Source organism: Scyliorhinus canicula, chromosome 13, assembly GCF_902713615.1.
Source record: "Scyliorhinus canicula chromosome 13, sScyCan1.1, whole genome shotgun sequence".
In the NCBI taxonomy this organism is placed as follows: domain Eukaryota; kingdom Metazoa; phylum Chordata; class Chondrichthyes; order Carcharhiniformes; family Scyliorhinidae; genus Scyliorhinus; species Scyliorhinus canicula.
Genome location: NC_052158.1, coordinates 136636183 through 136778290, shown reverse-complemented (window position 1 = coordinate 136778290; position 142108 = coordinate 136636183). Strand labels below are relative to the sequence as shown.

At 46.9% G+C, this 142108-nt stretch overlaps 1 protein-coding gene across 5 annotated transcripts; it reads left to right on the top strand.

The window, feature by feature from the left end:
- The first annotated feature begins 72063 nt into the window (after positions 1-72063).
- Positions 72064-128890, top strand: zbtb38 (zinc finger and BTB domain containing 38). Of its 5 annotated transcripts, XM_038816102.1 has the most exons (3): positions 72547-72980; positions 120964-121040; positions 123321-128890. In XM_038816102.1, exons 2-3 carry the CDS (start codon positions 121017-121019, stop codon positions 127467-127469), a joined length of 4173 nt encoding a protein of 1390 aa, XP_038672030.1. In that variant the 5' UTR covers positions 72547-72980; positions 120964-121016; the 3' UTR covers positions 127470-128890. The 5 variants fall into 5 exon arrangements, with proteins under 5 accessions (XP_038672032.1, XP_038672030.1, XP_038672031.1 ...); XM_038816104.1 differs by lacking the exons at positions 72547-72980; positions 120964-121040 and adding an exon at positions 72064-72084; XM_038816103.1 differs by lacking the exons at positions 72547-72980; positions 120964-121040 and adding an exon at positions 73008-73134.
- Positions 128891-142108: the final 13218 nt, after the last annotated feature.

The following is a 142108-nucleotide window of genomic DNA, read 5'->3' as shown; positions in this document are numbered from 1 at the left end:
AGTCGGCGAACGGCTGCCACCTCCACCTCCGAAAGAACCCTAGCGTAGACCCTCTTAAGGCAAACTTTATTTTCTCGAGGCTGAGAAACCCAGCCATGTCGTTAACCCAAGTCTCTACACTCGGGGGCTTCGCGTCCCTCCACATTAATAAAATCCGTTTCCGGGCTACTAGGGAGGCAAAGGCCAAGACATCGGCCTCTTTCACCCCCTGAACTCCCGGGTCTTCTGACACTCCAAAGATCGCTAACTCTGGACTCGGCATCAACCGTGTGTTAAGCACCTTGGACATTGCCCTCGCGAACCCTTGCCAGAACACTCTAAGCTCTGGGCATGCCCAAAACATGTGGACATGGTTTGCAGGGCTGCCCTTGCACCTCATACAACTGTCTTCTACCCCAAAAAAACTTGCTCATTCTCGCTGCCGTCATGTGTGCCCGGTGGACCACCAGGCACACATTGAATTAGACTGAGCCTGGCACATGATGAGGAGGAATTCACCCTGCCCAGGACCTCTGCCCACAGACCCGCTTCCAACTCCTCACCTAGCTCCTCCTCCCACTTGCCCTTGAGCTCCTCCACCAAGGTTTCCTCCGCCTCCTGTAGTTCCCGGTAGATATCCGACACCCACCCCTCCCCCACCCAGGTGCCGGAGACCACCCTGTCCTGTATCCTCAGTGGCGGCAGCGTTGGAAAGGCCACTACCTGTTTTTTCAGAAAGGCTCGTACTTGCAGATATTTAAAGGCGTTTCCTGGCGGCAGTTTAAATTTGTCCTCTAGCGCCTTCAAACTGGGAAAACTTCCGTCTATGAACAGATCTCCCACCCTTCTGATGCCTGCCCTCTGCCAGCTCTAGAACCCACCATCCATCCTACCCGGGACAAACCTGTGATTGTTTTTTAAAAAATAATTTTTATTGGAATTTTTTGAAAAATATATATCAACAGAACAATAATAATAATAACAATAACAATAAATACCCCCCGGCACCCGTAAAAACGCATGTAACAAACCCCCCCACCCCCCCCCCCAAACCCAATAAACAACAAAATAAATTAACAATAAGCAAATTAACTTAAACAATACCCCCTGAGACCCCCCCCTTTCCCCCTCCCCCCCCCCGGGTTGCTGCTGCTGCTGACCTAGTTCCTTATCGTTGAGCCAGAAAGTCGAGGAAAGGCTGCCACCTCCTAAAGAACCCTTGTACCGACCCCCTCAGGGCGAATTTGACCCTCTCCAGCTTAATGAATCCCGCCATGTCATTGATCCAGGTCTCCACGCTCGGAGGTCTCGCATCTTTCCACTGCAGCAAAATCCTCCGCCGGGCTACTAGGGCAAAGGCCAAAACATTGGCCTCTTTCGCCTCCTGCACTCCCGGCTCCACCCCAACCCCAAATATCGCGAGTCCCCAGCCTGGCTTGACCCTGGACCCTACTACCCTCGACACCATCCTCGCCACCCCCTGCCAGAATTCCCCCAGTGCCGGGCATGCCCAAAACATATGGGCATGGTTCGCTGGGCTCCCCGAACACCTAATGCACCTGTCCTCACCCCCAAATAACCTGCTCATCCTCGTCCCGGACATATGAGCCCTGTGCAGTACCTTGAACTGGATGAGGCTAAGCCTCGCACATGAAGAGGAGGAGTTCACCCTCTCCAGGGCATCCGCCCATGTCCCCTCCTCAATCTGCTCCCCCAGCTCCACCTCCCACGTAGCCTTCAGCTCCTCTACCGACGCCTCCTACACCTCCTGCATCACCTTCCTATCCCCGACCCACACCCCCGAAAGCACCCTATCCCTTACCCCCCGCGGGGGCAGCGAAGGGAACCCCTCCACCTGCCGCCTAGCAAATGCCTTGACCTAAAGGTACCTGAACATATTCCCCGGGGCGAGCTCAAACTTCTCCTCCAGTTCACCCAGGCTCACAAACTTCCCGTCAATGAACAGGTCTCCCAACTTCCTAATGCCCGCCCTGTGCCACCCCAGGAACCCGCCATCCATGTTCCCTGGGACAAACCGGTGGTTCCCCCGCAGCGGGGCCTCCACCCAGCCCCCCACTTCCCCTCTGTGTCGCCTCCACTGCCCCCAAATTTTGAGGGTAGCCGCCACCACCGGGCTCGTAGTGTAGCTCGTTAGAGCGAGCGGCAACGGCGCCGTTAACAGTGCCTTCATGCTCGTGCCTCCACAGGACGCCATCTCCATCCGTTTCCATGCTGCCCCCTCCCCATCCATTACCCACTTACGTACCATCGAGACATTAGCCGCCCAATAGTACCCAGAGAGGTTGGGCAGTGCCAGCCCCCCTCTATCCCTGCCCCGCTCCAAAAAGACGTTCCTTACCCTCGAAGTCCCGTGCGCCCAAACAAATCCCAGAATGCTGCTGTTCACCCTCCTTCGGAATGAAAATGGGGAGGCACTGAAACAAAAACAAAAACCTCGGAAGCACCATCATTTTAACGGACTGTACTCTACCCACCAACGACAACGGCAGCATGTCCCACCGTTTAAACCCTTCCTCCATCTGCTCCACCAACCTAGTAAAATTAAGCTTGTGCAGAGTCCCCCAACTCCTAGCCACCTGAACCCCCAGGTACCTAAAACTTCTCACTGCCCTCTTTAGCGGGAGCCTACCAATCCCCTCCTCCTGATCTCCCGGGTGTACGACAAACAGCTCACTCTTGCCCAGGTTCAATTTATAATTTATAACCCGAGAAACTCCCAAACTCAGCAAGAATCTCCATCACCTCCGGCATTCCCCCCACCAGGTCTGCTACATATAGCAGCAAGTCATCTGCGTACAGCGACACTCGGTGCTCCTCCCCACCCCGCACCAGACCTATCCACCTCCCCGACTCCCTGAGAGCCATGGCAAGAGGCTCAATTGCCAACGCAAAAAGCAAGGGGGACAGGGGGCACCCCTGCCTCGTCCCACGGTGGAGCCTGAAGTACTCAGACCTCCTTCCATTTGTCGCTACACTCGCCATCGGGGCCTCGTACAGCAACCTCACCCATTTAATAAACCCCACCCCAAACCCGAACCTCTCTACACCTCCCACAAGTACCCCCACTCAACCCTATCAAAGGCCTTCTCCGCATCCAATGCCACCACAATCTCCGCCTCTCCTTCTGCCGCCAGCATCATTATGACATTTAGCAGCCTTCGCACGTTAGTGTTCAGTTGTCTCCCCTTCACAAAACCCGTCTGATCTTCATGTATCAACAGGGCCGCGTATCCGGACCAACAGGGGGCCCAACAGGTCCGCGTATTTCTTATAAAATTCCACCGGGAACCCATCCGGTCCTGGCGCCTTCCCCGATTGCATGTGGCCAGCTCCTCCAACTCGATCGGCGCCCCCAGTCCCTCCACCTGCTCCTCCTGCACCCTTGGAAATCGCAGCCTGTCCAAAAAGCTCTCCATTCCCCCTCCCACCACCGGCGGCTCCAACCGGTACAGTTCCCTGTAGAAGTCCCTAAAGACCCCATTGACCTCTGCCCCCTGCCGCACCACATTCCCACCCCTATCCTTCACTCCACCAATCTCCCTAGCCGCGTCCCACTTGCGAAGCTGATGCGCCAGCATCCTGCTCGCCTTCTCCCCATACTCGTAGACCGCTCCCTGCGTCTTTCTCCACTGTGTCTCCGCCTTTCTGGTGGTCAATAAATCAAACTTGGCCTGCAGGCTACGCCACTCCCCCAGCAATCCCTCCTCCGGGGCCTCCGCATACCTCCTATCCACACTCAACAGCTCCCCTACCAGTCTCTCCCTCTCCCTCCTCGCCCCGCTCTCCCTATGGGCTCGGATAGAGATCAGCTCCCCCCTAATCACTGCCTTCAGAGCCTCCCACACCATCCTCACCCGGACCTCCACAGTATCATTGACCTCAAGGTACCTCTCGATACATCCCCGGACCCTCCTACACACCTCCTCATTGGCCAACAACCCCACGTCCAGACGCCAAAGCGGGCGCTGGTCCCACACCTCCCCCATCTCCAGATCCACCCAATGTGGAGCATGGTCCGAAATTGCAATAGCCGAATATTCGGCCTCCTCCACCCTCGGGACCAGTCCCCTAATCAGGACAAAGAAATCAATACGGGAATGCACCCTGTGCACATGGGAGAAAAAAAGAGTACTCCCGAGCCCTCGGCCTCCCAAACCTCCAGGGATCCACTCCTCCCATCTGGTCCATAAACCCCCTCAACACCTTGGCCGCCGCCGGCCTCCTGCCTGTCCTTGAACTAGAACGATCCAGTAGGGGATCCAGCACCGTATTGAAGTCCCCTCCCATGATCAGGCCCCCCACCTCCAGGTCAGGAATGCGGCCCAACATACGCCTCATGAAACCAGCATCATCCCAATTTGGGGCGTACACATTTACCAACACCACCCTCCCCCCCTGCAGCTTACCGCTCACCATCACATATCTGCCGCCACTATCAGCCACCACCTCAGACGCCTCAAACGCCACCCTCTTCCCCACCAGGATCGCCACCCCCCGGTTCTTCGAGTCGAGCCCTGAATGGAAAACCTGCCCCACCCAACCCTTCCTCAGACGGACCTGGTCCGCCACCTTCAGGTGGGTCTCCTGGAACATGGCCACGTCCACCTTCAGCCACTTCAGATGCGAAAACACCCGGGCCCGCTTAACCGGCCCATTCAACCCCCTCACGTTCCACGTGATCAGCCGGATCAGCGGGCACCCCGCCTCACCCCCCCTCACCCCCCCACCCCACCCCGCCCTCCCCTCCCCCGTCGACTAGCCATGGCCCATCGACTGCTCGCCCCTGGTCAGCACCCATTAGGCCCGTTTCCTACGGCGATAGAACCTCACCCCGACCCACACCAGCTCCTCCATGGCCAATCCAGCAGCAACCCGGTATGACCCCGGCAGCTCCCGCCCTAACTCCGACCCCTCCCGATATGAGGTCACCCCTCCCCCCCCTGCATCAGCTCCTTGGCACCGCTTCAGCGCGGGAAAACGGATCCGATATCCACGCCCCTTGTCACCAGCTCCACCCCCCTCGTCCCGTAGCGCGGGAAACCAGAGGAAAGCCCGCGCTTTCACACTGCCCCACCCCACCCCCCCCAACGCAGCTCCCAAACAGCAGTCCCAACCCATCCACCAACCCCGTACAAACAAAAACAGATCAACCACAAAGCCCAATACCCCCCTTAAGACACACAACCATAACCCACATCATCCGAAACGAGAGAAAATAAAACAAACAGAATAGTCAGCAACAGCATAAACAGTGATACAAAAAAAAAACCTCCCACAGCCCCCAATCTCTAGTTCGAGTTCAACTTTTCAGCCTGCACAAAGGCCCACGCCTCCTCCGGGGACTCGAAATAGTAATGCCGGTCCTTGTAGGTGACCCACATGCGCGCAGGCGGCAGCATGCCAAACTTCGCCTGCTTGCCGTGGAGCACCGCCTTGGTCCGGTTAAACCCAGCTCTCCGCTTGGCCTCCTCCGCACTCTAGTCCTGGTAGATACATATCTACTGAATTCTCCCACTTGCTGCTCCTCACCTTCTTGGCCCATCGCAGGCAACACTCCCGGTCACTGAACCGATGGAACCGCACCAGCACCGCCTGCGGGGGTTCATTCGCCTTAGGCCGCCTGGCCAGTACTCTGTGGGCCCCCTCCAGCTCCAGGGGCAGATGGAAAGATCCAGCCCCCACCAGCGAGTTCAGCATCACGGCCACATAGGCCGGCAGGTCCGACCCCTTCAGCCCCTCCTCGAGGCCCAGGATCCGCAAGTTCTTCCTCCTTGATCGAAACTCCATCTCCTCGAAACGATCTTGCCACTTTTTGTGGAGCGCCTCGTGCATCTCCACCTTCCCCACGAGGGCCAAAACCTCATCCTCGCGCTCAGAGGCCTGCTGCTGCAACCCAAGTATCACTGCACCCTGAGTTGTCTGGGTCTCCAGCAGCTTACTTGTCGTTACCTTCAGGGATTCCAGCAACTCCCCTTTCAGCTCCGTAAAATAGCGCAGAAGGGCCACCTGCTGCTCCTCCGCCCACTGCCTCCACTCCTCAGGGGCTCCACCGGCTGCCATTTTGTCCACCTTCCCCCGCTTTTCCAGGGGAGCTGCTGCCATTTTTCTCCTCACCCCACTCTGGGTCTGCACCATAAATCCCGGGGGGTTTTGCTCCAGACCCCTTTATCCACCGGGAATCGTCGAATCAGCGCCGTTTGGGGCCCTTAAAAGAGCCCACGAGTCCTATTAAAGCAGGAGCTGCCGAACATGCGGTTTAGCTCCGCATATCCGCAACCGGAAATCACAAACCTGTGATTGTTGCATATCGGGGTCCAGACCGACGCTCCCTCCACCCTCTTGTACCTCCTCCACTGTCCCCAGATCCGCAGTGTCCCCACCACCACCGGACCTGTGGAGTAACGGGTTGGCGAGAACGGCAAAGGTGCCGTTATCAAAGCTCCCAGACTAGTACCGTTACATGACGCTGCCTCCAGCTGCTCCCATGCCACCCCCCCCCCCCCCCCCATCGCCCACTTCCTAATCATAGCTATATTGGCCGCCCAGTAGTAGTTGCGAAGGTTCGGCAGCGCCAACCCCCTACCCCCCCCCCACTGCACTCCAACAGCGATCGCCTTACTCGCGGGGTCTTATTCGCCCACACAAAGCCCGTAATGATCCTACTCACCTGCTTAAAAAAGGCCTATTTTGTGCCCTTTTCAACAAAACAGAAGCTTGGGGGACAGTTATTTTTGAGTTCATTCTCCATGTCATTGCCTTGATCATTCAGAATTAAATCTGTCTGATTTGAATTTGAACAAGAACTTAGCAGTTAACTGTTCCATGGTGCATTTTCCATGATATTCCACGAGGTTGTCTCTTAATTGGCCACCAGTGTAGGCTTGACTAGCTCATCACAAAGCACACCAGAGAAATAGTGCCCTAAATCGTGGAATTCAACACATTTTATGCAATATAACCAGCAGATGTTACATTGTCTCTTGAGATAATTGGGGGCGATTCTTCAGGGCCATCAGTCCTAGACGGGATTCCCACTGGCCTATTGTATCAGGCATGAGGACCAAAACGGGATTCACATCAGGCATCAAACCCAGCCTACTCCCCCGGCAAGATCAGGTTCTCACCCAGAAATGGCAAGGAACTGATAAGAACTCATTAGTATCCATTTCAACCTCGTTAGTGGGATTGAAGTGGAAGCCTGCAGCCTCCCAGGATGCTCCCATCACCCCAGACAGGAAGTCACCCGGGCGCAAATCACTACTGGTTCCTGAAAGCGGGGACCAGGCACTCGGGACACCGAGGAGGAGCAAGGAGGTGAATAGCCTCTCTACATTTATTCCAGGGTGCTGAGGGGGAGAGGCAGTCGAGGGGGAAGGGGCGGCTTGGACTGAACAGGAGGGGCTCATGTCAGGTGTTGGGGGGGTGGTCTTACCCATAATTAGGGGTCATGTGGCAAGTCTTCCCTCTGTAGCCTTGAAAACCTTTAAACTCTCTCCTGGCATGTCAATTTCAATGACCTGTCAGATGAAAGTAAAGTCTGCCTTCTGTCGCCTTCAAAGCTTTGCTGGCCCTCCCAGCATGTCAAGTCTAAACGTCTATTAGACAAAGGTAAAAGCCTTCTCTCTGATAGGTTGGAAACCTTTGAAGTATTTTTTTCACATTTAATTTCATTCCCCTTTAACCTTTTCAAGCTTCTAATCTTGCAGAGAAGCCTAAAAGCTTTGAACTAGCAATCATGAAATTCGCAAACGTGACACCACTGTTTAAAAAAGGAGGTAGGCAGAGAGCAGGAAATTATAGGCCAGTGAACTTAACTTCGGTAGTAGGGAAGATGCTGGAATCTATCATCAAGGAAGAAATAGCGAGGCATCTGGATAGAAATTGTCCCATTGGGCAGACGCAGCATAGGTTCATAAAGGGCAGGTCGTGCCTAACTAATTTAGTGGACTTTTTTGAGGACATTACCAGTGCGGTAGATAACAGGGGCCAATAGATGTGGTATATCTGGATTTCCAGAAAGCCTTTGACAAGGTGCCACACAAAAGGTTGCTGCATAAGATAAAGATGCATGGCATTAAGGGTAAAGTAGTAGCATGAATAGAGAATTGGTTAATTAATAGAAAGCAAAGAGTGGGGATTAATGGGTGTTTCTCTGGTTGGCAATCAGTAGCTAGTGGTGTCCCTCAGGGATCCGTGTTGGGCCCACAATTGTTCACAATTTACATAGATGATTTGGAGTTGGGGACCAAGGGCAATGTGTCCAAGTTTGCAGATGACACTAAGATGAGTGGTAAAGCGAAAAGTGCAGAGGATACTGGAAGTCTGCAGAGGGATTTGGATAGGTTAAGTGAATGGGCTAGGGTCTGGCAGATGGAATAAAATGTTGACAAATGTGAGGTTATCCATTTTGGTAGGTATAACAGAAAACGGGATTATTATTTAAACGATAAAATATTAAAGCATGCCGCTGTGCAGAGCGACCTGGGTGTGCTAGTGCATGAGCCACAGAAAGTTGGTTTACAGGTGCAACAGGTGATTAAGAAGGCAAATGGAATTTTGTCCTTCATTGCTAGAGGGATGGAGTTTAAGACTAGGGAGGTTATGTTGCAATTGTATAAGGTGTTAGTGAGGCCACACCTGGAGTATTGTGTTCAGTTTTGGTCTCCTTACTTGAGAAAGGACATACTGGCACTGGAGGGTGTGCAGAGGAGGTTCAGTAGGTTAATCCCAGAGCTGAAGGGGTTGGATTATGAGGAGAGGTTGAGTAGACTGGGACTGTACTCGTTGGAATTTAGAAGGATGAGGGGGGATCTTATAGAAACATTTAAAATTATGAAGGGAATAGATAGGATAGATGCGGGCAGGTTGTTTCCACTGGCGGGTGACAGCAGAACTAGGGGACATAGCCTCAAAATAATGGGAAGTAGATTTAGGACTGTGTTTAGGAGGAACTTCTTCACCCAAAGGGTTGTGAATCTATGGAATTCCTTGCCCAGTGAAGCAGTTGAGGCTCCTTCATTAAATGTTTTTAAGGTAAAGATAGATAGTTTTTTGAAGAAAAAAGGGGTTAAGGGTTATGGTGTTCGGGCCGGAAAGTGGAGCTGAGTCCACAAAAGATCAGCCATGATCTCATTGAATGGCGGCGCAGGCTCGAGGGGCCAGATGGCCTACTCCTGCTCCTAGTTCTTATGTTCTTATGAACTGCATTGTTTACACTCAATTTCATGGTCCATTAGCTTTTACAAGCCTCTTGGTTGACAGGTCCAGGCTACTTCAAAGGAGGGATTTGGGTTTTTTGTTATTACTCCAGGCTATTTCAAAGGAGGGATTAATTTTGTTTGTATTTATTGCTCTTCACGGATGAACTCTTAAGTGTTACCTCTTTTGAGCAAGTGTTGTTTCTAACCCAGTTTTTTTTTTTTAAGAGGCTGTTTCTTTGTTCGGAGGTTCTTCCTCCAAACCAGGTACTTTGCCTGAGTGCTGACACACTGGCATGCCAACCTGGTAGTGCCAGGTTGCCACAGCCAGGGTGCCAGCAGGCACTGTCAGATTTGAAATTGCCAAGGAACAAGGCCTGAACTGGGGGACTTAAGGGCGCTTGAAAGAGGAATGGGCGTGAAGGAAAGGCTCTTGGGGGGGGGGGGGGCCTTTGGCGAACCAATAACAGGGTGTCGCCCATGGATAGGGGAGGAGGGGAGTCTTACCAGCGATAGGGGAGGAGGGCCTTGCGTGCCAGCAATTTTGGGGGGTGCCTTGTCAGTGATGGCAGGGGGTTGGGGGGGGGGGGGGGGGGCTTGTCATAATGTTAATTCTGAGATCGGGAGGCATCCCAGTTTGCCGACTTCTTCAGGAAAACGTTAAGTGTGGGTGGATTGTGATCTGGATCGCATTGATCCACCTGGCAGGAATCACACCTCATTTCCCGCCAGAGACCACACTTCAAAATCTTTGGGGTGAACTGCACCCGTTGTCATATATGGCCAAATATTGATGAATTCCTACAATAGTTTCATGCAAAACAGTCCCATATTACAATTTTGCAGGAACGCTTGCTGCAGTCAGAGTGACTGGTGAGGTGGTGTCTGTTTGCCCTCTAGTGGTAAGTACCCGCAATGTTAATATTCACTCAGTTGTCCAATATAATTTCCTGAGAAGTGACAGGGTGAACCAAAATCCTCGATTTTCCACTGCTAATTTGAAATTGAAAAAGGGAGAAGTCATTATTGAATAATTCCTGATCTGAATGTTTCTTCAATTATTATTGCAGACACATTTATATGTAGTCACTATGGACATGCCAGATAATGAGCGCGATTTAACAGAAACATTTAGAAGTCTTATTTTGGGTGGGATTGGCAGGGTGTATCTCAACAGCCACATTGGCGAGATCGTGGTCCATATTTAATGGTACGTAGTGTCAGAAATGAGCCGCAAGCTTCTCGCCATTACTGGCTCTCTCACCATCTGATTTGCCTGATTCACACCTCAGTGTCTCACCTTTAACAAAAGGGAATTGCATTTAAATGCTCCCCCACCACTCACTCCCAGTCAACACTCAGAAATGACAGAGCGCAGACCTTCTCCTTGCTTTGGAGATGACGACCTCACAAGGCTTCTCGAAGCCGTCGATGCGAGATGGGACATCTTGTTCACCCGAGGGGTCAGAGAACCAGCAGCGGGGTCACCAATACTGCCTGGGAGGCAGTGGTTGTCAGTGCGGGCAGTATTACCAGGAGGACTGCCATCCAATGTCGGAAGACCAACAGCCTCCACCAAGCTGCAAGGGTAAGCAACCACCTCTCTCCTGGCAACAGTTCTGCCTGCCATCCCTAAAATTCCCAACCCCCCACCACAAATTACTGGCTGACACCTCGCACCCTCCCTGCAACCAATCTTAGTGTCTCCTCCTCAGAATTTAGTTGCACCTACCAGCACAACCCCTTCATGTCCAGGTGCAGTGCCCACACATGCCACCTGCTATAGACTCCCCCAAACCTAACAAGTGTGCGCATCACAATGCCCCTCTTTGTCCCCACAGGAGAAGCTAGCCCATAATAAGCAGGAAAGGGCCAAGACGGGAGGGCGGAATACCAGAGGTTCAAGTCCTCACCCCCTATGACCGAGGAAAGCGCAGTCACCAACAGCGAGATTGGCTTGCACCACAAAGGTGAGGATCCTGTTCACACAGTTCACCCACACCCCCCCCCCACCAGCGTAGTGATACACACCTCGGTGGGTGACATTTGTGGACAGGCTTCTGGGGCTCCATCTAGTGAGCACCACACAGTTGCTGATGCAGATCAGGTGGAGACAGGAACATCCAAGTACAACAACAATCGATGTCTTCTGGATCCCAGGACTCAGCTGGGTCCCAGTCAGATCCTGAGCCTCTGGACAAGGTTACCCCCAAAGCTGATGGAGATGATAGAATACTGCCCTGACATTCAGGAGGAAATGTCAGTGCCATTCCTGCGACCCAATTGGAGAAGTCCAAAGGCTATGGGCATTGGAGATGATGCCAACAGTACGAGGCTAATACTGATAGGGTGGTGACCGCAGTGGAAAACCTGGAGCACGGCCTCAGCGTCTTGAGTGGTGGTGCCCAAGGCGTGGCTCAGTCTGTGATGACCATGGCTCAGGGCCTTGCTGAGTGACATGCCCCAGTCGCAGCTGGACATTGCTGAGGCACTGCAGAGCATGGCCCACTCACTGAGGACCATCGCCTAGGGTGTCTACACCATGATGCAGACAATGGGGATCCACCAGGACTAGCAGACTCACTCCAGCTGCCCCAGTGTCCAATGAAAACCCTATGGGCATCATCAAGTGGGAGAAAGCACTGGAGACTAACCCAGGGCCAGTCATCAAGGAGACTATGGTGGTCAACTACTACTGGGCGGCCAATATAGCTATGATTAGGAAGTGGGCGATGGGGGGGCGGGCGGGCGGGGTGGAGGGAGGGCAGCATGGGAGCAGCTGGAGGTGGCGTCATATAAAGGTACTAGTCTGGGAGCTTTGATAACGGCTCCTTTGCCGTTCTCTCCGACCCGTTACTCCGCAAGTCCGGTGGTGGTGGTGACACTGCGGATCTGGGGACAGTGGAGGAGTTACAAGAAGGTGGAGGGAGCGTCGGTCTGGACCCCGATATGCAACAACCACAGGTTTGTCCCGGGTAGGATGGATGGTGGGTTCTAGAGCTAGCAGAGGGCAGGCATCAGAAGGATGGGAGATCTGTTCATAGACGGAAGCTTTCACAGTTTGAAGGCGCGAGAGGACAAATTTAATCTGCCGCCAGGAAACGCCTTTAAATATCTGCAAGTACGAGCCTTCCTGAAAAAACAGGTAGTGGCCTTTCCGACGCTGCTGCCACTGAGGATACAGGACAGGGTGGTCTCCGGCACCTGGGTGGGGGAGGGGAAGGTGTTGGATATCTACCAGGAACTACAGGAGGCGGAGAAAACCCCGGCGGAGGAGCTCAAGGGCAAGTGGGAGGAGGAGCTAGGTAAGGAGTTGGAAGCGGGTCTTTTTGCACTATGTTAATGTTCACTCTAGTTTGTTTTGTTAATATTGTTACTACTGTTTTATTGTGAAAAATTCTGCAAAACCTTAACAAAAATACTTTTTTTTAAAAAGGAGTCTACGGTGGTCTCCAGTTCTTCCGAATTCTCCCTCCTGACACTGGCGCATCGCGAGGGCAGCGGACAGAACAGGATGGCACAGCGGCACCTGTGACACTGGTAAGGCAGCCGGGGCCTTCTGGTTCCAGGCCCTCAAGAAGACATCCGCCAAGGGCATCAAAGGCCACTGGTCGTGAAAAGCAGCAAACTGCCTTCATCTCCTGTGTTGATCCTGGGGGGGGACACCTAGGTGTATTGGAACATCACGGAGGATTAAGAAGATTGAGGAACACTGAGTGGGGAACCATTGGTAGCGAGGGACAGTTAGAGTTTCTAATGTTTACAATTAAAACATGTTACACCTGAGACACGTGAAGCCTCTGTCACATTATTCCGCATAGCAGGCCGGCCTGCACCCCCAAACCCTGTTGCCCTCTGCTCTCCCACAGCTTCTGCCACTGAAAAAAAAGAATAGAGTGGAGCACCGAATGGGATCTGGGGGGGGGGGGGGTCCACTATCTGTAGCTTGGGGGAATGGAAATGTCAAATGTTCACGATTAAAACATGTTTTACCTGATACATGTGAAGCCTCTGCCATGTTACACTTCACAGCAGACGTGCCTGCACCCCTACCCCTGGTTTCCCTCTGCTCCCCCAACCACCCACCCCCTCAGCACAGTGTTCCAATATCAAACGCCCCGATGCAGACCCCGTTCAGAGAATGGGTGTGAGCGGACTGCAGCAGAAAGACAGGAGTCAGACTTTTGCATAAACTGAGGAGCACCAGACCTAACCTCACAGCCTTGTCCTATGAGAATGAGGGCCTCACTAGTCCCCCGTGCATGCCAGACCATTGCCGCCCGACACCTGTCCGCCATCCTCCTGCGTGTCTTCCCTGGACTCACCTTCCATCCCCGTTCTGGTCCACCTCCTCACATGAAGCCACATACCCCTCGTCCATCTGTATGTCGCCCCGCTGCTGTGCCAGGTTGTGGAGGGCACAGCAGATCACCACAAAGAGGGATACTCTCTGGGGGTGTACTGCAGTGCACCACCAGAGCGGTTCACGCGTTGGAACTGTATTATGAGCAGTCGGATGCATCACTCAATGACAGCATGGGTAGCAGCCTGGCCCTCGTTATATTGGGTCTCCACCTTGTTCTTAGGCCTCCTCACTGGCATCATCAGCCAGGACCTCAGCAGGTAATCTTTATCCCCCAAGCGCCAACCCATCATCCTGGGGTGATCCTCGAGGACATGGAGGATCTCCAAGTGTCCCAGGATGTAGCTGTCATGCACACTCCCTGGGAAACATTCACACACGTGTATGATATGGAGGTGGTGGTCACACACGAGTTGAACATTCAGGGAGTGCAACCCCTTGCTGTTAATGAAGGGCACTCCCTGATGCCCCAGTGCGCACAAGGCAACATGCGTGCCCTCAATTACACCCTTGACCTGGGACATCCAGGCGTTGGTGGAGTATCCTGCAGTCTGGGCACGTTGGTGGGCCTGATCCAGCTCAAACTTGATAAATCTGATGCTCGGGCATACAAGGCATCCGTGATCTCACAGATGTACTTGTGGTCTTTAGTTTGTGAAATGTCACACAAGTGCCCACTCGAGTCCTGAAATGATCTGCTTGCATGGACGTTCAAGACTGTGGTGATCTTTACGGCCACCGGGAGCAGGTGTCCTGGTCCTCCATGGGTGCCATGCCTGCGAGAAGGTGGCACAGGTGCCGCACTGTCTCTTTGTTGAGACAGAGTCTCCTGCTGCACATACTGTCTGTCATCTCCTCGAAAGACCAATGACACCTGTACACCTTGGGCCTTTGTTGGCGTCCCCTTCTGGGTTCCTCCTCAGCCTGATGGACAGCTGGGTCTTCAGGGTATGCGGTGGTCCCCTGCACATGGGGTGCCGGTACCAGCCTGCAACAATGTTGCTGCCTTCTCTGGTGTCTGGCCACCTAGGCTGCCACCAGCAGCTGAGGGCAGGCTCTGCGGCACCGACATAACCAGCCATATTGTTATATCTGTAAGGAATTGGAGAAGGAGCGAGACCAACAATCAGTTAGAGCTTCAACCGAGTGACGCTCAAATCCCCCACGTCTCCCCCACCCTACATGTCGGACATTCTCTCAAAAGCACCATCCAGCGAGCCAGCTGGTAAACCTTCCTCTAAACACACACCTCCGGCCACAGCAGGGGCCCTTAGTCCCCAGCCGGGAACATTAAGGTGCCCTCCTCTCATTCACACACTTGTCCTTTGCTCACGAGGTTATCCTCAGTGCTGAAGTTGAGCTCTTGAGTGTTTGATTGATGGCTGCTGCCTCTATGGTACCGAGGTTTCTAGAGTTTAGGCATAATGTTCAGGTTTCAAAGTTTGATTGAAATGCGATGCAATAATCACCATCTGAGACATGGCACTTGTACCCATGAGAAGCCACCAGTAATATATTATTGGCAAAAACAGTCAACATTAACAAAGATTTGAAAATCAACTACGTAACATTCCAAATATCACGCTGTCCATTAATCAACAAGGAAATGTCACTGTTCCATATTGGTACCAATACAGAGCTATATAAGCTCACTTTCACAAAAATACCAAACATACAGCATCACCTCTCGCAGGTTCCTCAACAAAAACAGAGGATAGGCCTGAGAACTTTGTCATAGAAATGATCTGTTCATGGGGCGGCACGGTGGCATAGTGTTTAGCACTGCCGCCTACGGCACTAAGGACCCGGGTTCGATCCCGGCCCGGGTCACTGCCTGTATGGAGTTTGCACATTCTCCCCGTGTGTGCGTGGGTCTCACCCCCACAAGCCAAAGATGTGCAGGTTAGGTGGATTGGCCACACTAAATTGCCCCTTAATTGGAAAAAAAAATTGGGAACTCTAAATTTATAAAAGAAATGATCTGTTCATCAATTTTTTAAAATAAATTTAGAGTACCCAATTTGATGAGCCCCGGGGGCGGGGGACACCATCCGATAGGGATCCTGCAAGAGAATTGACATGTGGCCAGTGAAAGGGAAGGATGATTTTGTCTGGCATGCACAACTCACTTGAGGCAGGTCGCATGGGTGGAGGGACAATGCATCTTCACGTCTGCGGCTCAGGCCAAACTCGCTGTTGGTGACCTCGGTCATCCTCGATCTCCAACGCCCGTTCCTGATAAGGGGTGAGGACTCTGATGTCCAGCTCCTCGCCGCCTGTCTGGGCCCTTTCCAGTGTGTTATGTGCCAACTTCTAGTGCGAGGGCAAAGAGAGGGCATTGTGAGCTGCATGCTTGCACTATTGGATATGGTGTGAGTCTTTGGCAGACGACAGGCATGGGCACCGCTTCTGGGTATGAGTGGGTTGTACTGGTGGGTGCCAGGGTGTGTCAAGCATAAGTGTGGTGTGCAGCGTCAGCCCCCAACTCATTGGTGAGGAGGGGGTGGGGGAGAGAGGGTCTGACGGTGGCAAGGGTGCCAGGGTCTGATGTCAACTTACCCATGCAGCCCGGTGGATGTCGTTGAGCTTCTTCCTGCATTGGACTGCGGTCCTCCTCGTGACACTGCCTGAAATGGTGGCTGCCTTCACTGCCTCCCAGGCAGCACTGGCGGCCCCGTGGCTGATCCTCCGAACCCCTCAGGGGAACAAGTGTCCCGTCTCATCTCCATAACATCCAGCAGCTTGGCCAGGTCGGCATCTCCGAAACGTGGAACAGGTCTCCGTGGTGCCATGGCTGTGTTCTGTCTGCCATATGTTTGGAGGGTGTGGTTTATGTGCTGCTCCCCCTTATTAGCAGGGAGCTGCAGGGCCCGGTCCAGACAAATCAGCTGGCAGGTCAGTCATTTCTGCTGTGAAAATCGCTTATTGTCAGGAGTAGACTTCAACGAAGTTACTGTGAAAAGCCCCTTGTCGTCACCTGTCCGGGAAGGCTGGTACGGGATTTCCAACCCTAATTGTTAGATGCCAGTTGCGGTCTCATGGTGTCGGTCAGGAAGCACCCGAAATGTCACGCTCGCTATTGCTTCTCCCCTTAGATCACACCCAGGATTTCACATTTTAAAACTTTTAGTGTAACAAATGCCTACAAGTACTATTAACTGAACACAATTTTAGTTTTGTACAAAACTTATACATCAAACTATAAAGAAGAATATCCTCCTTTTATATTTATCCCCATCACATGCTCCACTGAATTTCAATCCTTACAGCAAACAGTCCACAGTACTCCCAAATTCCAGTGAGTTCCTATATCCCCACTTTACTGAGTAATAAGTTCAAGTGAACATCTCCAGGTACTTTCCTCAGTTTTCAGAGAGATGTTCAAACTCACCACCAGCAGTAAAGCCTGTTCTGATGATGCTTGTTCTTCCTAATCATATCTTCCAGAATCCATAGATGGCTGCAAGGTGCATTTGTTCAATAGGAAACCCTCTCCCTCACACATCTGGCTGTGGTACTTCGCAAAGACAAGCAGCCTTTTCTCTCTGCCAATCACACAGAACTGCTGTCTGTCTGCGATATTCACTGACTTGTATGATCTCAAAGATGGCTTCATCTGTCCTCTTCCCCATGGCAACATGAAACACATTAACCATGTCTCTCGGTAGAAACACTAATTAGCAATCCTTGATCTCAACTCCCTTTCTTCTTAAAAGTAAATGGACAGTTTACAACACAACTGCTTACAACCTTCAGCACCCTTTCTGGGACTTTGGGAGACTCAGAGCCTACTTGTGGCAGACCCAGTGACTGCCGTCATTGTCTCCAAGCATCAACTTCTCAGTACAGGAATGTGGGGCTGGATTCTCCGTCCCACCGCGCCAGATTTCTAGTTCAGCCCGCTGGCGGGATGCTCCGTTTCAGCAGCTGGTCAATGGGGTTTCCCATTGTGGGGCAGCCCCACGCCGCCGGGAAACCTCTGCTGCCGGCAAAACAGAGCATCCCGCTGGCGGAGAATCCAGCCCGTGGTCTTTCCTCTGATCCCTTAGAATCAAACCACTGTCAGGCAGTCTGCCAGTCATATGACCTACATTTACCTGAAGTAAGCAACTACCAAAATATAATAATGCTATAATCTTCATAATTGTAACAATGTAAACTGCAGATTTGTATTTCTTTAAATATCACAATGATTACCATGGAAATGGTTGCACAGAATTTGCCACAGGGTTCAATTCTCATGATACACATCTTTCAGCATTGTCTATTTTTCACACATTGATCAATGATCTAGCTACTTTCCTCTTTCAGTTTTATTCCCGCATTTTACTATCATGGAATTGAGAAACAATCTCTCTGTGCTATACTTCTAGGAGTCACTGTTTCAACTGATTATTGGCCTCAGCAGTAACAAATTAGAGTTCGTGATTGGGGATTGAGCTTTCAAAATGAAATCGTTGATAAGCCTTAGTATCACTCATCAATGTTCTCAACCAATTAGCAGTTATCCAGATTAATCATCGCATTGACAGGCAATGTGTGTCCCTCCTTGTTTGGAATAGTAGATTATGAGTTAGAGAAATTACCAGTAATCTTAATGCGCCATGTGACATGCATTCTGAAAAGCACAAATTACATCATTAAGAGGATTAGAACAACTAAATAATAACAGGATCACAGCCAGGTTCAGAAGCTGTAAGTTCAAAAAAAATCAACAGTGTGAACAGGTAAACGGATTTAAACTGGAAGCACTAATGAACTCAATAATCAGCCTAACCAGAATGGCCATGCAATTGGTTGTTTCTTACAAAGGCTATAAAAACAGCCTGAATGTGGTCCTTAATCCAGAAAAATTCTACAACGTTTGCTTTTTCATTAATGTTTCTCAGGAGACTAAATGGGTTGAGCAGAATCTTGTTGCAGTGGAGGATATGTGGCCTATGAAAGGAACAAGCTTGGTTTGGTGAATGGTCTTTTCTTCATATTTTTATGGTTCTGTGGAATGTGATTCTGTTTAGAAGCAGAAGGCTTGCATGTTACAATTTCAGGCATTGAGGAGATGCTGTGTTTGATATAACCATAGCTTTTTTAAAAACATAATCTCACCAGAGCCTGCGTTGTAAAAAAAAAAGTCCCACACCTCTGGATAAATAAAAGGAGGGTTACATAAAATAAGGGAGGGTGGGAGCTTAACATATGAAGGTGAAATGTATTGGCAAATTTTAGAAAACCTTTTTGGATGTAGGTAATAATTCATGTTATTCATCAACCTTTACTTATTAATTTTGTTTAACCTCCTCTGGGATGAGAGGCTAACTTCATCATTAAGGAAATGTGTGTGGAAAAAGCAAATTCAGATTTCAATCATTGCAACTGATTCTTCCATCAAACAATGTAAACTTTTCACTGTTGTTTGAATCCCTTCAGAAAATTCACACAATGAATTCTGTGTACTGACAAATGGTTCCAGAGAATAGCCATGCCTGCCTGCCTGCAATCGAGGACATTAGAAACAGTAACGGGCTTTGTAATTGTACAGAATACAAGCCAGGAATAAGATCAAAACAGAGGGGAGGAGGGAATGTTAACAACACATGTCAAAAATGGCATTGCCAACTGGTTCAATTTATAAATATGAATAATCCAGCTTGCCTTAAGTGATTGAACAAATGACTTTGTTCCAGCCTCCCATTTCACATGGCAGTATGGAGTAAAATGCGTTATTCAGTCAGACTAACTCGGGATCTGATATTGAGCTGAAGACACTATCATATTGTTTTGAATGATTATTAGTCACAAGTTTAAGTAGTAAAAGATACCCTTTGACAGGGCCCATTTCACAAGAAGCAGATTGGCACTTTTCCCAAACTACTGGTCTGTTTATGTCTATCCAGCGGTTAGCACACAGCCAGAAGTTTAACGCAATGAAGGATAGTTGAATTCTTGATTTAAAATGCACTGTATTATTCCCCCACCCCGCTCCGCTTACAAGGAAATGCTGAATGGAGACCAGGGATTCCGAGGAAGATTAGTCATGGACTGCTGTCACCTTCTATCTGCCAATGTAGGCAGAGGGCTGAGAGCAAGTTCACCCTGTCAAACCCAAGAAATCTGGAGAGAGGAAAAAGGTGGATGTCATACTCCCTATACAACAATAAACTACATTTGCTAAGCAAATGAATCATATAAAATTTAGCTTAACAAAATAAATGAATTAACATGATTGAGGGACTCCATGCTGAGTTGAATCAGAAATTAGGCTTTATTTCCACACCTGATTAAATTATTTAATTGAAGGGCTATCAGTGAATCAACTGATCAGATCCCTCACGAATGATAATGTGCACTCTAATAAAATACTACAGCACAGAAATGGCATTTGACCACCAGACGTTTATGGTGTTGTTTGGCCCACATGGGCCATCTATTGTAATGCTCATTCTTCAGTTCAGTCATTGTGCCTTCAACATTCCTCTTTTTAATCACCCAGTTATTATTTCTGTTTCATAAACTACATAACTTCAACACTGGCTCAACTGAATTCCGTGTGTGGAAAATATATAGAATTTACAGTGCAGAACGAGGCCATTCGGCCCATTGAGTCTGAACCGGCTCTTGGAAAGAGCACCCTACCCAAGGTCCACACCTCCACCCTATCCCCATAACCCAATAGCCCCACCCAACACTGAGGGCAATTTTTGGACACTAAGGACAATTTAGCATAGCCAATCCACCTAACCTGCACATCTTTGGACTGTGGGAGGAAACCGGAGCACCCGGAGGAAACCCACGCACACAGAGGGAGGACGTGCAGACTCCACACAGACAGTGACCCAGCCGGGAATCGAACCTGGGACCCTGGAGCTGTGAAGCAATTGTGCTATCCACAATGCTACCGTGCTGCCCTATATATAACTGCAAAGTATTTAACCATGACCCAGCGTTTTTACTTCTGTGCATCAGTCAAATATTGTTCAAAATATTTTTATTTAAAAACTACATGTAATCTGGAATGTGGTCATGTGATCTTCTCATTGAAGACTGTGGGAGCAGAAATGGAATTTAATTTTGTTGGTCAGTTCCATTCAGTGATGCTATTATTTACACTTTAAAGGTACATTATATTCCATTGATGACCGTATATATTATACATTAACTGTCGGTACCTTTCCATCATCTCAGTGACTATTGTGCAAATATAGTTTTTTAAAGGTTGGTTAGAAAAACATTAAATTGACATTGATCTTCTAGACCAGTGTTTATCAAACTGTTTTTCCAGGGACCCATTTTTACCAACCAGCCAACTTTCGGGACCCATGCCGGATGACCATAACCCATGACCCACCATTTGTGCTTACCTTTAATGCGACAGGTGAGCTTGCTTGGTCCTCACAATCTCACTTGCTTTGTTATTTAATGTTACATTTCTGTATGGGTTGTTCATCAGAGGTCTTGGAGCTCACACCACCTTCTGTGGATTCTCCTGAGCACCTCTCCCCAGCAGGTTTAGTTGTGAGATCCTGGCATGTTTGTGTCTCTGGCCCTCTCTTGCTTATTACAAGATGATCCATTTTAAATTTTACAGTCCTGTTGCTTGTTTGCTGCTGACAAAATGAAGGAATCTTAATCGGGCCCAGAGCACGTGATGTCAGTGTTCGGGGCGCATGACCTGCACTCTGCTGTTGCTTCAGGCAGGAAGTCTGCATTGAATTTTTAAAAATTCTTCTCCTGTGTCAGCACGCTGACGTCAGGAGCAGGTGATGTTTCTTGCTGGACTCCGGGCATGCACACTGATGAGTGTGAACGCATGCGCAGAACGGCTGCATTCTGAAATCTGGTTGCAGCCATCATTTTTAAAGCCAGTCGCAGCTGGCATTTTTTAAATCTGAAAGGGCACCCTACCTAAGCCCTAATCCTACCTCGGGCCAATTTAGCATAGCCAGTCCACCTAACCTACACATATTCGGACTGTGGGAGGGAACTCTCGGAACACCCGGAGGAAACCCACGCAGACACGGGGAGAAATTGTAAACGCCACCCAGATAAAGTCACACGAGGTGGGAATCTAACCCGGGTCCCTGGCACTGTGAGGCAGCAGTGCTAACCACTTCCATCTTATCTTCTACATTGCCCAGCTTCTTAACTTACGGTACTGCATTTTTAAAAAAAGCTTGGATCTATTGTACTTCTGTGACAATTGTTTGTAAAAATCGCTTAATTTAAAGTTTTTTAAAAGAAATTCTAATTAAGGGGCAATTTAGTGTGGCCAATCCACCTCCCCAGCACATCTTTGGGTTGGGAGGCTGAGACCCATGCAGACATGGGGAGAATGTGCAAACTCCACACACACTGAACTGGGGCCAGGATCGAACCTGGGTCCTCAGCACTGTGTAACAGCAGTGCTAACCACTGATCCACCGTGCTGTCTTGCTTAATTTGAAGTTGTTGGATTTTAAGACACAGACTATTCCTGTGACTAGCCACTTGGTGGAGTGGCAAATTGGATTGGATTGGATTTGTTTATTGTCACGTGTACCGTGAGAAATATTTTTCTGCGAGCAACTCAACAGATCATTAAGTACATGGGAAGAAAAGAAAATACATGTTTTGAATCATCTTTAATGAGGCTTAACAACAGGGTATGGTGGCCCGAGACGGGTCAAACTCTCCCCAGTGGCTGCTGGGGAAAAGTTACCGATTCATTCTGCAACACAGGACAAGGTTCCAGGTCAGGGTAAGAGAGAGATACACAGTCAGGACAAATGGTGCAAGTATTTGGTGTGAAATGTTTGAATTAATACTGATGTTTCCTGGAGCTGTAACTTAATATTGGTTATCTGTGTTTGCTGGCTCAGTCATTAGAGGATTAATACCTGGCCTAATGTTCATATTGTAAAGGAACTCCGCTTTACCTGCAAGTTGTCAAACTTTTTTTTTAAGTATCAGAAAACAATTCTCTCCGATGCTCTGGGCTTCGCACTAAGCAGCTCGATTCTACATTTTCCAGCAAGTATACTTTTTCTTGCATCAAATGTTCCTCCTCATTCTTTGCTTTTCATGGGCCTGAGGATGATCTCACATAATAATCCCATTGTCAAATAAGGAACAGAACCAATGTTACTTTCAAATAGCTCCCCATTCCCCCACGGTGCAGTATTGCAGGCACAGATCTCCTCTTCCATCATCAGCAGTAATATTTCTGAGCTATGCATTGCTGCTAGTGTCAGTTTCTGTCTTCGTCTTAGTTTTGTGTCTGTCAACATATCTCCTGCATTGTGCATTTTTAGTTACAACTGTATTTTGATTTAATATAAAACCATGGTTTAAAGTTTTAAAAGCTCTACTGTGGAGTCTTTCTATTTGCTGTTAGTCGCCATAATATCCTTCTTATCAGGATAACTTCAAGGGCCGTAAACTTTTCCAGATAGGCTCCCAAGAATTAAATGGTGTTTGATTATTCTTAAGGCCATAATGGCTCTACTAAATGTATAACCTCCAGATGCCAGAAGTGAGCCTTTGCAATTAGATTCTCAAACCAAACTAACAGCCAGAAAGTAACTCCTCTAGTACTGTCCCTGTACAAAACTGATCCAAAATCATTGGCCATTGACCTTTAAGGTAAGACTTGATGCACGATCAATTGCACAGACTAAGGTTGGGTACAACTGCTTTATTGCAGTCAGATGCATGGCCTCCTGCTGCAGCTGGCGAAATGGCAGATGAATGGAGGACACACATATTTATACTCCTCCTACTGGGCGGAGCCAGCCGGCAGGAGCTACCGGTGAACCTGTAATACAGGTCCAACCTTACATCCCCTAATTCAGGTGTACAGTGGTTCATCCCATTCACCCCCTGTTAAAAATGAGTCCGGCGGGGGTGGTGTGGAACTATATGCAGTGTTGAAAATTATGTACAGTGTCTTAGCAAGGAAGTGAGGGGAACAAAATGTCCATTTTGAAGGTCCGGTGGCCTCTAGAGGTTCAGTCGGTCTGGTGTCTTGACGTTTCGCTGGGAGCGACGCAGCGATGTCGGTGCCGGCGGTGCTGTTGCTGGCCTGCTGTCAGATGACTCCTGGAGCGTGCCAAAATCATCTTCCTCTTGCGTGGGCAGGGGAGGGAGGGATGGGCCTGGTGGGGTTAATGTTGGGAGCGCCTGGGGCGGGGAAGTGCGTTTGGTTGGAACCTGATGGTGCCAGGTCCCTGAGGGAGACAGTATCTTGGCGGCCGTCGGGGAACTCCACGTAGGCATACTGTGGGTTGGCATGGAGCAAGTGTACCCTGTCCACCAACGGGTCCGCCTTGTGGAGTCAGACATGCCTATGGAGCAGGACTGGTCCTGGAGCTGCGAGCCAAGTCGGGAGCGACACCCCGGATGTGGACTTCCTGGGGAAGGTAAAAAGACGTTTATGGGGTGTGTTATTCGTAGCGTTGCACAGTAGTGACCGGATGGAGTGTAGTGCATCAGGGCAGACCTCCTGGAGACTGGCAGGTTTCTGGACCGTAGGGCCAGCTGGACGGCCCTTCAAACCGTCCCATTCTCCCTCTCTACCTGCTCATTTCCCTGGGGGCTGTAGCTTGTCGACTTGCTGGAGGCAATACCCCTGCTGAGCAGGAACTGACGCAGCTCATCACTCATGAATGAGGATCCCCTGTTACTGTGGATGTAGACGGGGAAACCGAACAGTGCAAAGATTGTGTTGAGGGCTTTGATGATGGTGGCAGACGTCATATCGGGGCATGGGATGGCGAAGGGGAATCTGGAATACTCATCGACCACACTGAGGATATACGTGTTGCGGTCAGTGGAGGGGAGGGGCCCTTTGAAATCAACGCTGAGGCACTCAAAGGGGCGGGAGGCCTTCACCAGGCGTGCACGGTCCGGCCGGTAGAAGTGTGGCTTGCACTCCTCACAGACCTGGCAGTCCCTGGTGACTGTCCATACTTCCTCGACAGAGTAGGGCAGGTTGCGAGCCTTGACGAGATGGTACAGTCGTGTGGCCCCCGGGTGACAAAGTTTGTCGTGCAGGGCCTGGAGTTGGTCTACTTATGCGCTGGCGCATATACCTCGGGAGAGGGCGTCTGGGGGCTCGTTGAGATTGCTGGGGCGATACAAAATCTCGTAATTATAGGTGGAGAGCTCGATTCTCCACCGCAAGATTTTATCGTTTTGATCTTGCCCCGTTGTGTGTTATTGAACATGAGGTTACCGACTGTTGGTCAGTGAGGAGAGTGAATTTCCTGCCGGCCAGGTAATGCCTCCAATGCCACACAGCTTCAACGACAGCCTGGGCCTCTTTTTCGACGGATGGGTGCCGAATTTCAGAGGCATGAAGGGTGCGGGAAAAGAACGCCACGGGTCTGCCTGCCTGATTGAGGGTGGCGGCAAGGGCAACATCTGATGCGTCGCTTTCTACTTGGAAAGGCAGCGTCTCGTCTACTGCGTGCATCCCGACCTTGGCTATGTCTGCTCTGATACGGGCGAAGGCGTGCTGTGCCTCGGCCGTGAGGGGAAATTCGATGGACTGTATGTGTGGGCGGGCCTTGGCCGCATAGTTTGGGACCCACTGAGCGTAGCACGAATAGAACCCCAGGCAGCGTTTGAGTGCCTTGGGGGAGGGGGAACTCCATGAGGGGGCGCATGCGGTCGGGATCGGGCCCCTGAACTCAGTTCTTGACCACATAGCCAAGGATGGCTAAGCGGGTCGTACTGAACATACACTTCTCTATATTGTAAGTAATGTTGAGAAGAGTGGCGGTGCGGAGGAATTTAGCAAGGTTGGCATCGTGGTCCTGCTGATCGTGGCCGCAGATAGTGACGTTATCTAGGTACAGAACCGTGGCCCGCAAACCTTACCGGTCGACCATTCAGTCCATCTCCCTTTGGAAGACCGAGACCCCGTTAGTGACGCCAAAGGGAACCCCAAGAAAGTGGAAGAGATGACCGTCCGCCTCGAAGGCAGTGTATGGACGGTCCGATTTACGGATGGGGAGCTGGTGGCAGGCGGGTTTTAGGTCAATGGTCGAGAAGACCCGGTACTGCGCGATCTGATTGACCATATCAGATATGCGTGGGAGGGGGTACGCGTTGAGGTCCATGTACCGATTGATGGTCTGGCTGTAGTCCACGACCATTCTGTGTTTCTCCCCAGTTTTAACTACTACTACTTGGGCTTTCCAGGGGCTGTTGCTTGCCTCGATGATACCCTCCCGAAGCAGCCGCTGGACCTCCGACCTGATGAAGGCCTTGTCCTGGGCGCTGTACTGTCTGCACCTGGTGGCAACGGGTTTGCAATCTGATGAGACCATCAATTCACTCGAGACACGATTGGAAGTAAACTGTGGTTTTAATAGACTTACAACTGAGCCTGCCTACGACCAGAAGAACTGAGGGCAGGCTCACACAGCTGCAGCACTTTATACTTCCGGTAGTGGGAGGGACCATGGGCGGAGCCGAGGGTAGAGCCCTGTACAAGCTCCTCATCTCCCCCTGTGGGCAGAGCCGTGCAACGGCTCACAAGACAGAGCCCACAAGGACACAATACAATAGTGTGAATTACATTCACCACATTCACCCCCTGTTTATAAAAAAAAAAAAAATCAAAAAAAAATCAAGTCCAGCGGGGGTGACGTGTCTACAGGTTGAGCCGGTCCGGTGGCCGAGTCGTCCTTTGGGATAGGCGGAGCACTGGGGTTGCAGCCTCTTCGGGTGGCTGGGTGGTAATGGTCGGTGTGGGTATGAGGGTGGACTCCGGGGGTGTTTCGATCCGAGCTCCGTTCCTGACCAGTGCGACGGGCGAAGTGGGGCGCAGGAAACCTATAGGCATGGGGGGTTGGGTGGGGTGTAGTGTGAGGGGTACCTCGGTGGTGGTGGTGGTGGTGGTGGTGGTAGTGGTGGATCCTGCAGGCGCCAGGTCCCGGAGGGAAACGGTGTCCTGACGGCCATCGGGGTATTCAATAAAGGCGTAGTGTGGGTTTGAATGAAGCAGTAGTACCCTCTCTACTAGCGGGTCCGTTTTGTGTGTCCGGACATGCTTCCAGAGGAGAACCGGGCCCGGTGTCCTCAACCAAGATGGGAGCGAAGCCCCTGTGGTAGTGTCCCTAGGGGAAAAAAAAATCGTTCGTGAGGGGTCTGGTTGTTGGCGGTGCACAGGAGGGACCTAATTGCATGGAGCGTGTCGGAGAGGACCTCCTACCAATGGGAGGTCGTGAGATTCCTGGACTGTAGGATCAGTAGGACGGTCTTCCAGACCGTCGCGTTCCCCCTCTCCACCTGCCCAATCCCCCTGGGGTTGTAGCTGGTAGTCCTGCTCGAGGCGATGCCCTTGTCGAGGAGGTACTGACGCAGCTCGTCGCTCATGAAGGACGAAACCCTGTCGTGAACGTAGCTGGGGAAATCGAACAGGGTGAAGACACTGTGCAGGGCTCTGATGACTGTATGGGAGGTCATATCGGGGCACGGGATGGCAAAGGGGAAGTGGGAGAATTCGTCTATGACGTTGAGGAAGTACACATTTCAATTGGTCGAGGGGAGTGGCCCTTTGAAATCGATGCTCAGGCGTTCAAAGGGCCGGGATGCCTTTACCAGGTGGGCCTTGTCTGGTCTATAGAAGTGCGGTTTGCACTCCGCGCAGATCGGGCAATCCCTGGTGGTGGCTTTTACCTCCTCGGTGGAGAAAGGCAGATTTCAGGCTTTGACGTAGTGGGCGAGCCGGGTGACCCCGGGTGGCAGAGGTCGTTGTGGATAGCCTTCAGGCGGTCGTCTTGCGCGCTGGTACATGTGCCGCGGGACAGAGCATCTGGGGGCTCGTTGAGCTTCCCCGGTCGATATATGATGTCATAATTATAGGTGGAGAGTTCGATCCTCCACCGCAAGATTTTATCGTTTTTTATTTTGCCCCTTTGTGAGTTGTCGAACATGAAGGCAACCGATCTTTGGTCGGTGATCAGGGTAAACCTCCTACCTGCGAAGTAGTGCCTCCAGTGCCGTACGGCTTCCACGATGGCTTGAGCTTCCTTTTCGACTGAGGAGTGTCGAAGTTCCGAAGCGGAGAGGGTTCGGGAGAAGAAGGCTACTGGTCTCCCTGCCTGATTCAGAGTGGCAGCAAGAGCGACCTCTGAGGCGTCGCTCTCCACCTGAAAGGGGACGGATTCATTCACCGCCCGCATGGCGGCTTTGGCGATGTCCTCCTTGATGCAGTTGAAGGCCTGGCGGGCCTCAGCTGACAGTGGAAAGAATGTGGTCTTAAATAGTGGGCGGGCTTTGTCCGCATACTGGGGGACCCACTGGGTGTAATAAGAGAAGAATCCCAGGCACAGGGCCCTGGGACAATGAGGGAGAGGGAGTTGTAAGAGGGGGCGCATACGGTCCGGGTCGGGGCCCAGGACTCCGTTTTCCACAACATAGCCGAGGATGGCTAGTCTGGTAGTGCAGAAAATGCATTTCTCCGTATTGTAGGTGAGATTGAGTTCCTGGGTGGTTTAAACAAATCGGTGGAGGTTGGCGTCGTGGTCCTGTATTTGGACCGAGTGCGAGCCCGAGGCGAGGGAGATAGGGAGCGAACAGCGTCTTACCAGGTCAGGACGTACGAAGCTCTCGGGGCTCCCGGAGTCGAAGAGGCACGGTGTCTTGTATCCGTTGATTTGAACGGACATCATCGAGCTCCTGAGGTGTTTCGGACGCGACTGGTGCAACGTGACTGCGTTGAGTTGCGGGTAGTCGGCGGCTCGATCAGCAGTGCTGGAGTGGCCCCGTGATGACTGTCCGCCGAGGTCGTAGTCGTCGAGGTGAACATCGGGTGATGGCCAAGATGGCGGCCCCCGTTGACCGCACGTGGCGGGCGATGAAGAAGATGGTGTCCAAGATGGCCACCCCCGTGGATCGCACGTGGCGGGCGGCGAGGAAGATGGCGCCCAAGATTGCGGCCCCCATAATTCGCACATGGCCGGCCGTGTGGGGGGGGAATGCCAAGATGGCAGCCCCCATGAGTCGCACATGTCGGGCGGAGGCGGAGTTGGCAGACACGCAGCAATGTTGCGGGGCCTGCGGGCCTGCGAGTTGGGGCAGCGATTGTTCTGGACTGCGGAGGAGTTAGAGGGTTTTGATTTCGGCAGGCATACTTTGGAATAATGTCCTTTTTGACCGCAGCTGCTGCAGGTCGCGTTGCGGGCCGGGCAGTGCTACTGTGGGTGTTGGGGCTGACCACAAAAATGGGACGTTGGCGCTCCATAGTGGGTGGGTGGCCGCGTGGCGCAGGCCTGGGGCAGTCGCTGGTCGGGGGTCCACGATGGGGTCGCTTGGTCTGCGGGGAATGAGTTGAGACTTTGAAACGCGACCTCCATAGTGGTTGCTAGCGCTACCGTGTCCTCCAAGTTCTCGGCCCCCTTTTCGAGTAGTCGCTGGCGCACATAGTTAGATCGGACCCCGCAACGTACACATCACGGACAGCGAGTTCCATATGCTGGGAGGCAGTTACAGCCTGAAAGTTGCAGTCCCGAGCAAGGGCTTTTAAATCGCGCAGGAAGTCCTCTAGCTACTCTGCGGGGCGCTGGCGGCGGGTAGTGAAAATGTGCCACGCGTAGACCTCGTTTACCGACCGCACATATAATCGGTCGGGCATAGCGAGGGCCTCTGCATACGAGTCGGTGCAGTTGAGTTGCGTAGAGATGCGATGGCTCACCCGTACGTGCAGTAGGCTGAGTTTATGCTCCTCTGTAGTCTCGGAGGTGGTAGTCTCGGAGGTGGTCAATGCAGCCAGGTAGGCCTTGAAACACCAAAGCCTGTGTAGGAAGATTTCCTTGGCCTCTGCAGCCTGTGGGTCGAGTTCTAGTCGATCAGGTTTGAGGGCTGATTCCATAGTAGTTTTCTAAGTCTATTAAATTGATGTGACCATCAATTCACTCGAGACACGATTGGAAGTAAACTGTGGTTTTAATAGACTTACAACTGAGCCTGCCTGCAACCAGAACTGAGGGCAGGCTCACACGGCTGCAGCATGTTATACTTCCGGTAGTGGGAGGGGCCATGGGCGGAGCCGAGGGTGGAGCCCTGTACAAGCTCCTCATCTCCTCCTGTGGGCAGAGCCGCGCAACGGCTCACAGACAGAGCCCACTAGGACACAATACAATACAGTGTGAATTACATTCACCACACAATCCGAAGTTAGATTGGCAAAGAGGGAGGGGGGTCGACCTTTAGGGTCGCGAGGCCGCAAATGGTGAGTGGTGGTAGGGGCCCGCTGAATTTGAGGGTGACGATCTGGAGATTGCACTGAAAATCCAGGCCCAGCAATAGTTCAGCGCAGAGATTAGGAAGGACGTAGAGACGGTATCCGCTGAATTCTACGCCCTGGACTGAGTGACCATGCAGAACCCTCGGATCGGGACAGAATGGGATCCGAAGGTCAGGGAGATCTGTTGATTGGCGGGGTGGACCGCGAGGGAGCAGTGCCTTACCGTATCCGGGTGTATGAAGCTTTCGGTGCTCCCGGAGTCCAGCAGGCAAGAGGTCACGTTGATTTTCACCGTTGTCGAAGCGGTGGCCAGGTTGTGTGGACGAGACTGGTCCAGCGTCATCGAGGCGAGCTGCGGGTGATCGTCAGAGGTTTCAGACGGAGAGCGTTGGGGGCCCAGGTCGTGGGATGTCGTTGGCATTCCTGCCCTGTGGGAAAGACAAGATGGCGGCGTCCGGAGGTCCTGCGGGGAAAGTGGCGGCGCACATTGCCGGGGCAAGACAAGATGGCGGTGCCCATGGGCCGCACGTGGACTGAGGGGAAGGAGATGGCGGCACCCACTGGCCGCACGTGACCCCGGGAGGTGAAGATGGCGGCGCCCATTGTGCGTTTGTCAGGGGGAGGGGGCGATAGTGGCTACTGCGCGGGCCTGGCACACTGCGGCGAAGTGGCCCTTTTTGTTACAAGACTTGAGTGGCGGCGCGGGCCGGGCAGCATTGGCGGGGATGCTTCTGCTGGTCGCCCGGGGTGCACGGATTGGCGTGTGGCACAGGCGTATTGGCGAGGCACGGGGGGTCGTTTGCGGGATCTAGGAGGGGTGGGCCTCATGGCGAGAGGGGTAGGCCTGAACATTACGGGATGCAATGTCATAGAGAGCGCTAATGTTTTTGTCTCCGCTAGGTCGAGCGTGGTGGTCCCTTCCAGCAGTCGTCGTCTGATGAGGTCCGACCCAATACCCGTTACGAACGCATCGTGCATGAGGAGATTAGAATATTCGGTGGCCGTAGCGGCCTGACAGTCACAGTCCCGGACGAGTGGGATTAGGGCCCGCCAGAAGTCTTCGATGGACTCACCAGGGAGTTGAGAGCGAGTGGCGAGTACGTGCCTGGCGAAGATAGTGTTCGCTTTCTGCGCGTAGTTCTCTTTGAGGAGTGCCATGGCTTCCGCGTAAGTCGGGGCGTCCTGGATCAGTGGGAGCATGCTTGAGCTCAACCGAGAGTACAGGACCTGTATCTTCTGAGCCTCCATCGGTGTGGGGGTTGCTGAGTTAATGTAAGCCTCTAAGTAAGCTAGCCAGTGATTAAAGTCTTTTCTGGCGTTGGGCGAGTGCGGATCCAGCTGCAGGCGATCTGGTTTGATTCGGATATCCATGTTGTTGAAAATCTGACTGCAATAAATTGATACACGATCAATTGCACAAAGACTAAGGTTGGGTACAACTGTGGCTTTATTGCAGTCAGATGCGTGGCCTCCTGCTGCAGCTGGCGAAATGGCAGATGAATGGAGGACACACATATTTATACTCCTCCTACTGGGCGGAGCCAGCCGGCAGGGGCTACCGGCGAACCTGTACTACACGTCTTACCTTACATCCGCTAATACAGGTGTACAGTGGTTCACCACAAGACTATTGACCGAATCTATTTCCTGGGAGCATGTCTGGGCAGGAATTACTGGCCATGTCCTGCCGGCATCTGAGCAGGATGCGGCGGGTATGATCCTGCGAGAGGCCTCCCGACATCCTCTCCGCCTTGTTGAACAGTCAGCCACTGACTCGAGTGACAGAATTGTGGCTCTGCAGACCCACTGCACCCAGCTGGTAGCCCAAAATACTAAACTGCTGATGAAAGTGGATGACGTGGAGAATCGCGGCAAAAGACAACACGTAAGGATTCTTTCATTGCATGAGGGTGCAGAATAGGGAAATCCTGCAACTATCATTGAGGCACTTCTTCTGGAACTGTTTGGAGATTTTCAGCAAGGAGAGTTTGGATTCACTGCCGGTAGTGGATCGAGCTCATCACTCTTGGACTTTGCGGCCTTGGCAGGCCGAGCCCCCAAGGCCCATAATACTAAGGACCGCATCACGATAGTCAAGGAGCAAATAATGCATCTGTCCAGAGTAAAGGGTCAACTATATTTTCGGAGAAGCAAGATATCCATCTATCCAGACCTCTGCATGGATCCAGCTTGATGTCAATACAAATTTGTTAAAGTCAACTGAAACCAGACTTAAATATGACCACCTCCACCCTGTTCACCTACGTGTAACTTTAAATAGAGGTGAATAAGATTTTCAACACACTAAGATGCTTCAGCCTTTTTCTTTCCAAGGATACAATTGTGCCTTCTCTTAATTCATAACTTCGCCTAGGACAAAATGATACTCCATGCTTAACTAGGTAACTCTGCGTGTTGATTCTGTTGCACAATAATCTTTGTTGGTTGTACCAATCCCTTTCTATCTTATATCCAAACTTTATTAATCGTGGGAAGTTTTACATAAACCCTTTATTTTTTACTTTATTTCGACATGTGTAACTGAATTCCTTTGGTTGAAACTCTCTTTATATTTTTCCTCTTGTACTGTATTCCAAAACTGTTGCTTCTGGACAGATTTTATATCTGGTTTAGCATATGCTGGGCTTTACAATGTTTTTGGGCTATTATTATACTGATAAGATAGGTATGAATATCCAATAGCTGTGAGAGGCAGCTCTCAATTCGTTTGGGAAGGGAATGTAAACTTTTCTTCTGTTCTTTTCCAAATATACACATACTTTCCTTTTGGTCAGTTTTTAACATTATTCAGGTGGATGAGCTCTGGTTCAAAAATATCTGATTCCTAATGGTTAACCTGTGTGGACCATATGTCTTGATATAGGCCTCACAGGGTTTTGTCCAATCCAATTCATCACTTACAATCGGAAAGGTATTAACCATCCAGGTGAAGAAATAAAGTTCTCTTTCGTTTATATCATTTGAAAGTGGGCATTGCTTTCCTGCAGGAAACTCATTTACGTGCATCTGAGAAAGAGGTGCGGCAATTCTAATCCATAAATTCCCTTTGTACACTCTCAGGTTATAGCTAACCCTAATGGCCACTTTTCTATAGTACAAGACATGCTTTTTATGTGACCATTGATCCCATCTAATGTACATGCACCCATATGGGACAATCTTTGTTGCATTTCAAACTTTATATTTTCCATACCGAATTGAGACTCCTATAGGTTACTTCTTTCAGGAGACCTAAATGTGTCCTCAACCCAAATTTAGATTGCTGATCTAAATCTGTCCCAATATCAAAATCCGCCTTAGCCACCAAGGGTGCGATTCTCCGGCCTTGTTGCGCTCTCGCTGAAGCGTAACAAGGCCGGTGAATAGGGGCAGAGGCCAAAAGCAAGATCCACGCCAGGTGCCAAATAATTTGTGACGCAACCGGCCCACTCCAATAGGAGAAACTGGGATCTCGCGTAGCGTGGCAAAAAAATCAATTATCATCACTTAAGCCCCAATTCCATACAATCAACAAGAGCGGTCCCATATCCAACGGCCTCCAGTCATTCAGTCAGTGGCCTCCCCAGCAAGTGTTCACGCTGGCGCCGATTACTGCTCCCTTTTTAAAATGTGAACCTGGCGGAAGGGCTTCTGTGGGGAGCTGAGGAGGTGAGTAGCCACCTTTTGCTCACAGGCCCATTTGAGAGCAGGACATGTCCCACAGAACCTCATCAAGGGCGGCCTGGTGCTGGCAAGACAGACATCAGCTGGCGAAGCATTATTTGCGGCGAGAAGCCCATGAGGCCTCGTTAAGTGGACCAATTAACATTGAATTTCATTGCTGGTTTTGCTGGGCTGAGCCCCAGGAAGCTTGTGGCAATTCCAGCTCGCTATCACACTTGGAAACCTTTCCAGAGAATCGCCCCCCAAGTCTCTTTTGGACACGTGCCGGGTGATTTTGCACCCGTGTTCACTGTGAGCGCAAACGCGATGTCGCCGCGAAGTCGTGAGAATCGGAAATCGAGATTCTCACTGGCGAGATCCCATTTTCTGTTTTTTTTTTTTTCTTTCCCCAGCCTCGCCGGTGACGTAGTCACGTTCCCGCTCCGGTAAGGACTGCCCCCCTCACCAATGTAATGTCAGTGAGGTGTACAATGGCAATTGAAAAACGGGAATCAGTCAAGGTGAACCCGCTGGTGGGGGGAGGAGAAGGACATGCCTCAGCAGTGCCAGGTACCCAGGCTGTGCTAGGGGCTGTGCTGTTTGGGTAGCCCCATTGGGGGGTTGGGGGGCGGGGCTCCCATTTGTTCAGGGATGGGGGGGGGCTCCCATTTGTTCAGGGATGGGGCCTGATCTCTGTGGAGCCATCAATGTGGCCCCACTCTGTCAGCATGACAGGAAACCACGCCCCAGGTTCTCAGTGCTACGATGCCAGAGAATCTGGAGAGCAAACCCGGCTGTTTTCTCACCCCAGCCAGCACTCTTGTGCAAGATTCCGTCCATGAATTGATAAACTCCATGGTGCCTTCTACACCCATCAGCAAGACGATAGTTTTTTGTTTCTCTCCTTCGCCACACTTATTCGTGTACCACCTATTCTTTCCCTTGACAAGAGGCTGCTCCTGTTTTTTCAGCCTGAAGCATACAATCGTTTTGTGATCTCTGATTATTCCCCCTTAGATTTAGCAATATTATTCCATGTTTCTTGTCCACCACAGCAACTTAATTCTTCTCTTCTGGTGGACCTGGCTTTTAGTAAATTCATCTCCTTGCAAATAGATACTTTTATAGATCTCTGTACTATTCCAGACATTCCAGCTCCTGTTTGGGACACAAATTTTGGACAAATAATTTCCTACACTGCTCAACTTACAATGTAATACCTCAGAATTATCCTCATAGACTGACTAATTTATTTTCGTGGACCAGCAGCTATTACACCTACCCCAGTATTATACAAACAGTGTCTGGCTTTACAGACTGAATTTGATTTGCTCTCTACTAAACAAAAATAAAAGCTTATCATAATGTACAATTTATGACCATGGTGAAAGAACCAGTGGACCCCTGGCTCACCAGCTTCTCATCACCAGTTCAAATTATTATTGAAATCACCACTCCAACAGGGTCAACCACCTCTGATCATCAGGCAATCAATGATCAATATAAACTTATTTATTCCACTCTTTATACCTCTGACTCCTTTTTCGGATTCTGTTTGATTTCATGATTTTTTTGATAGCATTGACATCTCACCCTCGTCTGACTCTATGAATGCATTGGAAGTACCCCTTTCCCAAGTAGAAATACTAACAACATTTAAATCCGTGCAAAGTAATAAGGCTCCGGGCCTTCTGGATTTCAAATAGAATGTTATTGAAAAATTCTTATTACAATTTTCCCGATTATTATTGTATCTGTTTTCAGAATACTTTCTCTCTAAAATGCTCCCTCCTACTCTGTGAGGCACCTTTGTCTGTTCTTTTAAAGATGGCCAAGGATCTCTGCATTGCATGTGCCTAATACCATTTTAAATGCAGATACCAAGATACTAGCTAAAGTCTTATCCCACCGACTTGAGCCTGTCCTTCCATCTATTATCTCTCCTGACCAGGCAGCTTTGATGCAAGGCAGGAAATCTTTCTCTAATTTAAGGCATTTTTTCCAATATTATTTATACGTATTAAACTACACCTCTTTCTGAGGTTGTTATAACTATGGATACAGAAAAGGCTTTTGATTGAATGGAACTAAAGCTATGGACCCACTTTTATAAAATGGATAAAACTATTGTATTCCTCCCCAGTTCTTTCAGTAGTTACAGATAATATCCATTCTAAACACTTGAACTTCCATCGAGGTACTAGACCAGGCTGTCCCCTTTTTCTCCCATACTTTTCACTATTGCTATTGAGCCCCAGGCAATTTCACTGCAAACTTGTGGAGATGCACAGGGTGTTAGGTAGGGTTAAGTCGAGCAGAAACTCTTCCTATATGCTGATTATCTGCTTTTTAAATCTCTGATCTTGCTTCATCTCCGTCACCTTTTATTCAAACCGTCGTTAAATGGTTACTTGAGACTTGGACCCCATTTACAACAATTTGGGCTACAGTCTCACTTTATGCAATCCTATTGATGAAAATTGTTTTCTTCTATCTTCATTTGGAGATTCTGCCTTTCAAGTCTGGCATGAGATGTGTCAAAATCTTTGCTAATTTATATATTTCATTAGGATCCCAGGCCAGACCCCGACAGGGATACTGGACCGAAGCCTCAATATTTTAGTTTATTTGTAAGACTGTGCGGAAAGAATGATTCACTCCAGAAGTGATTGCAAGAAAAACATAGGGCTCTGGTATTTCTAAAACAAAACTTTATTATAAATACAATATTAACGTCACACTCGAAAGGAACAGTTTACAACAACCCTTTAATACTATGACTCAATCTCCCATTAAACAACAAGAAAATAAACATACAGCTCTCAATTCAGCTTAAAAATCACCAGGGCATATAGGAATACTTGATTTACAACACAGATTCTGGTTCTTGTTAGAACCCCTTCAGACTCTGGCTGAATGTCTTCAAATAGTCGCTTCAACTGGGTTGTTTCAGCCACTTCCTTGTCTTCAGACAAGACTGCTCTACTTTTAAAATATTATTACTCCTTTTTAACTATCCTACCGGGAAAGTAAATGCCTTTACTTGTGGTCTAAAAGAACAAGGGTTGCCAGATCAGACTTCACTTCCAAAAACGTTTGTCCAAAAAACTCTGTCTCTCTTAGCTCCGCCCAGCATTGACATAATCTCACCAAGCCAAAAAAAAAAAGAAATTTCCTGGGACTGAAGGCACATGAACTCCCCAGGGACTTGCCCAGTCAAACCACTATGCATTAGCCCAGACTGAAAAACACATTCCATTGTCAATTTCACCTGCTGGCTGCTAAAATCACCCAGGGCCTGCAGAACATGGTCATTGCAGTCAATCACACGCTAATCTCAGGCCCATAATCCTTAAATTGCCCAATACATTTATAATCCAATTTTCCTACAATCTTCCAATCATCAGATTTGACACGTTTACTTCTTTTGACTTTCTTTCTCTGAAATATGATCGGTCTTGCACACACTTCTTTTGCCACTTACAAATCAGAGATTATGCGCCAAATAAATGGCTCGGATTCCTTTATTGCTGGCCAAATCACCGATCGATATTATATTATATTAGAGCCAAATCCTTTTGTTAGGGAGGTTCCTTTCAAAATCATATTCTCTAATATTTTTACTACATTTCCCTTTGCTTTTTATCTTAACTCTTTGGGAGCAAAATTTGATTCAAACTTATCAGAAGATAACTGGAACTATCCTCTTGTATACATTCCTCATTTGCACCTGCAAGACATGGGTCGTCATAATTTAAAATCTTATATAGTTTCCATCTATCCAAAGTTAATTTGGATAAATTGATTCAACCTATTAGAAAAGCCATCCTACCCCAGACCTTCTAATTCACATGTACTGGTTGTGTCCTAAATTGGCTTTGTTTTGGACAAAATGTTTTCCATTATTTTCTCATTTTTAGTACTAACATTAAAACTTTTCCTATCACAAACTTTGGAGTGGAACCAAATGGCATCCCTCTTACAAAAATTCAGACTGATGCACTTGCCTTTTCAACATTGTTGGCTCGGTATATTATTCTATTAAATTGGAATCAGTCTGCCCTGCCGTTTTTTACTAATTGAATATGTAATCTTATGCAGAATATCAAACTTGAGAAAATAAAGAACACAACAAGAGGCTTTTATGTAGCTTGGCAACTTTTCCCAGATTATTTTGAGGAACTACAGCTCTCTACTTTCATATGACTCATCCTAAGTGGGTAGTATATATCCTATTATAGGAAACTATATCTGTCCCATGATTGTTGTTGATTTTCTTTTGTGGGGGAGGGGAGTGTGGTGCTGGGGAGGGTTTTTTTTAATTTGTCCTTTTTTTCTTTCATTTTCTTCTTTCTCTTCCTATATCTTTCTTTCTCTCACGCTTCCAAATGTAAGTTTATTAAATGGTTGCTAGATTATAAGCTATTTTCTGCACTGTTATTCATTATAACTTGTTAAAACTTAATAAACAAAATAATAAACTTCTATTTCGATATGACATTAAAGACCGCTGATCCTTTAAAAGTCCTTTAAAAACTGTGAATACAAATTTTCCCCTGCTGAGATAATGTGGCCTTTGAAACATAGCCAAACATTCATAATGATATAGTAATAACCTTTCGGTAAATGTCAAAAAAACCTCTATTGAAATTGCACAACCTACAACAGGTAGTCTGTCAATCAAAGCAGTCCAGGAGAGTGTCTTTAAAAAACTGTGACAACTGTAGTTTTTTTTTATTTGAGAGATCAGTGGATTAAAAAAAAAATCGTGAGTTATACAAACCTTATCCATTCTCCAAGAGCATTATGTCTATTTGATCAACTTGTGAGTTCCACACTGGGTTAAGGCAATTGAAACAGCCAAAATGGGATGTGTTTGAACTCTGCACTGAGTTCAAATCGCCCTGCTGAGTCTGGGTTTTCCTCTTTTGTGAATAACAGTCAGCCCCACTTACACCTACTAGCAAAAACTGGATCTGTCGGATCCAATTAGGGCAGGTCTTCCACATCTGGCTCCTGCCCACCATTTCTAAAGGACTGTGGAATCCTCCACTCTTCAAAAATGGTTAGCTGTTTAGTATTGAAACAAGGACAAATGTATTTGTTCAGTGGTTGCCAATCTTTGTTATTTTCTACCACAATGAGCTGTGGATTTCAGTCATTGAAGAGATTAATATATGTAGCAAAGGAATTGAGGGCTTTGGGGATAGGATAGAGAAATGATTTTGAGATAGAAGAGCTGCAATAATCTTATTGCATGGTGGAGCTGGCTTGGGAGGCTGCATGGTCTACTCCTGATTTGGTTTTTTCAGCTGTTTTGATTTATTGTCATGTACCAGTACAGCAAAAAGTCTTTTTCTGCGGCCAAGGGAACGTACACAGTACGTACATAGTAGACAAAAAAGAATAATCGACAGAGTGCATTGACAAATGGTACATAGACAAACAAAGCAAATACCTGATCAAGAGCAGCATAGGGCGTCGTGTATAGTGTTCTTACACAGAACAGATCAGTTTGAGGGCAAGTCGTTGAGGAGTCTAGTAGCTGTGGGAAAGAGAATGAAGTGTCTGGAAGAAGGCAAAGCCTGGGTAGGAGGGGTCTCTGATAATGCTGTCTGCCTTCCTGAAGCAGCGGGAGGTGTATACAGAATCAATGTGAGGGTGGCAAACTTGTGTGATGCGTTGGGCCTGCTCCTATTAAGTTAAGATAAATTTGAGGCTGCCAAGCTGAAGTTGGAATGTCATCTAGTAATGTGCCCTATTTTAGTCGCTGAAGTACAATGGAAAGCGCTCCGTCCTAGAAGTGCTGCAGGGGCAGTTCTGGTGTCAAAGAACTGAGTTACAAAAGATTTAGAAAATGTAAGATCTGAGCCAAATGTGAGGAACTGACCAAACACAATTAAGATACTAAGTGGAACACAAAAGATTAATCCTGATCGATTTCGAGCTAACTAGGAAACATAGATACAACTAGCAATGGACAAGTTCAGGCTTGAGGTCAGGAAGCACAAATGTGCATATAGAGGCCGCGATAGAATAGCCTTCCAAGTAAATTAATGGAAGCAAAAGCACTGGCATAATTCTAGAGGCAATTGTATGCTATAGAACCACGGGTTTCATTGGCTAGATGTGATGAATGGCCTGCTTTGACTGTATTCTTTTCAGGTTAGTTTTAGAGCTAAAACAGTACCAGCTTAAATATTTGGAAAATTTGGACTTAATTTTCAGCATAATAGTTGTTGCAATACTGGCATGATGTAAATCACTCTTGTATCCATTTTGGATCCTTTTGAACAGATTTACGTTAGTTAAAAAGACTTGCATAAAAGCCAGAACTGCAAAAACCATAACTGCAATGAAGGTAGCAAATGAGAATTAGTTTGCAGTTGCTTGTGCTGCATCATGGCAAAGTAATTGTGAATGGCTTAAAATGTGTTTTTTTTTGGAGAATTCAATTATTACAAAGACAGGAAATATCCACATGAATCAATTTGGAAAAAGAGCAACTGTTGAGCAACTGTTGAATCCGGCTGGCAGTAAATGTTGGCATGGCTAAACTTACCCTAGACATGCTGTGACCTAATTGGCTGTATTGTAAATGGGTCAAGTGCTTCTTGATCCTGGTGAGGTGCAGTTCTCCAATAATGCCGGAGATGGCATTCCCACTGATGAGACATACTTCAATTCTATTCATCTATGTGACATTTTACAGCTGTTTATACGATAGCACTATTAACTTGTGTGTTCTCATGAAATGATATACTCACTGGCTTCAACCTTGTTTCACTAATGTTCAGAGCATCAAATTAGGTGTTTGATTTTAAAGAAACTTTGCCTTGTTGATTTCCATTCCAAACCTCATTTAATTGGACCATTATTTGTTTGAAACTGATGCTGAAATCAACCAATTCCTAATTAAGAGACAACTTCTATTAGCTTGGTATCTTACAGATGGCCAATTTGCAAAATTAACAAAATGCTTCTGATATTAGTTGCCAGTAACTGATTAGTAGGAGATATTACCCGTGATTTTCTTTAATGTGGCGAGCTTGAGATTCTTCAGGAGTTGTGAAGTCTAACAGAATCACTACTGCGGTCTGCATTTAAGATTTTTAGATGTTTTGCAATTGGGATTGTGTCCCCTTAACTGCCCTCACATTGTTTGAGCAAAACACGTGAGGCAGGGTTTTCCAGTTCCCTCACCACCACCATGATGGGTTTAAGCTGGGGTGCAAGTATGTCAGGAACTCGCACTCTCTCCCATCGTGGTGAGTAGCCATTCCCACCAGAGGCCAACATGAAACCATGTTGCAACCTCTTCATGGGATGCAGATGAAGGTCTGGCTGGAATTGTCCCCTACCTCCATCCAGTCATCCATGCCGCCAGCGGGATATCACGCCAGTCCAAAAGATGGAGTGGAAATGTCAGTACTCGCCTGGGACAGCCTGCAGAGATCGGCAGATGGAGGCCTTGAGTGACCGTTGACTTTGGAGAACACATGCAGTAGTAAGTGGGTGGAGCATTAACCATGTGGATCTTCTCACTGCTGCAACTTCCAGGAAGTGGATCCTCAAGCTGTTGGTGGACAACTGTATAAGGTGCTGTTGAGTGGCGATGGTCTGTGCTGGGGAAGTGGATGCGGAGATGCTATTGGGCGGCAATCGTCTGTGCTGGGGAGGGTTGGAATGAAATGGGGAGGAGAGGAATGACTAGGTGGGGCAGGTGTGGAGGCATACATGTGGGAAAAGTTAGGCGTGGTACTGGAAGGAGAGATGCTGCAGAAGTCATGGAATGGGAGAGCTGGTATCGAGCAGGAGGCTGGGATGGACATGGAATGTTGGCATGAGGTGGGAATTGTGCTGGTGTGAATGGGTATGTGGGATGTGGAGGTGTGAACAGACGTGGGGTGAAAGTGGGGAAAGGAGTTCAGAAGGAGTGGTCTATGGTGTCAACTGATTTTTTGGGGGAAGGAATGGTGAAGATCAAAGGAGGGTGGTGGGAGATGGTAATATGGGAGGGTGAGAGTTCAGCAATGACGGGTGAAGGAGCGCTGAGGGTTGTTGGAGGGGATATAGAAACACAAGTGGATTCTAAAGGTAGGCAGGATTAAGAGGGTTTGTCTATTGTATTGGGATGGACTCCTCGGGATGGTCGGGGACATGGACGTTCATCTGAACAGGATGGAGGGTGATGGGAATGGGTTGAAGGGCAGCTATGGAAGGTCAAATGTTACACCTGGGGAATGAATGATTATGGGGTGTGGTGTGAAAAAAGGTGTGGGTCACAGATGGGAGGTGTAAAGATACTGAACTGCACATTGAAGGTAACAAGAACCAATGTCTGCTTGCAACTATGCAGAGCTTCATGGTGGAGATGTTAAAATTCTGCATGAGAGATGAGTCATTGTGTTTGGCAGCGATGCAGTCCATCTTAACTGGACGTGAGCCATGTAGAGCTTGCCAACACTAGGGCATTGGAACAGATGCGTATGTGAAGGGCAAAGGTTCAGTGTGTACGGGAGACCTCTTGCACATGGCCCACAAGAGTCCTGGCAAATAACATTTCCTCTCTCCACATGCATTATTCTGGGGAACATAGACCCACCTGGGGTGTCCTTCTAAAGGGGGTACAGATAACCAAAATGTTTCAGTTATTTAAAATGAAAGAAGATGGAAACTCCCACAACACACTGAAAGTTGTGCTTTAGAGGGAGAAAACTGTCACCCGTAAGAGAATGAAGTGGGCTTTTTCTTTGTATCTTTTCTGACGGACCTAGAGGGTGACACTAGGTGGCCCCAAAGTCACAAAGCAAGGAACCCCACAACATGTATTTCAGGCACAACTAACATAGGAAATAAATCAAATCTAAAATAAAGCGAAGCCAGGAGATGGAGAGGGATTCTGGATTGAGTACAAAAGCAGGATCATCACAAATAGTGAGGGACTGAAGTTTAAACATGTCCAAGAACCGCTCCAATCTGCGAGAATTATGCCACAAATTGGTAAATCTGCAGTCCCAGGCCCCAGTATTCCTCAGCAGGGTAAAATGCAGGATAATTTGCCTAGTGGTAGCGCAGCACATTGTGCACACAAAGGTGCTTGTGCCATCTGCCTTGAAATGCCATCTGGAATGTTGGAGCAGTCCGTAGTGCTCCCGTGTTGAGAGAGTCTGGCTGGACCTGATGAAACTTCTGCTCTTCACATCTTCTGTTATGTTGCATGTTGGAAATTCTTCAGGGAAGGTAATGGATCCTGTTATTTCTGAGTTTACTGCAAAGAGAAAATGTTCGGAGGCGCCCACACTCTGTATGCAGCCAGGTTCCAGAAAGGAATAGACATCCACCTGAGAGAATGTCTTTGAGTTTTATAAATGTGTATATATATAAAATACACACATACATCTCTGCTGGCGACCACATTCTGGGTTTTTACAAACACGATGAAAGGTTTTATTAAGAGCTGTTGCACATACAATCTAAGATGGAGAACTGAGAGCCTATGCAAAACACCCTGCTGATGTCACTACAGATCACGTGACGCTTCACCAGAGGGGAAATGAAATGAATGAAAATCGCTTATTGTCACAAGTAGGCTTCAATGAAGTTACTGTGAAAAGCCCCTAGTCGCCACATTCCGGCGCCTGGTACGGGAATTGAACCGTGCTGGCCTGCCTTGGTCTGCTTTAAAAGCCATTATTTAGCCCAGTGTGCTAAACCAGCCCCTGTATTCTTTGATCCATAACATCCCTCCCTTTTACTTCTGTCGTACAAACAACTTAACATTTATACAACAGACCCACTAATGCATTATCTCCATACACATATATAAAACTCAATAAGCCATTCTCTCAGGTGGATGTCTATTCCTTTTTGGTTGTATTCGACATTCTGGAACCTGGCGACTTACAATCTTGGAAGTGTTCTCTGTTGCTTCAGTAGGTGCTCTCGTGACCATCTCTATAGCTATTGGATAATCCTCAGACAAAATCTGAATTTATCCCTGTTCCGAAGTATCATTGTCCAGATTTTCCAAAGGAAGTGCTTCTAGACTTACCTCCCAGTGTGAAGTGAGAAACTGCTGTGTGCTCTGCTTCACCGAGACATGGGTCACTCCAGCCACACCAGACTGCACCATCCAACCCGAAGGTTTTTCAATCCACTGAATGGACCGCACGAAGGCCTCGGGCAAGTCGAAGAGTGGGGGTGTTTGCCTCCTCATCAACACCTCCTGGTGCCTAGCATGCCATTCCTCCCCAGACATAGAATACCTAACCTTGAAGTGTCGCCCCTTCTACCTCCCACATAAATTTACCTCTGTACTCATCACAACAGTCTGCATCCCACGCCATGCGGACGTGAAGAAAGCTCACGAACTACATTCCACCATCAACAACCAAGAAGCAAATCACCCCGAAGCCCTGGCAATCATGGCTGGAGACTTCAACCAGGCCAACCTCAGGAAGATCACACACAACTCCATCAATATATCTCCTGCCCTCCCCCCCCCCCCCCCCCCCCCCGGGAACACCTTTTAGGTACATGCAAGTAAGGGCGTTCGGCAGGTGGCGGGGTTCCCTCTGCTGCCGCCGCGTGGGGTCCAGGACAGGGTGCTCTCGGGGGTATGGGTTGTAGAGGGGAGAATCTCAGAAGTGTACCAGGTGATGCAGGAGGTAGACGAGGCCTCGGTGGAGGAGCTGAAAGATAAATGGGAGGAGGAGCTGAGTGAGGAGAATGTGGAGGGGACGTGGGCGGATGCCCTAGAAAGGGTGAACTCCGGACTTCCGATGGCGGCGGTGACGTAGGAAGCCGCACATTTGGGAGCTCCCGTTTTAAACTGACTTTTCGGCTTTTTTTAGAGCCCAAAACGGAACTTTTTCGACGTCTCCCGGTGGGAGAAGGTGTGCTGATCGACTTTCCCCGCAGTCCATGACTCGAACTCAGAGTGAAAAGGGGGAAAAAATGGCAGCAGCTCCCCAGAAAAAACGGGGGAAGGGATCCAAGATGGTGGCCGGCGGAGCTCCAGAGGAGTGGAAGCAGTGGGCCCTGGAGCAACAAGCTGCTCTCCTGCGCTGTTTTGCAGACTTCAAGGCTGAGGTACTGAGCTCTCTGCAGGAAACGTACAGAAGGCTCTCGGAGATTCAGACGACCCAGGGTGCTGCCATCAAGGAGTTGCAGACGCAGGCCACTGAACGAGAGGAGGAGGCCGGGATCCTCGTGAGTAAGGTGGAGGGACACGAGGCACTCCACAAGAAGTGGCAGGAACGCTTCGAGGAGCTTGATCACCGCATGAGGCGGAAAAATCTGCGGATCTTGGGCCTTGCGGAGGGGCTGGAAGGGTCGGACCTGACAACCTACGTGGCTATGATGCTGAACTCGCTAGTGGGGGCCGGGTCTTTCCAGCTGCCCTTAGAGCTGGAGGGAGCACACAGAGTACTGGCCAGGAGGCCTAAGGAGAATGAACCCCCGCGTGCGGTGCTGGTGAGGTTCCACCGGTTCAGTGATCGGGAGTGTGTGCTGCGCTGGGCCAAGAAGGTGAAGAGCAGCAATTGGGAGAATGGGGTAGTACGGATCTACCAGGATTGGAGTGCGGAGGTGGCTAAGCGGCGGTCCAGGTTTAATCGGACGAAAGAGGTCCTTTACAAGAAAAAGATAAAGTTCGGAATGTTGCAGCATGCGCGCCTGTGGGTAACTTATTCGGACCGGCATTATTATTTTGATTCCCCGGAGGAGGCGTGGGCCTTCGTGCGGACGGAGAAACTGGACTTGAACTAGGGGTTGAGGGTTGCGGGGTCGGTTGTAATACTTTATTGCTGGATTCTGCTGTGGCTGTGTTCTCTTTTTTTGTACTTTTGCAATTTTGATATGGTTATTTATGGGGGTGTTGTTCTGTTACGTTTTTTTTTGCTGTGGGGCATTGTTCGAGTTTTGTACCTTGCGGGGAGGGTTGGGGGGGGTTTGTTGTATTCTATGTCGGGTTGGGGGAATGGAGTGGGGCTGGTATTTGGGAGCTGCGTCAGAAGGGTGTGGTGGGGCAGTGCAAAAGCGCGGGCTTTCCTCTGGTTTTCCACGCTGCGGGGCTGGGGGGTAGAGACGATGACGGGGGGAGGTGGGGCCTTGACTGGTTCTTCCCCGCGCTGGAGCGGTGCCTGGAGGAGGGATAGATTGGGGGATGATCCCACTTTGGGAGGGGTCGGGTTATTGGCGGGTGTTTCCGGGGTCAGCAGAAGTTAGCTGACCCACGGAAGTACAATGGAGGACGGTTCGTGGCTAAGAGGGTCCCTAGCCTGGGAGGGAAGGGAGGGGGGAAAGGGGAATACCGGGTTGCTGCTGGTAGGGTCAGGAAGGAGCTGTGGGGGGCTGGGGGGACAGAGGTGAGGTGTTGTCGCTGTGGGGACTGGGTCAGGCAGGGGGTGCTGGCCTGGGGCGGGCAGTCGACGGGCTATGGCTAGTCGACAGGGGAGGGGGGGCGGGACGCCCTCCGATTCGGTTGGTCACCTGGAATGCAAGAGGATTGAATGGGCCGGTGAAGCGGTCGAGGGTACTTGCTCATCTGAAGGGGCTAAAGGCAGATGTGGCAATGCTTCAGGAGACCCACCTGAAGGTGGCGGACCAGGTCCGTCTGAGGAAGGGATGGGTGGGGCAGGTTTTCCACTGGGTTGGATGTGAAGAACCGGGGAGTGGCGATTCTGGTGGGGAAAAATGTGTCGTTTGAGGCATCGGAAGTGGTGGCGGATAAGGGGGGTAGGTATGTTATGGTTAGGGGCAGGCTACAAGGAGAGAAGGTGGTACTTGCTAGTGTGTATGCCCCAAATTGGGACGCTGCGGGCTTTATGAGGCATGTGTTGGGACGGGTCCCGGATCTGGAGGCGGGAGGTCTGATCATGGGGGGGGGACTTCAATGTGGTGTTGGATCCATCACTGGATCGGTGCAGCTCTAGGACGGGTAGGAGGCCGGCGGCGGCCAAGGTACTGAGAAGGTTTATGGACCAGATGGGTGGGGTGGATCCATGGAGGTTTGTGAGGCCGAGGGCACGGGAGTACTCTTTCTTCTCCCACGTACATAGGGTCTACTCTCGGATAGACTTCTTCGTGGTGAGTAGGGGACTGATTCCGAGAGTGGAGGAGGCTGAGTATTCGGCCATTGCAATCTCCGACCACGCTCCGCATTGGATAGAGTTGGAGATGGGGGAGGTGCGGGACCAGCGTCCGTTGTGGCGGTTGGATGTGGGGTTGTTGGCGGAGGAGGAGGTGTGTAGGAGGGTCCGGGCAAGTATTGAGGGGTACCTCGAGGTGAATGATATGGGGGAGGTTCAGGTGGGGGTGGTCTGGGAGGCCCTGAAGCAGTGATTCGTGGGGAGCTGATATCCATCCGGGCACACACGGAGAGGAGTGAGATGGATAGACTTGTGGGAAAGATGCTGGAGGTAGACGGGAGGTACGCAGAGGCACCAGAGGAGGGACTGTTGAGGGAAGAGGCGCAGCCTGCAGGCTAAATTTGATTTGCTGACCACTAGAAAGGCGGAGGCACAGTGGAGGAAGGCACACTGGGCAGTGTACGAACATGGTGAAAAGGCGGGTAGGATGCTGGCTCATCAGATCCGCAAGCGGGATGCGGCTAAGGAAATTGCTGGAGAGACAAGAGTGGGAATGTGGTGCGGAAGGGGGTAGAGGTGAATGAGGTCTTCAAGGACTTTTACGGGGAACTGTACCGGTCGGAGCAATCGGGGGAGAGGAGGGGAATGGAGAGGTTCCTCGATGGGCTTTCTTTCCCGAAGGTGCAGGAGGAGCAGGTGGAGGGGTTGGGTGCGCCGATTGAGCTGGAGGAGCTAGTTAAGGGGATCGGGCAGATGCAGTCAGGGAAGGCACCGGGGCCGGATGGGTTCCCGGTGGAATTTTATAAAAAGTTTGTGGACCTAGTGGGCCCCTTGCTGGTGCGGACACTTAATGAAGCGTGGGAAGGGGGGACTTTGCCCCCGACGATGTCGCGGGCGTTGATCTCGTTAATTTTAAAGAGGGACAAGGACCCCGAGCAGTGTGGTTCATACAGGCCCATATCTCTCCTCAACGTAGATGCCAAGGTGCTGGCAAAAATCCTGGCCACCAGGATAGAGGACTGTGTGCCAGGGGTTGTACACGAGAACCAGACAGGTTTTGTGAAGGGAAGGCAGCTGAACACTAATGTGCGGAGATTGTTGAATGTCATCATGATGCCGGCGATTGAGGGGGAGGCAGAGATAGTGGTGGCGCTGGATGCGGAGAAGGCCTTCGATAGAGTGGAGTGGGGGTACTTATGGGAGGTGTTGGGGAGGTTTGGATTTGGTGACGGGTTTATTAGATGGGTAAGGCTGCTATATGAGGCCCCGATGGCGTGCGTGGCCACGAATGGGAGGAGGTCGGAGTACTTCCGGCTTTACCGAGGGACCAGGCAGGGTTGCCCCCTGTCCCCCTTGTTGTTTGCACTGGCAATTGAGCCGCTGGCGATGGCATTGAGGGATTCAGAGAGGTGGAGAGGTTTGGTGCGAGGTAGGGAGGAACATAGGGTGTCGTTGTATGCCGATCACCTGTTACTGTATGTGGCGGACCCGGTGGGAGGGATGCCGGGGGTGATGGAGCTGCTAGCTGAGTTTGGGACCTTTTCAGGTTATAAACTAAATTTAGGCAAGAGTGAGGTGTTTGTGGTGCACCCTGGAGACCAGGAGGAAGGAATTGGTAGGCTCCCGCTTAGGCGGGCAGGGGAGAGCTTTAGGTACCTGGGGGTGCAGGTGGCCAGGGACTGGGGGACTCTTCACAAACATAATTTCACCAGACTTGTAGATCAGATGGAGGAGGAGTTCAGGAGGTGGGACATGCTGCCATTGTCGTTGGCGGGGAGGGTGCAGTCCGTCAAAATGACGGTGCCTCCGAGGTTCTTGTTCCTCTTTCAGTGCCTGCCCATCTTTATCCTCAGGGCCTTCTTTAGGAGAGTGACTAGCAGTATTTTGAGCTTTGTGTGGGCACATGGGACTCCGAGAGTGAAGAGGGTGTTCCTGGAGCGAGGGAGGGAGAGAGGCGGGCTGGCGCTGCCCAACCTTTTGGGGTACTATTGGGCGGCCAATGTATCAATGGTGCATGAATGGGTGATGGAAGGGGGAGGGGCGGCGTGGAAAAGAATGGAGATGGCGTCATGTAGAGGTACGAGTCTGGGTGCCATGGTAACGGCGCCGTTGCCGCTCTCCCCTAAGAGGTTTACCACGAGCCCGGTGGTGGCGGCGACCCTAAGAATCTGGGGACAGTGGAGAAGGCATAGGGGGGAAACAGGGGGCTCGATGGAGGCTCCATTGGGTGGCAATCATCGGTTCATCCCAGGGAACAGGGATGGGGGATTTAGGGGGTGCAAAGGGTGGGCATTAGTAAATTGAGGGACCTGTTTATTGGCAGGAGGTTTGCGGGCCTGGGGGAACTGGAAGATAAATTTGGGTTTCCCCAAGGGAACATGTTCAGATACTTGCAGGTAAAGGCGTTTGCTGCGCGACAGGTAGAGGGATTCCCTTTGCTGCCCTCGCGGGGGACGATGGACAGAGTGCTTTCGGGGGTGTGGGTCGGAGAGGGGAACGTGTCTGACATTTATAAGGTAATGCAGGAGGTGGAGGAGTCGTCAGTGGAGGAGCTGAAGGCCAAATGGGAGGCGGAACTCGGGGAGCAGATAGAGGGCGGGACTTGGGCGGATGCCTTGGAGAGAGTCAACTCTTCCTCCTCATGTGCGAGGCTTAGTCTCATCCAATTTAAGGAGCTGCACCAGGCCCACATGTCCGGGACTAGGATGAGTAGGTTCTTTGGGGGTGAGCACAGGTGCACCAGATGTTCGGGGAGTCCAGCGAACCACGCCCATATGTTCTGGGCATGCCCAGCACTGGAAGAATTCTGGAAGGGGGTGGCGGGGACGGTGTCGAGGGTGGTTAGATCCAGGGTCAAACCAGAGTGGGGGCTCGCGATTTTTGGAGTTGCGGTAGAGCCGGGAGTGCAGGAGGTGAAAGAGGCCAGTGTCCTGGCCTTTGCGTCCCTAGTAGCCCGGCGAAGGATCTTGCTGCAGTGGAAGGATGCGAGGCCCCCAAATGTGGAGACCTGGATCAGTGACATGGCAGGATTTATAAAATTGGAAAGGGTCAAATTTGCCCTGAGAGGATCAATACAAGCGTTCTATAAACGATGGCAGCCTTTTCTGGACTTCCTGGCTCAAAGATAGGAATCTTGGTCAATAGCAGCAGCAACACGGGGGGGTTCCTTATTGTAGTTTCTATTATGTAACTTTGGGGGGGGGGGTTCCTTATTGTAGTTTCTATTATGTAACTTTGGGGGGGGGTTCCTTATTGTAGTTTCTATTATGTAACTTAATATTGTGTTAATTTGCGTTATTATTAATATGCTGCGTTGTTCATGGAGGTGGGGCGAACGTTTATGATTGATAATATTATTGTTGTTTTTGGTATTTTATTATAGTTCGTTGTTGTTGTATAAATTCAAAATTTTTCAATAAAAATTATTTTTTTAAAAAAATAACGGGTGAACTCCTCCTCTTCGTGTGCGAGGCGTAGCCTCATACAGTTTAAGGTACTGCATAGGGCTCATATGACCGGGACAAGGATGAGCCGGTTTTTTGGAACCAAGGACAGGTGTATTAGGTGCTCAGGGAGCCCAGCAAACCATGTCCACATGTTCTGGGCATGCCCAGCGCTGGGGGAATTTTGGAAGGGTGTAGCAAGGACGGTATCGAGGGTGGTAGGATCCAGGGTCGATCCAGGCTGGGAACTCGCAATATTTGGGGTTGCAGTGGAGCCGGGAGTGCAGGAGGTGGAAGAGGTCGGTGTTCTGGCCTTTGCGTCCCTAGTAGCCCGGCGGAGTATTCTTCTTCAGTGGAAGGATGCGAGGCCCCCAAGCGTGGAGGCCTGGGTCAACGATATGGCGGGGTTTATTAAATTGGAGAGGGTGAAATTTACCCTAAGAGGGTCAGTGCAGGGGTTTTTCAGGAGATGGCAACCATTCCTAGATCTCCTGGCAGAACGGTAAAAACAAAAGGTCAGCAGCAGCAGCACCCCGGGGGGGGGCTTACAAACAGCAACTCGAGCGTGCTGAGCCAGTCAAGAAAACAATGCAGTGCTGGTCCGAGGAATCTGAGGACATCCTCCGCGACTGCTTGGAGACTGTGGACTGGTCCATTTTCAAGGCTGTGGCAGCTAACCTGGATGAGTACACAACCACCATCACAGACTTTATCAGTAAGTGTGTCGAGGACTGTGTACCGAAGAAGACAATATTGGTATTCCCCTATCGGAAACCCTGGCTCAACCAAAAGGTTCACTCCCTGCTGAAATTCCGAACGGAGGTGTTCAAGTCTGACGATCCTGACCTAGATAAGAAATCCATGTACGACATATATAAAACCACCAGGGATGGAAAAAGACAATACCGCATTCAAACTGGAGTCCCAGGTCAACGACACAAACCCACGACGACTATGGCAGGGCCTACACAAGATCACAGGCTATAAAGCAAGGCCTGGCGGAATGTCTGGGGATGGAGCATCCCTACCCAATGATCTGAACAAGTTCAATGCCCGCTTTGAGCAGTCAGCCAATGCATCAGTGCCACCCGCCCCAACAGCCATGGACACACCCATACCCACTATTACAGCCTCCGAGGTAAGAGCAGCCTTCTTGAAAGTGAATCCGCGGAAAGCGACGGGCCCCGACGGAGTCCCTGAGTGAGCACTTGGAGCCTGTGCAGAACAGCTGATGAGTGTATTCACAGATATCTTCAACATCTCACTCCTCTGCTCTGAGGTCCCCGACTCCTTCAAGAAGACCACCATAATACTAGTACCAAAGAAGAACAAGGTAGCTTGCCTCAACGACTACCGACCGGTGGCCCTAACGTCTGTTATCATGAAATGCTTTGAGTGGCTAGTCTTGAGACGGATCACTGCCAGCCTCCCAGACGGTCTCGATCCACTGCAGTTTGCCTATCACGCAATCGGCCCAGTTGGCTCTACAATCAACACTCAAACACTTCAACAACAAGGACACCTACGTAAGACTGCTGTTCATCGACTACAGCTCCGCCTTCAACACCATTATCCCGACAAGACTAATAACCAAGCTCTGCAATTTTGGACTTGACCCCTCCCTGTGCAGCTGGATCCGCGACTTCCTCACCAACAGACTGCAATCTGTCAGGATAGGCAACAACACCTACTCCACAATAGTCCTTAAATTCGGGGCCCCGCAAGGATGTGTGCTCAGTCCTCTACTGTACTCCCTATACACACATAACTGTGTGATAAGATTTAAGTCCAACTTAATCTATAAGTTTGCGGATTGTGGTGAATGTATAGTACTAGTAATTCACCAGTGTATTAGTATCATGTTCTGCCATTGTGTTACAGCTATGGTATGTTGACCTTGTGGGCTCCACCTATGGGCCATTGTGTGGCTTCACCCACAGGCGGATATGTTGGGGCATGTACGGGCTCCGCCCATGGCTCCTCCCCTTGAAAGGAAGTATAAAGAACAGCTGACTTGTAGGCGGATCACAGTATTGTACCAGTCGCAGGCAGGCACTGTTCTAAGCTGATTAAAACCTCGGTTTACTTCTACTCGTGGCTTTGAGTGAATTGATGGTCGCATCATGGATGATACGACTGTGGTGGGCCGTATCTCAAACAATAACGAATCAGACTACAGGAGGGAGATAAATCACTTGGTTGCATGGTGTACCGAAAACAACCTCTCTCTAAATGTTGGAAAGACCAAGGAACTGATCATCGACTTCAGGAAGCGTAGCATGGCACACACTCCCATCTGCATCAATGGCTCTGAAGTGGAGATGGTCAATAGCTTTAAGTTCCTGGGGGTCACCATCACCAACAGTCTGTCCTGGTCCACTCATGTTGGTGCAACAGTCAAGAAAGCCCAACAGCGTCTCTTACTTCCGATGGAAGCTAAAGAAATTTGGCATGTCTGCATCGACTCTCTCAATCTTCTACAGATGTGCGATAGAGAGCATCCTATCCGGCTGCATCACAGCTTGGTATGGCAACTGCTCGGCCCAAGATCGCAGGAAATTGCAGAGTGTGGTGAACTCAGCCCAACGCATCACACAAGCTTGCCACCCCTACATTGATTCTGTATACACCTCCTGCTGCCTCAGGAAGGCAGACAGCATTATCAGAGACCCCTCCCACCCAGGTATTGCCTTCTTCCAGACCCTTCCATCAGGCAGAAAGTACAGAACTCTGAAGACCCGCACATCCAGACATAGGAACAGCTTCTTCCCCACAGTTACAAGACTCGACGACTCTCCTCGGACTGATCTGTTCCCTGTAAGAACACTATTCATGACACCCTATGCTGCTCTTGCTCATGTATTTGCTTTGTCTGGCCGCTTGTACCGCACTGTAACGAATCACTGTTTGTCGATGTACCATTTGTCAATGTTCTCTGTTGATCATTCTTTTGTCTACTATGTACGTATTGTGTTCCCTCGGCCACAGAAAAATACTTTTCGCTGTACTTCGGTACATGTGACAATAAATCAAATCAAATCTTGAAAAGTTTCAGCGATTTTGAAGCTTGAAGATAATCAGTATGACACCGCCAAAATCTTTCATTATCCGTCTTCACTGTGTACGATATTGGACTTGTCATTGCTAGGATCAAAGCAGGTATGCATTTCTCATTAGTGTAGCAACTTCTGGCTAACAATCGCTCTCCTTGAGTGAACGCACGCTCTTTTTAAAGTTTTGCACCCTCCTAGCAATCTATGCTTGTTGTTGTCTTTTGACAATCTCTGAAGTATCAGGTGGTATCAAAAGGTCAAACTTTGTCCTTGGCTTCCTTTTGAAAAGCAGCATTGTTTGGGAACTGTGTTGTTGCATGTGTGATATTTAAGTTTGACATCAAGAAATTATTTACTCTTGCCAATGTACCTTGGACATTCGATACCTTGATGGAATGCTTCATTGATTGAATGAAGCATTGATTGTTGCAGGATGGTATGGAGCTGACTTGATGTGGTGTACACCATTTCCCTTCAGGTAGTTCTCAAACTCCTTCAAAGTGAACTGAGTACCATTATCACTTACGATCTGCTCCGGTGTTCCAAATCTTGTTAATATTTAGTCTAGCTTCTCAATGGTTTGTTCCGTCGTCATGGATTTCATAATCTTTTGTTTTAAATCATTTTTATTCAGATTTTCACAAAATATCAAAAACAGAAAATATCAACACGAAAACAGTATTAACAACAAAAACAAAAAAAGAAAAAACCCCAAAACCAAACCCCCCCCCCCCCCCCCACCGTGTTGCTGCTGCTGCCGGCCAATTTTCCTACCGTTCTGCCAGGAAGTCAAGGAAAGGCTGCCATTGTCTAAAGAACCCCTGTACTGATCCCCTCAGGGCAAATTTCACCCCCTCCAATTTAATGAACCCCGCCATATCATTGATCCAAGCCTCCACGCTTGAGGGCCTCGCATCCTTCCACTGAAGCAAAATCCTCCACCGGGCTACTAGGGACGCAAAGGCCAGAACACCACCCTCTTTCGTCTCCTGCACTCCCGGCTCCACTGCCACCCCAAATATCGCGAGCCCCCCCAGCCTGGCTCGACCCTGGATCCTACCACCCTCGACACCGCGTTTACTACCCCCTCCCAAAATCCCCCCAGCGCTGGGTATGCCCAGAACATATGGGCATGGTTCGCTGGGCTCCCCGAGCACCTAGTACACCTGTCTTCGCCCCCAAAGAACCTGCTCATCCTTATCCCGGTCATATGAGCCCTATGCAGCACCTTAAACTGTATGAGGCTAAGCCTCGCACAAGAAGAGGAGGTATTCACCCTTTCCAGGGCATCCGCCCACGTCCCCCCCTCAATCTCCTCACCCAGCTCCTCTTCCCATTTACCCTTCAGCTCCTCCACCGAGGCCTCATCTACCTCCTGCATTGTGTGGTACACGTCCAAAATCCTTCCTCCCTCAAACCCACACCCCCGAGAGCACCCTGTCCCGTACCCCACATGGGGACAACAGAGGGAACCCCTCCACTTGCCGCCTGGCAAATGCCCTAACCCGCATGTACCTAAACATGTTCCCCGGGGGGAGCCCAAACTTCCCCTCTAACTGACCCAAGCTCGCAAACCTCCCATCTACAAACAGGTCCCCTAACCTCCTAATACCTACCCTGTGCCAGCTAAGAAACCTGCCATCAATGCTCCCTGGAACAAACCGGTGGTTCCCCCGTATCGGGGACTCCGTCGAGCCCCCCCCCCCCCCCCCCCCCCCCCCCACCTCCCCACTATGCTGTCTCCATTGCCCCCAAATTTTGAGGGTAGCCGCCACCACCGGTTTCGTGGTATACCTCGTTAGAGGGAGCGGCAATGGTGCCGTTACCAGCGCCTCCAGGCTCGTGTCCACACAGGATGCCATCTCCATCCTCGTCTAATGTGCCCCTTTCCCATCCATTACCCACTTATGCACCATCGCTGCGTTGGCAGCCCAATAGTACCCACAGAGGTTGGGCAGCGCCAGCCCCCCACATCCCTGCCCTGCTCCAAAAACACCCTTCTCACCCTCGGAGTCCCATGAGCCAATACAAATCCCGTAATACTCCTGTTAACCATCCTAAAAAAAGGCATCGGGATAAGGATGGGGAGGCACTGGAACAGGAACAAAAACCTCGGAAGCACCGTCACCTTGACTGACTGCACCCTGCCCGCCAGCGACAGCGGCAACATGTCCCATCTTTTAAACTCCTCCTCCATTTGCTCCACCAGCCTTGTGAGGTTAAGTTTGTGTAGGGCCTCCCAGCTCCTAGCCACCTGGACTCCCAGGTACCTAAAGCTCCCCCCTGCCCTTTTCAGTGGGAGCCGACCAATCCCCTCCTCCTGATGCCCCGGGTGCACGACGAACAACTCACTCTTACCCAGGTTGAGCTTGTACCCTGAAAATCCCCCAAATTCCCTGAGAATCTTCATCACCTCCGGCATTCCCCCCACTGGGTCCGCCACATATAGCTACAAGTCATCTGCGTAAAGTGACACTCGGTGCTCCTCCCCACCCCGCACCAGACCCCTCCAATTCCCCGACTCCCTCAACGCCATGGCCAGGGGCTGAATTGCCAACGCAAAGAGCAAGGGGGACAGGGGACACCCCTGTCTCATCCCCCGGTGCAACCGAAAGTACTCCGATCTCCTCCTATTCGTGGCTACGCTTGCTATCGGGGCTCATATAGCAGCCTCACCCAACTGACAAACCCCTCCCCGAACCCAAACCTTTCCAACACCTCCCACACGTACCCCCACTCAACCCTATCAAAGGCCTTCTCCGCGTCTAATGCCTATCTCCGCCTTCCCTTCTACCGCCGGCATCATTATAACATTCAGAAGCCTTCGTATATTGGTGTTCAGCTGCCTTCCCTTCACAAACCCCATCTGGTCCTCATGAATGACCCCCGGCACACAGTCCTCTATCCTTGTGGCCAAGATCTTCGCCAACAGCTTGGCATCCACATTCAACAGCGAGATCGGCCTATACGATCCACACTGCAGGGGGTCCTTGTCCCGCTTTAGGATCAAGGAAATCAGCGCCCGTGACATAGTCGGGGGTAAAGCCCCCCCCCCCCCCCCCCCCCCCCGCCTAAAGATCCTAACCAGCAGGGGGCCCAGCAGGTCTGCGTACATTTTATAAAATTCGACCGGAAACCCATCCGGCCCCGGCGCCTTCCCCGACTGCATGCTGCCTATCCCAGTGACCAGCTCCTCCAGCTCAATCGGCACGCCCAGCCCCTCCACCTTTCCCTCCTCCACCTTTGGAAATCTCAGCTTGTCAAAAAAGCGCCCCATTCCCCACCCCCCCCCCCCCCCCCCCCCTCCACCGGGGGTTCAGACCGGTACAATTCCCCATAAAAGTCCCTGAAGACCCCGTTAATGTCTACCCCACTTCGCACCACATTTCCTTCCCTATCCTACACTCCACCAATCTCCCTGGCCGCGTCCCGTTTACGGAGCTGATGCGCCAGCATCCTACTCGCCTTCTCCCCGTATTCGTACACCGCTCCCTGTGCCTTCCTCCACTGAGCTTCGGCCTTTCTGGTGGTCAGTAAGTCGAACTTGGCCTGAAGATTACGCTGCTCCCCCAGCAAACCCTCCTCCGGAGCCTCTGCGTATCTCCTGTCCACCCTCACCAACCTCTCCCTCTCTCTTTGCTCTCCCCTCTCCCTATGGGCTCGGATGAAATCAACTCCCCTCTAATCACCGCCTTCAATGCCTCCCAAACTGTCCCCACTTGGACCTCCCCATTATCATTAGTCTCTAAGTACCTCTTGATACACCCCCGAACCCGCCCGCCCACCTCCTCAACCGCCAGCAGCCCCACCTCCAGGCGCCAGAGCGGGCGCTGGTCCCTCTCCTTCCTCAGCTCAAGGTCCACCCAGTGCAGGGCATTATCCGAAATAACTATGGCCGAATACTCGGCATCCTCCACCCTCTAAATCAGCCCCCTGCTCAGAACAAAAAAATCGATCCGGGAATAGGCTTTATGCATGTGGGAGAAAAATGAATACTCCCTGGTCCTCGGCCTCGCAAACCTCCAGCCCCTCCGTGAGGCCCAGGATCCGCAAATGTTTCCGCCTCGACCGGTTCTCCATCTCCTCGAACCGCTCCTGCCATTTCTTATGGAGCGCCTCATGCATCTCCACCTTTACCGCGAGGTCCGAGGTGTCATCCTCTTTTTCGGAGGCTTGTTGTCAGAGCTCCCGGATTGCCACCCCCTGGGCTGTCTGCGTCTCCAGCAGCTTGTCAGTGGTAGCCTTCAGCGATTCTAGCTCCACTTTGAGCTCCCAAAAGCAGTGCTGGAGAGTCTCCTGCTGCTCCTGTGCCAACCGCCTCCATTCCTCGAGGCCTCCACGGCCGCCATCTTGTTTTTCTTCCCCCGCTTTTTCCTAGGCGCTGCCACCGCTATTTTGCTGGCCCCACTCCTGGTCCAGACCATAGAACACTGGGGATCTGCCGCTGACACCTTCCCATGTCAGGAACCGTCGATCAAGTACCACTGGGGGCCCTAAAAAGAGCCCAAAAGTCCGTTCCTAGCGGGAGCTGCCGAACGTGCGGCTTAGCTCCGCATAGCCGCAACCGGAAGTCATGGATTTCATAATCACTACTTCCGGCCATTTAGAGTGTGCATCCACAATCACTAAGAACATGTGACCCTCCACTGGACCAGCAATGTCTGTGAATTCTCTGCCATATCTGAGTCGGCCATTCCCACAGATGTAATGATTGAAATGCTGGAGTGTTTCTTGGCTTCGCACAGGACTGACATTGCTCCGCTTTCTTTTCGATTTGAGCATCTAATCCTGGCCACCAAAAATAACTGCATTCCAGTTCCTTCATCCTCACCACACCAGAATGTGTCTCATGTAGTTGATCAAGAATTTTATTATACAAGCACGGAGAAATAATCACTCGGATTCCCCATAATAAAACTCCATTCTGGACTGTCAACTCAAGTCTTCTTGTAATGTAAGGCTTGAGATCTGGATATTTTCGAATGTCTAACGGCATTCCTTTTTGGAAAATCCCCATCACTGGTTTTGTATTTGTGTATATCTGAACTTGAGATAAAGTCACAGGTACATTATCCATGAGTGAGAAATACAAGATGTTGACTAAATGTTCATCAGATTCATGCTCTTTTCCCCCTTTTCTTTAATCTTTACCTCAGAACTGATGTTAATCTGTGGGGGAAGGAAGGTAGCTTTGCTTTCAAGGAATAGCCCTGGTATCATTTTAAAAATAAATTTAGAGTACCCAACTTATTTTTTGCAATTGAGGGGCAATTTAGCGTGGCCAATCCACCTACCCTGCACATCTTTGGGTTGTGGCAGCGAAACCCACGCAAACAATGGGAGAATGTGCAAACTCCACACGAACAGTGACCCAAAGCCGGGATCGAACCTGGGACCTCGGCGAGATTCATGCTTGACTTGTAATGGCAATCTTGACAAAGCACCAGCATTTGCATGCTGCTCTGACTGCGATATTGTACATGTGCCGACAATATCAAAGACCATCTCTGTAACCTACTAGCTACTGAAGAAAGAATACCTTTGTGTGGCCCAAAGGTCATCGACAAAGGTGATCTGTCAAAAGAGTAAAATGACGCATAAAGTTAGTGGTGGAACCTTACCCCCAAAATTATACTCCACGCCTCTTTTTCCAGCTGAGCTTAATTTCTTTCTGTGCTAGTAAGAGTTTGTGAAGTAAATGCTATCGGTTGTTCCTCTCTTGAAGACATTATGTGCCAGACAACTGCATAGGGTGATGCATTGCAAGCAAGTTGTAACTTCAAATTGGGATTGTCATGAACCAACAGCTCTGACTTCTGTTAGGCATATTTTACCTCATTGTATGCACTTTCACATTCTTCTGACAGGTGCCATACCTGTTTGACACATAACAAGATGTGTAAAGGCTTAAATCATGTTGCTCAGTTGGACACAAATTTACCATTATAATTGATCAATCCTCAAAACGACCTTAGTTGTGTCACGTTTTGAGGACGTGGTGCTTCTAAGACTGCTGACATCTTTGGTCCCTTGTGTATGTCATCTTTATCGAAGATTTGACCCAGGTAATTTATGGATGTCTTGAAAAAGTCACACTTTTCTTTTTAATTCTGAGATTATGGCTCCGTAGATGCTTCAGAGTAGTTTACAAGTTCTTCGAGCAATCCTGTTCACTTGAACCAGTGATGAGAATATCATCTAAATAACATTGCACCCCATTTAGCCCACTCAGAATTTGATCCAAGGACCTCTGGGAGAAAAAAAGCAGGAGCAGATATTATTCCAAAAGGAAGTCTTCTGTAACAAAACAGGCCTTTATGCGTCACAATTCTGAGTAGTGGCTGTGAATTTGCAGTCATATTCATTTGTAAATAAGCCTATCAATGATGAATTTTTACTGAATGTCTGCAATCCAGGAAGTTCAACAAACCAATCTTTAATCAGCAGCAGTTGATAGTGATCTGCACACAATATCAGGTTAACAGTTGTTTTAAAATCCCCACATATTCTCAATGAGCCATCACGTTTCAATACAGGAACTATTGGTGTTGCCCAATCACTTGTAGCAACTGGTTCAATGACTCCTGTTTGGACTAGCTTTATTAGCTCTTCTTTGACTTTTGGCCTGATGGCATATGGTATGGTTCTAGCTTGAGATGTTTTGCTGTACTGTTTGGCGGCTTGATTTTTAGCTGCACTTCAACTCCAGTCATTAAGCCCAGTGAATCTTTGCACACTTTCTCATGCTTCTCCACATATTGTTGTAGGTTGCTCTTTGAATCCACAAGTTCATTTACGGCTCTCCAGTTGAGTTTAGCCTTTGCCAACCATGCTCTGCCAAATAAAGCAGCAAATTTTCCATGAACAATGTGAAGAGGCAGTTCCGTCGCCTTGTCCATTTGCTTCTACTTTCACCATAATGTGAATCTGTGGAATTTGATACCCCAGAGTGCGGTGAATGCTGGGACAGTGAGTGAATTTGAGGAGTTAGACAGATTTTTAATTCGTATTGGGTTGAAGGGTTATGGAGAACAGGCAGGACAGTGGAGTTAAGGCCAGGATGAGATCAGCCATGAACGAATGGCAGAGCAGACTTGATGGGCCCAATGGCCTACTTCTGCTCCTATACCTTAGAATGCATTCTTTTTAATGGTACCTCTTCTGTGTACATCATTAGGATCATATTTGATGTTTTTAAAGGCAGATGCTTCAACTTTTGATCATAAATTGTCTCTGGTATCAATAATACAGCTGTGCTACTTCCATTTTGATTTTGTGACCCTCGAGGTTTTGATATGCCCAGAAATATTGTAGATTGCCCTGCACTGCCAAAACACCTAGTTTCAGCTCCTGAAGTTGCACGGGTATGTCATATTCTGAGGGGTCTTGAACTTTGTCTCCTAACTTTTAGATACGGCTAGTCTGCTCCGATGTGTTTTTTTTCTTGCACATCCTTGGTGTTGAGGAATTTTCTGAGCCCAACATGCCCTGGCAATATAGCCCTTACTGCACTTATTCTCTCTACTCGTGCTGAGGGTCCAACCTGTGTACATCGTTGACACAGTTGTCGCCTTGTTCCTATTGGTATCCACATTGTGGATCTTTGCTCCAGCCCCTATCTGTGAAGCTTCTTTTGTTGATGTCTCCATAGTTGGATGTGGCATCTTCCACAACAGTTTTGAAAGTTAAATTGCTTACAGTATGCAGCTTCCTCTGAATAGTTTCACTCTGGAGTCCACACCAGCCTATCATGAAGAGTGTCATCAAGTGATGCACCAAACTTGCAGTATTTTGTTAACCTTCTTAAAGTCGCTACGAATTGCTTTCACCTTCTTCCTGACTACGGCAGTGGAACTGAAAACTTTCTGCAATTAACAATCGTCTAAGTGAGAAATGCCCTTCTAAAATATTAATACATTCACTGTGGGAATTATCTCCCAGTTTTGCTAAGCTTTGTAGCAGCATAAACATTTTACATCCTACCAAACAGAAATGTTGCGACCTTTAGGTCCGCCAGTGCTTGGTATGCTATGATATATAATTGGAATCTTTCTTCATATAATTTCCAAATTCAATCTTCACCAAATTCATCCACGGCGTCCATTTTCTCCCACCATTCTGGATATCTGCTGCTCGGGTCTATAATTCAACTTCCTCCCTTCCAATTATTTTGGATGTATGGCATAAACCATCCCCTCATCTACAATTCAATTTCATTTTTGCCTATGGTTTGAAATTTTCTCCCGAGTAGCAACCTGTATAAATTGGAAGCTTTCTGAATCCCCTTGCTGCAGCCCTTTTAGCTTTGTCACGTGTGCGATCCCGCAGTCCAGAATTTGCCCACTTCAGCAGCAAGCAAGTTTTAGTATTGTATTTCCCACTGTTGTGTTTCATTATTTTTTATTTTTGTTGACACCTTCAGTATCGGTGGTTTGCTTCACCCGGTGTGTGTGAGAGAGAGAGTACGGTCCAGAGAATCTTTCTCAGCTCTCAACACCATCTCCAACAATTTTGTCAACTATTATCTTTCAGCAATGTTTCTTGCAAAATCCTCATCGCTGGTTTTCTCTTTTGTTGTGTCTGAGTTTTCCGCAAAGAGAAAAGGTATGGAAGGGTCCAGTCTCTAGATTCTTACAAACACGATGAGAGATTTTCTTAAGAGACGTTGCTCATACAATCTAAGATGGAGAACTGAAAGACAGTGTAAAACACTTTTGCTGACTTCACTGCAGATCCTTCTCTGATGCATAACAGATTCCCTCTGTGATTGATTGCGATTCCCCTGAGTTGGGGTCTCTTAATGCTCTTCAGGGATTTGTGCCGGCTCTCAGCAAGTGAGAGCCCGTCTGAGACCCGCAATGTGTATTATCAGAAGACCCAAGATGCCCCTACACACAGCTACGTGAAGGGAGAAGGGGAACATCTGCCCTTTCTTCCCCCCACCCCGTCCCACGGTATTTTAAGGGTCAGTGCAAAGATGAAAAAACACAGTGCAACTCGCCCAACCCCAGATCCTGGGCAGCTAAAGCTAATTTTTATTCTCCTCAGTCATCAGTCAGTTGCAACTGATGTGTGAAGAGGATCCAGATGAATTCTCCTTATAATTGTTTGTGCCCTAATTCACATTGTTTGGGAAAAATCATTTTATGAGGAAACCTGCAGTTTACAATCCACCCAGTTTATTTTGTGAATGGTTTGCATGAGGTTCCTAGAATTGAGACTAACCAGACCATGATGGCAGTGCCATGAATCTTAAATTCCTGCACATGTGGCGCCTGTTACTGACTTCAGTACTGGCCAGTAACCCTGATAAATCTTTCTTTAATGACAGCAGCAGACACAAAAGTTGCATTTACAAAGCCCTGCCTTGTTGCCAAAGCATCGCTATGGGATTGGATGACACTTTATTCCTTCTTACTCTTTTTTTAAAAACTATGATTGTCGGAAGATCATTTTTGACTGGTTTGTGCTGGGCTCAAATGGAGCTGAGCATTCAAAGTAAGGAAGACGGACGGGTCCATCCCTTTTATCAGTGGCAAACCACACACCACTGCAGAAAAAACGTTACAATGAGCTGAATGGATAGACTCCCAGAGGGATACAGTAAGTATGAAAGAGTTAAAGGAGATTAATATCTCTGCTGCGATTCATTTCTTGGTGCTTTTAATTTATAACATTACTTTTTCAATGTCCAAATAATTTTAATTTTAAAATGTTTATATTCGGGTGTCTGCTCTTGTGCTCTGAAGGTCACTCTTCCTTTTCTGGTGCTGTCTGAAAGAGATTAGTGCAAAGCACATAAGCAGTGCATTCAGGCACAACCTAGGGCTCGGAGCCTGAGCTTGCTCCTGGATCGAATTAAAATAAAGGAAGCACCAAGAGGACATGCTTCAGGGTGCATTATTGGCTGCAAGAGGACGTATGGCAGTTCATCAGCCTTAAAGAAACCAATACTATTAAGGGAGAAGTCATAGTTAAAGCTGAATGGCACAGCCAGAAGGATTTTGTTTTGTTTTAGTCAATAATGGGGCAGGACCTTTGTCTGGAGGCTTGTTGTTGCAGAATGATAATTTCTTAAATTGACATCCATGCAGGGGTTGCGAACTGTAGATTGATGGATTCGACATCCAAGTAAAGTTTCCATCACCGATTAATTAATTTGTGCTATTTTGCCAATGCTGGGATGGCAACATCCCTGGGGCTGGTTTAGCTCACCAGGCTAAATTGCTGGCTTTTCAAGCAGGCCAGCAGCACGGTTCGATTCCCGTACCAGCCTCCCCGGACAGGCGCTGGAATGTGGCGACTAGGGTCTTTTCACAGTAACTTCATTGAAGCCTACTCGTGACAATAAGCGATTTTCATTTCATTTCAACAGCATTAAAGCAATTATAGTCTGGACAGCCCTACAATCTGCCTAGCTGGAGAACAGGTAAAAAGGTGGCAAGTAATAGATCACGGAACAGGAAAAGCATGAAGAATGATGGCTTATAGGGTTAAAACTAGATACTTTTCAAGAGGGGTTTCTTTTATATTCTCTGTGCTGCACAGCTGCAGAGGAGGGAATCAGTTGTTTGAGAGAGAGCAAGCGAATAGCATCTGCTGGCAAGGGAGTTTGTGGATTTGCCTCCAAATAAGCTTTAACACAAGATGGGCAAGGAGTAGGACAGTACTGAACATAGCCTCCTTCACTAAGCGTAAAAGGTCAACTATGTTCTGCAACAAGTCCTGAAGCTGCAAACCCACTTTTTATTTAGACTTTTTAAACAAAGGCCTTTCTCGACAATATCAGCTTGACATTAGGCTAAATACAATAGTAGAGGAATTGGTAGCACCAGGCATGTGAGCAGTTTTCCCTTTGCATGTTTTGGATGGAGGAAACTTGAGTGTAGAAGCTTTTGCCATTCATTTGCACAAAGCTTACAGCTTCTGTTCCCTCTTGAGGTGCAAAAAGGATACAAATGATGTTTGTTTTGAAGAGCAGATTATTTTTAACACACATTTTGGGAACAGGGCAGAGGAAGGTTGGGTCCTCGTGCTTCCTGTTGAGTGCTTCAAGAGAGTTAAGGTGTGACGTGGCCCATTGATTGCTCGCCTGGTTCAATTTTTCATTCTGCTGGATGTTGTGCATAGTTAATAGCCCATAAAGTCTTGGATGCCCAGCACTGCATTTAGGGGGTACCCCAATGATGCGATGGGGAATTCCGCTTGGAAGTTCCCACCTAGGGGTTACCCAGCAGTTGTACAGAAATGTTAACTTCCTCTGGACAATTGCGCTGGGTGAGGAATCATCTGACAGAAGCAATTTAAATCACCAACTTCGGTTGGTTCAGCCAGTTTTACGCTGATAGTTACTTTGAAAGAGTTTAAAGGAGCTATATATTTATTACAACCCAGACCCAGCCATGCATGGGACATCCTGCAAACACAAATTCCCAGGAGACCCACTCCACTGCCCTGCCTTCTTCCGGGACTTACCCTTTCCAGTCCTATCCCCACTCAGTCTGACACCCAACCTAAATTCCTGGTGGGGTGGCGTGGGCGAGTGAGTGAAATTAATAATTACTGTTATTTATTTTTGGTTCCCATCAGTTAGAAAGAACCATACCTTCGACTCAAAATGGAACTTCGAGTGTATTTTATGCTGCTCTCCATGTGTCTGACAGACTGACATTGTTGCTTGGCACATGACTCCAGTGCAGCAGTAAGATGTGTGTATGTACATTTTCATAACAATTAGTTCCTAGCTTTTAGCTCTTTACAAATAATGTAACAACAGAACATCCCTTTCTTAAGAAATTTAACAATCCACTTTTATAAATAAACTGAACATTTTATACCTTGTTTTCCTTTCTGGAAGTATTATTCACAGTATTGCTCAAGTGGTAGGATATTGTGCCTCAATCTCATAGATTTGGCATTCATCGCTCTCAATGGTGAATTGGCACGCTGAATGAGCAATGTTGGGTGTGTTGTTCCTGGTGTTGCAGAAGGCGCGCTTGATGTTGCTAATGTTGTCTCTTGCTGGTGACGTTGGGTTTTTTCTTATAAATTTAGAGTACCCAATTTATTTTTTCCAATTAAGGGAAATTTAGCATGGCGACTCCATCTACCCTGCACAGCTTTGGGTTGTGGGGGTGAGACCCACACAGACATGGGAGAATGTGCAAACTCCACATGGATAGTGAACCGGGGCCAGGATCGAACCTGGGTCCTCGGCGCCGTGAGGCAGCAGCGCTAACCACTGCACCACCATGCCGCCCCTAATCCAGGCAAATTCATGTCTTCTGCAGCAAAGAATTCCACAGATTCACCACCCTCTGGCTGAAAAATTCCTCCTCATCTCTGTTTGAAAGGATCGTTCGTCCCTTTAGTCTGAGATAGTGTCCTCCGGTTCTAGTTTCTCCTAAAAGTGGAAAACTCCTCTCCACGTCCACTCTATCCAGGCCTCACAGTATCCTGTAAGTTTCAAGATTCCCCCCTCAACCTTCTAAACTCCAACGAGTACAGACCCAGAGTCCTCAACCGTTCCTCATACAACAAGCTCTTCATTCCAGGAATCATTCTTGTGAACCTCCTCTGAACCCTCTCCAAGGCCAGCACATCCTTCCTTAGATACGGGGCCCAAAACTGCTCTCAATACTCCAAATGGGGTCTGATCAGAGCCTTATACAGCCTCAGAAGTACATCCCTGGTCTTGTATTCTAGCCCTCTTGACATGAATGCTAACATTGCATTTGCCTTAACTGCCGACTGAATCTGCAGGTTAACCTTAAGAAAACCGTGAACAGGGACTCCCAAGTGAAGTCCCTTTGTGCTTCTGATTTCCTAAGCATTTCCCCATTTAGATAATAGTCTATGCCTAAATTCCTCCTTCCAAAGTGGATAACCTCACACTTTTCGACATTGAATTTCATTCGCCACTTCATTGCCCACTTTCCTAAGCTTGTCCAAATCCTTCTGCAACCCACTTGCTCCCTCAATACTACCTGTCCCACTACAGATCTTTGTATCATCTGCAAACTTAGCAACAGTGCCTTCAGTTCTTTCTTCCAGGTCAGTAATGTATTTTGTGAAAAGTTGTGGTCCCAGCACAGACAGACCCCTGAGGCACACCACTAGTCACTGGCTGCCATCCTGAAAAAGACCCTTTTATCCCCACTCTCTGCCTTCTGCCAGTCAGCCAATTCTCTATCCATGCCAGGATCTTATCCTTAACACCATTGGCTTTTAACTTATTTAACAGTCTCCTATGCGGCACCTTGTCAAAGGGCTTCTAGAAATCTAAATAAATTATGTCCAATGGTTCTCCTTTGTCTAACTTCCTTGTTACCTACTCAAAGAATTAATAGATTTGTCAGACACGACCTCCCTTTGACAAAGTCATGCTGACTCAGTCCTATTTTACCATGTACTTCGCGATCTCATCATTAATAACAGACTCTAAAATCTTACCAATGCCAATGTCAGGTTAACCGACCTATAATTTCCCATCTTCTGCCTCCCTCATTTCTTAAACAGTGGTGTTACATTAGCCACTTGCCAGTCCTCTGTGACCCTTCCTGCCTCCAATGATTCCTGAAAGATCATTACCAATGCCTCCACAATTTCCTCGGCTATCTCTTTTAGAACCCTGGGGTATAGTCATAGATCATAGAATTTACAGTGCAGAAGGAGGCCATTCGGCCCATCGAGTCTGCACCGGCTCTTGGAAAGAGCACCCTACCCAAGCCCACACCCCTACCCTATCCCCATAACCCAGTAACCTCACCCAACACTAAGGGCAATTTTGGACACTACGGGCAATTTAGCATGGCCAATCCACCTAACCTGCACATCTTTGGACTGTGGGAGGAAACCGGAGAACCCGGAGGAAACCCACGCACACACTGGGAGAACGTGCAGACTCCGCACAGACAGTGACCCAAGCCGGGAATCGAACCTGGGACCCTGGAGCTGTGAAGCAATTGTGCTAACCACTATGCTACCGTGCTGCCCTATCAGAACAGAATAGTTCTGAACAGAACAGAACAGAACAGATCAGAACAGTCCATCCGGTCCAGGTGACGTATCCACCTTCAGACCTTTCAGTTTCCCCAGAACCATCTCCTTAGTAATGGTCACTGCACTCACCACTGCCCCCTGGTTCTTCTGGAGCTCTGGCATCCCACTGGTGTCTTCCACCGTGATGTAAAGTAACTATTCAGTTCATCTGCCATTTCTTTGTTTACTATTATTACTTCTCCAGCCGCATTTTCCAGTGGTCCAATGTCTATTTTTACATCTCTTACCTTTTCATATATTGAAAAAAACTCTTCCTATCTTCCTTTATATTACCAGCTAGCTTGCACTCGTACTTCATCTTCTCTCCCCTTATTGCTTTTTTAGTTGTCCTCTGCTCGCTTTTAAAGGCTTCCCAATCCTCTGGCTTCCCACTAATCCTCGCCACTTTGTATGCTTTTTCTTTAGCTTTTATGCTGTCCTTGACATCCCTCGTTAGCCATGGATGCCTTGTCCTCCCCTTAGCATGTTTCTTCCTCCTTGGGATGAATTTCTGTTGTGCCTCCCGAATAACCCCCAAAAACTCCTGCCATTGCTGTTCCACTGTCTTCCCTGCTAGTCTCCTTTTCCAATCAACTCTGGCCAGCTCTTCCCTCATGTCTTTGTAGTTCCCCTTATTTAATTGTAATACCGTTACAGCTGATTGCAGCTTCTCCCTCTCAAACTGCAGGGTAAGTTCTATCATATTGTGGTCACTACTCCCTAAGGGTTCCTTCACCTTAAGTTCCCTAATCAAGTCTACCTCATTACACATCACCAAATCCAGAATTGCCTGTTCCCTAGTAGGCTCTGTCACAAGCTGCTTCAAAAAAACATCTTCGGCATTCCACAAATTCCTTTTCTTGGTATCCACTACCAACCTGATATGCCCAGTCCACCTGCATATTGAAGTCCCCCATGATTATGGTAATATTGCCTTTTAAAAAAAATAATTTTCAATCAAATTTTCCAACAACAAATTTTATCCCAACAATGAAAAGAGAAAAACAAAAACCACTCTCCCAATACAAAACAATAAATTAACAACAAGAAAGAGTAATAAACATAGAACCATAAGAACAAACCCCCATAACGAACCCATAACCCCCCACGGTTGCTGCTGAAGTTGACCACCCTCTAATGCTCCACCAGGAAATCAAGAAAAGGCTGCCACCGCCGGAAGAACCCTTGCACCGACCCCCTCAGGGCAAACTTGACCCTCTCCAGTTTAATGAACCCGGCCATGTCGTTGATCCAGGATTCCGGGCTCGGGGGCTTTGCGTCCTTCCACTGCAAAAGGATCCTTCGCCGGGCTACTAGGGATGCAAAGGCCAGAATACCGGCCTCTCTCGCCTCCTGCACTCCTGGCTCCAATGCTACCCCAAAAATAGCGATCCCCCAGCCCGGTTCCACCCTGGAGCCAACCACACTGGACAAGGTCCCAGCCACCCCCTTCCAGAAACCCTCCAACGCCGGACACACCCAGAACATGTGGGTGTGATTCGCTGGGCTCCCCGAACACCTGTCCTCTTCCCCCAAAGAACCAGCTCAGCCTGGTCCCAGTCATATGTGCCCTATGCAGCACCTTTAGCTGAATTAGACTAAGCCGTGCGCAAGAAGAGGAGGAATTCACCTTCCCCAGGGCATCTGCCCACATCCCCTATTCAATCTCCTCCCCCAACTCCTCCTCCCACTTCGCTTTCAGTTCCTCCACCGAGGCCTCCTCCCCCTCCTGCATCACCTGATAAATTGCAGAGATCCTACCCTCGCCGACCCACGTCCCCGAGAGCACCCTGCCCTGAACCCCCCTTGGCGGCTTTAGCGGAAACTCCGCTAACCTGCCGCCTAACAAACGCCCTAATCTGCATGTACCTAAAGGAATTCCCTGGGGTTAGACCCCACTTCCCCTCCAACTCCTCTAAGGTCGCAAACTTCACGTCTAGGAAGAGGTCCCCCATCCGTCTGATACCTGCCCTGTGCCAACTCAAAAACCCTCCATCTATCCTCCCTGGTACAAACCGGTGGTTTCCCCGTATCGGGGACCAAACCGAGGCCTTCACTTCCCCCCCATGCCTCCTCCACTGCCCCCAGATTTTGAGGGTAGCCACCACTACCGGACTCAAAGAGTACCTTGCCGGGGGAAGCGGCAACGGGGCCGTCACCAGTGCCTCTAAACTCGTGCCCACACAGGGCGCCGCCTCCATCCTCTTCCATGCGGCTCCCTCCCCCTCCATCACCCACCTACGAATCATTGACACGTTCGCAGCCCAGTAATACCCACAGGTTGGGCAGCGCCAATCCACCCACCTCACTGCCTCGCTCCAAGAATACCCTCCTCACCCTCGAGGTCTTCTGCGCCCACATGAACCCTGTAATGCTCCTGTTAACCCTCCGAACGAAAGCCTTCGGAATCATAATGGGTAAACATTGGAGGAGAAACAAAAACCTCGGGAGCACCGTCATCTTAACCGACTGGACCCTGCCCGCTAGCGAAAGTGGCAACACATCCCACCCCCTGAACTACTCCTCCATCTACTCCACCAGCCTCGTGAAGTTCAACCTATGCAGCCCCCCCCCCCCCCCCCCCCCCAGCTCCTGGCTATCTGGACTCCCAGGTATCTGAAGCTCCTCTCTGCCCTTTTCAGCGGGAGCTCCCCTATCTCTTTCTTCTGGTCCCCCATATGCACCACAAACAGCTCACTCTTCCCCACATTGAGCTTATAGCCAGAGAAGTCTCCAAACTCCCCCAGAATCCTCATCACCTCTGGCATCCCCCCCCCCCCCGATCCGCAATGTACAGCAGTAAATCGTCCGCGTACAGCGACAGCCGGTGCTCCTCTTTCCCTCCCCCCCCCCCCCCCCCCCCCCGCACGATCCCCCTCCAGTTCCTCGATTCCTTCAGTGCCATGGCCAGGGGTTCAATCGCCAACGAGAAGAGCTGGGGAGACAAGGGGCACCCCTGCCTCGTCCCCCGGGATAGCCGAAAGTCCTCCGACCTCCTCCCATTCGTCACCACGCTCGCCACCGGAGCACTATACAACAGCCTCCCCCACCTAGTGAATCCCTCACCAAACCCAAATCTCAACACCTCCCACAGGTAACTCCACTCCACCCTGTCAAAAGCTTTCTCCGCATCCATCGATGCCACTATTTCCACCTCCCCGTCCACCGCCGACATCATTATGACATTAAGTAGCCGCCGCACATTGACATTCAGCTGCCTCCCCTTCACAAAACCCGTTTGGTCCTCGTGAATGACCTGTGGGAGCACATCCTCCACCCTCCTGGCCAGCAGCTTCGCGTCCACGTTGAGGAGCGAGATCGGCCTGTAAGATCCACACTGGAGGGGGTCCTTATCCCGCTTCAAGATCAAAGAAATTAATGCTCTGGACATTGTCGGGGGCAAGGCCCCCATCCCTTACCTCATTCAGTGTCCGCACTAACAGACCGAGCAGGTCTGAGAACTTCTTGTAAAATTCCACCGGGAACCCATCAGGCCCCGGTGCCTTCCCTTAATATTGCCTTTTTTACATGCCGTTTCTATCTCCTGCTTTATTTCCTATTAACCTCAATTTGTGCCGTTAATTAATTTATTTTGTACCGAATGCTACATGCATTCATGTAAAGAGCCATTAATTTTGTCCTGTTACCATGACCCTATTTATTGTTTTTTTTAAATATTTGTACACTCTGTCCCTTCCTGTCACACTCTGGGTATCATTATCTAAATAGCTACCTTGTAACGTTGTCATACCCTTAAGCTTTGTAAGCTTAAATATCCTCTCTTAAACATCCCCCCCCCCCCCCCCCCCCCCCCCCCCCGCCCCATTTAGTTTAAAGCCCTCTCTATGTCCCTAGTTATGCAGCTTGTAAGACCACTGGTCCCAGAACAGTTCATATGCAGGCCATCCCAACAACAGCCCCTCATTTTCTCCAGTACCGATGCCAGTGCCCCAAGAACCGAAACCCACTTCTTCCACATCAGTCTTTGAGCCACGTATTTGTCTCTCTAATTTTATGTACCCTATGCCAATTTGCACATGACTCAGAAAAGTGTCTATTCTAACTATACTATCCCCAACTCTGACTAAATTTTCTTTCTCTCTCTCCCCCCCCCCCCCCCCCCCCCCAAATAGGTGCTCCATGTACCACTATGGCCAGTTTGCGCATCCTCCCTACAGTCCCCGTTCTCATCCACGCAGGGTGCAAGAATCCCGAACCTGTTGGATGATGGGGACTCCTCACTGGGGGAAATGGTTTTGTTAGTTCTAATGCTCACAATGGGTGCGAGCCTAATGAGTAGACAGCTTTGCATTTGCATTTATGCTGGTTGTTGTCACTGTTGTAGAAATGGAACTGTGCTGAAACTAAAACCTAACCTGCCTTCACTGGTATTGACCCAGTGTCCGGTCAATCAGTCATCACACGAGTATTATTAACCAATGAAATAACTTCTATTGACCAATAAGCTGGCTCAAACAGGAAAGTGGTGTCTAAATTAAGATCCATGTTAACTTTGAAATCAAATTATCCAGGCTGTATCCAGCTCCCTAACCCTCTCACCTACTGTTGCGAAAACGTAGGGGTGTTGGCAGGGAATTCTTGTAATATCAAGAATTGTGCACTTCTAGAATGCAGCAGCATTTATTTATGGGATAATAAGCAATAGTATATAGTATTGGGAGGGATTAGAGCTGAGATCCATGTTAAGAATTGCAATGTACCAATGTAAAATTAGAGAGAGAGAGAGGAGAGGTGACCAAGTGACGGAGGTGGCAGTAGTCGGCAGCTCTTGATTTTGTCGCTCATTCATCCCTCGCGGGCAACTCAGTTTGGAGGAAATGTCAGCTTTTTAAATGTATTAGCAGAGGCTGTTGGTGGTATGCATATTCTCCCTTCCTGACAACATATAGTTAAATAAATGCTCAGTTGCATCACTGCCTGCAGGCTTTGATGATGTCGGTGTGAGACTCTTCCCTCTTTCCATGAGGGCATTAATGAAGGTAACCCAAAGGAGATTACAGCTGTAATAATGTGGCACTTGAGAACTGGTTTAGCAACATATTCTTTTATTTTACAAGCTTCCTTAGTCGCTATATGTTGCTCAAACTCCCAGTGGCTATTTAGGTCACAATATTTTAAACCGTTTTTTCAACTACACGGTAATTACTTTCATGCACAAGGGACCAGGAGTAAAACAACCATGATGTCAGTGAAATATTCAATTTATATTTGGGCTTTCTAATCATTTGAAAATAATCTGAAGGAAATAGAATTTCACAATACATTCTGGTGGTGTGTGGCAGTGTATCACTGCAGAAATTTGCGATGCTTCTGTTTCCATATTCAATATGTTCTGTAAACACCAATGATTGCTCATGTGACATGAGATTTTGTCTCTGTGGTTGTTGGTGCAGAAATAGACGGATTTAATTATAGCATCGCAGCAGAGAAATCGAGGGACTGAAGGTTTTTTAAGATTTTTGCATCTCAAGGAGAATCTAATTGCTCAAATATTTGCTTTAGGATTCAGTGAAAGATATAATATCTGTATCAAATTGCATTTTGGCGAACGCAAACCCAGGATTGCCTGTTTCTGTCAAACACATTTTCCATCTAATGGTGATGCTGCTGCCATTCTTTTATTTTTGCACTGCATTTGCGATGAAGTACTGGGTTTTCGAACTGAACAGTAAAGCAGACTGACTGGACAGGAAGCAGTCAGTTTCAAGTGTGTGATGTGCCTGTTCTCCCATCACAGCAGAATATGGTTGCGCTGCCTTTATTTTTAATTTGGTGATCGAGGCTCATCTTGCATCATCGGTGCACGACAACGTCTTACTGTTGCCTCCTATCCATTTGAATCAGCACCATGTAGTTGACAGCTACTGAATTTAAGGTGAGCTGCCCCTCCCCCTCCCCTAGCTATGGTGCAGTATACAGCAGGGCTAAGCTTACTACTGCAAACCAAAAATGGCAGGCAGGTTTAATACTGCTTCTTTTCCGAACATGCCATGTATTGATAACTGTGTCCGATGCCCTGTGTTTCAAATGTGAGTATGTAAATACTGTGCATACGTTGCCTTGACAGCACTGGTGAGTATAGTTAGGACTGCATTACAACATAAAGTAGATAATTCTTTATTTTTAAAAAATGCTTCATAGAGCTCAAAGTAATAGATTACTTAACTATCCTCCGAGTACCTTTATTGAAGCTGTTTGCACTGAGATTGTTTTTTAAAATAATTTCTTGCATTATAATACCATTGGAGTTGCTGGACATCTCTCAGTCCAAATATCGTTTCTTTTGGTTTTCACCAGAGTTTGGATTTGAATCTCTCGATCCAGGTTTATGATGCAGATAGCAGATGCAAGAAACCTATTTTTAGCAGTCGTGTACATTCTGTACCACCGCTTGTATGTTTCTGACTGGTATTTTTGACAGTGATATCATGGGTTGATTCTCACCTAGTGTGACAAGTGGCCTTTGCAGTAGTCAGCTTCAGGCTCTGAGCCCTGGGAGAAATGGTCTTCGCGCAACAGCTTTCACAGGTTTGCAGACGGGAATTTTTACAGAGCAGTCTTGTTGACGAGCAGAATTTTCAGGAACCCCGTTTCTTCAATATTAGTAGCATAAGTGCGACAAAAGCTTCCTGAGAACTGGAGAGTTTTGACATTTTTTTTTAAAAGAAGGTAATCACGACAGATGTCCAGTGTCTATTGGTCTCCTTTTGATTTTTGCATGAAAATCGTAAAAATATTTTGATTGCGTTGTTTTTTTTTCTCTTCGCAGATAGGTTTTAGCATGCATGGCGCATATTATTTGGTTTGATATTTACGTACAGCTGGCTATTTAAAAAAAATCTTTTCATTGTATCCTTGGTTGAGGATATTTATTGAAAGAGTTTGATTGTTCATCAGAATGCACAGTTATTCATTCAAGACTGATGTACGTAGGGCTTTGGGAGATGGGGGCGGGGAGGGTTATTACACTTAACAACAAGCAGCAGGTAAGGTAAGATATACTGAGTATTTTGTGTGTTTGCTGATCTGGAAGTTTCTGGCATAGCATCTTTATCACAAATCTTTGAAGTGCCCATTTAAAAAAAGATGCTGCAGTGGATCTGGCTAAAAGAGGATAGCCGAGAAAGGACAGATTTCCATTTTGTGTAAGACCTAACTGGCTGATTCTTATGAGAAAAATTGCTTTATCGGAAATGTTGCATTTCCAAGATATGAGTGCATCCCTGAAGCACTGCCATTTACCTTTTTCGTTCTCGATGGCTCTGAAAAGATCATGGCGCAGTATTTAATTGTAAATTCATATTCGGAATTGAGTGCATAGTTTAATAATTGTGTTATTCTACATCTTGCCAGTCATTGTAAATCTAACCGGCCTGCCGTTCTTCAACCACTAAATACAAGGATGAAAGAGGTGGAAGTTATACTAAAAATAGGTGGACCAAATTATTGTCAATGAAAGCTGTCCCATTGTCTAATTTGATGGCTTCCAACCTGCAGCACAAATAATTTGTTTTAAAGCAATTGCTTGGAGATTAGCTACTGCAAGTGCTGAAAATACAATTTGTTTCTCAATAACTACTGCATAACAACATGTTTCTTTGACAACCGCATCCTGTCAGCATGTGCAGTTCAAACCAGCAATGGCATTCCAAGCTTGGCATTTCTCCTTCATCCACTTGCGTTTCACTCTCTATATTGCTTAATTGTTTGACTTTATTCAGTTAGCAACATTTGTGTTTGTGCTAGCATGGATTTGCGACTTTAGCAGGAAAAAAATGGTGCATTACTGTAAATTGGTATTGGGGTTTGACGAGAAGAGTGAAGCAAGTGGAGAGACGATAAAAGGCTACCCATTTAGGATGAATTCAACTTCAGGGATTTGCGCTTTGTATGGTATTAAGTGCATTATCTAATGTGATGTAAACACTGAGAAAATTTTCAATTCTATGCTTTAAATTAATTTTTCTTTTAAATATGCACGATGTTCGTTGGTATCCAACGCAATACCGTCAATCTGTCAAACTGCCAGCCTTCTGAATACAATCCAAATATAGGACTATATGTGTGCAAATACAATATAATGCAAGGTGGCAAATACCATTCAGTGTTGATCACGACTGAAAATATCTGTACTCTGAGTACGTTCAGTGAAAAATTAACAAAACGTTCGCCGAGATGATTATGCAGTTTCGAAATATCTCCTCATGCTGTGTGCAATTTGCGGAAATAAAAGTTGCCCTATTTCACTTTGGAAGATATCCACAATTTGGAGTGGTGCAGTTCATTTGCATCAGTATTCTGAAATGCAAGGCTTTCAGCAGCAGCCATTTTATAATTATACAATTCTGTTTTTCTGCTGTTGGTTTCAAAATGGCTGTTTTCTGCTGTGGTTGAGTGCTCACAGCCTTGCTGCATAGCATCGTGTTGTACTGCAAGAAGTAGGATTTGCTGCACTTGCCATTTACAGAAAGTAACACCGTTGTAAAATGGCAATTATTTTATAACGATAGCAGAAGCAGTGACTGTATTTTAATTCCTAGAAATATATTGAGTATGTTGCATTGAATTTGCATGGTTATTACAATTGAAATTTGCTTCAAAGACTATGAAATGACTCCAGACCTTAAGCAGAATGGTGGCACAATAATGGTGCTGTCAGACATGCTAAATTATTTAACTGTTTACTTCATGCAGGTATGTGGCAGACATGCAATACTGAATTCTAATAGGATTGAATTGTACAAAGGAAAAGCTGATTAGATTGCATCTGTCCTTATGATCATACAGCTGAATGACCTATTCAATTTTTGGACACTGCTTGTCGAAAATATCCTTGCAGGTGCTTTGCAGTCACTTCAGCATTAAAAAAAAAATGCGGGTATGATATGGTTGACTCTAACATTTGAAACTAAATTTGTTCAAAGGCAAGCTGGTGGGGACAAGAGAAGTAACTGATTGCGATAGGTTGGTGAGCAGACTTCATAGAATATCCAAACAAGATATAAACTGTGTTTGGAACTGGAAATGCTGAATTAATAGCTCTGCAGCTTGTACTATGGAACTAGGTCATGCGTGTCTGTTTGTTGCAATGTTGTGCTGAGCAGACTTGCAGTTACACCATTCAGCACTTTCAATAACATTTAAACCACAGTGTGAATTAATACAAAGTCATATGTCAACCTCACATGGTTTGACCTGTGTACATAGTCTACTCTTTGGTATAAAAGACTGAAATGTTCCTCTTGTGTGGGTTAATTATCTATCCTTCCACAGCAGTCAGATATGAAACTTGGTTGACATTATATGACTCAGCGATAATGGGAAAAATTAGTTGATTTCAAAGATGTACGTACATAAATAGAACAGCGCCCTTTTATAAAAAAAACAAAGATAAATTCACTCTCTTTTACTCTTTTGCCAGACCACACAAAAATTTTGGCTGAGGGGGAAGGTGGCATGCCGTGATCTATTTATCTGTATACCTCTGACGCTGCGAATTGGAGGTTAACAGGAGCATCTTGGATCCCATTTATTCAATTTTTGAAATGTTTGCGCCAGATGGTGTTGAACAAAAGCAGTTCTTAACACCAAGTGGCTGAAGTTGGGGATATCAGCAGTTAGGGTTGGAGAAGATGGGTGCAGGGAGTTACCTATCTACAGGGGTTGTGCATCTGTGTGCTATATTACATAAAAGCACAACTTCAATGTAGGAAAAATTGCATAAAATGTGATGAATGGGGTCTTTTGAAATTTCATTATTTGCTGCAGTATTAGTATTATTATTATCACATTCCTACAGATCAATTCCAGAGCAAAAAGGCATGAGTGGATCAAAAATGTGTCTGGATTCCACTGTAAAACCTCTGATTTGTTCTCTTGTAATTATTTTTATACATACTAAATGAGGAGCATTCATTCTGCAGCACCTGTCAGCTAAAATCTAATGAACTCAACACTTTAAAATTACGTGGGCGGCACGGTGGTGCAGTGGTTAGCACTGCTGCCTCATGGCACGGAGGACTCCGGTTTGATCCGGCCCCGGGTCACTGTCCGTGTGGAGTTTGCCCATTCTCCCCGTGTCTGTGTGGGTCTCACACCCACAACCCAAAGATGTGCAGGGTAGGTGGATTGGCCATGCTAAATTGCCCCTTAATTGGGGGAAAGAAAAATTGGGTATTCTAAATTTATTTTGGAAAAACCACTTTAAAATTTAATGTTCTGAAGTTCCCCCCCCCAACATCAGTCTCCTTCAATACTACAAAACATACAGAAGATTTGTGTCCAATTATCTTTGAGCTGTGAAAGGAACACATTTATTTTTTCGTAAACTAATGCCTGTGGTGGTAACGGAGGCCATAGTTTTACGCCCGCATTCGTTGTGAGCACAAATGCTGCCGGGGTGCAAAATAGGTGAGATGGGCCTATCTCGCTACGTGTGAGAGTTGGAAAACCAGAATCTCACCGGCATAGTCTCTTTTTCAGGTTCTCTCCACTGGTGATGTAACAAGGTTCCCACCCGAGATCGGGAACCTCATTCAAATGAATTATCATGTATAGAAAGGGCTTTCCCGCCACATGTTACCACTCTTCTCCCCCCCCCCCCCCCCGCCTCAAGAGACATTACGTGGTTGGGGAGATTTGCAACAAGTATGTAAAAACGAGAACCAGGTGCAGGGAAACAAGCAGGGGTACACACATCTAGGTTTAGCCCCCCCGGGGGAGAGGGACATGGCCAAGCAATACCCTGGCACTTCCAGGGATGTCCCTTTGTGTCCATGGGAGGGGAGAGGGGTTCCTTGTGTATGTGTGGGAGTGGCGTTCATGTTTTTTTCTGTGGAGATCAGGGTGCCCCAATCTCTGATTACTGACATTACCAGCTCTTTCAGGAGTCAGCCTGCCAGTGGTAACGGCATTGGTCACTCCTGCAGATGTTTTCTGCGCAATGTGGCTAGAAAAGCTGGCGAGCTACACAACTGGTGTCTCACTTCAGCCAGCACTCTGTGCAGAAAGGAGAAACTTTCACTTGGTGTGTTCCCGCTGCAAAGGCCGGTGGGAAACTATGCCATATCTTCCGGCCCCAAACTCCTTAATTATGCACCTGGGGGCTTTGCACAATATTCCGTGGAAGGGCAGGCATTGATTCCACGATCATATCTGGATGCCATATTCAAAAGATGTCCAACATCACTGATTCACCATTGAAAAAAGATGAACCTCCTCAAAAAGATGAATCTCTAGGAATACTCTGAGGTTGGAAGATAGACCTTCCATGTGAAATGAAAATTGCTTATTGTCACAAGTAGGCTTCAAATGAAGTTACTGTGAAACGCCCCTAGTCGTCACATTCCGGCGCCTGTTCGGGGAGGCTGATACGGGAATTGAACCGTGCTGCTGGCCTGCTTTCAAAGCCAGCGATTTAGCCTGTGCTAAACCAGCCCTTGAATCTGGAAGATACTTAATTAAATGCTCACCCCAGGGTTGCTGGTGGCCTCCATCCCAAACTCTGGAGACAGCCCCAGACATTCTTCAGGTGAGTCCCGACTTCTGCACACCGTTGTTCCTGACTTGGATTGGCATGTTTTCCCGCTGGTGGTGCAGGAAATCTGGAGGGGGGGGTGGGGTTCTGGTCGGGCCTTCTCATGCATCCCTTCAGCAGGATCATCCAGCAGGTTTCCAAATCCGCCATGCTGGACATTAACGGAAGATATCCATGGGCCCATTCACACCGGTGTGAAACCGATATTTGGACACCTGCCGAGTTCTCTTTCCCGCCCACCACTGAACCCGCTGGCAGGGCCAGGGGAGAATTCCACCCATTGTTACTTTGGTTGGAAATATATTTGATTTGATGCATTTTTCCATTTTTAAAAAGATTTGCCACTCATGGTTAAATCGATTGTCCAAATCTGATCCACGGGCTATGACAATTAAGATTCCCTACGACAGGATGTGGAGGATAAAATGATGGCTGATGTCATTTTAATTTCGGCAGTAGTGTGAAAATGGCGGTCCATTTATATATCCCATCTGATCTTATCTGCCATTTTATAGAAGTTAGAATTGGGACGGATGTATTTAACGGGTTGCTAATTTGATCCTGCTCAAACTTATAATTACTGCCAAAGCATATATAATTTTGCTTGGATGTGAAGTGAAAACCACTGGACGTTGCACTGCAGTGACATTCACTCATAATCATTTCTGCTTTGGACCCCACATGATGGAGATGTGGCGAGTAAATCAATTTCTAATTCTTGTTGTTTGGTTGAAATTCACCAATTTTAATCGTAACGTTGCAATGACAAGCGTGCATAACAAATATGCAAACTTGAGTGGATGAGACAATAGTTCATTCACAGCTCATACTGTGGAGCCATTTTAGGGAAGTGATTGGGGGCATCACTTAAGGGGGTGGGATTTTTTTTTACTGACTTCTTGATCATACAACTTTAGAAGCATTGGGTAATGTTAAATTGCACGTTGCAGTCTGTGGGGTGCACATTGCCAATTTACGGAATTGGAAAATTATATTATTTATATAATAGCATTTATTTGTAGAGACAGGATTGTTGTTTGACAAAATAATGAGGTACTGACGAAACATAAACCAGGAGTGTCAAAGATGCAAATACGATGAGATTCTGTTGTCGGATTCTAATTTGCATACTTAATTATAGCAGCTGCTTCATAAACATTAGAACATTACAGTGCAGTACAGGCCCTTCGGCCTTCGATATTGCGCCGACCTGTGAAACCAATCTAAAGCCTATCTACACTATTCCATTATTATCCGTATGTTTATCCAATGACCATTTAAATGCCCTTAATGTTGACGAGTCCACTACTGTTACAGGCAGGGCATCCACGCCCCTACTAATGTCTGAGTAAAAGAACCTACCTCTGACATCTGTCCTATATCTATCTCCCTTCAATTTAAAGCTATCTCCCCTCGTGCTAGACATCACCATCCGAGGAAAAAAGGCTCTCACTGTCCACCCTATCTAATCCTCTGATCATCTTGTATGCCTCTACTAATTCACCTCTTAACCTTCTTCTCTCTAACAAAAACAGCCTCAAGTCCATCAGCCTTTCCTCATAAGATCTTCCCTCCATACCAGACAACATCCTGATAAATCTCCTCTGCACCCTTTCCAATGCTTCCACATCCTTCCTATAATGCGGCGACCAGAACTGCACGCAATACTCCAAATGTGGCCACACCAGAGTTTTGTACAGCTGCAACGTGACTTCATGGCTCCGAAACTCAATCCCTCTACCAATAAAAGTTAACACACCATACGCCTTCTTAACAACCCTCTCAACCTGGGTGGCAACTTTCAGGGATCTATGTACATGGACACCGAGATCTCTCTGCTAATCCACACTACCGAGAATCTTACCATTAGCCCAGTACTCTGTATTCCTGTTACTCCTTCCAAAATGAATCACCTCTCACTTTTCTGCATTAAACTCCATTTACCAGCTCTGCAGCTTATCTATGTCCCCCTGTAACCTGCAACTTCCGCACTGTCCACAACTCCACCGACTTTAGTGTCATCCACAAATTTACTCACCCATCCTTTTACACCCTCCTCCAGTCATTTATAAAAATAACAGACAGCAGTGGCCCCAAAACAGATCCTTGTGGTACACCACTAGTAACTGAACTCCAGGCTGAACATTTCCCATCAACCACCACCCTCTGTCTTCTTATAGCTAGCCAATTTCTGATCCAAACTGCTAAATTTGTCTATATAAATTTGTCTATATATATTTGTCTAAACTCCATATTTTCTGCAATAGCCTACCGTGGGGAACCTTATCAAACGCTTCACTGAAATCCAAATACACCACATCAACTGCTTTACCCTCGTCCATCTGTTTGGTCACCTTCTCAAAGAATTCAATAAGGTTTGTGAGGTACGACCTACCTTTCACAAAACCATGTTGACTATCCCTAATCAAGGTAAGAAGTCTTACAACACCAGGTTAAAGTCCAACAGGTTTGTTTCAAACACGAGCTTTCGGAGCATTGCTCCTTCCTCAGGTGAATGGAGAGGTATGTTCCAGAAACATTTATATAGACAAAGTCAGAGATGCCAGACAAGGCTTGGAATGCGAGCATTTGCGGGTAATCAAATCATTACAGATCCAGAGATAGGGGTAATCCCAGATTAAAGAGGTGTGAATTGTCTCAAACCAGGACAGTTGGTAGGATTTCGCAAGTCCAGGCCAGATGGTGGGGGGCGAATGTAATGCGACATGAATCCAAGATCCCGGTTGTGGCCGCACTCATGCGTGCGGAACTTAGCTATAAGTTTTTGCTCGGCAATTCTGCATTGTCGCGTGTCCTGAAGACCACCTTGGAGAACGCTTACCCGGAGATCAGAGGCTGAATACCCTTGACTGCTGTAGTATTCCCTGACTGCTGTAGTATTCCCTGACTGGAAGGGAATATTCCTGCCTGGTGATTGTCGCATGATGCTCGTTCATTCGTTGTTGCAGTGTCTGCATGGTCTCGCCAATGTACCACGCTTCGGGACATCCTTTCCTGCAACATATGAGGTAGACTACATTGGTCGAGTCGCACAAGTATGTGCCGCGTACCTGGTGGATGGTGTTTCCACATGTAATGGTGGTATCCATGTCGATGATCTGGCATGTCTTGCAGAGATTGCCCTGGCAGGGTTGTGTAGTGTCGTGGTTGCTGTTCTGAAGGCTGGGTAATTTGCTGCAAACAACCGCGCAACCTCAAACAAACCATTGTTTGCAGCAAATTACCCAGCCTTCAGAACAGCAACCACGACACTACACAACCCTGCCAGGGCAATCTCTGCAAGACATGCCAGATCATCGACATGGATACCACCATTACATGTGGAAACACCACCCACCAGGTACGCGGCACATACTTGTGCGACTCGACCAATGTAGTCTACCTCATACGTTGCAGGAAAGGATGTCCCGAAGCGTGGTACACTGGCGAGACCATGCAGACACTACGACAACGAATGAACGGGCATCGTACGACAATCACCAGGCAGGAATGTTCCCTTCCAGTCGGGGAACACTTCAGCAGTCAAAGGCATTCAGCCTCTGATCTCCGGGTAAGCGTTCTCCAAGGCAGTCTTCAGGACACGCAACAACGCAGAATTGCCGAGCAAAAACTTATAGCTAAGTTCCGCACGCATGAGTGCGGCCTCAACCGGGATCTTGGATTCATGTCGCATTACATTCACCCCCCCACCATCTGGCCTGGACTTGCAAAATCCTACCAACTGTCCTGGTTTGAGACAATTCACACCTCTTTAACCTGGGATTACCCCTATCTCTGGATCTGTAATGATTTGATTATCTGCAAATGCTCGCATTCCAAGCATTGCATCTCTGACTTTGTCTATATGGGGCTGTTTAGCACAGGGCTAAATCGCTGGCTTTGAAAGCAGCCCAAGGCAGGCCAGCAGCACGGTTCAATTCCCATACCAGCCTCCCCGAACAGGCGCCGGAATGTGGCGACTAGGGGCTTTTCATAGTAACTTCATTAAAGCCTACTTGTGACAATAAGCGATTTTCATTTAATTTCATTTTTCATAAATGTTTCTGGAACATACCTCTCCATTCACCTGAGGAAGGAGCAGTGCTCCGAAAGCTCGTGTTTGAAACAAACCTGTTGGACTGGACTTTAACCTGGTGTTGTAAGACTTCTTACTGTGCTCACCCCAGTCCGACGCCAGCATCTCCACATCATCCCTAATCAAATTATTCCTTTCTAGATTATTATAAATCCTATCTCTTATCACCCTTTCCAAGACTTTGCCCACAACAGAAGTAAGGCTCACTGGTCTATAGTTACTGGGGTAGTCTCTACTCCGCTTCTTGAACAAGGGGACAACGTTTGCTATCCTCCAGTCTTCTGGCACTATTCCTGTAGACAATGATGACATAAAGATCAACGGCAAAGGCTCTGCGATCTCCTGCCCAGCAAATCCTAGGATGAATCCCATCCGGCCCAGGGGACTTATCTATTTTCACACTTTCCAGAATTGCTAACACCTCCTCCTTATGAACCTCAAACCCGTGTAGTCTAGTAGCCTGTATCTCAATGTTCACCTCAACATTGTTTTTATCCTGTGTGAAAACTGACGAAAAATATTCATTTAGCGCCTCTCCTATCTCCTCGGACTCCACGCACAACTTCCCACGACTGTCCTTGACTGGCCCTACTCTTACCCTAGTCATTCTTTTATTCCTGACATACCTATAGAAAGCTTTAGGGTTTTCCTTGACTCTACCTGCCAAGGACTTCTCATGTCCCCTCCTGGGTCTTCTTAGCTCTCTCTTTAGGTCCTTCCTGGCTAACTTATAACTCTGAAGAGCTCTAACTGAACCTTCACGTCTCAACTTTACATAAGCCTCCTTCTTCCTCTTGACAAGTGATGCAACTACTTTAGTAAACCACGGTTCCCTCGCTCGACCACTTCCTCACTGCCTGACAGGTACATACTTATCAAGGACACGCAGTAGCTGTTCCTTGTGCAAGCTCCACATTTCAATTGTGCCCATCCCCTGCAGTTTCCTTCCCCATCCTATGCATCCTAAGTCTTGCCTAATCGCATCATAATTGCCTTTCCCCAGCGGTATGTACCTATCCCTTTCCATCGCTAAAGTAAACATAACCGAATTGTGGTCACTATCACTAAAGTGCTCACCTACCTCCAAATCTATACCTGGCCTGGTTCATTACCCAGTACCAAATCCAATGTGGCCTCGCCTCTTGTTGGCCTATCTACATATTGTGTCAGGAAACCCTCCTGCACACATTGGACAAAAACAGACCCATCTAAAGTACTCTAACTATAGTGCTTCCAGTCAATATTTGGAAAGTTAAAGTCCCCCATAAAAACTACCCTGTTACTTTCCCTCCTATCCAGAATCATCTTTGCAATCCTTTCCTCTACATCTCTGGAACTTTTTGGAGGTCTGTAGAAAACCCCTAACAGGGTGGCCTCTCCTTTCCTGTTTCTAACCTCAGCCCACACTACTTCAGCAGACAAGTCCTCATCAGACGTCCTTACTGCCACCGTAATACTGTCCTTGACTAACAATGCCACACCTCCCCCTCTTTTACCACCTTCCCTGAGCTTACTGAAACCTGCAACAACCATTCCTGTCCCTGCTCTATCCATGTCTCCCAAATGTCCATAACATCAAAGTCCCAGGTACCAACCCATGCTGCAAGTTCACCCACCTTATTCCGGATGCTCCTCGCATTGAAATAGACACACTTCAAACCACCTTCCTGCCTGCCTGTACACTCCTGCAACCTTGAAACCTTACTCATGACCTCCCTACTCTCAGGGTGGTGTACAGCTACTTAAAGTTAAAGAACATTAACTGGATGAAATAAACTTAATTGGAAGGATGTACTGTGTAAGAGTATATTAAATGGCTTTGAGTATACCTTATGTGGCAAACTGGGCGACACTAGAGCAACTAGAATAAGGGCAGATATCGCAAAATTAATTCCAGTTTATACTGAGCTTAAAATGCTAAGCAGATTTGCACCCGGCTACTGCAAGCCTAGAACATTGCTGGAGAATAATACAAGTTCCAGCAATGCTGATGCTGCAGATGATTATCTGTTTCAATTTCTTCACTCATAAGATAAAGTTTGAGATATTTTAGATGATTGCTGAAAATAGAGACATTTTGTTTCAGCTTTTCATCTTGCACTCATCAGGTCAATTTGCAAAAAAATGCCAGTGTGGGAAAACAACAAATTTGTCCTGTATGAGAAGAGAGTGCTGATTGGGTGCCAAGCAGACTCTGGCAGAGGTGCTGCCATGGGGAATGATGGTGACTGACCATTAACTACCAATTGTTTGAAATTTAAACCAGGCAGTTTGACTCTGATTAGTTAAAATGCCCTGAGGAATGAACCAGCTAATAGATGTCACTTATTTTGTTCAGCTGAAACAGGTGCAATGTGTGTGCCTGTTCTTTTTGTCTGCAAACAGGGCCCTGTATATTAATATATGTCACTTCCAGACCAGTGCATACAAATGCTGCAAACTGCAAGCCTAACTGACTATCAGAAATTGGTTGTCAGTGTAATTCTTAGCATACTGAGGATTATTTGGCAAATGTTGTCCAATTGCAGAATCACATCTAATATTGGACACTGTTTTGAATTTTGCAAGCAAGGGCTGGTTGGGTATGGCCTGTATCTTACCTGTTGCGAACAGCAGAACGGACATGCTGTTTGATACGATCTGCCAGTCTTTGCAATGTATGGCCTACATTGTCACCTCATGGATGGTCTATACCAGGGGTGGGCAAACTTTTCCGTGCAAGGGCCACATTCAGAAATTCACAATTTTAAAGGGCCGCATAGTATATTAAGTAAAATAATTAATATTTAAAATAGCCAAAATAAAAGGTTTTTAAAGAAAATAAAAGCAATTAATTTTTATTAATTAATATTTTAAAGTAGAAACTTTACATGAAACACATTTATTTGAAAAACAAAGTAACTCAGTTTAAAGAAAAAAAAGCAATTAATTTTTATTAATTAATATTTTAAAGTAGAAACTTCACATGAAACACATGTTGTGCCGAGCAATGATCACCCTACTCAAGTCAACGTATCCACCCTATACCAGTAACCCAACAGCCCCCCCATTAACCTTAAAATTAAAAAAATAATAAAAAATGGTGGGCCGCATAAAGACCTTTGGCGGGCCGCATGCGGCCCGCGGGCCGTAGTTTGCCCACCCCTGGTCTATACCATGGTAGAAACTATTTCAACATTACACATAATCACACTGGATTGAGCGGGCTTTGTTCTACTGGAAGTTACGTATATACTCTCAAATTCCCACCGTACTATTTTGTTACACCTCATTAATTCTATGGTTCAGTGTGTCAGTTTATATCTTGCAGTCCAGTAAGTGAGTAATAACATTTTGTTTATTAATGTGTTACCTCTGTTTTGTAGAAATACATTTTATCTTATCCGGGGAATTCCTACTTTGTTCCCACAGGGATGATCTGGAATGTGTTGCTGCACAGGAACATAAATTTGGAGGTGCAGAATGAGATAATTTTTAATGTGAAGGAGAGGTCTGTTCAGGGGGTTGGGGAAGGATGCTATTTGAGGTGAAGAACCTCAGCAAAAGACCCAAGTGGAGAGGTCCTGGTCCTGGGAAAGTGGAGGTGGTTGGATGTGGACCCAGTGGGATCCTGAACGTGGAGTACAGGAGGTTGTCCCCTCCCCCGCCCCCCTTAACACCTCATGGCTTTGGCTTCCTTGCCTTCATTAAGCTGCTACGTTCCTGAGGCCCAGGAGACCCAACTGCTTGTGGTCAAAAATAGAATATCTGTGAAATGAAGGTAGGGGTTCATTATAATACTGAACTAACCAATCCACTTCTTAAAAGTGAATTGTCACCCATCCCTCATGCTAATTGAGTGGGTTCAAGGCAGGTTGGGTCCTGTCTCAGATTTCTTGCACCTTCACAGGACTCCAACCCACCTATTTTTTGTGAGTCAAAATGGTGTCTGTGCTGTGCTACTTGCAGATCGTTATTCTAGCCACTGGGTTTTTAATGTCCCCGCGAACCAAGGAACCTTGCATGGGGCTGTTGTTCACCAGACCCTTATAGATTAATGTCTTGCTTTTTAAAGAATTCAAAGTGGTCAATTTGTTTCAACATTACTCACTGACCCATGAGACTCTTTGCTGGTTTTTTTGAAGCGGTCAGTTTGCCTGATGACATGTGTCTAGCTATCTCATCATTGTCCTCGTTCTATCACTATCTTTGAATTATCGTTCCACTTTTGGTTCCCCTTTTATCAGACAATTCCTTTGTCTCGTGAGCAGAGTGAGGGTTAGTCATTGGTCAAAAGTTAACCATTTGAAATTAGCAAAATAAGCCTCCACAAAACACACAGGCTGCAGAGCACAATAGTTAGTTGTGTAGCCTCTCTACTGCCCTCCTCTTTCTGTTGGGAGGTGTAAATAAATTTAGAAAATAATGGCTGCAGTGAATACCCTGATTTGAGTCTTTTTTCAATGAAATACACAATGAAAAGATAGCAATAAGGAGGGGTCAGAATTCCTTTTTGCATTTCATTTGAGACATTAAGGACTAATTGTGACATACCGTCTGAAACTTAAGTTGATTTTGAGGCGGTTTGAGCAGTTTGAAAGATTCAGGTACACAAGTGAGTCAGCACAGTGTTTGAATAAATGAAAAGAATGGCACTGAAGACATATTTGGGGACAATGGGGTAATTCAGCCCAAACATTGAGGTTCCCCTCCAAGTCTCTCACCATACTGACTTGGAAATATATCGATGTTTCTTCACTGTCACTGGGTCAAAATCCTGGAACTCCTTCGCTAACAGTACTATGGGTGTACATACACCACATGGACTGCTGTGGTTCAAGAATGCAGCTCACCACCACCTTCCCAAGGGCAACTGGGGATGTGAAATAAATGCTGGCCTAGCCAGCAACGCCCACATCCCTTGAATGACTTTTACAAAACCAAACCCAATACAACGCTCTATCACAAACCAGGTAGCACTGTGAGCCTCATTGTATCGGGCCTTTGGTTTGGTCCCAGGCCTCCGCACAGGCGTCATCAGTCAAGTCCTCAGGGTATATATTTCCCTGTCCCCGACAATCCATCCCTGCCGCCTGGAGTGACCCTCCAATTCCAGGGATTTGCGATTGCCTGAGGATGCAGCTGTCATGCATGCTCCCTGGACAACGGGCATATACGTGCATGAACCTCATCTGGTGGTCACACACCAGCTGGACATTGAGGGAGAGGAATCCCTTCCTGTTGATGAAGTGGGCGCCCTGATGCCACTGAGTGCGTAGAGCGACATGAGTGTAATCGATCGTCTCTTGCACCTGTGACCAGCTATGTTGCCGAATCCTGTAGCCCTCTCATCCTGCTGGTCTGGTCTAGGTCAAAAATGAATCCAGTCCGAGGCCCTTCCATAGATTACATCTGTCACCTCATGGATGCACTTATGGATGATTGCCTGCGAAATGTCTCACATGTTGAGCCCTGGAACAACCCTGTTGTAAATGTTGAGGGCTGCTGTAAATTTCATGGTCACGGGGAGAGGGGCTGCTGTGAATTTCATGGTCACGGGGAGAGGGTATCCTCTGCCTCCATGCGGCACCAAGTTGGAAGGAATGTGGTACAGTCTCCCTCGTGAGACGGACTCTCCTGCGGCACATGTTGTCCAACAGCTCCATGAAGGGCACTCGGGTCCTGTATACCCTTGTTCTCCTTCTGCGCCCATGTGCCCCTGTTTAGCTGGTGCACTCTCCGGCCCCTGAGCCTGCCCTCAGGCCACTCTGGTCTCCTGGCTCTGGGTATCATTGCTCATTGCTAATAGAGTCTGTTTTCCTCCAGCAATGATGAGCAGAATAGCAAGCTCCACTGCCTCCATACCAATATCACTTGGTTAGCCATGAAATATGAGAGAGGGAGATTCAGGTTGATGTCATTTCCACAGTAGTAATTCATGCCTGCGTTGCAGGCGGCCTGGTGGGTGGGGAGATTCAATGAGTTCTGAAGATGCACTGTTACTTTTGTGAGGGCCACGAAAAATCCAGCATAAGTTTGTAGAGTCAAAAGAAAATCATTTTATTTACAATTTTATATATACAGCAGCAGTAGTACTGTTTACCACTGTTTTACTCCTCCAGCTGGTAACACACCAGCCAGTTCTCTTTATGCAGGTGAAACTGCTAATGATTTCTCCACCCCCCCCCCCCCCCCCCCCCCCAATTGGGGGAGCTCATACTCCCTAAGAGTTATGGGATAGCCAATAGTCCCCAGCCAACAGTATTCAGGCAGGTTATAACATTCCCCCCCACCCCCAATGTCCGAGGAATCCATCGAAGACCCTGGCAAAGGAGGGCGTCGAACCCATTTCACAGCAGGCTGGGTATCATTTGTATGAGGCGCAGGATCGGGCAGCGTGTAATGAGAAGGTGTCCATGTATCCTTGGGGTTGTGCAACAAACCCGAGCAGGCTGTGAGTGCGGCACCAGAGGGAAATTGTGAGGATGAACCTCCAGTGTGTCCGAATCCGGTGGTCATTGCGGCTGGAGAAGTGATTCCCTGGGACGGGGAATGTGTGGAAGAGGCGGCCTTCTGGACCAAAGGTGGTCTGAATGCTTGCGTTGAATACGATCCTGGGCTTGCACCTGGTAAGAGATTGGGCCCGTTCGTCGAAAGGTAACGCCGAGGGACCCACTCGGCACCACCACCAAAGTCCGAACAAACACCAGGTCTCCGGGCGCAAAGTGCCGGTTTGGCCATGCCCCTGCCATTCCTGAGTTTGGCGTACATTTGCACCAATGTCCGGGAAAACCATGCTGAGGCAGGTACAAAGTCTGCGGCCCATTAGGAGTTCTGCGGGAGCTTTCCCAGTCACCGCATGTGGAGTGGTCCAAGAAGAAAACAAAAACCGAGCCAATCTAGTGGCCATAGACCCGGAAGACTGTTTCTTTAGGCCCCGTTTGAATGTCTGCACTGTGCGCTCCACACCCCATTGAAAGCCGGGTGGCAGGGAGCGATGCAGATATGTCGTATGTCGTTCATCTTCATGAACCCTGCAAACTCCTCACTTGTGAAAGGAGTGCCACTGCCCGTGACGTGCACCTCTGAGTCCATGTGCTGAAAGACAAACGCACCTTCTCGATCATTGCGCGGGGCGTTGTACCCGCCATCACCTCCAGCCATTTCGATTGGGCATCAATCAATAAAAGGAACATGGATTCTTGAAAAGGGCCGGCGGAATCTGCAGGCAAGCATGCCCAAGTCCACCCTGGCCATTCCCAGTGATGTAGGGAGGCGGCCGACGGAAGCTTCTGATGCTCTTGGCAAATGGAGCAGTGTTAGGTCATCTTCTCAATGTCGGCATCGAGGCCTGGCTACCAGACATAACTCCGGGCCAACATCTTCATTTTTGCCACACCCGAATTACCATTGTGGAGGTCCTTTAGTATCAGGTCCTGCCCTTTATCCAGGATGACCATACGTGTCCCCCACAAGAGGATACCATGTCCACGCTGAATTCTGACAGCTGAGGAAAATGCCTGTAACTCGCCTGGGAGCTGTCTATGCTGCCCACCATACAGAACTTTGTGCCGAACCTTGGATAGGACCAGATCTGTCTTGGTCCACTCACGGATCCGCAATGATATGACAGGCAAGGAGTCTGTAAAAATTAGGATTGCAATCACCTCACCTGTCATGGAGGTGAACAAGGGGCAAGTCAACAAAGGCAATCGGCTCAGTGCATCGGCATTCGCTATCTGGGTCCCTGGTTTATGCTCTAAAGAATACCTGTAGGAAACCGGTATCGCTATCGCTGGACCCGCATGGAAGCAAGGGGCGGAATTGGCTTATCCTCTCCGAAGTCCAAGCAGTGGCTTATGATCGGTCACAATAATGAAGTGGTGGCAGGCGCACTTTAAGTAGTGTGGGCTAAGTAACTGGCACTAGCCTCTGGGTCCACTGCTGAGGTAAGCAGGCACTGTGTGGTCAGTGTTGGCTGCATGATACAATCCTGGTTGTAAAGGAGCCAACATAAAGTTGGCATACTGCCTGCATCACGGTGAACGGACACGAGTTAATGCCACATTGTGATCCTTGTATCTTTTTCGGCGATATCAAATTATCCCCTCTGCACCTCTCTCAAATCCCCCTTTCCTGATTATAAAGCTCAAGGTGACAATTTTAGCCCAAGTTGCTGTTGGAAACTAGGTGAGTGGGCAGTTAAAATGGTCTATGGGGCCCACCTGCTGAAGTCTCATGACAACTCCAGATTTTCACAGGCACAAGCCATCTCCTGGAAACCAGCACAGTTTTTCATTAAATATGAATTTCAAGCTATGTTAATGTCAGTATGACTGCTACTTTAACACTAGATCGGAGTAGGGAGGTTCTGTGTTAAGAGTGTGGACCTGAAGGAGCCAAACAGCTAGGTTTTTTTTGTAAGTGTCAATAAATTTTCTTTGGATCCTTACAGTAGCTTCTTGATATTCTGTTCTTATCCACCAACCAGCTGAGCTGCCACTTTCCTGAAAAATGAATGGGGGGTTGAGGGGTAAGTGCAGATGAGGCCCAGGTGTGGAAGCCACTTGGGTGTTTTATTACTCTATTGCAATTGAATAAAATTTGAGGCTCAAGTCTTTCGAATTGTCGCTCACACCCTAGACTCGAAATTAGGGTTTTAGCTTGTGGCTTTTCTCCATACTGGGCGGAATTTAGCAGGCCCGTTAGCTGCAGGTGCAAATCCCATAATGGCGGATAAATATCGCAAGGGGGCAAAAATGGGATTCGCACCAGCGACTCTTTCCAAGCCCTCCCCAATAAGGCCGAGGGAGGGTGCAAACCTGATTTGGAACAATTTAACATCAATTTAATAATATTTAATAATCTGGATTTTAATAATCTTTAGTGTCACAAGTAGGCTTACATTAACACCGCAATGTAGTTACTGTGAAAATCCCCTAGTCGCCACATTCCAGCGCCTGTTCGGGTACACCGAGAGAGAATTCAGAATGTACATTAACCATTATTTGATTCATGGAAATCCAGATGTGGCCTCCGGCAGGCCTCTATGCCCAGAATTGCTTGGGGCAACCTCAAGGCCTGCTGCAGTCTCCAGTGCAAGTCATGTGTCTTCCGCTACCTAGGGTAGGAGCACCATGACGGGCAAAGGCATGTGGAAGACCGGTACTAAGGGAATACACAGGGTGATTTGTTTACTTTTGTATGGCACATGGAATCATTTCATTAATAAATTTGGTTTGGAATGTGTATTTTGTGCAGGCTTTTAATTTTGCACCTAGTCAAATGGATGCTGTGATTCTCTGCGTAAAAGGGAACATGGACTGTTAGTTCAGTTGGAGTTGTAGTCACTGGTTCCTGAAAGTCCTGCTTCAGCTGCTCACCATATAGCTGATGACAAGGACTGTCCCCTCATCATGACAAGGGCACGCAGTACGGAACAGATCACAACAAATCTTGACCCATCTGCCTAATACTTTAAAAATATATATTAATAATAATAATTAATATGAAGCAGTTCAGAGTGCTTCAAACAATGGAAGCAGTGTTTCAGCATGCTGGGAGTCAGTTCCGTCACAATTCATGTGGCAGCATGCCTTTCATTGTCTGGGTTATGCACTGGATCAGCTAAGTTACTAACAGATAGATCTTGCCACCGAGAAAGTCACCTTTTGGCTTGCCATGGTGGCTCAAATGCTGCTGGCACAGTGGACTGCTTCAGAGTGAAGACATCCATGACTGCTGCCAGGATACTGGACGTTGACCTGTATGATTCACTGTATATGGTTGCACACCAGCTGGACACTAAATGTTGGAAAGACCAAGGAACTGATCATCGACTTCAGGAAGCGTAGCACGACACACTCCCGGCTGCATCAATGGCTCCGAAGTGGAGATGGTCGATAGCTTTAGTTCCTGGTGGTCACCATCACGAAGTCTGTCCTGGTCCACTCACGTTGATGCAACAGTCAAGAAAGCCCAACATCTCTACTTCCTGTCAAAGCTAAAGAAATTTGGCATGTGTGCAACAACTCTCTCAAACTTCTACAGATGTGCGATAGAGAGCATCCTATCCGGCTGCATCACAGCTTGGTATGGCAACTGCTCGGCCCAAGATCGCAAGAAACTGCAGAGTGTGGTAAACTCAGCCCAACACATCACACAAGCTTGCCACCCCCACATTGATTCTGTATACACCTCCCGCTGCCTCAGGAAGGCAGACAGCATTATCAGAGACCCTTCCCACCCAGGCATTGCCTTCTTCCCACCCAGGCATTGCCTTCTTCCAGACCCTTCCATCAGGCAGAAGGTACAGAAGTCTGAAACTCGCACATCCAGACAGAGGAACAGCTTCTTCCCCACAGCTACAAGACTCCTCAACGACTCTCCCTCGAACTGATCTGTTCCCTGTAAGAACACTATTTACGATGCCCTATGCTGCTCTTGCTCATGTATTTGCTTTGTTTGACCACTAGGGGTCTCACTAGTATATAAGTGAATGTTGGAGTCAGCTGACCTCAGACATCATTGGAGGGAGCTGAAGAGAGCGGTTACTTGTGCATGATTATGCTGTTATTCATCTGTTTTGTATATAGCTTATCCGCAGTTAATGTTAATGAATCATTTATAGCTTTAGTTACAAGTGTTCTTGTAATAAATCAGGCCATCCGTCAAGAACATTACACAGTGGATGGCAAACTGCAAGATGCTCCAGCCTGGAAGAAACCAGATGCATAAAGTTCACCACCATGGTCACATTGACGGCCATGAGCAATGCTGTTCTTCTCCTCTTGAGGTTCCAGTTGTGGCTGTAGCATGTGGCAGATTTCAGTGACAATGTCCTTACGTAAGATTATAGATGCCTTGTGTCACAATTCAAATAGCCAGCTAACAAAGGATAGAACTGGAGCCTGATTGTTACACTTATTTACAGAGGGTCATTACAAACCATCCAAGCCTAGCAACCATACTTTCAGTCTGATCCTATGTATACATATATACAATATATATAGGAGCATTTGTGAATTCCCAGTTAATGCCAACCATATGAATGTAATTAAATACACAATTAATATTTAAATAACATTTTGCATTGTTCCTTGCTGAGGTTCAGGGAAGAGAATTGCCTCCAGAACACCAAGTGCAGATATAACCTTCGGCTTGGAACTCTTCTCCCACTCCTCTCTTCCAGCAGTTTATTCTCTTCTGCCTATCGAAGTCTAAGGGGATGGTTACTAGTGCGCACATGTCTGGAAACAACTGGTTTGTGCAGCAGTCTGAAATTAGTTTTTTTTTTAAATCCTCAGCACTTGTCACACCATTCTCTATTTGTAACTTGAAACGACTATAGGAAACATCAAAAACGTTGAATCAAGACAATAGCCAGACAAAATCAACTAGCAACAAAGCTGTAGGTGGTTGACTTCCAGTGACGTCATGTAAGAGCAAGACGCATGGAAGGTGGCTCCCGGCAGGATCTTTGTTTTTGATCCTTTTTACCTGACATTTTTTTTGTGGATTTTGGTGTCTAACCCCTGTTAGTTGATTTGGTGGACTTGCGTCCGATGGAGATATGTCAAAACATCGACAAAGAAGTCCAATATGAAGAAAACTCAGGAAGGTAGCCCGTCGAAAGAACTTGAAGGAGGGAAGATGGCTACCGCACCCAATACGTTATAATAATAATCGCTTATTGCCACAAGTAGGCTTCAATGAAGTTACTGTCAAAATACCCTAGTATACATGTTGGCTCTGGTGATGGTGCAGGAGCTGGTAACACTTGGCAAACAGATGAATAGGCAGATCGAGCGGCAGGGCAAGGAGATAAAATAATAATTTAAAGACACTGTTGAGGCTTTAGGCCCAATTTGCTAACAGCTTGTAAAGTCCTCGAGTGTGGTGAAAGCGCAAGGAGAGATGTTGAAGGGTGTGGAGGAGGCCTTGTCGCAGCATGAGAATCGGTTTGCCTGATTGACTGGACGGACACACGGTGCGGTTATATCAAGACATTGGCACTGAGCTGGCGAAGAGACCTGCAGATCCAAAAAGGCAACGGTAGTGTTTTTATAGGGTGTACGATTCGGGATAGTGTACCCGGCGCGACTGCGGGTTACAATGAACTCGAAAGATTATTTCTGCAACATGCCTGAGCTGGCGGAGATCTTCATCAGAGAGAAGAAGCTGGGACCGGTCTGAGGAGGACTGTTTGGGACTCCGTATATGAAGGGGTTTGGCTGCAGTGTACTTGTGCCTCTTTTTGTTATGCGTTTGTTCTTTTGGCGGTTGGGGCTGTAAGAAGGGGGGGATTGAAGGGAGAGAAGGTTGATAAAGTTGTTGGGGTTTGGCCACATTGGTGGGGGAATGGATCAGGAGGAATTGGTGCTTGTGTTTTTTGGAGGGATATTAGAGGGGGACTCTGGGTGTGGTCCACTTTGCTAGAGGTAAGGAAAGGGGGTGGCTAGTGAAAATCGTGGAGGAGGGTGAGAGGCTGCTTGGAGTTTCTGTACCTCGAGAAAGTCAAGTTAATTGTGAGGGGGTCGATTGATGGGTTCTACCGTATATGGCGGTCGTTCATATTGTATTTTAATGAATTGGTCACTGTTGGCTGTTAGTGGGGTTGGGCCTTGGTTGGGTTTATTTCCGTAGTCGTTTAGAATTTTTTATTTTATTAATACGTATTTTTGATATAAAATGTTAAAAGTTCAATAAAAATATTTTCAATAAAAAGCTGTAGGTTGTTCATTTTAGATGGGGGTGGCATGGGGTCCATCCTGCTGCTGAATGCTTTGGCCAAGTGTGTTTTCAGAGATGGCATTAGCAAGAGCATTAAGCTCCAAAATGGCATTACAGGCATTAAATCAGCAGTGCAAGCCGATTTGACTTTGAACCCCTGCTGTAAATGCATGGGCTACATGTGCAAATAGTAACAGCCTCAACTGTATGCATCCAATGCAATTCACCCAGAAGTGTGCGCATGTCTCTTGGATGTCTTTTGGACCGAGGGTAGTACCCATACAACGGGTACTACAAATCTGAATTTTGCAGCAGAGATTTTTAGAGAGATGCACAACAACCAGAATAACTTGCATTCATATAGTGCTTTCAACAAAAAAGATCCCTGGCAATCAACAACTGCATTATCAAACAAAAATTGACAAGTCAAAGGAGTTACCTTCAAGCCTACTTGCTCAAACAGCTAAAGGAGTAAAATTGCAAGCACAAATACCTTTTTAATCTTTTCCAAGGACAGCTGTCTCTGACAGATGAATAATACATTTGAATGATTTTTAGAAGTTTGAATTTGTTCATTCCAGTTCTGCACTGCCTCGCTTAAATCGATATGTTGGGCTAATTTCAAAAGCATTTTTGTTTGGGTGGGAGAATTGCCTAATAACCGTTCTAATACTGTTTCAGTGTTTTTGTCAGGAGCTTGGGCTGGAGCATATGACAATGCCTTTGTTTCACTATGAAACCCATTTTGTAAGGTTGTAATGCCTAGAACTTTCCAGTTCATCCGCTGTCTTCAATTAAAAAGCAAACGTTAAAGCTATGGTTTTTAAAAGTTAAGTTAACTATTCAGTAGTGTGCAGTATCGCATGAGGAGCTTATTTTAAATCTAATGAGCCTGCTTTTTAAGATTGTGCTATAATGTCTATGCAATAATGAAGCCAACAACATAAATACCCTGATTCATTAAAAACTGTGTAAATAATGCTGTAATTACAATCCATATTTGTATTTCTGTTAGCATTGTGGGATTTATAAGATATTTTGGGACTGTAGTTTTAAATTTAGGGTAAACGAAAGGAATTTGTGACCTGTTCTGCAGTCTGTCTGACAGTAGTCGTGGGTGGTTTGATTGTCGGAGATCAAAGGAAGGCTTAGATTGTTTCACAGAGAAGAAGATGCAAGGTATTAACTGATGTGACCATCAATTCACACGACACGTAGTTGGATGTGAACAGTGGTTTTAATGATCTTACAACGGAGCCTGCCTGCGACGAAATGAACTGGCAGGCAGGCTCAGATTGCCAGGCTTTATACTTCCGGTTAGTGGGAGTAGCCATGGGCGGAGCCAAGGGTGGAGCCCAGTACAAACTCCTCATCTCCCCCTAGGGGCAGAGCCGTGCAACTGCTCGTATACCGAGCTTACACAGACACAGTACATCATATATAATAACAGTGTGAATTACACAGACTGTGATTCACCACATTAATGCTCAGGGACAATGGTAACAGTCTGAGTTTACAACGAATAGAGTCCGGGTTTCCTATTGCCCAGAAAGATGTTGTTAGTATCTGATTGTGAACGGAACTGTTCAGTCTATTTACTTTTAACATGAAAGGGAGTTGGACTCCATGTTAGCTAATTAACATTTCTACCTGGATGGAAAGTTCATGTACATCATATTGCCATGGGGAAAAGTGTAGACAACGACAATTTTTAGATCAGTTTACAGGCTTCTCTACAAATCGATGTGCATCATAGATAGACAGAAGTAGTTCTAGATGGTCAGCAAAGAGATGAGGCTGCTTTGCTTTGTGGGATAACAGTCTGATGAGGGATGAAGATGGTTTCTAGTTGAAGAGATGCATCCTGCAGCCAGCTAAAAAATCTAGGAGACTCGCCCCTGCCATGACTAGCGGAAGGAGGTACATTGGAACAGGTTTTATTGCTAGTGGTGGATTTAAGAAACTCTCTGAAAACTGAGGAAAGCGCTTTAAGATGGTCACCGAGTTATCAGCGAAGCGGGGGTACAGAAACCCATTGGAAGCTGTGAGAAACCATGGGCTAAAAGGACTATAGTTCTGCGGAGAGTGCAATCGGTGGTCAGTATATAAGTGATGTAATTTTCAGTAGTTAAAAGTGTAAGTTGCCTACAAAAAGATAGTATGTCGTTATAAAAAGTCAGGAGGCCCGACAAGGTAAGTTGACTAACACTTATTTAGTTAATGTAAAGGCCACAACACAGCTTACAACTCGAAGGTCCCAATCAGGACTACTGGAAGTGCTGGTCCCAGATCAAGCTGGCTTTTAAAGGACGTGTTTAAGAGCTCCAGCTGGGAAGGCCTCTGCCCACTAGCTGGGTAGCTCATATTCTACAAGTCTCACAGTCTACGTGGCCCCATGGGTCTCGTGAGAATTATTACATCCTCCACCCCCCCCCCCCCCCCCCCCCCCACCCTGCCCCTGCCCCTTCCAAGTCCAAAGGTTCCCCTGCAATGTATTTTTGAAGAGGCCTTCTTTGCCATTTCGCACGTGCCTGCGTTTCTACCAGCTGTGGGGCTGGGTCAGGGGGTGTATGTTGTGTTGAGGATTGTCTTTTTCGTGTAGAATGACGAAGGGGCAGTGTTGGGGTCCCATCTCCGACTGCGATGTCCTCCGAGAGTACTGAGGGTTCCAGGTCCATATCCGCAGCCAAGTCATCCACGTCCTGCTGGTCCGGGCACAGGTACCTGGTGGGAGTGCGTCCTGACTAAAGGATGACAGACAGGGTGGTTGAGACACAGATCGATCCATCCAGCGTGGCTTCCTCCGAGGTGGGTTCCCTGCCCTTGAGGTGGTCCCCGTGTTTCCACACTGTCCTTTCCTGACTGTGTGAGAAACTAGCCCCGTTTCCTCCACTACAGTCCCTGGGACCCATTGGCCGCCATCCCCAATATATCGAACATATACAGAGTCCCCTCGTTCAAAACCTCCATCACATGTTCGGTGATCATGGTACCTTTTCTGGAGGCCTTGCTTCACTTCTACTTTCCCGCCAAGACACGGGAATGTTAAGCTCAGGTAGGTCTGGAGGCATTGGCCCAAGAGCAAAGCCGCACACACTACCCCGGTTGTGATGTGTGGCATCATTCAGTAGTTGAATAAGACCTGCACCAGCTTCTTTTCAAGGGAACCCGTATTCTGTTTCCTCATATCCTGCTTAAATGTCTGGACTGCTCGTTCAGCCAAACCATTTCAGGATGGATGGTACAGCGTGGTTTGGATGCGATTCACCCCATTGGCATGCATAAATACCTGGTAAATGGAGTTCCATTTTCTGTGATAAGCACCTCTGGAATTCCATGGGTGCAGAATGATTGGTGCAATTTCTCCACGGTGATTCGCATGGTGGTAGAAGACATTCGGTGCACCTCCAGCGATTTTGGGTGAGCATCTATCAAGATCAGAAACATTGATCCCAGAAACGAAGTCAGCATGCAAGCCCACCCAAGGGCATCCTGGCCTTTCCCACGGGTGGAGCGAGGCCGATGGAAGGAGCTTCTGGTGTTCCTGGCGAGCCGCACATGCAGTACCATTCGCCCTATTTCGCCATCGAATCCTGGCCACCACACATTGCTTCTCAAGAGCATTTTCATATTTGAAGTTGGCAGACGGCATCCGCATGTGCGACCTGTGCTCCTTGATAATATTCAAATATATGTTCATAAGCTGCCAACACAAGTGCCCAGCTAAGGCTAATGGTGGAATCATCTCGTCTTCCTTAAAGAGGCGGAGTAAGGGCTTATGGTCTGTGAAATGACGGCCATAGGCGTACTGATGAAATTATTTTACTGTGTATTTCAGTCAGTCCTCCTTTCTCTATGTGTGCGGAGCAACGGCCTGCACCCTCCAGAGTTCTGGACGCATATGCTATCGGATGTTCCATCCCATCCTCCCACCGGTGGGACAACAGTGCTCCAATGCCATACGGGGAGGTGCCACATGTGAAGACGAGTGATCTCGATGAATCGTTAATAGTTTAGCCGACAGTAACTGTCGTTTCACTCCGGCGAACGCTTTTTGATTTATCTTCAATCGCGTGTGCATGGGCGCCAACAAGGTAGCTACGTTTGGGATAAACTTCCCATGATAATTTACAAGCCCCATTGTGCTTTCAGGATTTGGGGCTCGCTTGATAGCCTGGATCTTTTCCTCCACTGGTTGCAGCCTGTCCTCATCGTTACCGTATCCAAGGTGTCGCAAGATGGAGAATCCAGCCCAGGGTAGATAAAGATAAACTGTTTCCCCCGGTTGGAGATTCTAGAACTAAAGGGCATAGTCTAAGAATTAGGGCCAGACCATTTAGGAGAGATGTTAACTTCTGTACACAAAGGATGGTAGAGGTCTGGAACTCTCTGCCACAAATGGCAGTTGATGCCAGATCACTTGTTAATTTTAAATCTGAGACAGATTAAATTTTGTTAGGCAAAGGTATTAAGGAATACGGGTCAAAGGCAGTATATGGAGTTGGGCCACAAATCAGCCATGATCTCACTAAATGCTGAGCAGGCTCGAGGGGCTGAATTGCCAACTGTTTCTATGATCCCATTACTTTTCACAAATGTGTCATATCACTCCACTTCATTCTTTGGCAGGAAAACTCTTTTACTCTTTTAGTCCTGCCTCTACTTTTAGGCTCTTGATTCTGACATAATCACCACTCCCGTTGCAATTCTCTACCCTTTGTGGTGTCCTGCATCTTGGTTTCTCAATTTAAAAAAAATAAACTGCCTAGGTTTCAGAATGAAGGTTTTAACCCCTGACTCAGCTGAATCAACAGAACAGTCCTCATCTGTTCATCTGAGTAATTTCAGTCACAGTTTGATAACCGCCATGTTCTCATTATAACTGATGGGGAAACACACTAACAAGCTGCTTTAAGCGTGTCCTCAAAATGGTGGTTTTAGGAATCTGACTGGAAACAAATAGTTAATTGTGCAGTCATGGATGCCTGGATAAAATTAGAAATTTTTCACAATATTGCTAGATGTGAAGGCTCATAACTTCTACACATTTTAATAGATGAAAAATCACAAGCATATGAGCACAGAAGCAGCAAACCCCAGCCAAGTTGTCAAGGTCATAACTAAAGTAGCAGGCTGGGAAGTTTAAAAAAAACAAACAGCAATCTTTTTATTTGAAGTTGTTCCGTTTGTTTATTATTGAAGACCGAAGTTAACGAATCAAACTCGCCACTTTTTTTGTATGGGTTTTTGTTTACGAATTTAAGATTCTTCACCTGGCATGAAGATTACGATTTCTTGCCAGGTATTTGTTCGAAACGATTGACAACTTGAGGGAATGTGTCAGTTGGATTGGTTAAAGATTAAATTGAAGGCTATTTGAAATCAAAGGTTCAGTGTTTTTGACACAAAAGTGGATAAAGCGCGGGGCAGAGCACAGCTCCATTGAAAAGGTTGGCGCCCAAGTACAGATGGATAATAGGTATTGAAAGAAAGAAAGATGAAATTGAGGGACTATACAAATGAGAATACATGCAGATATTTTAAGTGTGTCACTTGGACGAAGTCCCAGAGAAAAAGGGAAGCAAGAGTTTAACCAGTATTAGTCCAAATATATATATATAAATATATATATATATGTGCTGACATGAAAGGTGGATCTATCCGGGAAACAGATGATTCAAAGGGGAACAAATACCACATCTGACATCCCACGAAGCTAGCATCCAGAGAAGGTGAGGCAATCAATTCTACTCTGCTGACTCACAAAGATGTGTTTCTTTTTAACGCTTCAGTTATAAGCTGAACGCATTAGAATTTTCATGAAAAAATAAGACTTGCTACCTAAGCTGTTATCTTGCTACTACAGGCAGTTCTCAACTTTACGACTTTTAAGTTACGACGAATGGCACTTGCAACATTTTATAAATTGACACGTTTCGACTTTACGTCGGTTTTGACTTTACAATGCCACTCAAGTGACCAAGTTCAATCCTTCATACGTGCGCACCAATGTTCTGCACTGCCCCATCTCCCTGACTCATGACACTCGGTTGCTTTTTCAGTACATTTTAACTTGGTGAATTTTTGTTTCCAAACTTTTATTAAAATTTATATTTTAGGGCAGCACGGTGGCACAGTGGTTAGCACTATTGCCTCACGGCACCGAGGTCTTATATTCGATCCCGGCCCTGTGTCATTGTCTGTGTGGAGTTTGCACATTCTCCCCATGTTTGCATGGGTTTCACCTCCACAACCGAAAGATGTGCGGGGTAGGTGGATTGGCCATGCTAAATTGCCTCTTAATTGGAAAAAATGATTATTAAGGTGTCTGGACTTGGAAGCATTATTCAGTTCTTGGGTACTCTAAATTTCTAAAAAGAATTCATATTTTATAATTTATTACTTTTTTAATAACTGAGCACAAGATTCTGGGTTATCCAATCCCCCATTCATAACATAGCTCTGATGGGATCATCGGTTCTGACTTATGACGTTTCGACTTAAGATGTAGTTTTCAGGACCAATGGACCATTGTGTCATAAGTCCAAGGACTGTCTGTGTAAAAGGCATTGTCCATAAACTAATTGTGCTAATTCTACTTCAGTTTTGGACATTGCACTTGGTGTATTCTATGTATAGTAAGTAAAGCCCAGCTGATGCTTTGTTCCTTTATCATATCAGATTCGATGGGCTGGATGGCCTCCTTATGCGCTGCAGAGATACTCTGGATTCCCCCATGTGGCTTTGTTTGTGGCTATTTAAACTGCCTTTATACCTCCATATCTGCCAGTTAACAATATACACCTAAACAGTTTATGAACCTTAGAATTTAACAAATAAATGGTTCCATCATGTTATCATACAGGTGGTAGTAAAGAAATGCTAGTCCTTAACCCATAGTTTGAATTCTTCTTTAATGATTGACAAGAACGTATAACTCCTTCACTCCAATTATATAGGAGGTATACAGACTCTAGAATATACTAGGCACTTTCCATTCCTTGGTAGCTACCTCTCTCAAAAAGGCAGCATTGATGAGTAGATCCAATACTAGATCAACTGTGCCAGCTCAGCCGACTGCAAGTTACAGCAGCGAGAGTTGGACATCAAAGATCTCTGTAAGTCAACATAAGTTCTTGTGTACGGAGCACTTATCCTCACCACACTCGTGTATGGCGGTGAGACCTGGACTGTGTCTCAGCGACACATCGGAGTACCAGAGAAAGAGAAATTCCATCATCAATACCTCGGCTGCACCCTTTGGATTCAATGGGAGGGCCATCAGACAAATGCTAGTGTCCTCCTTTAATCCAACTCCACAAGTAATCAGGCAAAACTCGTGCAAAACCGGCTTTAATGGACTGGATGTCGTCCAGATGGCTGAAAGATGTCTCTCCTGTGCCAGATCTTTTCTCAACTATCAGATGACCAGAATTGCAGGGAAATACAAGGAAAACACTTCTGAGGCACTCCTTGAAGTGTGGCAGCATTGATATTAATGACTGGAAAGAGCTTGCTATCAATCATTCTAAATGGCGACAACATGTCAATCGAGCTGAATAATGCTTCCAAGTCCAGACACCTTAATAATGAGCCAGGGCAGTGGCAGAGAAGGAAAGATATAGAAGGATATTCTGCCTTTGGATCCCACTACTTCATGGGATGCGGTGCCCCGTGTGCCCAAAGATTCGCGGTTTGAGAAAGTCACCTGAAGACTCGTGGAAGAAATTCACAACACTGAATAGGATATTCTGGTCGCAGTGCTGTCAATAGAATATCGATTGAAAACACCCCATGCCGCTGGGAAACCAGCAGCCGGGGTGTGCCATCAGCAGGACCGGAAGATCCCGCCAGTGTGAACAGCTGGAAAATCCTGCCCTGTCACAAATAACCATCAGACAGTCCTGCCACATCCAACCATGATTGGTGGTGGATAATTAGACAAACTCACTGGAGGAGGCTCCACAAATGACACCATCCACAATGATAGGGGAGCCCAGCGCATCAATGTAAAAGATGAGGCTCAGGCGTTTTCTACAATCTTCAGTCAGGAGTGCCAAGTGGATGATCCATCTCTGCCTCCTCAAGGTCCCCAGCAACACAGATTCTAGTCTGCAGCTAATTTGATTCATTCATGTGACATCAAGAAATGACTGAAGGCATCAGACACTGCAAAGGCCCCGTCAATATTCCAGCAATAATACTGAAGACTTATTTTCCAAACCTTACCGCACCTGTAGCTAAGCTGTTCCAGTACAGCTACAACACTGGCATCTACCCAGCAATGTGGAAAATTGCCCAGGTATGTCCTGTAGGCAAGAAACGGGTCAAATTTAACCCGGCCAATAACCACCGTATCAGTCTACTCTCTGTCATCAGCAAAGTGATGGAAAGGGTCATAAACTGCGCAATCAAGAGGCATTTGCTTACTGTTGCACGTTTTACTATGGGCGTAAAACGCGTTTATTGGAGTGTATTAACACGCCTCCGAGTTCGACGTGTGCTTAACACTACTAGGCTCTGTTCTATGTAATTATTTAGCTCTGGAGTCGCCAGTTGCCGTATAGGCAACGTCACAAGTATTCCAAGGTCAAGTTCAAAGTAATAAAGACGATACACCGATTAGTAAAGTTCAAACGATCAATATTTATTATACAGTTATAATAAATACTCATGCACACTAAGAAACTAAGCTATAACTAAACTTAAGCAAACAGAATACTTATCTAACAGGAACAGGCAAGGTCAGAGAACGAGGCCTTCGTCCTGGTTTTGTCTGCAGCCTTCAGCAAGCGTTCTGGTACTTGGGAGTCTAGTGGGCTTGGATCGCGTAGCGAGCGTTGAACTTACGGTTTCGGCGGCTGGTGCTCAACGGCTGGAGTCAGGATGCAAGATGTCAGTCAGAGCCGGAGCACGGGTTTAACAGACCGGGCTCTGTGGGGAATTTGCTTTTATACCCCTCTCTAATGTCCTTGCCCCCTTCTAGGCGGGCTCTACCTTTCGGTACCGATTGGAACGTTTCCAAACGGCTACCTTCGAAATCCTCCAATGCGGGGCTTTCCTCGATGTTGGGGGGGTGGTTTCGATATTCGTTACTCTGGTGCCATCCTGTCTACTCCACCAATTAAGTGCTACATTGAGATGGAAATGTTGCCATTGTGTGTGCCTGGATCTGGGCCGCCTCATCGGAATGTTAAGCGCTTTGCCATTAACACCTTTGGCTTGGAGATCTGCACCTGGCCAGAAAACTGGTTTGCTGCTTGCAAAATGCTAATTAGTTGAGAGCAGGCTGTCTGTTCTCACTAAACAGGCTTTCCCTGCTGTCCTCCATTTTAGTTTGGCTCAGTGTCCATTTTGCGTGGCCAGCATGGCTACATTACCAATAACCTGCACAAAGTTTGAGCTCAGCCAGGGCCACTCCGCTCCTGACCTCATTACAATCTTGGTTCAATCATGGGACCAAAGTACTGAAATCAAGAGGTGAGGTGAGAGTGACTGCCCTTGACATCAAGGCCCACATTGACTGACTGACATCAAGGAGCCCTAACAAAACTGGGGTCAATGGGATAAAATTCTCCGCTGGTTGAACTCCTACCTCACACAAAGGAAGATGGTTGTAGGGCTGGGCCCAATCATGAGTTACCTTCCTTCCATCATAAGGTCAGAAGTGGGGATGTTCGCTGATGACTGCATAATGTTTACCAGACTGCATAATGTTTACCATTCATGACGACTCAGACACTGAAACCGTCCATGTTCAAATGCAGCACAACCTGGACAATATCCAGGCTTGGGTTGACAAGTGGCTAATAACATTCATGCCATAGTGTCAGACGATGACCATTTCCTACAATCTAACCATTGAGAGACAATATTATCAGGTTTGGAGACATTCATCTCGTTGCTCCTTGACATTCAATGGCATTATCATCACTGAATCCCCCACCATCAATATTCTGGGGGTTACTATTGACCAGAAACTGAACTGGACTAGCCCTATAAATACTGTGGCTACAAGAACAGATCACTGGCTGATAAACCTGTGGAAAGTAACTGACCTCCTGACTCCTATAGTCTGTCTACAGTCTACAAGGCATATATCAGTATTATGATGGAATACTCTCCCCTTGTCTGGATGAGTGCAATTCCAACAAGACTCAAGATGCTCAACACCATTCAGGACAATACAGCCCGCTTGTTTGGCATCCCTTGCACAAAAATTCATTTCTGACACTTCTGAGGCACAATAGCAGCCGTATATATCATCTGCAGGATGCCCTGCAGGAACTCTCCATGGGCCCTTAGGCAGCACTTTCCAAACTCACGACCACTTTAGATTTAGGCATTTAGAAGAACAAGGGCAGCAGATGCATGGGACGAGCTAGTTGTAAGTTCTCCTTCAAGCCACTCACCATCCTGAGATGGAAATATATCGCCATTCCTTCACTGTCACTGAGTCAAGATCCTGGAACTCCCTCCCTAACAGCATAGTGGGTGTACCTACACCACATGGAATGCATTGGTTCAAGAAGGCAGCTCACCACCACCTTCTCAAGGGCAAATAGGGATGGGTAGTGAATGCTGACCCAGCCAGCGAAGCTCACATCTCAGAATGAATTTTTAAAGATTCACTTGGCACTTAGCTACTTGAAAAAGGTTTCGGGGAAATAAATCGAGCCCAGCAACAAGATGAATGTCTCCAAACCTGATAATATTGTCTGAAAGGATGGCCAGACTATATCCCCACTATTCCGATGCTACAGCAGTAATTTGACCAGTGCAAGTACTTCAGTCATTGATAACTTCCTAGTCTTCAATGAGAGAATAATCAAACTGCAAGCACTTCAGCTTCTATGTTTCTATAGCACTTAGGGCAAAGGGAATCAAAAGATATGGGTGGAAAGGAGGATTAGGGTATTGAGTTGGATGATCAACCATGATCATAATGAATGACTGAGCAGGCTCGAAGGGCCAAATTGTCTGCTTCTATTTTCTATGCTACCTTAGTGAGGTGTTTGGAGACTATCATCTAGGAATAGCAAAATGTCATGTGAGAGCACAGCAATTACTCTAGTGGCCAGGCATTACTCACTCTACAAAGGAAGTAGTTTCTTGCTGTAAACAGCCAAGATCAAAATGAACCACTGTTACCGTCTACCTTTCCATCAAGACCTTGGGAGTAGCTGGGAATGGACTTTAGGGGGAACATCTTCCTTATTGTCATTGATTACTATGCACAGTGGATTAATTAAACAGATTGTATAGTGTCACAGCAGAGGCAGTTATCAATCCTTCAGTTTATGCAATGCATGGCATCATTGTGTCCGACAATGGGCCGCAATTTGCTAATGCGCTATTCCACAATTTTGCAACCAGAAATACCTTTATTCATGTAGTCAATTGGCCTTGCTATCCTCAAGCAAATGGAGAATCTGAGTATGGGGTACATCCTGTCAAAATATTTATTGATAAAACCAAAGATCTTAATCTAGTTCTAAGTTATTGAACTTCGCCACTACTCAATATTTTCTCGCCATTGAGTTATCAATGGGTAGGAAGTTGAGAATACAACTTCTATCTCTAGAGCAGAAACTCAAACAAAATATCACAATGAACAAGCACAAGAAGGTAAAGCAGTGAAAGAACAGAACAGCAACAAGGCTTCAACTTTCACAGGCACAGAGTACGTAAGTTACCAGTTCTGAAGCCCAAGGAGAGTGTGGGTCCAAAACTAATAGGAGAAAGACATAATCATTGAGGGAAAAAAAGCCTCCAATAAGATTATATAGGATTGAGACAGACCATGGTACAAGGGAGAAACCACAGTGTCTTAATGTCCATTAGAGAGACACTTAGCGCTCCAATCCTGATGAAGAAGAAAGATTTACGAAAAGTGCTACAGCCACTGAGGAAAAGATCAATCACATTGACTGAAGGGAGAATACAAAATATCCTCGACCTCAAAAGGAGATCATAACAAGATCAGGGTGATTGGTCAAGGCACCTCTGAGACTAACCTGCGAAATCTGAGACTTTGGGGGAAGTTGTAAGAGGATGTAAATACAATAGGGATAAAGACTTTGGGGAGCGGATAGGTGGTAAGTAGAGTAAACAGATAACATTTTTATGCTGATGTAATAACATCAGATTACATGACTGAGAACCAGTAGAGACCTGGAAGGAGGAGATGCTCCAACTTTGTCTGGAGGTCCAATTGTGTAATACTTGCGGTAAGTAAGAGCAATAGTTTTGACAAACTCCAGACTCGAGCAGCATACTTTGGAAGAATAGAAAATCCACCAAATTTCCATCTAGACTCCGAACACAAAATTACACAAAGTCACTCAGAACTTTAATTCATTAGGGGCGGTACGGTGGCGCAGTGGTTAGCACTGCTGCCTCATGGCACAGAGAACCCGGGTTCGATCCCGGCCCCAGGTCACTGTCCGTGTGGAGTTTGCACATTCTCCCCATGTCTGCTTGGGTCTCACTCCCACAATCAAAGATGTGCAGGGTGGGTCGATTGGCCTAGCTAAATTGCCCCTTAATTGAGAAAAAAGAATTGGGCATTTTAAATTTATACGGTTGGTTAGTTTTTAAAATAGTCGAGCGAGGGAGGCAGTGGATACTTGATGTTTGGATTGCTTCAAAGAACCTTTAAGAAAAACAGAAAACAAAAATTGATTACCAGGTATAAGGACAAAAAGACAGGACACCAAATGGAAATATGGACTTTTCCACCACAGATTTCATGTTTCTTTAAGCTAAACGTTCCCAATTTTTGTTTTAATCTGACCAGTCAATGTTGCAATGTCACAAGTAACCTTAGCTTCTGACTGAAAGAAAACCTGTTACTTTCAAGGACTGTGCTGTAATTGAGGGATTTGTAGGTTTAAGTGTGGTTAGAACTCCCTGGGCTAAAAAAGACAAGCGGAAGAAGGGCTGTGCAAGGGTTCCTAATGGTAGGCAGTGGGACAAGGAGGTGGATGAAGAAGACAAAACAATGGAAAGCACAAAGAGGGAAGCTGGACCCTGACAAGGCTGCATGAAAAGGTCACAAAGGAGTCAAAGAGATACAGCATGGTTTACTGGAAGAGAATACATTAAATCTCCAGTAACGGTGGGGAAAGAGCCTAGTGGGGCATAGGCACCTCACACGTGATGGGCTAGGGGGAGGGTGGTTGAATTGAGGAACAAACCTATTCTTGCGGCTGCTAGCCTTATTCCTCTGTTGCTGACATCCTGCATGGTCTGCTGAAGACAGGTATGGCGCCGGAAACTTGGAACCCGCTAGCTGATGGCAGGCCGGGAAATCAATTGCCTTTCTGCCGGGAGATTCGGAGGGGAATGCGCCTGAGCATAATTAATGAGGTTCCAAGCGCAGAATCTGGCAGGATTCCACCATTCTAGCCAGCGGGAAAGGCACCCCCGGAGCCGCCCACCACTGCACTTAAGTCTCAAAACAATAAATACAGCCCATTGTTTATATTGCAGCAGATTTTCCCAAAGGTTTTAGAGAAAATAAATTCATCTTGCCTTCAAGTGAGGTGGGGAGAGGTGATATCACACTATCAAATGCATTAGTTTACAAATAAGTTGTTGCTCATAGCATTGTCCTTATTCGTTTTGTTTGCTTTTGTGGGGAAAATACAAACGCAGTAATGCTCATAATGTACTGCCCTAGCACCACCTTGTGGGGAAAGAGCTTCTAAAAGTGTTTAATGGTGAAATTGAATCGTTTGATGCCGAAACATATTTGTGTGTATGCCGCTGATTTACAATATTTCTAATTAGTTTTTAGCTTTCTTCAAGATAACTGATGTCAAGGTCTGTCAAGTAAATTAGTCATTGTGCGTTTGTATAAATTGCTTTGCTCTGATGCTAAAATTACATCATGTGTTTGACTTGAAACCAGTTTAATGAATATATCTGGTTGAGAGTCTCTAGTGGAATTTTTTTTTTTTAGAAACCAGTTAGAGCTATTCTGGTAAGACCACTTCATGCTTCAAAATGAGCTTCTATTTTGTATCTGAGCAGTGGAATTCCAAAACATTACAAGAAAATGTAGTTACGTTTTACAAGCTGGTGCACCCCACAGACCTTTACTTGATTAAAATTTAAATGTGCTGGCCAGCAATAACCTCTCCCCCCCCACCCCCAAATTTTCTTTGTTGTTGCATGATCTAACTGTTACAACGAATGGTATTTTCAGTTTGGAGTGACGATGCACATTAGATATCTTGGATAAAATTATTTCCAAGTAGCCTGCACAGTACTTTCCAGATTGCTGCATGCACACAACTTAAAAAGGGGATCATTGCCACTGAACCCACATTCTCCTATGTGCTTATTCCCAGAACAGTGCAGCCAGGATGTGGAATGTTTTGCTCCACTTGATTTTGAAACTGTGTCGACAATCTTATTTAAAGGAGAACAAGATAAAAGCTGAAAGAAAAATACTGGGATAGAGGGAAAGCTCAGGAAGATGCCGGTAGAGCAAAATGTCTCCAGTTAATGGGCCAGTACTGCCATACTTGTGGGCCATATTGCCATTTTCTGTATAACTTTATTTTAATGAACTCAATGATCTGGTCCACATTGCAGTTTGTTTCCTTCCCTGTCCTTCAATTCTCATATAACTTTGTGTCCATCTCTCATACTGTAACCCAAACATCAGTTTACTGGGGGCAGTGGAACACTTGATTATTCTCAATATCATCCTGGTGACAGATTATCATTGCCTGGTTTCATATACACCTACATGATACCCACACACCCATTTCCTTTTCCTGTTTCCCTTTTATGGCAATAGCTTTCAACCTTGATGCATATTGTAAATTCATCTGTTTTGATACAGTTACAAATATACTATTGATTAATGACTGGCAACATTTTTGCCTACACACTGAAACTTTAAAAACTTCCCCAGCAACAGAAGCAGAGTAAGATGATGCCAAACAGTCCAAATAATAGCTAATATTGGCACCCTAACCAAACAAACCAGCGAACCAATATTTTACACAATTGTCAATATTCAGTGCTAAATGTTTTGCAGCAAATACTTTTCCTTCCAGTCAGGTTATTATGGTACAAAAATGTTTTAAACTATTTCAGCTGCATTTTCTTGTTAATTTTTCATGTTTTCTGTATATTTTCAGTTCAATTATATGCTCCTCTGTATAGGTTACAGGCCAAACCAGCGACATGAACTCTGTCCCAGGTGCCTTGTACTGAGTGAATATTCTGAGCTGAATTTAGTTGTTTCTTTAAGATAACGCAAGTTAACTGCTGAGTGGACAACTAAATTCAGCTCAGAATATTCAGGGGTAGCACAGTGGTTAGCACAGTTGCTTCACAGGTTCCAGGGTCCCAGGTTCGATTCCGGCTTGGGTGACTGTCTGTGTGGAGTCTGCACGTTCTCCCTGTGTCTGCGTGGGTTTCCTCCGGGTGCAAAGATGTGCAGGTTAGGTGGATTGGCCACGCTAAATTGCCCTTAGCGTCCAAAAAGGTTGGGTGGGATTACTGGGTTATGGGAATAGGATTGAGGGCTTAAGTGGGGTGCTCTTTCCAAAGGCCGGTGTAGACTTGATAGGCCAAATGGCCTTCTTCTGCACTGTAGATTATATATGTGCTAAATCTAGAACTGATTAGAGCTGTTACTGGCAGGTTCTAAAGTGTCAGATACACTGGATTTTAAGCAATTAATGTATAAACTGATGGTAGTGCTTGGTTATAATATCTAACATTTGAAATTCCTGCTAAGCATCAGTCTAAAGGAGTTTGGCTGTTCATATTTTTAGATAACCACCATTCAAATCAAAATGTCATGAGTTGTGGCCTTTTCAGTTTAGTTTTGAGGCAATCTGATGCATTGGCATACAAACATAATGCTGGCATTTGCCAAAGAATGACATGACATAACTGAGCCTGCAATTTTCTCATTGACTTTCCAATTTGCACCCTCATCAGGAGGTAATGAACAGTAGCTGGTTAGAAGAAGCAGAAGCATTCCCAACAAAAGGGGGGCAAAACTGTTCATCTTAACCTGCTTTCTGGAGGCCAGATATTGAGCAGTATTGGCAGACACCTTTAAATAATAATAATCACTTATTGTCACAAGTAGGCTTCAATGAAGTTACTGTGGGGAAAACCCCTAGTCCCCACATTCTGGTGCCTGTTCGGGGAGGCTGGTACGGGAATTGAACCCGCACTGCTGGTCTTGTTCTGCATTACAAGCCAGCTGTTTAGCCCACTGTGCTAAACCAGCCCCTGGTTTGTGTATCCGCCAGCAGATGGCAATCCTGCTGTGGGACTTGGGAATGCCTGATTTTAAAAACAAATGCTATGAGGGAAGGCTGAAATATATTAAGTTGCAAATGCTGTGACATCCTGGATGGTGCTGACGTTAGGATCTGGGATCGCAAAAAAAATGGAATCTCCTAGGCCATCAAAGTGAAGGTGAAATGCAAAATAAAGCTGTGAGCGAGCTGTTCACCTTTCATTAGTGGGGAGCATCCTTAATGACCTAGCTATACAATGTTTAGTTGTATAATATTTTCTATTTACGTTGGACACTTTCTGTCTAACTGATTGCATGTATTTGAAAAGAGAGCAGCTCAGCCTGGAAGCACCATTTGTTTTAGGAAGTGATGATGTGAAAAGTGTGGTTGAGCAGGATGGATAGGTTTGAATCAGAACAATTAGAACTGGGGAATATTTACCGAAAATCCTACACTGTGCTTTGTCCAAGGCCATTAATCTGTGATTTTTGTAGAAGAAAAGAAGGGTGGAGTCTTAGAATGGGATCCACAAAATGTTGTTTAATAATCCTGGAGTGATTATAATGATAATCTTTATTATTGTCACAAGTAGGCTTACATTAACACTGCAATGAAGTTACTGTGAAAATGCCCTCGTCGCCATATTCCGGCACCTGTCCGGGTACACAGGGAGAATTCAGAATGTCCAATTCAACTAACAGCACGTCTTTCAGGACTTGTAGGAGGAAACCGGGGTACCTGGGGGTAAACCACCCAGACACCAGAAGAACTCTGCACAGACCAAAGCCAGGAATAGAATCTGGGACCCTGGTGCTGTGAAACAAGAGTGCTAACCACTGTGCTACCTCTGTAATAAAAGCTGACATTGAATTATTAGTCACAATTTAGCAGTGGCTTGGATCACAACACTGACTGGATCAGGAAGTTGGGAAACAACAGAGTGATGCTATTGGTTTAGCTGAAATGGAGCTTATAACTAGACAGAACATGTATGGCTATCAAAGTGAGATTTTGAAAAAGAACAGGGTTCCATTGTGCAAGCTGTGAGCTATTCAGACAGTGACGTGGTACTGGAATGTCTATTCATATTTTTAAATATCAGACAAATCGTTTGACACATCTTGTCACTATTGTCTAAACCCTTAATCATACCCTCATTCGTAGTGACGTGGCATGGGAAAACAGATTGAGCAGTCCCTTTTTTTTTTAAGTTGAATAGTTGTATTGGAGAAATGAATGAGACAGAATTTGATTTGAAATCTAAATATGCAAGAAAAATTAACAAGTTGTCTCAGTCCTACCATGCAACATATAGAGACATCTTGCCAGGGAGAAGTAAGCCGCTTTCTCCTATGCAAGGCCATCTCCATTGGTGTTTTGTAACAGCTCAATAAATTCAGTATTAATGCAGTCTCCCTCCAAGAGCAGCACCAGGCATACATGAGTTGTTGACCTGGATAAAGCTACAACTTAGGACCACTTGCATGCCAAACAACAAAAACAACATGTGATAAACAAAGCTAAATGATCCCACAACCAACTGATCTGATCTGAGCTCTGCAACCCTGCCACATCCAATCATGAAGGGTGATGGGCAATTGAACAACTAAATGGAGGAAAAACTCCGCAAATATCCTGCTCAATGATGGAAGAGCCCAGCACATCAGTGCAATAGACAAGGCTGAAGCATTTGCCACAATCGTCAGCCAGAAATGCAGAGTGGATGGTCCATCTTGGCCTCCTCCTGAGGTCACCAGCATCACAGATCCTAGTCTCCAGCCAATTCGATTCACTCCACATGATATCAAGAAACTGCTGAAGGCACTGGATACTGCAACGGCCGTGGGCCCTGACAACATTCCACCAGTAGTACCGAAGGTGTGTACTTCAGAACTTGGCAAGCCCCTCGGCAAGTTGTTCCAGTGCAGCTACAATGGCATTTACCTGACTATACCCAGTTATGCCCTGTCAACAAAAAGCAGGACAAATGCAACCTGGCCAATTAGTTGGACAACCAGTCTACACTTGATCATCAACAAAGTGATGGTAGGCGTCATCAACAGTGCTATTAAGCAATACTTATGCAAGAATGGGACCATCTGTGGGAGGTACTGGGACGGTTCAGATTTGGGCGGGGCTTTATTGACTGGGTCCAGTTGCTGTATCAGGCTCCTGTTGCAAGTGTACGGACGAATAGGACAACATCGGACTATTTTCGACTGCACTGGAATACGAGTCCGGGATGCCCCCTCTCCCCACTGTTGTTCGCGCTAGCTATAGAGTCGTTGGCAATTGCTCCGAGAGCTTCAAGGGGCTGGTCTTGGGGAGGGGGGGGGGGGGGGGGGGGAAAGAGGAGGGGGAAAGAGGAGAAGTCTTGCTCTATGCAGACGACCTGCTTCTGTATGTATTGGATCCATTAGAGGGGATGGAAGAAATCATGAGGATTCTAGGGGAATTTGGCCGGTTTTCGGGGTGTAAGCTAAATATGGGGAAAAGTGATATGTTTGCGGTCCAGGCGAGGAGACAGGAGAGGCGTTTGGGGGAGCTGCCATTTAGATTAGTAGGGGGGAAGCTTTAGGTACCTAGGCATTCAGGTGGTGCGGGAATGGGACCGGCTGCATAAATTAAATATGGCCCGACTAGTAGACCATAGAAGGACGATTTTCGGAGATGGGACGCGCTCCTGTTGTCACTATCTGGGAGGGTGCAAACAGTGAAAACGATGGTCCTCCCAAGATTCCTATTCGTGTTTCAATGTCTCCCCATCTTTATTCCGCGGTCCTGTTTTAAATGGGTCAACAAAATGATCTCTGGCTTTGTTTGCGCGGGCAAGACCCCGCAGGTAAGGAAAGTAATGCTTGAGCGGAGTCGGGGAGAGGGCGGGCTGGCACTGCCAAATTTTAGTAACTATTACTGGGCGGCGAATATAGCCTATCAGGAAGCGAGTGGTTGGGGGGGGGGGGGGGGGGGGGGGGGCGGCGCATAGGAGTGGATGGAGGCGGCTTCATGCAAGGGCACCAGTTTGGGGGCGTTGGTAACAGCGCCTCTGCCGTTCCCGCCGGAACGGTGGTACTCCAGCCCCGTGGTGGTGGCGGCCCTGAGAGTCTGCAGACAATGGAGGAGACATGTGGGAGCAGAGGGAGCATCGGTTTAGTCCTCAATCTGTAATAATCATCGGTTTGCCCCAGGAAGTATGGATGGGGGGTTCCGGATATGGCGGAGAGCAGGGATTGAGAGGATGGGGGATATGTTTATAGAGGGGAGCTTTATGAGTATGAGGGCACTGGAGGAGAAGTTTCGGTTGGCGAGGGGAAACAAATTTGGGTATCTGCAGGTGCGGGACTTCCTAGGTAAACAGGTGTCAACCTTCCCGCTCCTACCGCTAATGGGGATTCAGGACAGGGTAGTTTCCAGACGGTGGGTAGGAGAAGGGAGCGTCTCAGACATTTACAAGGAACTTATGGGGTCAGAGGAGACGCAGACCGAAGAGCTGAAGCGCAAGTGGGAGGAGGAGCTGGGAGGAAAGATAGAGGATGAGTAGAGTCAACGCGTCCGCAATATGTGTCAGGCTCAGCCTAATACAATTTAAGGTCATTCACCAGGCTCACATGACAGTGGTCCGGATCAGCAGATTCTTTGGGATGGAAGACAGGTGTGCAAAATGTGCAGGAGGGCGAGCGAACCATGTCCACATGTTCTGGGCATATCCGAAGCTTAGGGGATTTTGGCAGGGGTTTGCAGATAACATGTCCACGGTGTTAAAAACAAGGGAGGCGCTGAGTCCAGAGGTGGCGATTTTTGGGGTGTTGGAAGACCCAGGAATCCAGGAGGAGAAAGAGGCAGACGTTCTGGCCTTTGCTTACCTGGTAGCCCGGAGACGGATACTATTAGCTTGGAGGGACTCAAAGCCCCCGAAGTCGGAGACCTGGCTATCTGACATGGCTAGCTTTCTCTGTTTGGAGAAAATCAAGTTCGCCTCGAGAAGGTCAGTGTTAGGGTTCACCCGGAGGTGGCAACTGTTCGTCGCCGCCTTTGTGGAAAATTAATCGTCAGCAGAACGGGGGTGGGGGTTAGTTTAGCTTAGAGTAGGGGGTAAATAAATGTGGGATCTGTAATATAAAATGGGATAATTAGTTAGAATAATGTAAAGGATAGAGCCGGTCTGTTGGTAGTGAGTTAGCAGGCAATGAACAAAGGAATTAAGCAAAGCATGGCCAGGAAGGGGGGAGGGGACCCTCGTGCAGCGATAGTGAAAAGACTGCTGGGTAACAAGAGGCCCCAGGGTTGAGGAATGCGAAGTGAGCCAATCAGCATATATGGCCAGGTCAGGAGGTGTATAGGATGACCTATGGGAATCTTGTATGTGAAACTTGGATGCCATTTGAATGATATGTATAGAAGATCTCTTTGTCCTCTGTCTCACTCTGCTCTGGAAGTTTCAGGAGACTGTATGTGTCCTGAGTCTCTATAGAGCGTGTCAGCCTTGCAAGTTGTTTAAAAATAAATAATACCATACCTACAGATCCCTCTCGAGTTTTATTGAGACTGACAGCAAAAGAATCAAGATTATCAAGGGGAGGGTGACTGACCTTGACATCAAGGCCACATTTGACTGTGTGGCGTCAAGAAGTCCTAGCAGATCTGAAGTCCCTGGGAATCAGTTAACAACTATCCACTGGTTGGAGCCGTACCTAGCACAAAGGAAGATAGTTGTAGTTGTTAGAGGTCAATTTCTCAATCCCAGGATATTACTGCATGAGTTAATCAGGTTACTGTTCTTAGCCCAATCATCTTCAGCAGCTTCATCAATGACTTTCCCTCCATCATAAGGTCAGAAGTGGAGATGATCGCTGATGATTGCACAATATTTGATCCTGTTCACAACTCCTCAGACACTGAAGCAATCTGTCTCTGGACAATATTCATGCTTGGACTGATAAGTGGCAAGCAACAGTCAAGCATTGACCATCTTCAACAAGAGAGCATCAAACCATTTCCCCTTGACATTCAATGGCATTAGCTTCGCTGAAACCCCAATTTTAAACATCCTGAGGATTATCATTGACCAGAAAATGAACTAGACCAGCCATATAAATACTGTGGCTATTGGAGCTGATCAGACGCTGAGAACTCTGTAGCAAGTAACTCGCCTCCTGACTCCCCACAACCTGTCCACTGTCTACAAGGCACATGCCAAGAGTGTTATGGAATACTCCACATATCTGGATGAGTGTAGCTCCAGCACTCAGGAAGCTCAATGCTATCCAGAATAAAGCAAGCCACTTGATTGGCACACCATCCACTTCCTTCACCACCTACAGCAACTCACCAAGGCACTTTTGAGAACGCCTCCTAAACCTGCAATTTTTACCACCTAGGAGCGGCACGGTGGCTAGCACTGTTGCCTCACAGCTCCAGGGACGCGGGTTCAATTCCGGCCTCGGATGACTGTCTCAGGTTTGCACCTTCTCCCCATGTCTGCCTGGGATTCCTCCGGGTGCTCAGGTTTCTTCCCACAGTCCAAAATGTGCAGGTTAGGTGGATTGGCCATGATAAATTACCCCTTAGTGTCCAAAAGGTTAGGTGAGGTTACTGGATTACGGGGATGAGGTGGAGTAGTGAGCTAAGTAGGGTGCTCTTTCCAAGGGCCGGTGCAGACTCGATGGACCGAGTGGCCTCCTGTACTGTAAATTCTATGATTCTAGGACAACTCAGTAGAAAAGCAAGCTGTGAAGAGGATACAAAGAGTATGCATGGGGATATAGATTGGTTAAGTGAGTAGGTAAATATTTAGGAAAATATTCAGATTTGGGAAAATCCGTTTTGGCAGGGAAAATATAAATAAAATATTTTAATGGAGACTGCAGAATGTTGTGCTACAGAGGGATCTGAATGTTCTTGTACATGAATCATAATGTTAGCATGCAGTTACTGTAAATAATTAGGAAGACAAATGGAATATTAGCATAGTTGCAAGAGGAATTGAGTCATAAGACTCCCCTACTTTTATACAAGTGTACAGGGCATTGGTGAGACTGCACCTAGAGTACTGTGTGTAGATTTGGTTTCCTTAATGAGTGATATCTTGCACTGGAAGCAGTTCAGAGAAGGTTCACTGTGCTGATTCCTGGGATGAGGAGTTTGTCTTGTGAGGAATGGTTCGGCCTATGCTCATTGGAATTCTGAAGAATGAGAGGTGATCTTAAGATTCTGAAAGGGCTTGACAAGGTGGATGCTGAGAGGACGTTTCCCCTTGTCGGGGAAATGCGAGTCTAGAAGGCTCAGTTTAAAAATGAGGGGTCTTCCATTTAAGGCGGAAATGCTTAATTTCTCTCTCCCACTGAGAGTACTGAAGGCTGATCTCAGCCATTATCTTATTGAATGGCAGAGAAAGCTAAGGGTGCCAAATGGCCTATTCCTCCTAGTATGTGTATGCATAGGCTGGGTCACTAAATATATTCAAGACTGAGTTAGACAGATTTTTGATCTACCACGATGGGGGGTAGAGGGTTTTGGAAGGCAGGCACAGAAGTGGAGTTAAGGCCACAATCAGATCAGCCATGATCTTATTGAATGGTAGAGCAGGCTTGATGGGCCAAATGGCCTACCTTTCCTAATTCATATGATATTATTTAGTACTGTCATCATCAGTAAACAATAGGAGTTATATTGGCCAGTTAGAAACTTTGAGAAATATTTATTTTTAAGGGTGATGTTAGTCAAACTGGCTGGGATTTAAAATAAAGTCAAGCGATTGGCATTCAAAATTATGACTGTGTGTTCCGAAAGTGGGGCATTTCCAGGAGGGGTATCACTCTCAAAAGGGTGCGACAGTGTAGGGAAATAGTTAAAATCCAAGTTCTTTTAATATTGTAACAGCAGTTGAAATACAAGCTGCATTGTTCTAAGTAAGTCGAGATCAGCTTGGTGGTGAAACCTTACACTAACCTCTCAGCTAGACTGCAAAGGGAGTAAGTCAGGTATCAATGTGAGTGATGGTAAAGACCACTATTCAGAAGTCACAATTTTAAACTTGTAAACCAATAGGGGGTGGGGGGGATCAAACACAGGCATAATACTGGCACAAGTGTTGCCTGTGTCTTCTCTCTCTCTTCGCCTTTGTTCCAGTTGTTTTCTTCCTTATGCCCTGCTGGGCTTTTGTTTCTTTTATTTTGTATTTTTGTAGTTTTTGAAGTGTACAAACTTGATTTTTGCAATAAAACTCAATCTCGCACTACCACCGGACCCTCGTCTAAAATAAGAGATCCTACAGTCAGATATATAATTGCAAGGTTTTCTGTATTTCTCTATAAACGCTCTGCCTCTTCTTTGCAGACATGTTGGAATATCCATACACTTGTGTTGAAACTCTGAAGGCCTGAGCTGTCAGAAGTGACTGAGTATCCTGAGTAGGTTATGAGCAGTGAAATGAAAATTCACCAAATTCCTTAATCGAAGGCAAACTATATCTATTTTTTAAATTTGATAAATGACCTCGTTTTTTTTTGTTTCCCTTGCGGACACACCTCTCTTACTTATCCTTTTTGTATATGGAAGCAAGCACAAAAAATAATCCCAATGGCACATAATACAGGACTTCAAAAAAGGTATTGAATTTGCACCACTGCAGTGTCAGTTGTCATAAATATGAGCTTTATAAGATTGTTTATGTTTCGGGGATATGGGTGAGATCTTCCAGCTATTCACACTGGTGGGATCCTCCGGTCCAGCTGATGTAAATGCCACCACCAGCAGGCTGTCTCCACTGCTGAAAAACACACCACGGGGAGGCCAGAGAATCTTGCCCTATGTCTTTAGTGTAAAATGAAGGCGGTTGTATGACCTGTTCTGAAGTCTGCCTGACAGCAGGCCTGGGTGTTCACAGGCTGTTAATTAAAGGAAAGCCTGGATTGTATGACTGGAAAGAAGGTGCAAGGTGTTCACACTTAAACACAAATGCTGCTGCCATTGTTTCTATAGTGGTTAGACTGGTGACTCTAATCACAGGAAGGTGTTGAGAATATCAGATTGTAAATAATTATGCTTTAAACAGTCCATTTACGTCATAGTAAGAAGTCTTACAACACCAGGTTAAAGTCCAGTAAGAAGTCTTACAACACCAGGTTAAAGTCCAGTAAGAAGTCTTACAACACCAGGTTAAAGTCCAACAGGTTTGATTCAAACACGAGCTTTCGGAGCGCAGCTCCTTCCTCCTTCCACCTGAGGAAGGAGCTGCGCTCCGAAAGCTCGTGTTTGAATCAAACCTGTTGGACTTTAACCTGGTGTTGTAAGACTTCTTACTGTGCTCACCCCAGTCCAACGCCGGCATCTCCACATCAAGGTTAAAGTCCAACAGGTTTGTTTCAAACACAAGCTTTCGGAGCGCAGCTCCTTCCTCAGGTGAATGGAGAGGTATGTACCAGAAACATTTATATAGACAAAGTCAGAGATGCTGGACAATGCTTGGAATGCGAGCATTTGCAGGTAATCAAATCATTACAGATCCAGGGAGAGGGATAATCAAATGCTCGCATTCCAAGCATTGTCCAGCATCTCTGACTTTGTCTATATAAATGTTTCTGGAACATACCTCTCCATTCACCTGAGGAAGGAGCTGCGCTCCGAAAGCTCGTGTTTGAAACAAACCTGTTGGACTTTAACCTGGTGTTGTAAGACTTCTTACTGTGCTCACCCCAGTCCAACGCCGGCTTCTCCACATCATTTACGTCATACAAAAGAGTTGGGGTCTGAAGTATAGCTAATCAGCATTTCCACCAAAGTTCATGAAATGAAAAATGAAAATCGCTTGTCACGAGTAGGCTTCAATGAAGTTACTGTGAAAAGCCCCTAGTCGCCACATTCCAGCATTCGGAGGAGGAATTGAACCGTGCTGCTGGCCTGCCTTGGTCTGCTTACAAAGTCAGCGATTTAGCCCAGTGTGCTAAACCAGCCCCTATGTGATTCACAATGCCATGGAGATGGGCTTAATGGGTGGCACAGTGGTTAGCACTGCTGCCTCACACCACTCAGGACCCTGGTTTGATCCTTGCCCCAAGTCACTGCCCGTTTGGAGTTTGCACATTCTCAGTGTTCATCTCTACAACCCAAAGATGTGCAGGTAGGTGCATTGCCCCTTAATTGGACAAAAAAAAAGAACTGGGAACTCTAAATTTAAAGAGATGGGCTTTGAGAACGGAGGGGTTTTTAAACATATTCCTGAAACTCTCTTACACAGGAATCTGACAGAATCAGGGACAGAGAATCAGCTGGAGGCCGAACATCTTTTATATGGTTCACCACGCAGGAATGCAGGTGGGAGCTCGTGCTTAGATTGAAAAGGCCAAATTTGTGAGGATTTGAAACCAGTCTGGAAGATTTGCTTAGCTTGTGCTAAAGGAATAACTGCTAGCAAAACCTCTCATTGTGAAAGATATTTCTGGATTAAGACAGGGAAAGGAAAAAAAACACTGAACTCTCGAGCTGAGGATCCCTTTGGACTGTTTCTGGGAAAATTTTATGAAGGAGTGTAAAGTATACATGTGAAATAGATTTTTTGGTTGTGTTGAAACTTCTTGGTAGTTTGAATTGTGATTTGCCTACAAAACATGTTTAGTTAATAGTGCTTTTTTACTGTAACAAACAGCACAATTCTTAAATGTGAAATCTTGGGCGGGATTCTCTGTTGCGAGTCGTGCTAATAGGTACATTAGTAGGCAATTCAGCCCTTCGAGCATGCTCCACCATTCAGTCAGATCATGGCTGATCTCCTACTGGTCTCAAATCCACCTCCCTGCCTGTTCCCCATATCCCTTTAACCCATTTTTTATTAGAAATATATATATATCTACCGCTGCCAGCGCTCAGCCAAATCTCCATTCACAGCAGCAGCACCGGAGAATCCCGTTGGCATCCTTGTCCATGTTATACTTCCAGCTATCAACGGAAGGTTAAGCTTGCTTTTTTTCTACTAAAGTTATCAGTGTCCATAGGGATTGTAACTCGGTCGATTTTTGAACTATTCCTGTGGTTCACATAATGGCTCCCAACCCTCTTCCAGTACCAGTGAACACAGTAAGAAGTCTTACAACACCAGGTTAAAGTCCAACAGGTTTGTTTCAAACACGAGCTTTCGGAGCACGGCTCCTTCTTCACCTGAAGAAGGAGCCGTGCTCCGAAAGCTCGTGTTTGAAACAAACCTGTTGGACTTTAACCTGGTGTTGTAAGACTTCTTACTGTGCTCACCCCAGTCCAACGCCGGCATCTCCACATCATGAGTACCAGTGAAGACTTTGCTTACCAGCTTATTCTCGACATCTATTGAATCAAACGTTAATGAAAAACCATGTTTCCACTGTAACTTCAAATTGTATGAACTGCTCTTGGGAGTGAAATTGAACATGGGCAATGGTACAAAGTGGGCTTTATCACATTTACCAATTTGTTAGATGCCTCATACTATATCCAGTTCCACTGATTTTAATAGGGGTAATTTGGGCAATGGGGCAGCAAAGGCAATTCAGCCAATTCACTACCACCTCCTGTTTTGGTTGGGTTGGCATCACTGACATTCATATTCTGCCAACACAATTGTGGTTGACGGCGGGAAAAAGACAAAACAATCTTTTTGTGATGTTGGTTAAAGGACAGATTTTGGCTAGGATACCAAAGGTAAATCCCCTTAAGGGATGGGCAGCAAATGCCAGGTTTGGCAGCGGCCACCCCACTCCCGCAGAAAAGAATTGCGGCCCCATGCCTAGATCACCCCAACAGTCTTTTACGAAAATAAAGCAGAAGGGGAACAAAATGTGAAATCACTTGCCGGCATTGGAAATAATGGACTTCTGGGCCGCCTGCTGCATGTCCAACCTTCTGGGAGGTGGACCCAGTAACAGCCGTCAATGTGGGAGGCCCAACGAGAGAGGGAGAGAGAGAGTCCGTCAGTCCGCGGCCTGGACGCCGGCCAGCAGCCCTACCTAGGCCCTGCTGCTGAGGGAGGTGAGCACGAAGCAGCGGGCGGACAGGGTGCGGGAGGCCCTCAAAGCAGAGGCGCTCCCGAACGCCGCAGGAGGTGTCTGAAAACAAAGAGCGCGCAGACCACCTCCGAGTGGTTGGCCGGCTCCGCCCGCTGCCGAGAGAGAGTCCCTGCCAGCTCCATCGGGATCGTGTCCCCCGGGTCCCCCTGACTGGAGCCTCCGCGTGGCTGCCAACACACCCCCGCACGAGGAGGGAACATGCCGCCAAAACATCTCCACACCTGTTTTTAACCAGACCTTACCCCCCTCCCCCTCCCAAGGGGCAGGAAGATTCCACCTGAAGAGTTGTTTATTTTGCCCAGGGGCCTTTGGATGCGATTTTTTTTAAAAGACACTCTGGGACAGTGTGAAGGAAGCAACGTTGTTCTGGGAGAACTTTTTTGTTCCTTGTCACAGCAGCTTCTTCATATTAACATAACAACATTCAGGGTAACCTTCAAGTGTGTTCACACGTATTTGTTTTAATGTAGAGATGCACGGTCCAAACAAAGCCTTGTATGTTTAGTCGGAACTAATTCTATTTCTAGAGCTGACTTGAATTCATTTATTTTCTTTCCAGGTGATTGTCATACCTTCAAGTACAGATATGATGGACAATTCCCACAGCCACACGGTCCTTTGTTGCTTGAACGAACAGCGCTCCAAAGGTGTCTTCTGTGACGTTACCATTGTTGTCGAAGATGCCAAGTTTAAAGCCCACAAAAATGTCTTGGCAGCATCCAGTGTTTACTTTAAGAACCTCTTTTCGACCCAAGAGTTGTGGTTGGTTGGCCATATCCTGGAACTGCCTGACTTCAAGGCAGATGTGTTTGCAGAAATACTCAATTTCATCTACAGTGCAAAGGTGGTTGTCAAAGGGTCTGAGAGAGTTAAAGACCTTGTTGATGCTGGAAAAAGATTAGGGATATCATTTTTGGAAAATCTGATGCCCATTACTCAGCACCATGTTGGATCTCTAGATGCTCTGTCCAGCTATTCACCTAATTCCTCTCAATCAGTTTCTCCTGTTTCTTCCCTCTCCTTGCCGACGAGCCTTCAGAATCTCAAAGCAGAGGTCTGCAATTCTGTTAGTGACAAAGGCAGTGAAGATTTCCATTTTGTAAATGGACCCCGAATCACAAATGCATTTTCAATTTTTGACATGCAGGCTGGCACTGACATGTATTTCCCAGTTGACTTAACAACTAACGTCAGCAAAAAAGCAATAGAAACTGATAAGCTGTCCATGGTATGTGTTGCCAAGGATGCAACGGGCATACAACAGACACCTGCTCATACTTTTGCTGAACATTCATATGCTGTATCTTCCAATAGAAAAGATCAAGAAAGTGTTGATCTTTCTTATGGTCTTCAAGTACAGGAACCGATGGAAGAAAATGAAAAGCCTTTATGTAACCTTAACATCAATACTTCGAATTCTGGAGCTATACAGGAGATGCAGTTAAAAGACCAAATTTGCAAAGCCTCCCAACCACTAAACATTGCCAGCTCAACTGGCTTTCAGGTTCTACGATTTAACTTGAATGCATTCCAAACTACAAATGATAATAGCCCAGTAAATTTTGTGCCAGTTACTAGCCCATTAAATGGACCTAATGTGAATACTGCGGAAACTATAAGCGAAGGCAAAGATGTAGACAAAGATTCTCCTCCTGTGAGCAAATCTGTACCTAATGCTGTTTGGCCTGAAACTGTGCCAGTTGTTACACACCAAACTCCCTACATTTGTAAATATTGCCCACGGTCTTTTAGCACGCGAGTATCATTGAATGTTCACTCCCAGATTCATACACTTTTAGAAAAGCCCTTATCTTGTAGGCACTGTGGTAAACCGTTTGTTCACCTGAAGAGGCTGCAGACTCATGAGCATCTGTGCAGAGGACCAGACACAGTTGTGTCTGACTGTGAATCAACTGATGAACAAATGGAGAATTTTTCCAGTGACAATGAAGTTGCCAGTAGTGAGGAAGATCCAAATTCAATTTCCCATGCTTTGGGACCAGAAAATTCCAACAAGCGCTCAGTGAATTTGGTGCGGTCAAGGAGAGGCAGCAGCTCACCAGAACCAGATCACTTTGTAAAAGTTGTTGAGGGACACATTTTGTATTTTTGCAGTGTTTGCAAGCGTTCCTATGTAACTCTGTCCAGTTTAAAGAGACATGCTAATGTTCATTCTTGGCGGAGAACGTATCCCTGCCATTACTGCAATAAGGTATTTGCATTAGCCGAATATCGTACAAAACATGAAATATGGCACACGGGAGAGAGACGATATCAGTGCATCTTTTGTTTAGAGACCTTTATGACCTACTATACTTTGAAAACCCATCAGAAATCTTTTCATGGCATTGACCCAGGTCTTCCCACCAACAAGAAAGCAGCAAGTGGTGGATACAGGGCCAAGATGTATCCGTTTAAACTCTATAGGCTTCTACCTATGAAGCAACAAAAAAGACCTTATAAAACCTACACTCGATCCCGTTCAGATGATCACAACAATAAGCAAGTTACAGGAATTTCTTCAGCTGATGAAAATATCAGTTCTCTTGATATTGGTAACTTATCATCTACTTCAGAGTGTTTACAGGACAAGTTGCTTTCTTCAGAAGCTAGTCCTTCACAGCAATCTTCCCATTTCCATTGTGCATCAGTGCCCTTCATCACAGCTCAGGATGAATTGGCTGAAGGAAGTGCAAGGACATCATGCCTCTCGGCCGAATGTGAAAACAGCAGTCTTTCCACTGGCCGGCGTCCTAGCGACCCATTGCTTTCTTGCACTTCAACAAAAGATGTAATCTATAATGATGATAAAGGTGATGCTGATAATGGGCAACAAGGCTTGGCCGCTAATGTGAAAAATACAGGTCTTTCCGTTATTAATTATGGGCACTCAGTTCCCTCTGTTATAATGCACAGCAATAGGGTTTCATCTGTTATAAAGCATGGAAATGCATTTTCTTCTGTCATTACTTACAACACTGGTGTACAGTCTGGTATTGATGCTTATCAGCCACTTCCACAGACTAATCAAAGTAAAGATTCTTCAGACACAAATTCAAGGAAAAATATTTCTAAAGATTATGCTAAGTTGTCGAGTAAAGATGCCTATAAGAAGTCAGCAGAAACAACAAAGGGAACTGGACAAATCACCGGACAGAGGACTACACAAAAGAATCGTTCAAGTACCTTTTCAGGAGGAATCCGAACAGAAACCTACATTGCAAAGCCTGCCTTCCCTGGAACTTCCACGGACAGTCAGATAGCTCCTCTTTGCAAAATAACAGTGAAGATTGGGGACAAAGCGGTTGTGCAAAGACAGATGACTGGAACCAAACAGTTCCGTAAAAAAGGTAGAAAGCCTAAATGGATGATTCTAAACGAAGAAAAGATGATCCAGGATATTAAAGTGGAAGAAAATGAACAAATTACCAAGTCACCTAGTAACGCAGATGCTACTGGAGGCATTGAAACGTGTGATGAAATGAGTGATCATGATTCAAATGACAAACTTTGGCGGCCTTACTATACATATAAACCAAAAAAGAGAGCCAAAGCATTTCATAAATTGAGGAAATCTAGATGGAAGAAAAAAGGTGGACGCAAGGTTGATGGACACTCGGATCCCATTTCTGCTACCAGAGAAGGACAGGATTTTGACTCTCTAGAAGAAATGGCTATTAATAAAGAGATTAATGATGTATCTCCAGAGCTTAGCTGTGCACTTGGTGATAAAATAGAACATTCTGAAGAAGAGATGAAAAGTCAACTAAAATGCCACTTTACTACAAAGCCTTATTCATGTACTATCTGCGCAAAAGTATTTCCAAACTCTTCTACAATGAAGATGCACGTAAGGTGTCATACTGGTGAGCAACCTTTCTCCTGCAAAACCTGTGGGCGACGGTTTTCAGTCCAAGGAAACCTCCATAAACATGAACGCATTCATTTGGGTGTTAAAGAGTTTGTATGTCTCTATTGCAACAAGGCCTTCACTTTGAGTGAAACTCTCAAAAAGCATGAAAGGATCCACACCGGGGAGAAGCGATACCGCTGTCACTTCTGCCCTCAGCGTTTCCTCTACTTGACAACTAAGAAAAATCATGAACAGAGACACTTGGAAAAAAAGCGTGCTCTGCAGGTAATCAAGGGACATGCTTGTTCTCAGTGTTTTAAGGTATGCAAAACAGCAGCTGCACTTGGTATGCACCAAAAAAAACACTTAAAGCGTTCTGTTTGTGAGGATGCAGAAGGATTCTCGAACTATCAAAGTGATCTCCATACAAATGTAATGACTTGTTCAACTGTAACAGAATCCAAGCTTAACAATAGAGCAGAGGCAGAGAACAAAGCAAAATTGCCAACTTCTTCAGGTAACCTTGAACAGATTCACTGTTCACTCGGCACAGAGTTCAGCCCTGATTGCAGTGAACCTGATTTGCCAACCGTATTACAGAAGACTAAAAGTGCAACATACCCATGGTCAAGTGCTCAAGATATGGGTCCAGATCTTTTACAGAGAACACTACCACAGAATAGTGAGAACATTTGGCAGGTTCATCAGCAAAATCTAGACATTAATCTGCCTCTTTGCACAAATGTTTCTTATCAGTGTGAGAATAGCAACAGAGGTGATGGCAGACTTGCTTTCTATCAACATTCTTCTAATATGTTTTATCAGGGAGAAGGGATGGTCTACAAAGCAATGTGAAAAGGTTAAATCCTGGGGAGTTAGTAACTTTTTGCGCGACAGAATGGGGTGGGAGGTTACTTAAAACCCAAAATATTTAAATTAAAAGCACATTATTGTGCTTTTTTAATGTGCAGCAAGACGGGCGGCACGGTGGCATTGATACCTCACGCGCCAGGGACCCGGGTTCAATTCTGGCCTTCGGTCACTGTCTGTGTGGAGTTTGTACATTCTCCCCATGTCTGCTTGGGTTTCCTCCAGGGGCTCCGGTTTCCTCCCGCTATGCGGGTTAGGTGGATTGGCCATGCTAAATTGCCCTTTAATGTCCAGGGATATGCAGGTTAGGCTATGGGTTTACGGGGATAGGGCAGGGTGGACGGGGGAGTGTAAATGGGGAGAGTGCTCATTCGAAGGGTTGGTGCAGACTCAATGGACAATTGGCCTCCTACACTATCAGCATTCTGTGATTCTAAGAGCTTATGAAGGTAATCGAGGTCAAATTCTCATGGGACAGTGGGAAAGAAGACAAGTTCCATTGTTTTCTGATGTTTTTTTCTGGAAGGAAGTAGGTATCACATTTTCTCCTAACTCCCGAATCTCCCAGAAAGTTCCTAAAATTTAGCCCTTTGCTTTAAATGCAGTTATTTTCAAATAAAAAAAATACAGGCAACACGTTTCTGAGTCATTTATGCAAATTTCCAATGCAGGGAAGCAAGCTCATTTAGTATTGGTTAAGCAGAAGCAAATTTGGAAACCAAATTAAACTTATTTTCAAATGAATAAAGAACAAATAGTTTTAATGTAAAGCAAGAACTGTCCAAAATATTTGACTTCTAAAATACCATTACAAAAAAAATCATGACAACACATAGCAGTCTTGTGTGTACAAATACATATATGTATATTTATGTGTGTATATATATCTGTCCCTTTCATTACAGTAAGGTACAAATATAGATATGTGATGTACACTGTGCCCAGAAGTAAAGGCCTGTCAAAAAGTTGTTCTTTTTAAGAACCAATTTAGTTAAACCACTTTTTCTCTCTCCAAAGTGGCACTTAATGGTATCTTGATCATTGGGTTAAAAAAAACTGTTGTCAAATTGCTCTTTGCAGAGTGTAAGATGCTTTAGTTTTGTTTTGATTTTTTTTTGCCCAGAAAAGTATGTTTGAAACATTTAGGAGTTTTCCTGATGTACATATTGGCAATAATTTGAAATTCCATCCTATAACCTTGTGACTGTTGTTGGATTAATGTTCCATGTAACAAAGTGTAAAACAATTTGTCAAACCAAGGGGTTTTTTTTGAGTGGGGTGGGGAAAGAGATTGGTGTGGCAGGGGAAAGATACTTTCTGTGTTCAAAGGATGCGAACACTGTAGATGACATTGATGATGGAATTAATTTGATGTAATAAAGCAAATTAAACAATATTAATTTTTAGTTTTGCCGTGTTGAAAAATGTGTGACATTCTGATTTATTTTCCGTAATCAGTTTTATTTTCAATACATTCTTAAGTACTATGTAGGTGACAGCAGGTAAATATTCATGTATAGTGATGTCTCAATTCCCATCACCGTTGTTCCCAGAAAATCTGGCCCTTTTTAATATTGATGTCCTTGAATTATTTTGATAATCTGTCCGCATTTCTATTCAAGGTAGATGTATCATTTATGTTCAAAGTATTTCTGTTCTGTCCATTTTTAAAATTTGTCTTTTTTTCCCTTCAACAGCATCTTTAATGTAGTGAAACATTTCAAAGTGCTTTATTGGAGCATACTCAGAAAATTAATGCCTGAGCCCCAAAAAAGGAGACATTTGGACGATGACAAAAATAAATTTTTTCAAAGATGGGCCTTTGGAGTTTCAGAGCTTGGGAGGCCTTGCCATCCTATGGCATGGCCACTAATGGTCGGACAAAGGAATTCAGGGTTGCAAAAGAGGCCAGAATTGGAGGGACATATTAAATGGAGGTTTACAGATAATGAGATAACGATTTCTTTAGCTTTCCGGGACTACATGTATACAAAGAACAAAGAAAAGTACAGCACAGGAACAGGTCCTTCAGCCCTCCAAGCCCATGCCGACCATGCTGCCCATCTAAACTAAAATCTTCTACACTTCCTGGGTCCGTATCCCTCTATTCCCATCCTATTCATGTATTTATCAAGATGCCCCTTAAACGTCACTATCGTCCTTGCTTCCACCACCTCCTCCGGCAGCGAGTTCTAGGCACCCACTACCCTCTGTGTAAAAAAAACTTGCCTCGTACATCTCTAAATCTTGCCCCTCGCACCTTAAACCTATGCCCCCTAGTAATTGACCCCTCTACCCTGGGGAAAAGCCTCTGACTATCCACTGTCTATGCCCCTCATAATTTTGTAGACCTCTATCAGGTCGCCCCTCAACTTCCGTCATTCCAGTGAGAAAAAACGAGTTTTTCAACCGCTCTTCATAACTAATGCCCTCCATACCAGGCAACATCCTGGTAAATCTCTTCTGCACCCTCTCTAAAGCCTCCACATCCTTCTGGTAGTGTGGCAACCAGAATTGAACACTATACTCCCAAGTGTGGCCTAACTAAGGTTCTATACAGCAGAAACATGACTTGCCAATGCTTATACTCAATGCCACAGCCAATGAAGGCAAGCATGTCGTATGCCTTCTTGACTAACTTCTCCCTCTGTGTTGCCCCTTTCAGTGACCTGTGGACCTGTACACCTAGATCTCTCTGACTTCCAATACTCTTGCCTGTTCTACCATTCACTGTATATTCCCTACCTGCATTAGACCTTCCAAAATGCATTACCTCACATTTGTCCGGATTAAACTCCATCTGCCATCTCTCCGCCCAAGTCTCCAAACGATCTAAATCCTGCTGTATCCTCTGACAGTCCTCATCACTATCCGCAATTCCACCTACCTTTGGTTCGTCTGCAAACTTACTAATCAGACCAGTTACGTTTTCCTCCAAATCATTTATATATACTACGAACAGCAAAGGTCCCAGCACTGATCCCTGAGAAACACCACTAGTCACAGCCCTCCAATTAGAAAAGCACCCTTTCATTGCTACTCTCTGCCTCCTATGACCTAGCCAGTTCTGTATCCACCTTGCCAGCTCACCCCTGATCCTGTGTGACTTCACCTTTTGTGCCAGTCTACCATGAGGGACCTTGTCAAAGGCCTTGGTGAAGTCCATATAGACAACATCCACTGCCCTACCTGCATCAATCATCTTTGTGACCTCTTCAAAAAACTCTATCAAGTTAGTAAGACACGACCTCCCCCTCACAAAACCATGCTGCCTCTCACTAATATGTCCATTTGCTTCCAAATGGGAGTCGATCCTGTCTCGAAGAATTCTCTCCAGTAATTTCCCTACATTTGTATGTTCCCAGACTTCTAACCCTGACAAATGCCTCCTTTTTCTTTTTGACGAGGCCTACAATATCTCTCGTTATCCAAGGTTCCCGAAATTTGCCGTATTTATCCTTCTTCCGCACAGGAACATGCCGGTCCTGAATTCCTTTCAACTGACATTTGAAAGCCTCCTACATGTCAGATGTTGATTTACCCTCTCATAAACATCCTCCCATAATCTAGGTTCTTCAGTTCCCGCCTAATATTGTTATAATTAACCTTCCCCCAATTTAACACATTCACCCTCAGACCACTCTTATCCTTGTCCACCAGCACTTTAAAACTTACTGAATTGTGGTCACTGTTCCCGAAATGCTCGCCCGACTGAAACTTCTACCACCTGGCCGGGCTCATTCCCCAATACCAGGTCCAGTACAACCCCTTCCCGAGTCTACATATTGTTTTAAGAAGCTCTCCTTGATGCTCCTTCCAAACTCTGCCCCGTCCAGGCCCCTAGCACTAAGTGAGTCCCAGTCAATATTGGGAAAGTTGAAGTCTCCCATCACAACAACCCTGTTGTTTTTACTTGTTTCCAAAATCTGTCTACCTATCTGCTGTTCTATCTCCCACTGGCTGTTGGGAGGCCTGTAGTAAACCCCCAACATTGTGACTGCACCCTTCTTATTCCTGATCTCTACCTACATAGCCTCGCTGCCCTCTGAAGTGTTCTCCCATAGTACAGCTGATATTCTCCCTAACCAGTAGCGCAACCCCACCACCCCTTTTACATCCCCTCTATCCCGTCTGAAACATCAAAATCCTGGAAGGTTTAGCTGCGAATCCTGTCCTTCCCTCAACCAGGTCTCTGTAACGGCAACAACATCATAGTTCCAAGTACTAATCCAAGCTCTAAATTCATCTGCCTTACCCGTAATACTACTTGCATTAAAACATATGCACTTCAGGCCACCAGACTCGCTGTTTTCAGCAACATTTCCCTGTCTGCGCTTCCTCAGCCATACTGGCCCTATTCCCTAGTTCTCCCTCAACGCTTTCACCTTCTGACCTATTGCTCCGGTACCCACCCCCCCTGCCATACTAGTTTAAACCCTCCTGTGTGACATGAGCAAACCTCGCGGCCAGGATATTTATGCCTCTCCAGTTTAGATTCAACCCGTCCTTCTTAAACAGGTCACACCTGCCCCGGAAGAGTTCCCAGTGGTCCAGATAACGGAAACCCTCCCTCCTACACCAGCTGTTTAGCCACGTGTTTAGCTGCTCTATCTTCCTGTTTCTAGCCTCACTGGCATGTGGCACACAGAGTAAACTCGAGATTACAACCCTAGAGGTCCTATCTTTAACTTTCTACCTAGCTCCCTGAACTCCTGCTGCAGGACCTCATGCGCCTTCCTGCTGATGTCGTTAGTACCACTGTGTACAACGACCTCTGCCTGTTTGCCCTCCCCCCTCAGGATGCCCGCTACCCGTTTGGAGACATCCTCGGAGACATACATGGATGAAAAGTAATTTACTAAATATATCCTCATCGTGTCAATCATTAAACGTTATGGGGCTCCAACAGAACTCTTTTGGCAAACGCTTATACTAAATGTGCACTTTGCTGTTATTTATTTACTTTGTTAAATTCAAAGTATTTTGGGCTGCAATTTGTTACGATCCCAGACCAGATTGTAACAGTGGCTAGGATACTGGACCGAAAGCCCAATATTTTAGTTTGTGTGGAAAGAATGATTCGCTCCACGAGTAATTGCAAGAAGAAATAGGGCCTGGTTATTCTTAAAACAAAACTTTGTTATGGATACAATATTACATAAGAACTAGAAGCAGGATTAGGCCATCTGGCCCCTCTAGCCTGCTCCACCATTCAATGAGATCATGGCTGATCTTTTTTGGACTCAGCTCCACTTTCCGGCTCGAACACCATAAACCCTTAATCCCTTTATTCTTCAAAAAACTATCTATCTTTATTTCAAAAACATTTAATGAAGGAGCCTCTACTGCTTCACTGGGCAAGGAATTCCATAGATTCACAACCCTTTGGGTGAAGAAGTTCCTCCTAAACTCAGTCCTAAATCTACTTCCCCTTATTTTGAGGCTATGCCCCCTAGTTCTGCTTTCACCCGCCTGTGAAAACAACCTGCCCACATCTATCCTATCTATTCCCTTCATAATTTTATACGTTTCTATAAGATCCCCCCCCCCCACATCCTTCTAAATTCCAACGAGTACCGTCTCAGTCGACTTAACCTCCTCGTAATCCAACCCCTTCAGCTCTGGGATTAACCTAGTGAATCTTCTCTGCACACCCTCCAGCGCCAGTACGCCCTTTCTCAGGTAAGGAGACCAAAACTGAACACAATACTCCAGGTGTGGCCTCACTAACACCTTATACAATTGCAGCATAACCTCTCTCATCTTAAACTCCATCCCTCTAGCAATGAAGGACAAAACTCCATTTGCATTCTTAATCACCTGTTGCACCTGTAAACCAACTTTTTTGCAACTCCTGCATGAGTACACCCAGTCTCTCTGCACAGCAGCATATTTTAATATTTTATCACTTAAATAATAATCCCTTTTGCTATTATTCCAACCAAAATGGATAACCTCACATTTGTCAACATTGTATTCCATCTGCCAGACCCTAGCCCATTCACTTAACCTATCCAAATCCTTCTGCAGTCTTCTGGTATCCTTTGCACTTTTTGCTTTACCACTCATCTTTGTGTCATCTGCAAACTTGGACACATTGCACTTGGTCCCCAACTCCAAATCAATGTAAATTGTGAGCAACTGTGGGCCCAACATTGATCCCTGGGGGACACCACTAGCAACTGATTGCCAACCAGAGAAACACCCATTAATCCCCACTCTTTGCTTTCTGTTAATTAACCAGTCCTCTATTAAAGTTTTTAACCTCACACCCAAATATAACAGCTTACAATTACCCCTTAAACACCACTACTCAATTTCCCATTAAACACCAAGAAACTGATGTGTTATCTGTGTTGGTCTAACATCGACTGCAACTGGATGCAGTAAAATGAGAAACAGGCTTCCGACACAGGAGATGGTCCAACACTGTTTTATTGAACCTGCTGATTGCTGTACATAATCTGCTGTGGGTTGACACTCTATTAACCTAACTGATAACCAGACTAGCTCTCTATCACATGGTGATGATGTTCATTCGCCTGTGCACTGCGACTATCTCCCTTGCCTTGTCCTGTGAGAGAGGGAGAGCCTTAATGCCCTGTGGACTTTATAGTGGTGGTGTCCTGTCTGGTGATTGGTTGTTCTGTGTCGTGTGTGTTCATTGGTTATCCTGTGTGTCAATCACTGCCTGTCTGCATCTCATGATATACGTGAGTGGATATTATGACATCTCCGTCTTTTTAAATAAATTTTGGAACGTGGCTGTATATGCATGCATAACTATGTATAAGTGGGGAATGAATGAACATATGTACATGGGAAGGTGTCTATTGTGCAGATACAGAGCAAACTGAACAAAATTTACAAGATTTAAGTATATAGATTCAGTCTTTGTGGTGGGCGACGAATTCTTGTCGATCGCCGTGGAGGGGGAGACGCCAGCACCTGGACAGGCGGGATGGCTGCCATTTCGGTGGCCTTGTGGTGCAAGACGTCCGGAGGAGGCATAATGACATGCGGAGAAGTGCGGTCGGGTGATGGGTAGGGAACATTAGGCAGCGCCCACCTGTTGCGCCGTAAAATGGAGCCATCAGCCATTTGGACAGCAAAAGACCTGGGAGCAGCCTGTCTGACGATAACAGCTGGGGCTGACCAACCTCCCTCAGGCAGCTGAATGCGAACAACATTGTCTGGAGCCAGCGCAGGTAGATCCGTGGCAAGAGCATCATACATGATCTTTTGATGGATCGCTGCACCTTCTGCAGCAACGTGAGGTGGTCAAGGTCTGGAATATGGATGGCTGGAACAGTCGTCCTCAGGTTGCGGTTCATGAGCAACTGCGCGGAGACAAACCAGTCGACAGAGGGATTGCCCTGTATGCCAAGAGCGCCAGGTTGAAATCCGAGGCTGAGTCTGCAGCCTTGCACAGCAACCGCTTGACAATATGGACCCCTTTCTCGGCCTTCCCGTTTGATTGCGGGTAATGGGGACTGGATGTGATATGACTAAAGTGGTAGGATCGTGCAAAGTCAGACCACTTTTGGCTGTAGTGTCATGTGAGAGTGCCTTTAAGAATTATAGGTTTAAGAAATGTACCTTTAAGAAATAAAGCTGATCATATTATTGAAGTGATGTGACCGGGGGGGGGGGGGGGGGGGGGGGAGCTGAGCTCACTTCTGCTTTTTGGGAATTTTAGTTTTGGTTTGAGACAGCAGTTTGGGTGTGACTGTGTTTTTGTGGCTGTGAGCTGCATGAAGAAAAAGCAAGGTGCTGGAGCTGAAGTCAACCAAGCTGATATATCTCTGCCATCCAACAGAAAATATATATTAACTGTAACCTGGTGTGTTACTGTTTTTGTGAAGGTGAAGTCTTTTGGATGTGTAAAGGAACAGTTTGTAGGATTGGGTAGTGTTGTATTATTTTCGGGGTTATCTTTGAAATAAGGGGTGTTAAGAGATCCAATGTTTATTTAAAAGGTTAATTTGAGTTCATGGAATAAACATTGTTTTGTTTTAAAAGCCACGTGTCCATAATTGTAATACTACACCTGGGGAACAAGCCGTGTGCTTCAAAAGCACCAATCCATTAAAGGTGGGGGTTAGTTGAATTCCATGATACATTTTGGGGTTCTGAAAACACCTCTCCCATAACAGTAGAAACATGGACCATTGTCACTAATTACCGTGAGTCGTATCCCAGGCCTGGCAAACGTCTCTTTGCAGGCTTTGATGACGGACTTGGACGTGAGGTCCGACAGTTTCACCACTTCTGGGTAGCTGGAGTAGTCGTCCAGGAGCACGTAATCACGCCCATTGGAGTGAAAGAGGTCTATCCCCACCTTGGACCACGGAGAGGTCACGATCTTGTGCTGTTGCAGCGTTTCCTTGGGCTGAGCTGGTTGAAACTTCTGGCATGTTGTGCAGTTGAGGACTGTGTTGGCAATGTCCTGGCTGATGCCAGGCCAGTAAACTGCCTGCCGAGCTCTGTGTCGACATTACTTGACCCCCAGGTGACCCTCATGTATCTATCTGAGCACCATGTTTTGCATGCTTTGGGGAATGACGATTCTATCTAGTTTAAGAAGGATCCCCTCAACAACTATCAGCTCGTCCTTAACGTTGAAGAACTGGAGGTACTGCCCTTTTTGCCAGCCATGGGCGAGGTGCTTCATCACACGCTGCAGTAGGGGATCTTTGGCAGTTTCTTCGCGTATTTGTATAACTCGTTCATCAGTGGCTGGGAGGTTGCTGGCACACAACTGCACCTGTGCTTCAATGTGGCGAATGAAGTTGCCCTGTTGACACGGCATGGTGATGTATCGGGTTAGGGCATCCGCGACGATCAGCTCCTTACCCAGTGTGTAGATGAGTTCGAAGTCATATCGGTGGAGACGATGAAGAATTCGCTGCAGCCGAGGTGTCATGTTATTTAAATCCTTTTGGATTATGTGGACTAAAGGCCTGTGGTCTGTTTCCACCATGAACTTTGGCAGGCCATATAGGTAGTCATGAAACTTGACTATTCCAGGAGTCCCAAACATTCCTTTCGATCTGGGCATACCGTTGTTCGGTCGGAGTCATGGCCCTGGAGGCATATGCCACTGGAGCCCAGGACGAGGAGTCACCTCGCTGGAGGAGCACCGCCCCAATGCCGTCCTGGATTGCGTCTGTGGATATCTTGGTATCCTTGATTAGGTCAAAGAATGCCAGTACTGGGGCTCTGGTGAACTTCGCCTTCAGCTCAAGCCACTCCGCTTGATGTGCTTGAAGCCACTGGAACACTGTCGACTTTTTTACGAGATGCCGGAGGGCTGTGTGTGGGATGCCATGTTGGGAATGAATTTCCCGAGAAAATTCACCATCCCGAGGAAACAGAGGACCGCCTTTTTGTCCTCTGGGGTCTTCATGGCATTGATTTCCAGCACCTTGTCAGCGTCAGGTTGCACACCCTGCTGTGAAATGTGGTCACCCAGAAACTTGATAGCGGACCTACCAAGTGAGCATTTGGCCCTGTTGAGCTGGAGGCCGTTTTCATGAATCCTCTGGAAAACTTGTTTGAGGCAAGCGATGCGATCCTCGGGCGTCGTGGACCAGATGTTCACGTCGTCCACATAGACTTGCACCCCCTCGATGCCCTCCATCATTAGTTCCATTAAGCGATGAAATACTTTGGAAGCTAATATGATACCAAAAGGCATGCGGTTGTAGCAATAACTGCCGAACGGAGTGTTAAATGTGCACAGCTTCCGACTGGACTCGTCCAACTGTATCTGCCAGAATCCATGGGAGGCGTCCAGCTTTATAAAGAATTTGGCATGAGCCATCTCACAGGTTAACTCTTCACGCTTTGGGATCGGGTAGTGCTCGCGCATGATGTTGCGATTCAGGTCTTTGGGATCAATGCAAATGCGGAGTTCACCAGAGGGCTTCTTGACGCAGACCATGGAGCTGACCCAATCTGTTGGTTCCGTGACCTTTGAGATGATACCCTGGTCTTGAAGCTCTCGTAGCTGCGTTTTCAGACGATCCTTGAGAGGGGCCGGCACCCGGCGTGGTGCATGGATGACTGGGATGGCATTCGGTTTGAGCAATATCTTGTAACGATATGGGAGCATGCCCATTCCATCAAACACGTTGTGGTATTGCGTGAGAATATCGTCTATCTCAGCCTGGAGATTTACATTGGGCGAGGCAGTCGCCGGTGTTGAGGACATGGCATGGACGTGCTGGACCAGATTTCGGAGTTTGCATGCGCGAGCACCGAGCAGGGATGTCTTGTCAGGCCGGACAATCTTGAATCGTAACATCGTAACGTCGCTTTGATTGCCTTGTGAGATACACCTAGCTGACATGATCCGCTGGCAGCTATGGCATTGCCATTGTAGTCAAGGAGCTGGCAGGCTGGTGGAAGAATGCTGGGTTGGTCTCGGATGCTGTCGAGGTCCGACTGTGATATGAGGTTTGCAGATACGCTAGTGTCCAATTTAAATCGGATGCGAGACTGGTTAACCGCGATGACAGCACACCACTCTTCGTCAGGACCCACAGTGAGGATTGAAAGGCGGTTTGCAGGCACGGTGGAAGCCAGCTCGCGCGTGGTGATTATGCCCACCCGGTATGGAGACTCGAGGCAGTCAGCATCGGGGTCTGTTGGGCTGTCGGGATCCGAATCCTGCATGCCTTGTTGTACGCAGCGGACACGTCTGTGCTGCACTGGGATCTCTGGCTGTTGTTCGGTGGAGCGGACCTGCATAAGGCCGCGTAATGCCCAGGCTTTCCACACTGTAGACATCGCCTTCCTTCGGCTGGACATTGCCGCTTTAAATGGGCGGAGCCACAATTTGGACACGTCATGACCCTGACGTCAGCGCGTTCTGTGTGCCATCGCGCATGCTCAGTGCGGGCAGCCGACGTTCGCACATGCGCATCGGGGTCTTCGGCCTCGTCGTCCACCCGGTCGTGGCGCTCATGCGTAGGGACCTGGGAAAAGCGTGCAAAACGGCCACTCTCCTCGATGCTCAGGCCTTGCATTTTTGCGATGGCCTGCACCCTTTCTGCCTCGTGGGAGGCTAGTTTTGCATTTTCTGCCGCCCTGATGCGGGAGTAACAATTCCTGGCATGCTCATGGACAACGCATGTTTCGATGGCGATGGAGAGGGTCAACTGTTTGATTTTGAGGAGCTGCTCCCGCAGGGAGTCGGACTGGACCCCGAAAACGATCTGATCCCAGATCATGGCATCAGCTGTCGAGTCATAATTACTTGACTGCGCTAGGATGCGGAGATGGGTCAAGAAGGACTGAAAAGGTTCATCCTTACCCTGAAGCCTCTGTTGGAAGATGTACCGTTCAAAGCTCTCATTCACCTCAATGTCGCAGTTGTTGTCGAATTTGAGCAGAACCATTTTGAACTTCATCTTGTCTTCGGCATCGGCAAACGTGAGCGAGTTATAGATGTGGATGGCGTGATCCCCCGCAGTCGACAGGAACAGTGCGATCTTTTGGGCATCCGATGCTGCCTCGAGGTCGGAAGCCTCGAGGGCAGCAGGGTAGCATGGTGGTTAGCATAAATGCTTCACAGCTCCAGGGTCCCAGGTTCGATTCCCGGCTGGGTCACTGTCTGTGTGGAGTCTGTACGTCCTCCCCCTGTGTGCGTGGGTTTCCTCCGGGTGCTCCGGTTTCCTCCCACAGTCCAAAGATGTGCGGGTTAGGTGGATTGGCCATGCTAAATTGCCCGTAGTGTCCTAATAAAAGTAAGGTTAAGGGGGGGGTTGTTGGGTTACGGGTATAGGGTGGATACGTGGGTTTGAGTAGGGTGATCATGGCTCGGCACAACATTGAGGGCCGAAGGGCCTGTTCTGTGCTGTACTGTTCTATGTTCTATGTTCTATATATAGGAGGAACTTCTGTTTGAAGACTTTCCAGTTGGCGCCGAGGTTGCCGGAGATCCGGAATTGCGGGGGAGGTTTGATTTTTTCCATCCCGCTGGATGGCTGCTTGCTGGTCGATGCAGATTCACTCGAGGTAGGTTTGTTAAAGTTAATAGCTCCCTGGTACCATGATGTGTTATCTGTGTTGGTCTAACATCAACTGCAACTGGGTGCAGTAAAACGAGAAACAGGCTTCCAACACAGGAGATGGTCCAACACTGTTTTATTGAACCTGCTGATTGCTGTACATAATCTGCTGTGGGTTGACACTCTATTAACCTAGATTAACTCCTACTGGCTTGACCAGACTAGCTCTCTACCACATGGTGATGATGTTCAATGGCCTGCGCACTGTGATTATCTCCCTAGCCGTGTCCTGTGACAGAGGGAGGGCCTTAATGCCCTGTGGGCTTTATAGTGGTGGTGTCCTGTCTGGTGATTGGTTGTTCTGTGTCGTGTTCATTGGTTATCCTGTGTGTCAATCACTGTCTGTCTGCATCTCATGATATACATGAGTGGATATTATGACAGAAACATATCCATCTTCCGTTTTCACACAGTTCTGTTGCTTGCTTGCTGGCAGTTACAAAATGGAGGAATCTTTCCTCCAACTTTCGCATCCAGAGCAGGTGACATTCGTGTACGGGGCGCGTGACCTGCTGTCTGCCTCTGCTTCTAGTGGGAAGACTCCATTGGTTTAAAAAGAAATCTGGTCCTGGAACAGAACGCTGATGTCAGGAAGAGGTGGTCTGCCCCATTGGGTTCTGGGCCTGTGCACTGCTAGATCTGACTGAGGGGGCAAGCATGTGCGGGACAGCCAACATTCTTGAAAGCCGGCATTTTAAAAAGCCAGTTGCGGCCGTTGGGCACTTCCTGCGATTGGCAACGCTGTGAACGATTGATCACGACTTTACCAACACCAGTCCACCCACGACACACCCGCAGGTCGTGACCTTGAGTTTGAAAATGGCTGCTCTATAATATTACAGCTACCAGCTGCAAGATACTGAAAGTCACAAACAATTCCACATCAGCTATCAATGCTGTTGATGTGGGCTCCCAAAGGAATTGTGGAAACTGAAAAATGGAGGGAACAAAGTAATTAGTGAGGTACACTCTGATCTGCAGATATGCAGAACACAATGCAGGCAGGAAAAAATAAATGCAGGATGCTGTACAGGACCACATAACTGAGATGGAAAGTAAGCTGCAATAGTTGTACATAAATGTGCAAACTAATCTGGAACAAATGACAGAATTTTGATTCAATGACCAGCCTCTGTTATAAATTCTGGACCTTTTCTTATGTAGCCTTGTGAATATCGTAATGCTTGTCACAGTAAATAATTTGAATGGCTAACCCTGTACAACACATTATCTGAATGCAGGCATAACAGAGTATTGTTACAACATCATCACTCTGTGATCTGAACTTGATATCCATGTTTGCATAAGTTGTTTCAAACTCTCATACAAACTGACAAAACACAAACCTGCACCTCACTTCGGATATGCTGATCTGACCAGACTTCTGAACGCTGTGGATGGGAGACAGGACATCCTGTTTCCCCCAAGGGGGTCAGAGGACCAGCAGCAGGGATGTCAATTCCGCCATCGGTTCGGGCAGCGTGACCAGGAGGACTGTCGTACAGTGCAGGAAGAAGATCAACAACCTCCACCGGGCCGCAAGGGTAAGTTAACACCAGTAAATTAATACCGGCCCCCTGGCATCAGTTCTTTCTGCAGATCTTCAACACCAGCCCGCCCCCAACAAGTCAGTGGCTGGCACCTCGCACCTCCATCGATCACTATGCTTGTGCCCCAGCACAGCCCCTCCATGTCCAGGTGTGGTGTCCACACATGCCAGCTGCTGTAGACAACTCCCTACTCCCACCTTCCACCAGCGCAGACACCCCGATGGGCGACACTAGTGGACAAACTTCTGGGGAACAATTTGGTGAGCACATAGACAGTTCCTGATTCACATAAGGTGAAGATAGGAACATTCAAGGAAGTCAGCAATAGGCGGTCTGCTGGATTCCAGGCCTCAGCTGAGTTCCAGTCAGAAGCTGAGCCGCTGGGCAAGGTTATCCCGGTGCTGATGCAGATGATAGGGCATGGCTGTGAGATTCCAGCTCCAGGCCCTCCAGAGGACAATCGGCAAGGGCATCAAAGGCCACAGGACGAAGAAAGCAGCCTTCACCTCTGATGTGCATCCTGGGGGCACATCTAGATGGAATAGTAGAGCAAGAAAGATTAAGAAGATTGAGGATCAATGGGCGGGCAATGGGGGGAGGGGGGGGAGGGGGCACTGTAGAGGGGGAGGGGCACTGTAGAGGGGGAGGGGCACAGTAGAGGGGGAGGGGCACTGTCTCTGGCTAGGGACAATGGAAGTTTTAAACATTTTCCATTAAACATGAAAGACGCGACACATGTGAAGCCATGTGACATTATTCTCCACAGTGGGCTGCACCCCCATCCCCTCTTGTCCTCCCCTCCTCCTGGGCACAGTGGTCCATGATCAAGCTTCCTCAATGCAGACCCCGTTCAGAGGTTGGGTGTGAGCATGTTATAAGCAGAAAGACAGGAGTCTTTGGCATATACTGAGGAGCACCAGAGCTTACCTCACAGCAGGATATCATCACTCTCCTGCCTTATATAGTGACCCACTGACAGTGCCGACACAAGCCCATC

Bases quoted from the DNA above. Each gene is read 5' to 3' on its own strand.
- zbtb38 (XM_038816100.1), top strand. From the start codon at position 123,074: ATGCGATTTTTTTTAAAAGACACTCTGGGACAGTGTGAAGGAAGCAAC. The intron at 123,191-123,320 runs GTAACCTTCAAG...TTTTCTTTCCAG, and splicing joins TTAACATAACAACATTCAGG to GTGATTGTCATACCTTCAAG.